Source organism: Chenopodium quinoa, unplaced genomic scaffold (assembly GCF_001683475.1).
Source record: "Chenopodium quinoa cultivar QQ74 unplaced genomic scaffold, ASM168347v1, whole genome shotgun sequence".
NCBI lineage: Eukaryota > Viridiplantae > Streptophyta > Magnoliopsida > Caryophyllales > Amaranthaceae > Chenopodium > Chenopodium quinoa.
In genome coordinates this window covers 3,127,500-3,228,492 of record NW_018742720.1, presented here as the reverse complement: position 1 = coordinate 3,228,492, position 100,993 = coordinate 3,127,500, and the positions used below count along the sequence as shown (strand labels likewise).

The following is a 100,993-nucleotide window of genomic DNA, read 5'->3' as shown; positions in this document are numbered from 1 at the left end:
TAATTATTATTGTCAAATAATTAAGCTAATGTCAACAAAAACTTGTCTTGTAAATTCTTAATTAAACTAATAATAAATGTCAAATAATTAATTAAAAATTAATTAATTATAATTTTTTTTTTATAACAAATTAATTAATTATAATTAGATTTAGTTATTTCATAATCGTTATTTTATAAAAGTATAAATTGTAATAAAAACTTAAGTTAATAAAATATGATAATTTGTAGGAAAGAGAAAATATAATTGGGGTATTAAAAAAAAAAGTAAAAAATGAAGTGGTGAGGATTTTTTTTTTTTTTTTAAATCGTTGGTGGGATAAAATTTCCTTATCAAATCTCCTCATGAAGAAAATGAGGATTTTAGAAAGAAGAAATTGGGAGAGAGAATGAGGAAAGCATGTTGAGAATGCTCTAAGAAATGTCCGGAAACAAAAAATAAAATTTCCTCCACATTTTTAAAATGATGGTTGTGTTTGGGGAAGAGCTGAAAGTTGAAGCTGATTGTGTTAGCTGATTTTAACTAACTGGTTGTATTAACTGATTTGACTAACTTATTTTATTATTATTGTAGAAAAGTGTTTGGTAAAAAACTGATTATTTAAAGCTAATTGATTATGTGAAATAAATGACCAATAAACTAATTGTGGGGTAGGTGGTTCATATAAAATTTTTAATAAAATGGGGATATAAGTTTCATTTCACCATAAAATTGAATAAGCTAATTAACAGAAGCTCCTAAAAGGAGCTTTTTAAAAAAGAACTTATTTAGTAGAATAAGTTCTTTAAATAAATTTCTCACCAAACACCTTGAATTAGCTTATTTAATAGTCAATAAGCTAATGTTGGTCAAATAAGCTAATTTTGCTAAAATAAGCTAGTTACCAAACACATCTGATATGTTTTGACATTAGCACTATATACTCACACACTTCCCTTTAATTGTGTTTTATGATTTATAAGTAATAGAAAAAAAAATAGTCATGTTCATGTAGTATTTTTTTATCTTTATCACAATATATATTTTTCAAAATATCAACATTTTATAATTTTTACTTATTGATAATTATAAGTATTAATTGTTTATTATGTGCATTAGCAAATGTGGCTAAAAACATGAACTAAAAAGAAAAAATAAAGTACTTCATTTTTTTTACTTAATGGAACATGGAGGGGTGATTTCATTAAATAATAATAATAATAATAATAATAATAATAATAATAATAATAATAATAGTCATTATATTCAGCACTTACAATCATCCCTTAAGAAATCTAAATTCTCAATACAAGTAGTATTAAACACCGTTTTCAAAAAAAAAAAAAAAGTATTAAACACCCCTAAACTTATGGCATCGCTTCTGAACTACTCTTGAATAATTTTAGATGTCTTAAATTTGCATCGTTCTTGACAGAGCTCCATTATTGTTTAGTCGCAAAATTGATAAAACTTGATTTATCATCAATATTAGCAAATTTACTAGACGGATCTTTTAAATCTGCACCCCTATATCAACATATTACTCCATTAGATCCAATTCAAATACTTCGTAGACAATATTAAGGGTGTATTTGCTTCGTAAAAGAGAGAAATATATATAGAGCGAGAAGAAGATTATACTCCTTTAGAACCTAAATAATTGACACATTGCCTTTTTTTTCACTATTTATATACTCCCTCTGTTCTGTTAATATTGCAACAAGGAGGAAATTACGCATCCCGAAACACATTTTATATGCTAAATATCTATAATTGTGTGAGAGTAAAAATTATAAAAAGTTGATTTTGTGAAAGTATTATGTGAGACGAATCCAACAAGATCCCACTTGACTATACTTTGCTTAACGTATAACTCATATTATATGGTCAAACAAGAGTGATGAATAGTGCAAAAAGTCTATTGTTGCAATATTAATAGAACGGAGGAAGTATATTAACTTTGACTATCGTTTTAAAAACATATAGCAAAACATATATATATATATATATATATATATATATATATATATATATAACAACAAAACATATATAAGTATGAATATATATTTCCATAATAGGGAGTATCAACTTAAACCATGGTCTTTGAACTATATGTAGCCATTAATAAGTTAGAGGTAGCAATTACATACATCTTGGCATTGCTTATTAACAAAAAATGAGGGTTTGTCTATTTGTACATATGATACTCCCTTCGTGGCTTCGTCCCATAATACTTGGAAAGTTGAAGTGGATACATAGGTTAAAAAAAATTACAAGTGAGTATATTTAAAACATTTTTTTTTTATTATACTCCTTATAAAAGATTCTATTTTGTATTTTTATATATATTGAAAGAAAATAACAAGTAGGAGTGGGATAAGGGTAGTGAGGGGAGAAAAAATGTGGAAAAATATTATTTTATTTGTGATCCCATATCATATATAAATTAGTAACAATAAATCAATCTTAATTCTTGGAACCAGGAGGGGAATTCTAACTAATTGAACTTTTTCTCACTATCATAATATCATCAATATGTAAAATATATCACATATATACATTTTCCGACATTTATTTATCTAACATCTCTTAATCTCTAATACTATTGCAATTAAAACATAACAATATAAATTTTATAAACAGATTTAAGACTTTAATCACCAGCTTAAACTTTTAGTTGATGAGTTCATTTTTTAACACAGTATCACAAGAGTCATTGTGACACTAAAGTCATTGGTTCATATTCCATCCACCCCTTTTTGTAAGTGGAATATTTGACTTCGGGTATATAAATGCAAGCCCCATCATAAAATTTAGTCATCAGTTTAAATTTTTGGTTAAGTTGATCGAATCAATTTAACACGTACCCCTCATTATTACCAAATAGCAAAGAGAAAAAAAAATTGCATTATCAAATAACAAAGCAAATTTATTGCACTATATATTCTAATTATAATTTACATGAATATATGGGAATATATCAATCTCTAATATCTCAAATCTCTAACACTCTCTCTAGTCGTAATTGCATTTTTATAATATCTTAAGACTCAGATTTTGCTTACATGGGCTGCAATGATATTAAAGTCAATACTCAATAGGCCGGTTTTCATAAAGTCTTAAAAATATCTGTTACACCCAAATTTACAATCATCAATACTATATACTAAAGTAATTACCAGGATTATTCTAGAAGTACACGTGTTGCGTTCACATTAAAATAATTTCCCGCCAAAAAACTTTTTTAAAATTTTTTTCCCTTAAAAAATTAGTAAGATAATTGATAAAAAAAAAAAAAAAAAAGAGAGAGAGAGAGAGAATATACATATCGCCTAAATATAATAGAATAATAATAACAACAACGTTAAATAAATAAAATATTAAATGTATAAACCTTTAAACAAATACAAACTTTCTGTCAAAAAAAAAATACAAACTTATAGTAAAATATAAATATAATTTTTTTTCTTGTGAATATCCGAGCGTTGCTTGGGCTAAGAACTAGTTTTATCTTATACGGAGTATTTGTTAACTTTGATCTCTTTACTTCTTTAGAGGAGTTGAGCCAAAGTTTGACTTTATTAAGGTAAGCTTGACTTACCAAGCGTTAGTTAGACTAGTTAGCGTTAGAAACTAGATGGATCATCAAATGAATAAGTCAGTATGTGTAGATAATGGCCCAAAGTTAAGGCCCATACTTTTAGAACGTGGAGGATCAAAGCAAGGATTTTTCCATGAATTTGTCTATAAATAAGCAAAAATTCACACAAAATGATATCAACAATTCAATCAACAAAACATTTTCTTTAAGGTTAGTTTCTTAGTGCTTTCTTAGTTTTCTCTTGGCTACTATTCCAATTGTATAATTATGGAGGTAATCTTCTGCCCATTTTGTAATACGATTGTAGCCCTGACTTTATACCTTTGTTTAATGGAAGACATTTGCATCATATTATCCTTGTTTGGGTCCAATTTATCTAATTGGGCCTAGTCATTTATTTGGGTCCAATTATCTTATTGGGCCTGGTCACTAAATGATTCAATATTCCAAGGTCAAGGCCCGAGCCTCCAATCAAGCCAAGTCAACCAAGAGTCCTTTGGTCCGAATTGCCAGGGTCAGCCCATGACTATTTGAGGGCCCAATTACTCTCCTCTCATCATGTGCAAAGGTATAAAAGCCTTCAATTCATTCATTTATAGAAGACACAACAAAGACTCAAGCATTAAATCTCTTGCATAGCTTTCTCTTACTAAACACTATTTGACTTCGGCATCGGAGGGGTCTTCCTCGGATCCACCCCCGAGGCCAGTTTATGTGTTTTAGTTGTGCAGGAAACCTTCGGCCCAGCATCAATAGGACCGAACCAGTCTTCATCCACTTCAGTGGGCCTTCGGCAAGCCCCCATTGTTTTCATCCGAAACAATTTGGCGCCGTCTGTGGGGAAGACTTTCAAAAATCTTTAAGCCAAATCTTTAATCAAAAATCATCTTGCAATCATCTTAGTAGCAATGGCTAAGAACCGCAAGAGCAAAAGCCTCCGTCAAGGAGCAGGCGAAAGGCCTAAAACTCCTACACCATCACCCTCACCGGACCGGAACTCTCCCAAGGGTGCCAGTTCGGGGGGAGGATCATACAGGGAGGATTCCCTTTCTCCCGTAATTCACAACTCTCATCATAGGCCGAGTCCCTCTCGGTCTAACAGAGGTCAGTCCGATCATAGGACTCATTCAGTGCCCCAAAGCCAACCATCGACCATCCACTCTCATTCCCACACTCAGCCGAGGACCCCTTTGACAGGGCCCAGCTCGGAGGAGGTGGCGAGAGCGCTGGCAGTGCTCATGGAGGCAATGAGGGCACAAAATACGCCTCCACCTCGTGATCGAACTCCTTCGCACACCAGGCATCAGCGGAGGAAGCTAGATCGTGATGGTGGGAAGCCTCCTTCCTTCCGGGAACTGGAAAAGTGGGAAGAGGATACCTGGAGAACTGAAAGAGAGAGGAAAAAGAACCCTCAATTATTCAAAGGATCCTCAACCTCTCGGCCAGAAACGCATAAGAGCAGCAGCTCAGCCTCTCGGCAAGAATCTGCTCGCCGAGAGCAACCTGAGATTGTTCGCCGAAGCGTACTCGACCGACTCGGCGGCAGGGAGCCGAGCGTGCACAGCCGCCTCTCATTCCCTGTGGCCGAGGCCCAGACTTCCCAGCCAGGGACGAAAACCACTCCTACCTCTCTAAGAGGGCGGAGCGCGGTCCCTTCGGCCAGGAACAAAGGCAAGGCCGTTATGCTACCCACCAGTTCCCCATTCGAGCAATGGATTCTGGAAGAGCATGTTCCCACGGTTAAAATACCGTCGCACATCACATATGATGGGACTTCGGATCCGAAGGACCACATTGCCTCGTATGAGGCTCATATGCATCTTTGCCCTAGGTCCGAGGCGACTTGGTGCAAATATTTTCCAACCACTCTCAAGGGGGTCACGCAAGCGTGGATCTCCAAGGGAGTGAAGCAAGGCTCAATCACCGGGTGGGACGATCTGTCCTCCAAATTTAGGAGCAAGTTTTCCACGGCAAACCGCCGAGAGAAGACTACTGCAGAACTCATGGGTCTGCAACAAGGGGAGGCTGAAAGCCTCCGAGACTATCTGACTCGCTTCAGCCACGAGTCGTCCAGCATTTCTCAACTGGACCAAGGGCTAGCAGTTTTCGCCCTTCAGCACGGCCTCAGAGCAGGGCAGTTCTCCGACTTCATGGTCATAAATTCACCCAAGACCTTGGAGGAGGCGCTGAATGCTTCGGATAAGTTCATCCGATCTGAAGAGTGGAACAAAACAAAAACCCAACCTCAATCCGGGGGAGGGAAGCAAAAACAAACACCCTCTTCTGAAGGCCAAGGCCAGAAGACAAAGGGAAAGGCCAAGGCCTCGGAACAATCTTCGGCCAACGAGCCGAAGAAGGAAAAATCTGCCCCATACACAAGCAGATATGAATCCTACACTCCACTCTCTCTTCCACGCGCCCAAATTTACAGCGTGACGAAGGAGGAGCAGAGTTACAGAAAGCCGAGACCGCTCCCAGAGTGGTATCAGCGAAAAAATAAAAATAGTGGTGCGAGTTCCATGAATCACCGGGACATAATACCGAGGAATGTATCCAGCTGAAGGACCAGATCGAGGACATGGTCCGGAAAGGATACTTGAAAAAATACATCACGGATCACCGCGAGAAAAAAGAGGCCGAAAAGTCAGCAAAGGACTCTCGTCAGGAGCTCGACTTCCCCCGGAAGAACAGCAAGATTGCGGAGGGAAAATTCTCTCCGATCAATGTTATCTCGGGAGGAATATGCTCTAGGAGGGAACACAAGCGGCACCTAAGGGCTCTGACCCACCAGGTGAACAACGCTGATATCCAGCCTCCTCAGTCGCCGGTGCCGAACATGACGTTCACAGCCGCCGACTGCCGGGGGGTAATGTTCCCTCATGAGGACCCGTTGGTGATCATCGCCACGGTGGCCAACCACGACGTCAGCAAGGTTCTTGTTGATGGCGGAAGCGGAGCAAACATTCTGTTCCGAAAGGCCTACAATCAAATTAAGCTGAAGCCCAAGCACCTTACGCCGGTACCCTACCCGGTATCCGGGTTCAACGGGGCTTCAACTTATCCAGATGGGAAGGTGACGCTTCCTGTCACCATCGGCTGCGATGAGGCAGCCAGGAATGTCATGACTGAATTTTTGGTCATTGACGCTCCTTCAGTGTACAACGTGATTTTGGGGAGACCCATAAATCACGAGATCCAAGGGGTCGTCTCAACCTATCATCAGCTGATGATTTACGTCTGAGACGCCGGCTTCCCCGAAAGGATCCAGGGCAGCCAAAAGGACGCCCGAAGGTGCAACTACCTCAAGCCATCCACTAGTCTCCCAGATGACGACGATGAGGATGAGGAGGAGAAAGAAAAAGAAAGAGAGCCAAGCACAAAAAAGCCGAAAGGTTTGAGTGCTTCGGCCCAAGGTTCTGTGCCCAGAGAAAAAGGGCCAGAAAAAGAAAGGGTTGGCTCTTCATCTGAGCCGAAAGACTCAGAGAGCCAGCCGAAGAAGAAAAAGTCTGGGACGCCTGCTGACATAGACAACAGACCAGATTGTGAAGAGTCCAATCCATCAGCAATGGACATGGACCAGCAGACTGAAACGGTCGAGTTGGCCGAAGGAGACGCTGAGAAATGTGTAACAATCGGGATGTACCTTGATCCGAACACCCGTTGTGAACTTATTCAACTCCTTCGGGACAACAGAGATGTGTTTGCTTTCTCGGCAGCTGATATGCCCGGGATAAGTCCAAACCTCATCTCCCATAAGCTTAATGTTGACCCAACGAGCCGGCCAATTAAGCAAAAGAAGCGGAATTACTCCGCAAATAAGAACCGAGACATCGCAGCCGAGGTCAAAAAGTTGTTGGAGGCAGGCTTCATCGAGCCTTGTCAATATCCAGAATGGCTGGCAAATGTGGTGATGGTTCAGAAGGCCAATGGTACCTTAAGAATGTGCGTTGACTTCACGGACCTAAATAAGGCTTGTCCGAAGGATTTCTATCCCTTGCCGAGGATCGATCAGCTAGTCGACTCGACGAGTGGCCATGCCTTGCTTAGTTTCATGGACGCATTCTCAGGATATCATCAGATCTTCATGCACCCTGACGATCGAGCAAAGACGGCATTCGTCACGAACGCTGGGGTGTACAATTACAAAATGATGCCCTTCGGATTGAAAAATGCAGGGGCAACCTATCAAAGGCTGGTGGATCAAGTTTTTGCCGATCAAAAAGGCCGAAACATGGAAGTCTATGTTGACGATTCAATCGTCAAAAGCAAAAAATCTGAGGACCATGTTAAGGACCTGACTGAAACCTTCGCCACCTTAAGAAAGAACCAAATGAAGCTGAATCCGAAGAAGTGTGTCTTCGGCGTGAAGTCAGGGAAATTCCTTGGGTTCATGGTCAACAAGAGGGGGATTGATGCCAATCCCTCCAAAGTCAAAGCAGCGCTCGACCTTCCTGAGCCGAAAACAAAGCGGGATGTTCAGCGACTCACCGGAAGAATGGAAGCCCTCTCGATGTTCATTTCCAGAGCTTCGGATAAGGGGTTACCTTTCTTCAAAGCCCTGAAACTCCCGAAAACAAAAGAGCTCGTTTGGGAAGAAGAGCAAAAAGAAGCCTTCAAGCAGCTTCGGGAGCATCTGGCTCAACTCCCAACGCTGGCTAGCCCAGCAGAGGGAGAAACTTTGTATCTGTACGTGGATGTTAGCCCAGCCACCATCAGTGTAGTGCTGCTGAGGGAAGAAAACAAAATTCAGCAACCGATCTATTTCGTCAGTCATACTCTGACGGATGCCGAGACTCGCTACCCTCAACTCGAGAAAGTCGCCTTTGCAGTAGTGGTAGCTGCTCGGAAGCTGAGGCCCTATTTTGATTGCCATCAGATAGTGGTCTTAACTGATCAGCCGCTGGAAAAAGTTCTCGGTAGGGTGGAAAAATCTGGTAGGCTGGCCAAGTGGGCTTTAGAGCTCACCGAATTCAGCATCAGCTACCAACCGAGAGCTGCCATCAAGGCTCAAGCTCTAGCGGACTTCTTGGCCGAATGCTCGTACCAAGAGACGCTGGACGATAAAAAGAAAATCTGGACCGTGTTTACGGATGGATCCTCCACTGTAAATGGTTCGGGGGCAGGGGTAGTGATAATCTCTCCCGAAGGCAAATCCTTCGAGTATGCACTAAAATTTTCTTTCAAGGCTTCGAACAACGAAGCTAAATATGAGGCAGCAATTGCTGGCCTGGAATTGTGCATCTCTCTGGAAGCCGAGCATGTCTGCTTGAAAACAGACTCTCAGCTAGTTGCATATCAGATCAGTGGCAGCTACGAGGCCAAAGAGCCCTCCATGATAGCCTATCTTGCCAAGATCAAATCAGTCATTGCAAAGCTGAGAACTTTTGAGGTTCAGCTGATCCCAAGGGGTCAGAATACTCAAGCCGATGCACTCTCCAAACTTACTAGTTCAACTCTCACTGAGCTGAACTGATCTGTATATGTGGAAGTGCGTCGAGAAAGAAGTGTCGACGAAGCACCTGAAGTGTGCTGCGCTGACCCAGAGCCCAGCTGGATGGATCCCATCCTAGCTTTCAAGCTTCGGGGAGAAATTCCCGAAGACAGAATTTTGGCCTCCAAGCTGAAGAGAACCGGCTCAAGGTTCATTGTCTTCAGAGGGGAGCTTCTGAAAAAGTCCTTCTCAGCCCCATTTCTGAAATGCGTGGGACCAACAGATGCAGATTACATCCTTCGGGAGATTCACCTCGGCATCTACGGGAACCACATCGGGGGAAGGGCCTTAGCCCACAAGGCATTGAGGGCCGGATATTACTGGCCCACCATGATCTCAGATGCTAAGGAGCTAGTCAGAAAATGTGAAAAATGTCAAAAATTCGCGCCAGTCATCTATCAGCCGGCTAGAGATCTTCAGCCGATCCTCAATCCACTCCCATTCGCCCAATGGGGACTGGATATACTGGGACCATTTCCAGATGCTACATACCAGAAAAAATGGCTGATAGTCAGTGTCGACTATTTCAGTAAATGGATCGAGGCCGAAGCAGCCTCGAACATTACAGATCAAACTGTCAGAAAGTTTATCTGGCAGAATATCATCACTCGTTTCGGCATCCCGAAAGTATTTGTCTTCGATCATGGGAGGCAGTTCGATAACTTGCCGCTGAAGCGGTATACCGATCAGTTCAGTATCAAACTGGCATATTCAGCAGTATCAAACTGGCATATTCAGCGGTATGCCACTCGCAAAGTAACGGACAAGCCGAAGCTGCAAATAAACAGATCCTGAACGCCCTCAAAAAGAGGGTGGAAGATCAAAAGTCCAAGTGGATGGAGGAGCTCCCAGGAATCCTCTGGTCCCTTCGAACAACTGAAAAAGAGGCAACGGGCTATTCACCTTTTGAGCTGGTGTATGGTGCCGAAGCCGTTCTTCCAGTGGAAATCGGCTCGGAGAGTTTACGAGTGCACCACTTCTCGGCTGAGAATGAGGACCTAATGAAAGAATCCCTCGATTTTCTTGATGAAGTGAGAGATTCAGCCCGAGTCAGAATGGTTGCTTATAAGCAGAGAATCAGCAAATTTTACAACCGAAGGGTCCATGCAAGGCCTCTCAAAATTGGAGACCTTGTCCTTCGGAATGCTACTGCAGTTCAGAAAGGCCGAATCCATGGGAAACTCTCGGCTGCATGGGAGGGACCCTACGAAATCTGTGATGAGCTTCAGCCAGGGACATACCGACTTCAGCAGTTGGATGGAACTGAGTTGAAAAATCACTGGAATGCTGATGTACTGAAGAAATATCATGTGTAAACCCTTCGGGGCAGAACAATCTTTGTAAGTACATTTTGAATCAATGAAAGGCCTTGGAGCCACCATTAATATAAGTATTTGCAACTTTTTATTCTTTCAAAGTTTTCTTTATTCTATTTACTCTTTAAGGGTTTTTATTCAGCCTCGTCTGAAACCTTCGCCTCCGGGTAACTGGGTTTCAGATTGCTGACAAACTCGTCTTTTTAAAGAACACTAGTCTTTCAGCTGAAGTCAAACTTCAGTAAGACTTGTTCTCCAAAGACATGAGTCCATGGAAAGTTCTAGGATATTGCCTTAACTGAGCCTTGTATACCAGAAAGCCATTATCCGAAGCATTGCCTTCAGCTGGCCCTGTGTTTCGGATATCCATTTTTAAAAGATAGACAGAAAATCGAGGACAACAGCAACTGTTGGAGATTTTTTATTCAGCCTCTTCTGAAACCTTCGCCTCCGGGTAACTGGGTTTCAGATTGCTGACAAACTCGTCTTTTTAAAGAACACTAGTCTTTCAGCTGAAGTCAAACTTCAGTAAGACTTGTTCCCCAAAGACAAGAGTCCACGGACAAGTCTGGGATATTGCCTTAACTGAGCCTTGTATCCCAGAAAGCCATTATCCGAAACATTGCCTTCAGTTGGCCCTGTGTTTCGGATATCCATTTTTAAATATAGAAATCTTTTATTCAGCTTCGTCTGAAAGCTAAGAAACAAAACCCAGCTCAGTAATCCAAAGACTTGAATCTTCAGATTTCTGGGGGGGCAAGAGGCACTATCAGTGCAAGTTTATATTCAGCAGAATTCTTCAAGCCGAAAGCTTTGTACTTGGAAAATTTTTGCGAAAATTTCAAAGTTCAGAAATAGTAAAGCATTCAAAATAAGACAAAGAAGTTGAAGAAAGGAACATCAGATTAATGATTAATGCTCAGAAAGTGAGCTACAAGTTCAAATAAATTAAAGACTATATCGGCAGCCGCCCACAAGCGGAAAATAACAGCTGCCGAAATACGTATAGAAACAAAAATAAACTGTTTGTACATCAAGGCAAGCTGAAGCAAAAAGATAAGGCAAAAAGAGATTCAGAAAGCGGCGAGTCTGAAGTTAAGCACATGTTGATCCGCAAGATTCTGAAGACGACTGCCCGATTTCCTATGCTTCAGTTGGAGGATCAGGCTGATCAGCCGGGCCAAACCCTGGGGCAGTCTCGGTTCCAGCAGCAGAGGAGGCTGGTTGGGCCCTTGCCTGAGCTTCAGCGGCTCGCTGTTCAGCCTCCAACTCCTGCCGCTCAGCTTCCTCCTCGGCTTGTTCAGCCTGAAGGATCTCATGCTCAGCAGGAGTGGCATACAGCATGTGCGGATCTTCGGGGTCCTGAGCCCAAAGCGCACACTTGGACCAATCCAACGAAGGCTCAGCATGGAGAGCCAACCTCCGAGCCACCTTAAACCCATTTATGTAGCCCATCTCATACTCTTCTTGGGTGTAGAGGCGGACTTGGAGTAAGGCTTCAGCGTCGGCCAACTTCTTTTGACTCTCCTCCAAATCCTTCTTAGATTTTTCTAACTCTTCTGAGAGTTTGGAGGAAGAAGTCTTCTGCTCATTAAGCTCCAGCTGGACGTTGGAAGCTTCGGTTTTGGCCTAGGTCAGCTCATCTCCCTTGACTCTCAGCTGATCCTCCAACTCTTTCAGCTTCTGGTCCTGGCCCTCAGCAGCAGCTTGGGCAGCAGAAAGGTGAACATCCCTAACCTTTAGAGCCTCTTCAGCAGCCATCCTGCTGGCTTCAAGAGCTTCCAGCTTCTGCTGCACTTCAGTTTGTGCAGCAGCTCCTTCTTGAATTCGGCTCTCGATGGCAGCTTTAAATTTGGAGATGTCCACTCCCATTTGCTCCTGAAGGAATTTCTCCCCTTCCATCAGCGGGGGAAAAACTTCCTTCTCCATAGCCGAGTAGAAGGTTTGAATGGCTTCAGCAGCCCTCTTTTCATACTCTTCGCTCTGTTGCTGCTTCTCTTCAGCAGCTTGTTGTTTCAGCTCAGCAAGCTTCGCCTCCTCCCGGGCAATCTTTGCATCCTCCCAGGCATGCTCCAGCTTGTCTTGGAGGATGTCAATCAACTCTACAGTAAGAGTCTGATTGTGCACAACCTGTTTGCAGGGGCACATCAGTTAAAATAAATAAAATAATAAAAAAGGAAAGCCAGAAAGGAGAAAAAGAGCTGAATGAAAGCAAAGCAAAGTAACTAAATGGTTAAGTACCTGCATCAGCAAACGCTGGTTGTCTCTTGCAGGGTCAGGGACCCTTCGGCTGGATTCTCCCATCCCAGTCGTGGCCTTCAGCGACCACACCCTTGCTCGGTCCACTTCGGACATGCTAGATAGGTCGCCGAAGTAACCTGCAGCCCCTTCACGGTTCTGGCCCCAAATTCGTTCCCAAACAGGTTCCGGGACTGTGATGCGGGGGGCTGAGAAACCCAAATCTCCAGAGTTCAGCGTCTGGAATGAGGGGAAGGAAGCAGAGGGAACCTCCTGAACCTTCTCAGGCTCGGCATGACCTTCTCCTTCGGCGGAGCCCAGTTGGTCTCCACCAGGGTCAGCAGCAACGACCTCCTCTGCTTCCTCCCCCAGATCAGGTTGACGAAGAAAAGCGTCAACCTCCCTATCAATATCATCTGAGAAGCCTTCAGCAATCAGCTTCTCAGATTCTTCAGCAGGGCGTCCTTGAAACCCCCCCTTCGGATCAGGGGTTCTTTGGTCCACCTCCATCTCTTGAGTTTCGGTAGGTGGAGGGGGGGTTTGAGGACGCGGAGCTTCCGGCGGAGGGGGAGCCCTCGGCGAGCGTCTACCTTCATCAGGCTCCCGTATGAGGATGCCCCCGGTAGGCCTCATCCCCGTCTGAAACTGACGAGGCCCCAACACGGCTAACCTTCTCCTCCTCTTTGCTAAGGGCTGCTCGTCCATTTCTTCAGACTCTGACGAAGATGGATCCTCAGAACGAGCAGGCGCCTTTCTTTCTCTTCTTTCGCTCCCTTCCTCAGGCTGCAGAAAGGGGAGGCAGCAAAGTGTGAGTAAAAACAAAAAAAAAAAAAAAAAAAAAAAAAAAAAAAAGAAGAGAGACGAGCAAGTCATGAACTTACTGGAACCCTCGATTGAGCTCCAGATGCGGGGATATCCCTCTCAGCAGCACCAGATGTCCCAACACCTCCTTCCAAGGAGTCGATTGCTCGGGACACGTCAGCTGCTGTCTGAGCAGCCTGTGCTTCCTCAGGTAATAAAGGTCGAAGGGGATCTCGCTTCTCCCACCAAGGCTTCTGCTTGGTGTATTCGGCAGCAGCTTCGATCTGAAGGCCTGTTTCGTGCAGATGCAGCGGGCGGTCCTTCGGAGCTGTGATCGCTGGAGCCCGGTCTAAAATGACTCGTTCAGCGTTCACCCCAAGCCGGTTATAGTCAACCCCCGAAGTAGCTTCGCTCAGCTCTGAAAAGAACAGACGAAGGTTAGACTACGAGGATAAGCATCAAAGATAAGCAGAAAATTAAACAAGTCAAAGTCCTCGGCCCCAGCCGAACATACTTACCATCCCTGTACTTTCGGCTGAGGCCGACAACTGCCAACATCTTCTCTTGGAAGACGTAATGGTTATCTGGAAGCCATCTGGCCGGGATAAATCTCATTCGGCCAACTCCCCCAGGGTTATTCTGCTTCCCGAAGAAGCTCATTTGCTCGTAGCTGGGGTGACGAGCAGCATCAGGGTCTTCAGGGCCCAAATCCTGCATGTTCGGATCAGGCCTGGAGAGGTATCGGAGAGCCCCGAAGATATAGGGATGCTCGGGATCAGCGGGAACTCTCACCCAGACCTATTGACCCCTCCAATCTTTGTCCGAGGAGTCGTTCGGCCACATAGTCAAATAATGGGGGCGGCTCTCTATTCGCCACCAGCCTGAAGACCCATGTTGGCCGTATGTACTCTGAAGGTTTTGCACTAGCTGATGCATCTTTCGGAAGCAGTGCAAATTCGGCTCAACAGCAAAAAAAAACCGACACACCCAGAGATAAGTCATCACCCGCCGAATGCTAACGGGTGTTAATTTGCACAGGGAGATCCTGTACTTTATTAAAATGTCCCTGACGAAGGGATCCAAAGGAAACCGAAGCCCGTATTGCAATTGCCGAGTGTACACCCCTATTTACTCAAGAGGGGGACGGTGAATCCTGTCAGTCGGCGAGGGCATTCGGCACCAGTGCCCATCCTCTTCAAAAATGTCGTAGTGCAACTCAATTTGCTCGGCGAACCGGTAGGTTTCGGCGTGCCGAACCCACCATGAGTATGGGGTATTTCTCACCATGGCGTCTTGGGCCTCGGCGTCCTGCCATTCAGCATGCCCAGGAAGCAAGTCCCAGAGCACAGGGGGCAAATCTTCGGCCTGCCCAGCCTGTTCTCCCTGCTCAGGTTGCTCCGCCTCGTCGGCCTCGGCGTCCTGCTGAGGCGGCGCGGCGTTTAAAAGAACTGCCGGAATCCCCCTTTCCGGGGCTTCACCAGCTCGTTCCCCGTTCCAAACGTCGGCGCGGTAACGGGGATCCCTAATCTGACCCCGTCGACCTGGTTGACGCCTCCTTTCTCGAGCCATAACCAAATTCAAAGAGGGAAAGAGGGGAGAAGAAGAATTTCCTTAAAAAAGGCAAGAAAATCGAAAAAACTCGAAGAAAGTTACCTTCAAATTGGCCGGAATACGCCGGTCAAATCAGTGGAAGCGATGGATTTGAGTGTCGAACTCGGATTCGAGAATGGTGCGCTAGAAATTCGAAGCGAAGATGGGTTTGCGCGAGAATTTGAGTGTAAGTTGGTGAAGAAATGAGGTTGAAATGCGAATCAGACCTTATAATTCCAGGAAGGAGAATCCCAAAGGTCGAAAAGTTCAAATTTCTCTTAAATGCCTCCTTAATTAACCGTTAAACACTCTCTCTCTTGATTAACCGCCCACTATCCACTCCACTTCCTGTTAATTATCCAAATTACAGTTATTTAATTAATAACTGTTTAAAAATTTAAATCTTTTGATTTAATTAAATCATTTACTTCCCTCCATTTCTTATTGGATTCAAACCCGACCCGTCATCCTTCCAAATCGGGTCTGGGGGGCAAGTTGTTTGGGTCCAATTTATCTAATTGGGCCTAGTCATTTATTTGGGTCCAATTATCTTATTGGGCCTGGTCACTAAATGATTCAATATTCCAAGGTCAAGGCCCGAGCCTCCAATCAAGCCAAGTCAACCAAGAGTCCTTTGGTCCGAATTGCCATGGTCAGCCCATGACTATTTGAGGGCCCAATTACTCTCCTCTCATCATGTGCAAAGGTATAAAAGCCTTCAATTCATTCATTTATAGAAGACACAACAAAGCCTCAAGCATTAAATCTCTTGCATAGCTTTCTCTTTCTAAACACTATTTGACTTCAGCATCGGAGGGGTCTTCCTCGGATCCACCCCCGAGGCCAGTTTATGTGTTTTAGTTGTGCAGGAAACCTTCGGCCCAGCATCAATCGGACTGAACCAGTCTTCATCTACTTCAGTGGGCCTTCGGCAAGCCCCCATTGTTTTCATCCGAAACAATCCTTAATCTATGTTTGTGTATTCATTTCTTTGATTGATTCAACTCTTGCTTAATTTCTTCAAGCAGTGCAATTTTATTCGTTTGTTGTTTACGTTAGTGAAGTTATTAGAGTATGATCAGTAAAAGAAGCGGCAATCTCCTAACATCTTAGAACAATATATATTACATGACTTGTTGATAAAACATAATATAATAGTACCTTTGAAAAATTAGGAATCTGTGCGTGAAATAGAATAATTGGTTATAAAAAAAAACAATAAATAAACAATTGAGAAACCATGAATGAATATATATGAAGTAGGGGTGTTCAAAAATATCCGATCCGAAAATTCGATGATTCGATCCGAAAATTCGGATATCCGATTTGATTTTTAAGGTTTCGGATATTTCGGATCGAATATCCGAAAAAAAAAATCGGATTTTCGGATCGGATTTTGTCCGAAAATTTTAACTACCCGATCCGAAAATTCGGATATCCGAAAATTTCGGATCGCAATTCTCCAATCCGAAAATTTCGGATATCCGAATTTTCGGATCGGATCCAAAAATTATGAAGGATGGAGATATAGATTTGGTCGAGTTTAATAAAATCTTAAATTATTACATAGTAGTATAAGTTCGATATTAGAAAGCTGACGTGACATAGAAAGAAAGTGTTAATACAAGACTGATGAAAAAGATCGACGACATCTCCCCTTTATTATGCATTGGATAAACACGTCTTATATCATCTAATACCATTTAGTAGCAACCTTAACAAGTAACCCAAATAATTGAGTAGGGTTGGAAAGCATGGGTGAATGATCACTATCAATGTCATAAACTTCGGACGGTGGCCAGTTATTGATCAAATTTTCATGTTGCTCAGGTGAAAGGAGATTGTCATGCAACGTCCTGATGTAAACACGTGGCACCTTATCGGAGCCCTCGCCGTCGGGAAATCCGGCGTCAGCGATAGCTCTAACCGGACTTTGTCTTAGAAGCATTCCTGCTAGTGTGTAATCCTGTACCATAAAACATTTTCTAATCTTACGTACAATATAAACTAACGGTATATTGTATCGTAGACTCGTAGTAAATTTAATTAATTTAGCTATTTTAAAGATTATGTTCACTTTATTTTATTTTTGTTGAACTAAAATTATTTTTACTAAACCGAAATTATATTTGCTGAACTGAAATTATTTTTTTAATTGATTTTCTATTACTATAATTTTTCTGTAAAGTTATTGAATTTTACTGAACTGGACTTATTTTTACTGAACTAAATTTATTTTTATAGAAATAAATTTATTTAGATGGAATTGAAATTATTTTTGTAAGGTGAAGTGAATAGGACCTAAATCACAAATAATACCCATTTGTTAAAAATAATTTTTAAAAATCAGAAAATTAAAATAATTATTTATGAATAAAGTTTCTTAAAGTTAGGCCCCGTTCACTTCACCTTATTTTTTCTGAACTGAAATTATTTTTACTGAAACAAAATTATATTTGCTGAACTTAAATTATTTTTAATGAAACAAAATTATATTTGCTGAGCTTAAATTATTTTTACTAAACTTAAATTAATTTTACCAAACTGAAATTATTTTTGCCGAACTGAATATTTTTTTTTACTGATTTTCTATTATAAGGCCTCGTTCACTTTACCTTATTTTTGCTGAACTGAAATTATTTTTACTGAAACAAAATTATATTTGCCGAACTTAAATTATTTTTACTGAACTTAAAATAATTTTACTGAACTGAATTTGCTGAACTGAAATTATTTTTACTTATTTTCTATTATAGTTCTTCTTTAAGATACTAAATTTTACTGAACTGATATTATTTTTACTAAACTGAAATTAATTTTACTGAACTAAACTTATTTTTACTGAATATTATTTTTTTTAAGGTGAAGTGAACATGACCTAATTCTTCTTTAAGATAACATAAATTTACTGAACTGAACTTATTTTTACTGAATTGAAATTATTTTTATTGAATTGAAATTAATTTTACTGAACTGAACTTATTTTTATTGAACTGAAATTATTTTTACTTAATTTTATTTTTTTAAGGTGAAGTGAATGAACAAGGCCTTATTAAACCTATTGTAAAATACAACATGCCTATTGGCTATTGCCTAATATACACCAATGACTTGTTATCTTCAACTTTTTTCATACACTTATTAATTATTCTAAATAAATTCATATTAGATCACATCAAATCAAAATTTTTAATTATAATTTACTTATTTAGAAATATTGTTAATTACTTATTAAATAAATTATGAAAATTACACAAATGAAAAAAGTATGCTAATACAAAGCTAACAAGATTCAATTGGAAACTGTTTTTCTTTAAAAAAATTAGTATCAAAACGCAATCAAAATTTAGTCAATTCAAATTAATAAATCAGATCAAACCAAACCTGATAATCAAAATTTAGTTAAACCTTAATAAAATTAGACAAGATCTCCTTTACAAAAAAAATTAGAAGTTTGAGCAAATTTGTTAAAATAATCGAGGTTTTGAGGAATTAACAATTATAGAAAACAATATGTGTGTGAATACTAAATAGTCCAATTAAAATAAAATACGGAGTAAAGTGATATATTTTATTTAGTGTTTAGAGAGTCATAAGGACAGGGGTGATGAGAATCGATCCTAGGATCTCCTAAAATCAGGAAGTAAGCCTAACTACTTGAACTATCTGTACTCTCACGGAAAATCATGTGATACTCCGTGTGAAAGTGAAAATAATATAGTGCACCCGGGTGTTCCATGCACATGGTGTACCCGGAAAGAATATTAGACATATTTTAAAGAATATGGGTAAAAAAAAAAACAAACAAACAAATTAGTGTTTGAAAAAGAACATGCATACTAGTGTTTGAAAAAGAACATGTTTCTTTTGACAAAAAACATACTTATATATGTTTGATAATATGTTCCTATATACTCCGTACTTAATTTTAGCTCGTGTGAAAGAAAGGAATTTAACATTGGTAAGTTGATGAAGTATATACAAATATTTTGCCAATAACTGTAAAAGAGTACCTCTAAAGGACACATTGAGTACAATAACGGACGCCGAACTTCTTTCTTGTAAATGCCACTAGTAGGAGGTTTGCCTGGTCCTTCACCAAAAATATAGTCAAATACATCTGCCCCAGGCATGTAAGGCATCACCTACAAGATTATAAACACAAAAATTATATACATAAATTTAGAGAGTACAATCCTTTTAAAAACGTTACTGGTATTTAATAAGGATTATTGCATCATCCAATAAAGTACTTTGTACAATCTTAGAGTATGTCAAATACGATAACTAATCCATTAAAGAAGACCGAAATTAAAATTGTTAATCCTTATTAATATGTAGCTAATAATTGATAATAATAATAATGTCTAATCAGGTCCAATAAATGTCAATATGTTTAATCAGGTCTAATAAGTTTCAATAAGCTCTTACAAAAAAAATAAGGTGTAATAAGTTTAGATAAGTTCAGATCTAATAAGGTGAAGAGAATACATGTCTAATTGTTATAATAAATAATAAAAAACGAAGGTAATAAGTTGAAACGTACGGATTTCCTGTGTGTGTCAGTCCGGATTCCATTAGGAAGCATTGCAGCCGCAACATATACCGCAGATTGGATTTTATGAGGAAAGCTTTGGAGAACCTCTGTTATATTGTTTCCTCCAATACTGTGTCCCACCAAAATTACCTAAAGTATACAAAAATCATTACAATAATTAGTTAGAAAGACGGGTTAAACATGTGTATATGTAACAAAATTTTCAAGCACAAGTAATATAATTAGTACACTAACCTTTTCACCTTGTGGTAGGTTGGCTATCATATCATGAAGTGGTTTGTTATACTCTTCAAAGGTAAAGATAGTATTAGCATCCGAGGGATCAATCCCGGAGCTAGTTAGGTCCGGGCAGCTAACCTTATGTCCGATGCTTTCGAGTAAGCATCGGACTTTGTACCAACACCACCCTCCATGACTAGCACCATGGACTAGCACAAAGTGTGCCATTTTAGTTGTTAAAAATGAGTGGAAAGGTAAGACAAGTGACAAATGAATGATGATGAGCCTACTAACAATAAAACTCGAGTTTGTATTTAAAGGTCATTGGCAAAAATAATAGATTCATAAATGTGTGGTCTTCTTGCACTGTAGTACCCAAGATAAGATTAATTCATTGATCGCACGTTTTACACAATAAACATATATATCAGGTTCGGTAGGCTAAGGGCTAGGATAACTTGACAATTATTATTTGTATTTTTTATCCATTTTATTTGGCCCAATTTTATGTCATTTTACTTGTTTTGTAATCTACATTGAGATTTTCTTTGTGGCTTCTTGAGAATGCCATGTGCTAGTTAGTAGAAACCCTTAGATGAAAACAAGGGCATTAAGGGCGAGTGAAGAGTGAAAGCAACAACACACACACACAAACAGAAGACATAGAATTTTAAAAGAGTCTCTAAGCGGTTTTGTTCTGTAGGGACAACTTTCATAAAAATGCATGTTGCCAAAAATTCCATCGTTGGATCGAGCTGCAATTTTGTCAGCTTGTTGAGGACACGTAAGGCCTTTATTTCGACAGTTACATTGTTGTTTGTAGCTTTGGTTTATCATACCATGTTTTGGTGACTTCCACACCTACCTTTTATCTCTCAATTGTTCATCTCTTATTGCTGTTGTGGTGGGTATATAAACTTTTACTTTGGGTTTGTTTTACCCTCAATTATCAATAAAAGAAGTTTAAGGTGGACTACTCTATGATCCCACGACTTTACTCTTCACATTAAAGGGTTTTCCACCTAAAAATCGTGTATAAAAATATTTCCTATGTTCGTTATTGTTGTTTTGCTATAGCATTATTATTGTTTTTAATGTTGTGGTGAATTGATTGTGATAGTAGTATTTGGGTTAATGAGATTGAGTTATTGACTTATTATTTTATGTGTGACATTGTGGGTGTCTAAGTGACCCTTTTTCGATCACTATAACCCAGTCTTAGTAATGTCAATATAATCTAGGTTTTTGGTGCAGTTTGATGGTTGCATGGAAATGAGTAACGAAAAACAAAATGCGGACAGTGAAACCAAGAAACGCAAATTTTTAGTAAAAAGTGATGTTGTGGTTATTCAGAAACAGACGGAGTACACAAATACTTAGTTACAGTGATATTTCTTGCGTTAATAGATCACCGTCCTAAAATGAATTAAGATTATCACCATTTTATGGCAGCAACCTTGAGAAGTAAAAGCCAAAGAGATGAGAGGAATTGGAGAATAGAGGACAAAGATTTTCACCATCTTGTTGCTCACGTAAGTGCAACGTCCTAAAGTAAACACGTGGCACCTCATCAGAGCCCTTATCTTCGGAAAACATGGCCCAACTAAGAGCTCTAATTGGGTATTTTCTTAAAAGTATTGCTGCCAATGTGCAATCCGGCCCGTTACAAATTTTAACATTAGCCTAAAATCATTATCATTTAGGAGTGATTTGAAATAAAAAAAAAAATTATAAAGAAATACTTAGTTACACAACATTATTTTGCACAGGTTGAAACTCTTTCTTTAAAATGACACTATTTGGAGGATTATCATGTCATTGACCATATTCATAGTTAGGGTGGAGGAGGAAGATTTTAGTCGATAACTTCACAGAATAATTAAATTTTGTTCATGTAGCCGACCCTGCTGGCCTACTTATAAGGTTTTGATAAAGAACAACAATATTTCCATAAATTATAAATGATGATGTTACATGTGGATTGGTGAAAAAAATACAGTAGTATTGTAATCTAAAACTGAGGCAAATAGGTCTAGAGAGAAGAGAATAAGAGATTACATTATATATATATATATATATATATATATATATATATATATATATATGACATACATTGACATTTGAAGAACTGAAGCAATTAATATGAAATAATCGAGACAAATGATATGATGTATATGGTTTTTTAAAAAGAAGGTAGTACATAAACGCTTAGTTACATTAATATATTACCCGTTAATGACGGTCTTAAAATACATTAGAACCACTATTAGAAGCAACCTTGAGAAGTAAGCCAAAGAGATGAGAAGGGTTAGAGAACATAGGACAATGATCACTATCAATTTCATAAACATTAGAAGGTGGCCATCTCTTGATCATCACATCTTGCTGCTCACGTGATAGAACATTGTCATGCAACGTCTTGATATAAACACGTGGCACCTTATCAGAGGCTTTACCTTCGGGAAACATGGCCCCACTAAGGGCTCTGACTGGGCATAGTCTTAGAAGCATTGCTGCCAATGTGCAATCCTGTAACAAAAATTTTCAACTTTTACGTGATTTGAAGTGATTAAACTTACAAAGAAATACTTAGTTATTACGCGAAATTTTGCAAATAACTTGTGAAATTTACCTCTAAAGGACTTATTTGGTATAATATCTCACGTTGAAACTCTTTCTTAAAAATGACACTAGTTGGAGGATTGTCATGTCCTTGACCATATTCAGAGTCGTATATATCTCCATATCTAGACAACTCAGGTGCTCCCTACAACATCATACAAAAAATTAACAAATTACTTGAATCAAGTTCAATTTTTTTGGTTCAACATAATTTAAAAGCATGCCAAAACCTATGATTAAACATTTAAACGGAAATAGGAGTATATAAACTAGTAGATAGATAGAGTATATAAAACTAATCATAAGTTTCAACCATTAATTTAAGTTTTTAGTTGAATTACATCAATTCTATCTTGTTGAGTTTGGAATCCATTACGAAGCATTGTTGCGCCAACAAATACTGCTGCTTGAATTTTATCAGGAGGATTTTGGACCGCGTCTGTTACGCTGTGTCCTTCTGCACTGTGCCCCACCAAAATCACCTAATTTCACAAAATCATACAAGTATATAATTAAACTAAGCAGTGTGAAATGCAAGTAAATTTTAAGAGCTAAAAAGTGCTTGATCATTGGTGGAATGTCAGTGAATCCAGGAATTCTAACTAAGGGGTAGCATAAATTAATAAGTTAAAAAAAAAAAGGTACAGAGCACTATATTATATTACTAACCTTTTCACCTGGTGGTAAGCCTGCTAAAATATCATCAACAGGCTTATTATAGTCTTGGAAAGTAAAAATAGTATTAGCATCGGATGGATCAATCCCGGAGCTTCTAAGGTCCGGGCAGCTAACTTTCTGCCCGGCGCCTTCAAGTAGACATCGGATTTTGTACCAGCTCCAACCGCCGTGGCAGGCCCCGTGAACTAGCACGAAGTGTGCATTCGAGGGCACTCTAAGTTTATCACATCCATCTGCCATTTTTGTAACGTTTTTGTGTATAACAAATTATGACTTAGCTAGGTTTGGATTAATGTATAATATGCCGACTACCGAGTACAACATATAAATACACGCATACATGTTACAAAGAATATATTAAGTTCTTAATTGCTTGTTTGATGATTATAGATGGTAATACAAGATTAGTTCATATGATTCATTATTAGTCAAATATTACTGTAAGAAGTAATGTTTAGTGGTCAGATATTAAGAATTTAAGAGAGAATTGCACTAATTTAAGGTCGTATACTTGAAAGTGAATTCACCCATTAATTACTTCACCGGCCAAAATAATTAAGCTAGGTTGTGAAAAGGAAAAGATAATTATTAATCATCCAACTAATTAATCCGGACATGTTGCACTTTGACTAACCTAGTGCCTAGTGGTGGTATTACTTATTTTTTTGTAAATTTATAATTTCTTTGTTATATAAGCAATGCATAAATTTATGGTTATGATATAGAGTATTCATTTCGCAACACATGCATAGTAATATTAGGGCCAGTTTTCATCGAATTGAGCTGAGCTGAACTGAACTGAAATGAATATTTTATGAGAGAAGGAAATTAAGAGCTGAATTGAACTGAACTTAACTTAACTTATTAGAGCTGAACTGAACTAAACTGAACTGAAAATAATCTGATGAGAACAGGGCCTTAGTATATATAAAGAGTAAAGTTAAGTTGGCTCAATGGTTAAAGCTCTTTCTTGTATGATACGGAGTATAACTTTTCTTATTGGAAAATATGAGATTGAGCACTGTTTCTATAAGTTTAGAATTTTGTGTCAAAATCATTATATTTAATAATTCTTAGAGTTCTAGAGATTTATTCCCTTGGCCTCAATATATTACTCATAGTCTCATACATTAACAGCGATTTTCTAAAAAAAATGTTTCAAAGTAGGATTAACAATCAGAGATGGATGTAGTTATATGTAGTTATACGCATGTAATAACGTGCAATTTTATGGAAAGCACTTTTTGCACTCATCCAGTTTTAGGGGTGAAAGTTCGGTTTGTGGTTTGGATTATAGCCAAAACCGAAATCTCAATCCGAATTCAAACCTATTTAAGATTCAATCCAATCCAATCCAAACCGAATTAATTTGGTTTTTTAAATTAGAATCCAATCCAAACTGAAATTTGTTCCCTTCTTTTGCAACATTCAAATCCGAAACCTGAACTTCACCCAGAAAATTCCTACAATCATTTTTTGTTAACAAGATTCTTTGTGAGAGAGTAAGATATTAAGAAAGGAGAATTGAAAATTATTTATTTTTTTAGTTTATATATGAAAGGGGAAAGTGGTTGGATACTTTTAAAAAAAAAAATGGGCTTAAAGTAACGGGTCGAAATTCGGTTTATAATTCGATTTTCGGTTTTTTTAAACCCCAAACCAAATCCAATCCGTAATCCATATTTTTAAATTTTTCCAAACCGATCCAATCCGAATTCTATAAAAATCCAAACCGAATTATTAATTCGGTTTGGTTTTTGGTTCGGTTCGGTTTTAATCCGAATTACTTACACCCCTATCCAATTTTGTGTTGACAAGTATACAAATAATCTCTAGCTTTTTGGATACAAGACGGTCCAATCCACGGTGGAAAAGCTAGGGCCGGGAAATAAGTTTTTTCAAAATCCTTTCAAGTGTAAAAAATTATTAGGTGGCTACTGGCCCATTTTATTTGTCACAACGTTTTAAAGGATCTAAGTTGAATCTTCAATGAAAGATGCATTAAATTTTTTGAATTTGGACTAGAGTGAACCACTAAGAAAGTGGTAATGGAAGACAATATCTAGATTTTTTTTTTTTTTTTTTTTTTGACAATATCTAGATGGTTTTTCTGGTTTCTAGATAAGAGTTGACTCTCTATATATGATGATGGATTATTGCATATTAACAGTAATAGCACATCCAAGATTATTGGTATTAGGTCAATTTTGGGTGCCTTCTCTTTAATTGGATCAACTATGTAATGTCTAATGGGTTACTTCGTTTATCTTAATGATGTGACATGTGATGAAGAATGAAGAAAATCGAGCTAGGATGGTTAGTGTAAGTGGTGTTACTCATACTTTTCTATTATATTCCATTAAAGAGTTGATCAGCATTTGCTGTTTGATTGACGTAGTTAAAAATTATGAAATTGAGCGTGAATATAATACTACCTCCGTTTCTTATTAGTTGCAACTTTTGCCATTTAGGGGTGCTACCTATTAGTTGCAACTTTCTTTTACTTTCTTTTTTGGTAAATTTTTTAGGCCAAATTTCCTTTTATACCCTTACTAAAAAAATCATAATCTCAATTACATCTTATAATGTGACCAGATTATACCATTTAACCAACACCATTAATTATTGATTCCCACCTAATTCTTTTTCCACTTATTTATTCACCAACCAACTTTATTCAATGATTCAAACCACTTCACTGAAATTTCCAGATTTGGGGAAAATTGAAAACCCTAGTTCATCTACTACGTAAGGTCATCCTCTTACTCCTCCATAGCTTTCTTTCTCTTTCCTCCATGATTATCTCTCACCTTCCTCCATGAATTTCTCTCTCCTCCCTTGATGTAACCCGCAAAATCTCTTCGACTACCTCAACAAACCCACACAAATTCTCCAGATCGTGAAATTATTGAGCACAAAATTCTCTCAAAAACCCACAGATCTACACTTTAATATGGTGAATTTGAAGCCCCTATGTGACGCAATCTTTGAGAGTGATTGTGATGAAGAAATGGCGCTCCTTGTTAAGTGTATTGAGTCCATTGAGCAGGACACTCCTTGGGCGAAAAATTTGTACATTCATAACAAAGGTCGTGATATTTTGAGTGAGAAATCGCTCGAAGCTTTGCTTACAGTTATCGCCGAGGTCGAGGATGAAAAAGCGGAACAACAAGCCGCTGCCGCATTGCAGTTGGGGGCAGAAAAGGTGACTGATGGTCGTGTTGTTGATGGTGGGAATTGCTCCTCGATGAAGGTTAAAAAAACTGAGGGGAGCGGTTCCAGTAAACAAAGGCAGCCGTGGCCTCGAAGGGCTAGACTAAGTCCTAAGAGGGCTAAAATATGTGACCCCGATGAAGAAGAAGCTGCGGCTTTGCCTTCTCCTCCTGCCTCTGCTGGTCTAAATTCTTAGAAGGAAAAGGTTGGATCGGGCCTAGTTGTGAATGAGGACGGGGTTCAACTATCTACCACTGTAACAATTTCTATAACCTTATCTTTTTGTTTCATTTTTCTTCTCAATCATAAGCATTCCTATCATTATTGCTGGTTATATTGTTGGATGGTTGTGTGTTGGAGGTTGTTTGTGTATGTTGAATATGGTTGCCAGCGGCTTCACGTTGCTAGCCAGGGGGTGTTGGTTGTTGTTTGCTGGTTGTTTGTGTATGTTGAATATGATGCTTGTTCTTTGCCTCGAAATGTTGTCTGGTTTACTGAAGATGGTAGTCCCTGTTATGTAGTCCCTCTTTATGTTGCATGTTCTTGTAATGTTACCTCTGGTTGCCTATTTGTTGTTGTAGTCCCTATTTCTTTGTTGCCTTGTTGCCTTTGGGGGTGTAATGTGGTTGATGTGGGGGATTAATGTGGTTGATGGATGATGACAAATGCTATTTTCTATCATGTTTGGGTCATGGTCTCAATGATAATTTTAGATGAGAGACCACTGAAACTAGAGTGCCTTAATTGTTGTTAACTTGATTCCCTTAATTGTTGTTTCTAGAGTCCCATGTAAACGTGACTACCTACCATGCCCTAAATCCATATGATGAAGGGACTCAATTGATTTATTTATGGCATGTAAGAATTGCTCCAATTGTTTTTAATGCAATAGTTGTTGAGGTAACTTACATGATGTCATATTATGTGATTAAAATATTGACCCTCTGATGGATAATTACAATCTTCTGTTCTGAATGTGTAAATACTCTATAAAATAAACAACAAAATACACAATGCGTTCTACGTACCCAAAAGTCAAGGTTTAGCAAAAGTGTTCCCTAATTCATAGGCTTCCCAATACATAATAAGCAATAGCATTTCACTAATTAATAGGCTGCCTTGTTCATAATAAGCAAAAGTTTGCACATAACCAACTAGATTTTGCATTTTTCATACCAATATTTACACAAAAGGGTGGTTAGGTGTGGCAGCCTATTTGTAAGTTACTTACCTTAGTCTGCATCCACCTCAAGATGGTTGTCTTCATCTCCTTGTCCCTCATTTCTTGCTGGTTTGAATCTGTCATTAAGGAACTTCACTCCTTGCTCCACTAAAACCTGGCTGACATATAAAATATCTGGTAATGACCCTAGATTCTCAAGCCTTTGTTTCTTCATATGTGGTATCTTGTAATTGTTGCCCCCTTCTTTCTTTAGAATTTCAACCATACAAGACTGTAAAGTGATCCAAGTATACTTGTTCACCATTGGATCAAAGAATTCATAAGCCTCTTCAACTCTTTCAATTAATTCATCAATGTTTTTTGGGAATGAATGGTATTGAAGAGATTGAATAGCCCGAAATAGGCCTAAATCAAGCACATTCAGATCAGGAGATTGTGTTGGTTGGTATACTAACTTGATGTTGAACCCATTCTGAGTTAATGCAGCCTGAAACTCATCATCAGTTGGGATTTGGTGAGGTCGAGCATTGTCCCATTGAATGGTTATGTTCTTGCTTTTTTGTGGTGGCCAATTTTGGACTATTGCTGGAATAACCTTGTAAAGAAGCATGTCCCTTATGAATTCTTTAGTTACATGCTGGTGTGCTTTTGTTTCCCATGTACCTGCTGCTCTGTTCTTGCTGTTTTTTTTTTTGCCTTTTGTTGGTAAGTAAATGGAAAAATTCCATACTTACAATCATGGAGCATTTCACCATTTCGATGAAATAATGGTTTCGAAATGAGTCCCATAAACATGGCCTTTATCTTGAATCTCCTTGACAATTGGCACATTTAAGGTTCATCTTCTTTTGCCAATAAGTAGAACCTCCTTGTCTCTGGACTGAGATAAAACCATTTTTCGTCTATATGAACAGCATGTTCCATTGAATCAAATGTTGGGTCTCTAGGTGGAATTGCTGGTTGAATATGTGAAAGAACCCACCTAATTCTTTGCACCTTGTGATTGTCTGTCAACTTTGGATGGTGAGTAGCTGTGCGAGTTCTTAATATCCCCCTTTTTTCAGCCTATGCACTGTGACATGACTGATTTTTAAGGCACTTGCATAGCTTCTATCGGTTGTCCTCAAATACAAAGGGACTGATTGGAGTAATTCAATTGAGTACACTCTTGGTTTAGGCCCTGTTCTCCCAAATTTTTTTGTTCTGACATCAACCACACCCCCTTCTTGTCTTTGTTTGAGCAAGTCCTGAAAAATTCAAGTGATTGTTGACTTGTGCACACCATATTCTATTGCAAGTTTTTCTTTATATCCTCTTGGTAATGCACCATCTATTTGTTTTTCTAACATGGCATCAACAATCATTCTTTTTTCTGTAAGAGTAAGCTCTGGCCTCTTCCTTTTGTTCACAATTTGATGTTGTTGATGTTGTTGATTATCTGTCTGTGGTTCTGTCTCTGCTTCTGCTTCTGAAAACATCTCTGACATCAACTCTCCTTCCATTAAAATCTGATTAAGGTTGTAAAAATTATCATCATCCATTGTTGTTATGCTTGTGTTTTCCTTACAAATGCAGAAAAATGAAGTGAAACTTTGAAGATGTTGGATTTGCTGAAGGGAATATGATTAAAGGCTGGAGTTGCAAGAATTGTTTTCTTTTTTCTTTTTCTTTTTTTCTAGTGGGTCTGTAATAATTTCAGAGACATTATGTTTAATGGAGGGAGTTAGAATTTTGTGAACTTCATTGAATGAAGGGGTCTGTAGTTCTGTACTTGTGTATTTATATGGTCTCCTTAAATTAAGTGGGAAAATTGAAGGGATTGTTGTTTAAATTTGGTGAATATATCTGACAGAGGGAAACAATCTCTCTCCTAAAAATTCTGGAGAGAAACTTTCCCCCTAAAAAATCTGTACAGATTTCCCTCCCCCAATTAATGAAAATCTGGTCCCCACTTTCTCTCTCCTCAATGTTTAATTGCTTGCATTTACTCACTTAATTTTAGCTTACCAAATTTTGTCTAGGAGTCCGCAAAGTTTCCAAAGTTGCAACTAATAAGAAACGGAGGTAGTATATCATGTTTTAAAGAATAATGTTAGTTTAAATAGTCCAAAAATACATTTTTAGGCCAAAGATCAACATGGCCTTGTTATAAACCCTCAATAGCCCGGCCTGACCTATTATAAAATGAATGTTAATTAGAATATTTTTTTTAAAAAAATTTTTTTGGTCTCATAGGCTAGCTAGACTCAATCGCTTGACATATATTAAGCCACAGTTAAGCCAAAATCTGAAACGGTTCAGAGTCTGTTCACTTCAACTTAATTTCAGTTCAGTTCAACTCCAATTAGTTCAGTTTCTAATTTCCTTCTCTCATAATTATTCGGTTCAATTCAGTTCAGCTCCAATCAGTTCAATTCAGCTCAGTTTAGTAAATCAGGATAGGCCCTCGGTCTATGAACACCTTTAACTTTTTTTTTTTTTTTTTTTTTTTTTGAGAACCTTTACTTTTGAACACTTCAAGTACATCATTATCTTATATAGGTAGATAATTATTGCATGTAATAATAATAGTCCATATCTTAGCTCAATTTAGGTTTGGTTATGTTGGTTAATTATTTCTTATTATTTACGATAAAGGGTTTGCTATTTTGTTTATTTTCTTTAAATAGATGGTATACTGTATGATGCACATTTAATTTAATTATTCAATGTACTTCCTCCATTTTTTTTTAGTTGTCATACTTTTATTTTCACGGTCTCCTAGACAGTTTTTTATGAGGAGTGAAATTGAGAGAAAAATAAGATGGACTCATGTGGTTAGGAGAGAGATAGAGAGAAAAGAATATCACAAATGAAAAGTGTTGCGACTAATTAAAAATTTTCAAAATAAGAAAGTGTAGCAATTAAAAAGAAATGGAGAAAGTATAATACATAATTTATATATCAAACCCGGTAAATTACAACTACATTAATATTATTCAACTTACATGATCCAAAATAGACCTATTCACATTTTAAAAAAATAAAAATATATAAGTATATAGCTAGAGAGATATATATTCTTTTAAACAATAACCAAACAAACAACCCATGTGAGAATTATGCTAAAAGTAAAGTCCAATATATATGAGTCATTTACATAGGTAGAGGTAGTACTCCTAAAAAGTAAATTTAGTAGTAGTAGTAGTAGCAACTTTAAGGAGCAAGCCAACGAGCACAAGTGGGTTAGAGAAAAAAGGGCAATGGTCACTTTCAATCCCATAAACTTGTGTTGGTGGCCATCTCTTTATCATTGCATCTTGTTGCTCTTCCTTTATCACCCTATCTTCCAATGTCTTGATGTATATCCGAGCTACCCTTTCCGATTCTTTCCCTTCCTCCGATTGTGCCTTTGTTACGGCTAGTGGGAATGGTCGTAACAACATCGCCGCTAGTGTACAATCCTTTAATGTATATACAACAAATGGTAACGTTACCAAAACTATGTATTGGATATATGTAACGAACATTTGCTCTCACACATATTATAAGAGCGTGTTCTCTTCAACTTAAACAGTTTAGTTTAGTTCAGCTCAGTTTAGTTCTGTTCCTAATTTCCTTCTCTCATAAACAATTAAGTTCAGTTTAATTCATCTCAACTCAACTTAGTAAATGAGAACAAGTCCTAAGTTGACTTATATGTGATATGGTCGATGTGGATGATTAAGCTTCCTAAAATACTTTTATCCCTTGTCTTCTTATCGAGAAGATATGAAACTAATTCTATTGTTAATTGATATATCTTAAAATACTATAATTTTGATAGTGTTTTGGTGTGAATAAGGAGTTTTTTGCTTGTACGTCATTCACGCATTACACAAGAGTAAAAATTATTATTGACTTTGATGAAATTTAGTATGTTTGATGATGCAATTCTTAGGACTATGTGGATCCCTGCATGTGATGCACCTATTGTATACTAGTATATCATAAATACCAAAGGGAATTACAAGGGCTTTTTTAAAAAAAAAAAAAAAAAAAAATTATGTTCACATATCAAAATAAAATAATGTGAAAATACCTCAATAGTGCTCATTTGGTACAAAATTTTCCGTTGAAATTCTTTTTTAATAATAGCACTTGTTGGAGGTTGATCCATTCCTAATCCAAATCCGAGATCAAGTGCTTCGCCATATTCTGATAAATCTGGAGCTCCCTATTATTCATCACCGGCAAACATATCATGCATTTATTCTTGTAAAGAGGTTGTACATCAAGAAAAAAAAAACATAATAGCTTATAATGGTTAGAATTGAATAATTTCTAGATAGGTTTTATACTTTTATACCTTGCCATGCTCTCTCTCTCTAATTAGATTTATTTGTGTTTCAAGTTTGGATATAACATGACTCTTTTTATATATAATATGATCCTTTTTAAATACTCTGTAAAGAAGTGTGGATGAGTTTTGAACTCGTAACTTTCTTACCACATTTGCTCTGATACCAGCTAGATGATCAACTTAATCAAAAGATTAAAGAGGTCAGGATTGGTTTTATATTATTTGATCTATCACTTCTACGTTAATCAAACATATATTTGAATGAATGATTAAATTATGTAAGACAAGGTGACTTAATTATTCTTTCAAAAAAATAAGCTGACTTAATTATTGGCTACCATATTCAATCAACACAAAAGTTGCTATTTTCAAATTTTTAGACACAAGCAATAGTTTTAAATGACTAATAATGACTTCCTCAAAAAAAAAAAAAAAATTGACCAGTTAATTATCCTCATCGACCATATCACATACTTCGTATAAGTCAACTTAGGGCTTTCAGTAATGACAATATGTATAATATGAAGTAAAAATAAATGGTCTTCTGCTTCAGTATAAAAAAAAAAAAACTTAGAATTTTATAAACAAATATCTTTTAGGTAAGATAGCATAATCCACAAAAAGTTAGTGTAAAAGTTTCTAATAGCTACGTCAAGAAAATTAAACACTTTTTCCTAATGTGATATTGTCCAAGGAGACATATTACATTAGCCCCTTAAACATTCTTATTATGATAAAATGATTATAAAATTCTTTTTTTTTTTTTTTTTTTTTTTTTTAAAAAAAAAAACACAGAATTCAAAGTGAAATTAAAGTTTACACACTTTTGATAGTGTAAATAAAAGAAAAATAGAAAAATAAAAATAAATCATGTCCATAATTAAAGGGGAAAAAAAAGTAATAGAGCATAAAAATAATTAATAGGTCAATTCGAACAAAGTGCTTTTTTCTCAAGTGACTAAAAAGGGCAGAGATGCTTCTTTTTACAGTGATTGTACCTTCACTTCCAGCTAATCATTGGGGGTTTATTAGATTTACGAAAATCTAGGCAGTAGATTTTATACTTTTATCTCCAAATTTTTCCAAAATCTTTGAACTTATTTTTAATTTTTGTAAGTAGTAGTAGCTGATATTCCCTCCGTTTCATAATGTTAGTCCCAAATACTATTTTGGGCTTTTCAAAAAGATCTACCCATATTGAATATATTTCATTTATAACTTGATATTTTTAGAATTAATTGATTGTGGATAGATGACATGACTCGGGGAGTGTTAAACGCAACCTGACTTTACTTAGCGCAGCCTCTATTCCACTCATTTATTAGATGTAGGGAGAAAATAACCATTTTTTTTTCCTCTCAAGTAATCTCTAATAACAAGAGTGCATTAATTTAACTTAAAATACATTGAATTTGCAATGGGTAATGATTTTTACATTAGCCTCTTCGAATTTGATAAGAATCATACGAATCTATTATGTGTAGAATCAATAAAACCATTTTTCATCCTTCAAAAAAAAAAAACCACTTTTTAATATTTTGTTCAAATTGTATGAAATGATTAAGCCTATTCCGTGTATCACCCAACTTCATCCGATTCGTGTTCATATTCATTAGATCTCGGAATATTGTTCGCTAATTGATTATGTGAGTTACTCAAATAAACAAAGGTATAAATTTCTGGAAATTAGGTGTGGAAGAAGGTGGAAAGGAAAGCAAGCAAAAATGTCGTGAAGATATTTTAGCTTAGAAAGGTATTTATGGTATTTAGGAGGGGTGTATATTAGTAACTAGAGGTTACGTTTAGCAATCAAAAAAGTTAAATAAGGTAAATTAATTATGAATTATGTTGTACTTTAATGTTTGATTCCAAATATATTTGTTTTCTTATTTTATGTGATTGATTCCATATGGGACTAACATTATAAAACGGAGGGAGTAATTATTTTTGAGTTAATTAAGAAATAATTAAGTCAATGGACCACCAATTTTATAGCTAGTCTTCTCTGTCTATGGAAAATTAAGCAAATTACCTAATTTCTGACATAATTTTGACTATTTTAATTAAAAATAAGGAATTTAGGGTCTAAAATGAAATAATGACTTTTGGGGTAGATTTTTTAGGTTTGTTAGGATATGGTGTGGTCCACAACTATTCCCACGATTGTGCATATATTTGTGCTTATATAATTGTATAGAATAAATGTTACATATTGTAGGTATTTTGTCATGTAATGAGATCTTTTACAAAACCTGATTATTATCCATTATTACTTTATTAGTACTAATTTGTCACTTTTTGTCTTTGTTTGGATTAGTTTATCTTCTAATTAAGGTTTAACCACATGTGTACGAGGCTATAAACGGCAACTCTAAAGTAAAATTACTTTATGATACATATATACTAATATACTTTGTATAAAATAAGAAAATAATTCATTGCTTAAATCCAAAACATCTACAAAGTTTAATATTACACCCTTTTAGCTAGGTTAGATTCATGCTCGTTTTAAAATATTTACTTCGTATATGTTGTAATGCATTCATTGTACATTTTAATTTCCATAAAATTCACTACGAACATTAAACTATACAAGTAGTAAAAGAATTATAATAATTCATAAAAGAAATATCATCACTCTTATTTTCTAATTGATTAATCATAAGCTCCAAGTCAATTATGGAAAACTCATTACTATATGAAATTATGGTCATCAAATCATAATATACTTCCTAAAATGTTTTCCTGTATTTATAGCAAAATCACGAGACAATCAGAATTATTAATGTTTGAGGAATGCTAATATCTCCAATAATTACTTTGAGCTTCAAAGTTCCTAAATTAGCTCTTTGCATGTCTTGTATGGAAATAGATTTCTTATACAAGTATACAACTAATAGTCTAATACATACAAATACGGGATATTAATTATATATTTTTATTAATTACTCCGCCGTATCAAATACGGAGTACTCTTCTTGTTTAATTAACCTAATAAGTTAATAATTAATGATAATAATAACACAAAGCATAATTAGGAACTCACATCTTTAACATCTTGATCAGAGTGAAAACCCAACTTAAGCATGGTTGCTCCAACATAAACAGCAGCTTCTATCTTTTCTGGAAACTTGTGTATGGCCTCTGTCACGCTAATTCCCCCCGCACTATGCCCTACCAATATCACCTGCAAAATTCATATCCTTAACATATATTAAAATAATACCGCGTAATAATAATAATACACAGTCCGACCTCCTTAAATTAATTAAAGATATTAATGTTCGTTACAAAAATATAAGAGGTCTTTGTAAGTTAAAGAATAGAAGCCTGAAAGTTACTCGTTTTTTTATTGTTATGGACGGATTACCTTAAAACATATCATAAATAAAATAAGAAATTAAAATGAATTTAGACATCATTCCATTTTATTAATCATTCCTTGTTAAACCTAGATTATACTCTTGTAGCTAGTATTAGTAGTAATATGTTCATGACTATTACGACTATGTTTAGTATTTTTCTTAATCAAGTAATAACAAATATATTAATCACTCTTAATTATTGTGGTTCCATTTATAGTAACTATTATAGATCAGATGCAATAGACCTTACCTATTAATTGTACCACGAAAATGACTAGGAGACCAAAAAAAAATGAAGACATAGTAAAAAGACTAATCTAACCTTTTCTTGATTAGGGAGTGAAGTCAAGAGATCAACCAAAGGTTGGTTGTAGTCATGGAAGGAAACCACAAGGTTGGGGTCGGATGGCTCGATACCGGACCCTTTAAGGTCGATACATGTGACCACGCAACCGGAAGTCTCTAGGAGGGCTCGAACCTTGTACCAACACCAAGCACCATGGCTAACACCATGGACTAAGATAAAGTGTGGTGATAGTGATGAGGAGGAGGAGGATAATTTTGACATATTATTATTATCAAAAACTTCTTCACCCATGGTTGGAAATTGTATAAAATAAAGTTGATTTAATTTGGTTTTAATTTAGTTTGGTAAATAGGGAAAGACTGCTGAATGAGAGAAATGCTAGTTTACTGGTTATAAAAGTTGTGTATTTATAGGTAGGTGGCTACAAAACAAAAGGGTTTTATATGATGGAATCATTGAATAAATAGATAGATAGATAGGTCGTGGAACAATTTACAAAAAAAAGAAAAAAAAATTAAAAAAAATAAAATAAAATAAATCGAAATATAAAAAGTTTAATTGTTAGTCAGCTACAATTTTTTTTTTTTTAAAAAAAAAAAAACTGTCTGCCACCAATAAATTAGCTAGGCTATATCTTAAGATGCCATTGTACAATAATTACTTCTCTAAGAATTTTTTTTTTTTTTTTCTGTTTTTTTTACTTCCTTAGTCCCCAAGTATAGTTCTCATTTGGCAAAAAATTATGGAAATTAGTTTATCAAAATAATTACTCCTTTAACAACAATGGGATAATAATAGTATTCAAAAAAACAAAAAAAATAGTATGTAGCTCGTATTTCGTATCATTTTAGGGTTATTGTTCTTATGGATGACGTCATACAACTTATTTTTTTGATTTTGTTACCGCAAGCAAAAAAAAATGAAAAGAAAATATGTACTCATAGTACAGAGTATGATTTTGTTATAAATTACTTTCTCTGATACTCTATACTTGCAACACTTCTCATTTCACGCTTGTCGATACATGAATTCAATTGTTAATTTCTTTAATTACCTATGTGTAAAAATTATAAACATTTGATACTCCATATTAAACTAGTGTAAATTGAGACAAATCTAACAAAATCCTACAAGATTATATTTTTGCTTAGGTATTAATCATCAAATCTAATCAAAGTAAAATACATAAATAGTATAAGGCCCCGTTCTCTTCACCTTATTTTTGTTGAACTGAAATTATTTTTACTGAAACAAAATTATATTTGCTGAACTTAAATTAATTTTACAAAACTTAAATTAATTTTATTAAACTGAACTTATTTTTGCTGAACTGAAATTATTTTTTACTGATTTTCTATTATAATTCTTCTTTAAGAAAACTGAATTTTACTGAACTGAACTGAACTGAAATTATTTTTACTGAACTGAACTGAACTTAATTTTACTGAATCGAACTTATTTTTACTGAACATAAATTATTTTTACTTAATATTATTTTTTTAAGGTGAAGAGAACAAGGCCTAAATATCAAACTGTTACAAGACCTACAATTACAAAAATATGGGAGGAATTATCAAATGAGAGGTGGTACCGAGGTGGTATTTGTATTAGGTATAATGGGGTTGATTGGACTAATTAATTGGGTTTGAACTTGTTCTAGCCCAGATATCGAACATGAGGTAGTAGTATATCTTTCTTTTTTTTTTTTTTTTTTTTTGAGTGATTGGTTAATAAAATAAATTAGGCTCGAATTACTCATCACGGTTAGGGTGTCTTTACTAAGCTAAATTCACTCTTTTTTGTTCCGTTTGATTCAACTTAGCTTATATTTTGCATGTCTTAATGTTTTGATGAATTGATTCAACATATATATGTCTTAATTATCTTTATTTGAGTTAGATGCCTCTTCATATGAAGGTAGGTTTGGCCATTTGGGGAGAATTTTATATCATAAGCACAGAAGCACCATATCTTAAGTCGACTTAGAATAATTGTTCAAAAGGTCATTATGTGATATCATAGGTTATACATAAGTCATCCAATGAATAACCACGAAATTTTGTTGCAGGGGTGTAAAGTCAAAATCAATGGAAAAAGTGTTAGATGGAAATATGCCAAATTTTGGGGTAAAAGAGATTCAAAATGAAGTTCATGCATAAATGCATCTTGCACTTTCACCATATCCTCAACCATTAATTAGAGCAAAGAGTTTATATTGATCTACAATACAACTATAAGTTCTTTATTCAATTAAACTCATACGGTAGTAGACTAGTAGCTTATAGTCATGTTACGGTGTAGTATGCATGGACAACACTATGTTGCTCCAAGAACAACTACGAGTAACAAATTAAAAGCTTCCCATACAATTCGATTTTGTCAAAAGCTCGGGACTTGGTCTAGTATATCCCTAGGCCAGAGAAATTTAAGGTGAAGGAGCGATGTCACTACTCCTCCAGTCCACCACCTCAATCTCGTGTAAAACTAAAACATGAGCATTTCGTATTTGACTGAAATTTGTACCAATTACGGAGTATACAAAAACCCTTATTAAAAGGAGAATTGCCATAGAATTTAGAGCCAAGGAGATATCTTGCTTGAAGAATTGATACTGCTTAGGTATGTCTGTCGAGTGTCGACAATACTTGAATTTTCAAGCATTGACATTGCAAGATTACAACTGTCATGCTTCTTTTTACCAAATTAATAAATGGATTAAATTAACAATTTACAAATCAGATTTTTGGGATTTTTTGTTTGTTTGTTTGTTTGTGACAGCAGGCTGATTAGCCCGACCATATTTCCAATGTTTAATAGCTGTTCTCAGCCATATTTCCATACAATTTCTAGTGTTCTCCGGCTAATGTACAATGTATATTTTGGGAAGTCAAGTTTTTTTTAATAATAATTTGAATTGATGTTTAAATTGTTGATTAATGGTAGGACTGTAGGAGTAGATTATATGGAGTATTGTGTTTTTTTCATTTGAATTAATCTTATTTGAATCTCTTAGAGTTGATTCGACATTCTTATTTGAGTAACCGAATCAATTTTTAGTGTTATTTGTTTGTCAATTGTACACATTACATGGTAATTAATACCAGTAAGGGCATGTTCATATTTACTTAATTTCAGTTCAGTTCAGCTCCAATCAGTTCAGTTCAGCTTGAATCAGTTCAGTTCAGCTCTTAATTTCTCTCTCTCATAAAATATTCATTTCAGCCCAATTCAGTTCAGTTCAGTTCCAATCAGTTCAGTTCAGTTCAGCTCCAACCAGTTCAACTCAGTTTAGTAAATGTGAACAGACCCTAAGTTGATAACATTTGCTATACATGCAAGTGATGCAGGTATGAGTATAGGGGTTTGGTGAGCCCCCTATGAGCCTTATTTCACCCATTTACTCATTAGGCCAGCAAATTCTCAAATTATATTAGGAAATTTTGTCTAAAATCACCTGCCAAATACTGGTTTTTGTCAAAAACCACCCACTTAAAAAAATGTTGCCTAAGACCACCCAAATACAAAATTTGTTGTGTAAGACCACATGGCTCAACTTTCCGGCCTTAACCTCAAACTTCAGCGTTGACTCAGGGTATGTGACAAAGCACATGACCCCCTCCCCTTTTTTTTTCCCTCTCGAATTTTCTGGCTTACAATTTTTTTACTTTCACCTTATTAATGTAGTACGGAGTACAATAAATTAATACAAAGTAAATAATTGTGTGTTAGAATCATTTACTTCCTCCGTTTTCTTTTAGATGCAACACACCCTTTAGCGCGGTAATTAAGAAAGGTGGGGTTTACATGATATAATAAACTTTAAAATAGGATGAGTGGTTGTTAGAAGTGCAATTTAGTGGGCCATATGCTTTAAATAAGGGATATAATATAGTTTTTCTCTAAAGTAAATTTCCTTTTATAGTGTGTTGCAAGTATTGTGACATTTCCTTTTTAGGGAAGTGTTACAACTAAAAGAAAACGGAGGGAGTATTAATTAGTCATAGCCCACTTAAATAAAATAGCTAAATCAATCAAATCCATTTTGTGTGTATATATTTGGACTTGTCCACAACGTTGCTTAAGGAATCAAATGGACTATGTTAAGACTTCCAAGTCACAACATGGGACCAAGCCCAACCTTATCAAGTCCAAATAGGAAATAGGAGATCTTCCTTTTCTACAAGTCTATAAGAGTATAAGATTATAACCATGTTTCTTATCCATTGATCAAAGTTTTGATAGAGTATATGAATCAATTCTGTGTTTCAATTATCATATTAAGTTTTTGGTTGAGTTGATCATTGAACATGGTATCAAGAGTCAACATGACATAAAAGTCACGGGTTTAAATGTCATTCACCCTCTACTTTCAAGAAGAATATTTCACACTAGGCTATGAGGGGGCCCATGTCGTATCCACACTTCAGGCCTGAAGCTAAAAAATCCAAGAACTGTCATGTAAGGGGTGTAATAAGAATATGCGTTAATAAAGTGAATAAGAAGAATGAGGGTAGGGAAATAGAACCATGGAGAGCAACTGGCTCTCTTGCTTGAATGATGGGAAATCAAAACTAGTAACGATAATGATATGATCCAAGGATCAATCCATCCACTCCATTATAATCTCATTGATGAAGATTAATTTAAATACTGAGATCAAATTCAAAAAGTAGATTGATCATAAGCCTTGTAATAGTAACCCCTCTTGGCCCAATTGACACCCCATTTTAAACTTTAATTTGCATTATTTTTCCCGCCTGACACGAAGAAAGCAACAAACCCATCATTTTCATGTAAAATGCTGGATACCTAATTACAAAAATACCCTTTGGAACTTTGCATTTGAATTTTGAAATGAAGGGTAAAATTGGTCAATTTAATTGACATAAAAGGCGGCAAAACATGTGCCCTTAAAAACTGGGACCCTCCCCCACACCTTTAACTCTTCTTATTATTCACCTTTTTCTTGTTGTTCTTCACTTTACAACCTTTCTTTCACCTCTCTTTCTCTCTCTTCACAAATTTCATTCCTCTCCATTCTACCCAAAAAATAGTGTTGAAAAGAAAAGGTAATCAGTTTTTTTTTTTTTTTTTTTTTTAAATTTTAATTTATGTTCTTTGTTTTGGTTAATGGGTTCAAAATTGTATTGGAAATTTTGTGTTTCAATTGGTATTTTTTTCAGGTCGATATGACTTAATCACCCCAAATCACATAATATAATAGCCTCTTTTTATGAAGTTAAATATAGGATAATAGGAATGAAATTATTTTTTAGTTTGGTTGTTTGGGTTCAATTGGTTCAAAATCATGGTAGATGTTTGTGTTTTAAATCAATTGTTGTAAATTATTGAGTTTATTTCATTTACCTCAAATTATTTAAAAGTCGCATCTTTGCTAAGTTATTATTGGAATATGTAGGAATTTTAACTCCGAATTTACGCCAAATCTTGCATTGTACGGTGTATTTTTGGGAATTAGAGGTTGGGAATTATTTTTTGAATTTATTTATTTAAATTCAGGGAACAGTGTGCTACAAGTTCCGAAAAGATCACTGGGTTTTCCAATTCTAAAATGGGGTTTTAGATCTTGAAATTTGATTGCTATTTAAAGCAATTTATATGAATTTGATTTTGGGTATATCCTGCAACTCAAAATAACACCACATAATTGATGGGTATGAGTTATTTCATTTTGTAAGAAATATAAGCTCTTTCTCCTATAATTCTAGTTTCATCTTTGTATCATTTATGTCTTTGTTGTAACATTGTTACTTTGTAAGAAATTGTTGAATTAGTGCTTGCCTTAGTTGCCTGTGTACCGGTGTTCGAGTTATATTGATTCCTTTGATAATCATCCTGTAATTATGTTGTGATCATGAACATTTTTATGTCATTCATATGTATTGTTTTTCAAGTAGTCATGCTTGTTTGTCAAATTTCTGTCATAAACCCATTTAATATTATCATGTTTTATAATTTGGAGCAACAGCTTTCGAAGAATTAGAGTTTTGAAACCTCGGTGTGTATTTGGTAAGTATAATGTGCTCAATTTGCTGTTCTGCAAGAGCTGCACTCAGTAGTCAGTACATAACTTGCCAATTACTATTACTAGTAGCATTAACATAGTATTTTGTATCACATAAGTAGCATTAACTTGCTTGAAAGCAGAAATTTTCGTGCCAGGATACCATACGATTTACTAATTAGATTGTAATTTTGAGTTGGTATGACATTCCTTATTTTGTATCTTGCTTGTAATTGATGTGTTATACAATGCTAAAGCTAAGGTATATTGATAAATGTTATTGAATTTTCATTTGTGTTTGAATCAGTGATCTGAACTTCTGATATTCATTGCAGTTGTGCTGTACGAGGGGATAAACCACAGAATTTGAGAATTGTTTGCGATGGCAGAAAATCAGTCTCCCAACTTGCAGTTGGATGATCTTTCACCTGAAATTAACGGCGTTTCTAAACTTGATGGTAATCATCTTACCTTATCTCCTTTTGTCCCATGTAGAAGCACATTCTTGTAATCGTGACTATAGACTTATACTAGTTATCTTCCTGCTCGGTTTAGTCTATCATATGCTTTTGTAACGAGTCTGCTACTGTATCTGACTTCATCCTGAAGTGACTTTTGACATGCTTGGGTCTGATGTAGATAAAGAGTCTGCTTTCCAAACTCCGGAACAAAAGCCTGGTTCACAGAAATACAACACCCCTAATTACACTTCAGAGACATTTCTAAGCTCAGTTAGTGGAAGTTCTGACGTCTATACAAAAGAAAGTTCTGAAACAGCGTCTTCCCCATCATCATCGGATGCTGAGTCTGGTACATATGACCTGCCTAAAAAGAACTATTTACTCCAGCATGCCAACGGCGATGAGGCCCTTCAGCCTAAGGTTATTGATTTGGAGTTTGACACTAATGGTGTGGAAGAAAATCACCACGTAGCCATCGAAGAAGGCAAAGAAGGTATGCTTGAAGAGAAGGATGTGCTCTATGAAGAATTGCTCGAAAAAGTGGCTAATTATGAGGTTGAGCTCAAGCTCACAAAGAAAAAAGCTTGAATCTTCTCAAGAAGAGATTTCTAAGTTGAAGTTTGAGAATTCGACTTTGGTTGAAGAGCTAGGAGGGGCCATAGAAAAGATTCGGATTTCTGAGGTGAATGCAGAAGAAACGGAGAAAACACTCAGAACTGAACATGAAGAAAATAGGAAACAGTTTCAAGTTCAGCTTGATTTGGCCAACAAAACCATTGATATCTTACAGACTGAGCTGGTTTCGGAGAGAAGGCTGGTTTCTGAATTGCAAGAGACAATTGATAAGACCGCGAATGAATTAGAAATTTATGTTTGTGAAGTTGAGGAGCTCAAAGTGGCCTTAAATGATGCCCAAAAGGATTTCTCTAAGGAGAGGTCACAATTCCAATACAGCATTACTTGTTTGAATGAGCAAAAGGATGCCTTAGAATCAAGAAACAAATCGTTGGAGGAGCAGATAAAGCAATACGAGGTTGAAATGAGTGAGGCTGGAAAGTTACAGGAAGCACGAGAATCAGATCTGTTGATTGAAATCAAACAGTTGAAAGAATCCCTTGATGCTAGTAAACTAAAGTATGACATGCTAATGGTAGAGAAAGATGAAGCATTGGCTAAGGTGCAGAATCTAGTTGCTGAATTGAATGCTCGATACACTAACATGCTACAAATGGAGGACCGAATCAGCAAATTAACAGCAGAACATTCGAAACTGATTGATGAATCAGAAAAGACACAGAAGCTACTGGAGGAATTCAGGTTGAAGATAACAGATCAGGAGAAAGAGCTAGCGAAGCAAAGAGAACTTATCTATGATAGATCAGAGGAAAAACGAGAGGCAATACGACAGCTTTGTTTCTCATTGGAGTATTACAGAAATGAATATCATGAACTCTGCCAAGCTTTCAAGTGCAAGCGCCCTGCTGTATTGGCTGCATAAGGAAACTATTATGAACAATTTTCGTTCTAGTTTGATTGCTCTTGCTCATTAATTTTCGCAGTGTTGCTTATTTTGTTCAATCTATAATGTTGGTGTTGTGTAAGGCATGTTTTCGAGATTCAATTTTAGTATAGGTAAACTTTCATTCATCATTAGGTTCTTGATTGACAGTCATGTATTATTATTATTGTGTTCTACAATTGCAAAAGGTGGTATCACATTGTTGTAGTTCTTGTATATAACTACTTCCTAAAGTCATTTTTAAGATTTTGATAACCTACTTCTTTTGTTGTACTGAATTCAAGGCCTTTAAATTAAGGCTACGCTTCTTTACTATCTAGATTACGTAATTTCAGTAAAAATAATGACCGATAACAACCATTTTGATTCTTTGTGAGGAATAGTTTTCTATACTCATCTCATGAGAAGTGTCAAATTTAATCTAAGGTGTGCTAGAATTAATTTTCGTGATACACCTTCCTTGAAACAAAGATTATCCAAATCAAAGTGTTTGTTAGAGATATCGGAAAATATATGTGTGATATTTCTAACATGTGTGATATTTCTAATGGTTTTCGTTGCTCTCTTTGAACTATAGAAATTTGAATTAACCCTTGAACACAACAAAGCAGTACATGATATATGCTTTTGTTTTGATTAGATTACTTGATCTTGATTGAGTCAAATTTTTATTTGTCAAAAAAGTGTGTCAACTTGTTTAATTTAGACTAGTGTATTTACTCTATTTTAATTTGGAGGGCATTCATGAGTGTTACATATAGTGCTTTTGCTATCAACTAGGAAAAGTTTATGCTCTCCCATAGTCCCATCAAATTCTTTGTTATAAATTCAGCGTTCAAATTTGATTGAAGTCTTTTTTTTTTTTTTTTTTTTTTTTGACAAGAAATTTGATTGAAGTTGATTATAAAGGTTCGTTAACTATAATTCCTAGTGAGATGGATTATTATAGCGGGTCCATTATACAAATTACCCTTCATTTCACGGTAGAGGATGGAAGTGAATTCTAAAGAATGTATCATTTGTTATTCCTTGTGTGTTGGGGTAGTGCCTTACAAATTACATCGTTGTTTAGAAAAGTATTGATTTTATAATTAATACTTCATACTTTTTTATGTTCGTTCAGTATCTTCTCGTGTTATTAGATTTGTTTTAATGTGTGTTTTTATATCTAACAAAAGTATAAATTGTAGGAAAATTTATTAATTACTACCTGAAAAAGAGGTCTTTGTGAATTACTACCCCTAAAAAAAAAAGTTGTTAATTACTACTCTAAAGCTGATGAATTCTATAGATTGCTACCCTTATCCCTAATCAGCCCCTAATTAGGTGATATAATCTACTAATGGTATCATTATCCGGCTAATTTGTAATTAGTTGCTTTAAACCTTAAATAATAAATTAAACCCTAGAACTATCTCCACACCACCATTGCACCACCTCCGGCTACCGTCCACCTACTACCGAACCTATCTCCTCCAACTCCCCGCCCTAAAACCACCATTTGCCCACCCTAAAACCACCTTCCTTTCACGATACCCCTATCCCCTACCCGCGGTGACCCTGACCCCCTACCCCTCGCCGGAAAACCTTGCTCGACCATCCCCAATCTTCCTTTATCCCCTTCCCCCTTAATCACCACCCTAGGGTTTCAATTTTAGGGCTTTAGGGTTTTAATTTTGGAACATTAGGGTGGTGATTAAAGAGGGGAAGGGGGTGGAGGAGGCTTAGGGAGGCCCTAATAGGGTTCTCTGGCAAGGGGGAGGGGGTTAGGGTCGCCGGTGGGTGGGGAGGAGGGATTTTTTCGAGGGATTGTTGGGGGGTTTAGTGGTGGTGCAATGGGTGGTTTAGAGGTGGGGTGGATGCCGGGGTGGGGGTAGGCTGTCGGAGATGGCGGGGATGGGGTAAGGGGGCTGCCGAAGGTGGTGCAGCGGTGGTTTAGAGGTGGTGTTAGGGTTTATTTAATTAATCGTGCCTTAAAAGTAACTAATTATAAATTAGCCGGATAACGATATCATTAATAGATTAAATAACCTAATTAGGGGCTGATTAAGGAAAAGGGTAGCAATCTATAGAATTCATTAGTTTTAGGGTAGTAATTAATAACTTTTTTTTTTATAGGGGTAGTAATTCACAAAAACTCCTTTTTTGAGGAAGTAATTAACAAATTTCCTAAATTGTAAGAAAAGTAAATCTACATAGAGATTTGAGGACTACTAAATACAATGAGAAAGTGAATTTTTTTTAATGTCTCATTCACACCAGCATATTTGTCAACGTGATACTTTGACTAATAATATCTTTAATTATCTATGAATATCAGTTTAATAAAATAGATATTCAAAAAATAAATATTGAGACAATTTTAACAATTACTTGCATGATTATGTTTGATCTATAATTCTGAGGTGAACCAAAATACAAAAAGTGAAACATTATCACGTAATTCACATTATGTCATGAATACGGCACCAATTTCGTCATATAAGATTATGTAACCATTTATTTTCTTCTTATCATTTCACTAATGGTCTTTGCTTGCCCATTAAACAAGGCAGGCAAGAAAATACGCAGGCCAAGTATTGGGCTTTGGGCCCACTTTTTACTTTCCCCCTGGGGCCCACTAGTCTGGACCATAAACTCAGCAGTCAATGTGATTGGGGCCCACATTCCTATGGCTTGGACAAATTTCTCACAGTTGGCGCCACGTGGCATATGCTTTGTGGTTAAGGTGAGATTTAAATTCAACGACTATATTTTGTTGTTCTCACGTGGCAGTTTTTTAATGGGGTTGACTTCATTAAACTTTACACCCTTTGATTTAAATTTACATCTTAAAAAGGGTTAAACGACTCATTAGAGTCCAGATTTAAGTTCTTTCATACGACAAGTCTTGTATTGTCAAGTGATATATCATATGGTGTTTGCATGCCTTGCCTGATTTCAGTATTCTAGAACAACTTTTGGTAAGCCTTAGGTGGCAATGGTTAGGATAAGATATGGATTTGATGTGGTTGAAGTTGAATTTTCTATGAGTTTGTTTTATTCGTCTGATTTTCACTTAATAAAAAAAATTTATTTTAATAATTTCAATGATATTATCAAATGAAGTTTTATTATTGATTGATTAAACCAAATGATCATATGGTTTAGTTATATCATTGCATTGATTGACTCATTACAAGATTGAAAATTTTCACTTTGAAAATATAGATTACGCCAATACACGCATAATTGTGTGCATGTAATCCTTCGATAGGAGTTTCATATACTTATATTATCTGATATTGTTTAAATTATTTTCTTTCTAAAAAAAGGTATTACCAAGTCTTGACCTAAAGCATTTGATTGATCACGTTACAGTTTGAAGGTAGTAATTTTGTGATTGAATTTTGGGTGAGATTTTTTGGGGATGATGTTCGCTTATCCTAATTCATCTCTCTTAACGAATCTGACTTACAAAGTTAAATTGCATTGACAATTTTCGTTGCTTTCAGTGAGACTAACCAACAGAGTTTGATTTCATCAGTGCGAAAGAGATGCCAGGTCAATTGTAATGAGGGCCTCTATTAGTCAAGGTTACACTAAATAATCTATTGCAATACCTAATTTGGTTGACTTTAAGTCTATTTTTTTTAATTAATTTATTAAATTATATTATTATAGATAATGATTATTATGTGTTTACTAGTTGTATAAAACATATCCAAATTTGTTGTTGTCTCACTTCTTACAATCTGACATAGTCAGACAAGACCATATATTTTCTCATTTTAAACAAAAATGTTTACGACTACAAAAATATTTTTGAAACTGGAAGCTTCTAATATTTTCATCTCACACGATATACTTTTTTAACGGTTCAAGATATTCCTGTATTTGCTTAGAATATTGACTGATAGACAACTAGGCATGATTGATAATTAATAAAGGGTAAATTAGGACGTTACTATATTACCTTGGGAGTGAAGTTTGTGGAAGCATTGACTTTGAAATGTGTGTAAATGTAAAATGCACCAAATTGAATTTTTAATTGATGATTTCTCCTAGTTGAAACCAATGATGTTTTGGAAGATTTTATTAAAGGTTATAGTTATGAATCTTATGATGTACTTAGTTCAAAGATAATTTTTTTAATCCATATACTCTATAATAGTGTAATACTCGTATTATCTAAGGAGTAAGGACCTAAGATTATTAGTAACTGAGTATGAAATTCCAATGTTAACATCAAAATAAATCTGAAAATTTATGACAAAATTGTGCGACGTTTAATTAATACTTTGTATAAGAGCTAGATGACTAATGTTTCTACTTTTACTTTATGAATTTGACCTACAATTGAGTTGCATTTACCATTTTCATTGAAATTAAATTAGTGTTGTATATATAAGTTCAAAAATTTGTAGATAATATAAGTTCAAATAATTTCTGGTGCATATACAATATAAATTTAGATAGTTTAAATTTATTTTATATAGTTTTAGGCTTAGTAAGCGCTAAAACAAATCAAACAGAGCCCAAATTCAAACAGGATAGATTTATCAGATAAATTCTAACAAATGGAGTATTCCCCTCCCTAACCATTATACGGAAGGGGTGGGGTGGGGTGAGGTGGGGGAGATAACTGTTATTTCAATCCCTATATCAAGATATTCACCACCTTACTCCCTAATCCCTAAACATCACTTTAATTTTGAAAGAAGATTTTTCTAACTTTAATTACCTTTTTGGGTTAGCTTATTAAATTTGAACTTATTTGAATTGAGCATATCTAAACTGAATTGAAATTATTTGAATTTAAGGGTGTATTCTATTCATCAGGTTTTTACTTAACCCGATTTTCAAAACTTATTTTAGTTATTAAAACTTAAGAGTGTATTCTATTCATCTAATTTATATATATGAAAACTTATTTTAATTTGATTACTACTAAGAGCCTATTCACATTTACTAAACTGAATTGAACTGAACTGATTGGAGTTGAACTGAACTGAACTTATTGGAGTTGAACTGAACTAATTGGAGCTGAACTAAACTGAACGGAATAAAGCTGAAGTGAATATTTTATGAGAGAAATAAATTGGAAGCTGAACTAAACTAGATTGATTGAAGCTGAACTGAACCGAATTGAAATTAAGCTGAAGTGAACATACCCTAACTTCGTTCCGTAATAATAGAAATAGTTTGACTTTTGCACTTTATAGGCTTAGTTTGAAATTTGAATGTACTTTTTACCCATATACTTCATATTAAAAATATATGTTTTTTCCTACAAAAAAATGTTGCCATGTAAAAATATTTTTAGATTAGTCTTTATCTATTTTTTTATTATATTAATTTTATAATTTTTTAATGATATAATTCCTCTGTTTTTTTTTTTCCAGTTGACACCCTTCTATTATTACGCTTGCCAACACATGTTTTCAACGATTATATCTCTAATTATCAAAATTGTAATTATAAAAAATGGATATTAATAATATTATCAAATTGTGTTGTGTAAATAGTGTAAAAGTCAAATATTATCAATTAAAAAAAAACAGAGGAAGTATAATTTTAAGTATTACTCTGTAATAGTCAGGGGGGACCTTCCACCGGGGCCAGCCCCCCCGTAAATTATTATAATTAATTAGTTAATGAACTTAAATAACCTATATTTACTTGTAAAATATTAGAGTATAGTGATCAGTTTTGAGCAAGAAGTAAAATATTTAAACCCGTCCCCTATAATATTTTCGGCCAAGATTCGCCATTGGTAATAGTTAAAGTTGTGTATGTATTAGGGTCTGTTATCTTCATCTTAATTTCATTTCAGTTCAGTTTAACTTCAATCAGTTCAAATCATAATTTCTTTCTTTCAAAAAAATATTCATTTTAATTCATTTAGTCAAAATGTTGCGATTATTATTGAACGACCCTATAAGTAAAAAGTACGGAGTTGTCCGTAGGCGACTCCGTATTGACACAATCCACTCTCCACGGAAACCCACAGACACGTCAGTGCCTCAAAACGTCCCACTCCCCCATTTATTTCTCCCTCACTTTCTCTCTCCTCAAGCCGCCAACTTTCAACGCTCTCCCTCTCTTTCTCTCTCCTCCTCTGTTTCTTCTACTCTTCTGCTGGTGTGAAACCACAAATTTAAACAAATGGGTTTTACATTAGATCAACAATTTAAAATTCCCAGGTGATTTTTTCATTATTTCCCACGAAAATTTTTCATTCAAAGAGTGGGTCAAAATTTAATAGTTAGCTGAAAAACCCAGAAATAAATATGGTTTATTTGGAATTTTAGAGGAAGAAGAACAAAATTTTCTTTTTCTTGACTCTTTCAGCTTAACTTCGACGAATTTTCATGTAAGTTTCTTTCTTCTTTTTTCTTCTGATTTCAAAGTCACAAAATAATGTGTTCGATTTTAATCATACTTCCCCTGTTTCTATTGTAATTTTAATTTTTGAGCTGAAAATATAATTTGTTTACTTGGTTGATTCATCTTCTTCAATCTTCAAGCTTGTTTTTGTTGCGTAGTAAATGCGTCTACTACAGTATTACTGATAGGTATACAGTTATTACTCAATCGTAATAATAATATGCGTTGATCAGTCTTATTAATGTTTATTTGATTCCGGGTATTTATACCAATTTTTTATTTTTATATTGAAGTAATTTGCCTACTCGATCTGGGTTTATCCTATATTTAATGCACACTGCTGAGTTGTTATTATTACTATCTCGGAATTTGTGCAAATTCTCTTTTCTTTTCTTTTTTTTTTTTTTTTTTTTTTTGGATTTCTTACTACCTTTACAAATAATGGTTAACGGAGGTAACTTTTGATTGAAGTTGGTACAATCATGTTGAATTTTTCGTACATTACCCTATAATTTGACATAAATTTTACTCTAATTAAATTAGAGCACATTTATGAAACGGATGAAAACGGAAAGTGGGATAGTTATGGAGCAGAGTTTAAGTTGATTAAGTGAAATTAGCAAGGTTAGAAACTAAAATGGAGGGACCAAAAAATTGAAACTTGTTCAGTAAATATTTTTGCTTTTGCTTTAAAAAGGCTGTGAAATAACAACCCTTACTCCAACAACTCCCCAAAAAAGAAGGGATAACAAAAAGGGAAAGTGGGATTTCTATGGTATAGTACAAATAAAAGTTGGCTTTAATTCAAATATGCTGATTCTATATTTCCTAAATTACAAATTTCTCTTGATTAACATTTTTTGGATTTGTGAGTTTGAAACTTATCCATATAAAGTTCTGGATATTTCATTTTTGTGAATCTTTATTGTGTCTTTCATCCTATTTTGCTTCTATATGTACGCGTGTCAGACTGTTATTTACGGGTTTATATGAACATTTCTGATATTTTATAGGGGTAAGAATGCGTACTTTTGATCATTTTGTATTGTTGTATCTAATCTATGTGCATGTTTTAGAATTTTTATTACGAAGTAGGATTTCCTAGTAAAAATGAAATTAATGTAGCTAATCTTGGATTAGTTTTCCATTGTCTAGATTTTACAACTAGTAATTTGCTTTACATTAGTAAGCATCATGAACCCCACTATTTGATGCATTTGAGCAATTATGCTAATGAAAAGCAGCACCGAAATCTAGGGAGTATTTGCTGTCTTTACTACCCTCTTTTGACTAAATGAGATTATGAGCTACTTTTTCTTTTTGAGCTATTCTTCTTTGAAATTTCTTGTTTGAAGCCTTAAACTTTGCACTATAAGAAATGTTAATCCTAGCTCTAAGAGATTCTATGTTTGATGAAATGGAAGAACTTGTCCCTGATCATGTATGCTCATAATGCACTACTTGTAAGATTAATCGAACATTGAGTCTGAAATTTCATCTGCATTTGCATCTTTCAGAAACAGTGAAATGTGTGATCCTTTATATACATGTTACTGTCACCTGAGCTATTGAATGTGTCTTGCTCAGCGATGATGTTACAAGGCGGTTTTTTCTTTTAAGGGTGGCTCATATTTGAGATTGATTTGAAATGGAAAGTGGGTGTTAAATTCAGCTCTTTTTCTTTGGTGCCAGATTGATCAGGAAAAGCATGACTAACAAACAGCAGCCAAGTGTTCGATTAGTTAAATGTCCAAGATGTGCAAACATCCTTCCTGAACCGGAACATGTTCCTCTATATGCCTGTGGTGGATGCGGTACAACTCTCAAAGGTAATACATTTTGTGAACAACTCGGCTAGTATTTGTCATTTCAATTTACCTTCCATGCATCCTTTTGGTAATCAAGGGGTCAAAGAGAAAAAAAATTTCACTTCATTATATGCCCTGCATAAATTTTCACTTCATTTTGTCGTTTTTGTATTGTGACGGCCTTGCAAACAAAATGAAATTTTGTGGTAATAACTTTGTTCTTCTGTTTATTCCTGAGCTTATAACATTGCATACTTTAATGCAGCTAAAAACTACAGAGATCCCCGTAAAAACACAACATTGACCTCGCATGAACAAAATTCTAAAAAGAGTAATGGAATCATACAAGCTCATAATGGTGGAGAATCCAGCAGTTCAAGTCGAAGATCAAGTTCTGCTAGTGAACAATTATCAGTTCAAGAAAAAGGCAGGGATCAGGATACAGTTGACAAATTAGGTGATTCTGAGCAGAATGGAGCTGCAGATTCTTCCGAGCATACATTATTGTCTAGAGAGTCTAGTTTTCTCAAGAAAAATGGACAAGCAGACAGCAAAATGGACCAAAATGTTTTAAAGGATCATAACGAAAGGAGGGATCGGGAAGCTATTCAAAGTTCTGAGCAGAATGGAGCTGCAAGTTCTGTCAATCATATTGCAATCTCACAAGAGTCTAATCTCGTCGAGGATAAGGAAAACGGAGAAATAGACAGCAAGCTGGACCATGTTGTTTTGGAAGATCAAAACGAAGGGAAGTATCAGGATTCTTTCAAAAGGTTCAGTAAATCTGAGCAAAATGGAGCTGCACATACTGCCCATCATTCAGCATTGTCAGAAGAGCCTGATTTCATGGAGAAGAAGAAAATAGACCTATTGGATTCAAAGGATCAGGTTGCTAATAATAATCCTACTGTCCTCGAGAACAAAGAGCTGGAGCAATTTAACACGGGAAACTCAGTGTTAGAAGATGACAATGGTCAAGATGAACGGGGTGATGGCATTGTTGTTGAGGATCACCATGAGAAGCAGATAGGAGGCGTGGATCATGACAAAGACACATTTACTCCAGAAGACTCTCAAGTCGTAGGAAAAAAAGGTGATAAAAAACTTGCTGTGGTAAGAGATTCAATGAAAGATGAGGATGATCAACATGATCAGAAGCAGGTTGGATATGTGAACTCTGCCAAAGACGCTTCTAGCCTGATTGAGTCTCCAGCCATCCAGAATCCAGCAAAGTACCAAGTTTCTGATCACCAAATGCCTGAAGAAACCAGAAAGATGCACCTTGAAGGGCAGTATTCTAACCAAGACCAACTTAAGCAAAAGCAGATTGGATACGAGATCTCTGCCAAAAGCGCTTCTTCATTGATTGAGTCTCCAACAATCAAGAATCTGGAAGAACATGATGCTTCTGAATGCGAAGTGTCCAAAGACACAAGAACGATGCACGTTGCAGGTGAAGATCCTCATGAAGATGAACATAATCAAAAGCAGGTTGGATATGCAAGCTCTGCACAGGACACTTCTTCAATAACCGAATCTTCAGCCCTCAAGAAGCCTATACAGTTGAATTCTGAAAACTCAACAGATTACAATGCTGTTGATAATGAAGTGTCCAAAGAAATCCCAAAGGTTCACAATGTTGGGAAACTCTATCATCAAGATGTATCGGAAAATGAGATTACATGCCTTGAGGCAGGAAAATCAGAGGTACAAAAATCAGGCAAGAAATATGGAAATGGGACTGGTCCTAACGATTTTGTAGAGTGCATAGCAGAGCGACTTGAAAATGTAAAGCTTTCAAGTGCACCTTCACTCTCAGCTGAGATTAATCAGGGAGGAAATGCTGATTTAGTATCTGGGACTGAAGATGGCTTAGAAACCTATGGAAGTCATAGTGTTTCTGTTCCTTCAAATGTTGCAGATATTAAAATTTCTCATGAGAAGGGTACTACCAAGGTTTCAAGAGATACTCATCATGAGACAAAATCATTAGACAATACCAAAGGAAGTTCAAAGAAGAAAATTAAGAACTTCAAGGACAGTGATGTTTATTCAGACGGTGAAATAGTGAGTTTGCTGAAGGAAATTCCAAGATCTCCCACCAAAAGGTCCCCTGCTTATGATGGTAGTGTCTCTTCCTTTGATGGAAATGATGATCAACTCCCAGGACAACTTGTACAAATGGGTGAGAGAACATTGCCCACATTCCATGATGGTGCTGAAGATAGTCCTGAACGGGAACATATTCTTTCAGAGAGAAAAATATACAGAAATTCAAGAGTACAAACTCAAGCAAGAAGTTCTTCAACGATGGTATCAGATCAGAAGTTGAAAAGCAGCATGGTAGAGGAAGATGGACCACCAGAAGAAATTGGAATCCCTCCAAGAAACAACAGATTTAGGCCTGATAGAGACAGCTTCCTGCCTAGGGTTCCTTACAGCAGGAGAAGTTGTGAATTGGTCATTGAAACGGGCAGCTCTTCTAGTTATGCACTACGTGATGAACCCCTAAGCCATCAAATGCATCATCATCCTTACAGAAGAAGAGTTCCTGAAGTGCCTGTTTATAGGGAAAAGGAGTTTACTCCCAAGTACTATAACTATGAAACATCAGGAGAAATTTATGACAGACCGAACTATCAGCATGCTTATATTGACAGAAGAAGGCGATCTGAAAGTTGGTCTCAGAGCGGGACCCTCCCACGAATGCCATATTCTGGAGAGATCTTTGATGGAAGGTACCCTTACATGCATCGGTACCCAGATGATCAAAGATGGTCTGCGCAATTGCCCCCACCTGCTGTCTGTTGCCACCAAGGGGTATGCATGGGTCCCACCTGGGAAAATAGGTGGGACCCATATGACTCATACCCATCAAGTCCACAGAGATTTGTGGAGTCAGAATCATCCTGTGGTTGGGGTCATGAGGCTATGTATATGTCTGATGATCATAGACAGAAAGATCAGATCATGAGGCGATTGTACCTGAGGGAGAAACGACAAGCAGTGAAAACACGGTATCATCCCATAGCAGGTGGAGCTCCATTCCTGACATGCTACTTTTGCCTCAACGTTCTACGACTTCCTGAAGGTTTTCTCCATTCCAGAAGAAGAAGAGGAAAGACAAACAACAAGCTGCAGTGTGGTGCTTGCTCTAGAATACTAGAAGTCTCCCTCGAAAATGAAGGCTGTATTGCTCCTTCTGAAGCTTATGTTGACAAGAATGTTAACCTAGCTGCATCTTCACACGTGAATCATTCTGGTCGGAGCAGCTTAAATTCTGCAGATGGTAGAGATTTGCTTTCATGTGATACCTTTGGAGCTTCTGGTCGAGAAAAAAGAAAGGTCATTCCTGGAAGCTCGAGGAATAGAGAAAGAATGGAAGATTCAGATGATGCTGCACCTCATACTACTCGAGGAAGAGAGTCTAAGGTAACCTGGAAAGTGCCTGCTAGGAGTAAGTCGCCTCTTCATAGGCTCATGGGCTACTCTTCACCCCAGGACTTATTAATTGGGCGTGAAGATGAAGATGAAGATGATGTAGAGTGATAGTCTGAGTTTGGAAATTTTAACAAAGAAAAACCGTTCAATATTCATAGAATTAGCAAGCTACGAATCGTAACAGATTCATTTTTCCTGATGCACTCTGGAGATTTTTAAGGTTTCGTGGCACGTCTGATTATTAGTAATCACAGTAGATGGTAGAGGTCAGAATATATTTTCTATTTTATACATAGAGTTGCCTTGTAACATATGTGATGTGTATAAATCATCTTGATTTGATTGTTTGAAATATTTTCTCAGATATATAGAAAATTTCAATATTTTTTTTTGAATCTATCTTCTGTGTAATTATCTTGTGAACTCAATTTACCATTTCAGGCTGTGGTCAGATCTTTAGAATACAGGGGTCTTGCTTATTCTAAAATTTACTGCACAGAAAATGCAAATGTTCCAAACCTGTAAATTTTAATTCTTCACTAACACAAGAACGAAAAACCTTCTAAATCTTAGTACATCACTCCAGCCTTCAATCCGTTTTCTGTCGTGCTCCATCAGTCCAACACTTTCAACCACCATCACCCACCACATCTCCACCAAACCACCATCCATGTCCACAAATCTTCACGCCGACTTGTCCTCCCACCCTCATGAATGTAGACAAGATTTAATCATTTATTCGAGACTGAAATCACATAGAATAGTTTGCAAAATTCAGCCCCTTATTTTAGCTCTAGAGAATGGTAACAAAGTGTATCCTACACTTGGGAGCATCAATGCATCAAGCATTGAACGCAACTGCGCATGTATTGCCCCTTTTCATAATCAAAATGATTGATTTGGATGAAACAACTATTAAGTACATGATACTTTATATATTTATCAAGGACAAGTAAGAATCATGTTCATGTTAGTTAAAGTACAAATTGATTTTGAAGGTATCATACTTCATATGCAGGGTGCTCCTAAGAACATACCATATAATTATGTATATTCTTAGCTATGCTTCAGTATTGAGGAATTCTTGTTAATAACTATCTAGTTCTTTTGCCATTCTCCAACACCATCATAAACAACACTATCTATAATCTTTTATCCGACTGACATTATCAGAGAATCAGTGGCCTTTACATTGCTATGGTGATCTCAAGACATATGAAGCACAAAACTAACATTAATGAAGATTGTGAATTTCCTATCATCTTTTCTGAGCTAAAGAAATTGAAATGATTGAAAAACAAAAGAGAAAATTCTTATCTTGCAAGAAAAGTATGTTCTAACACCTGCTCAAAAGGTTTGCAAATAAATGATTACAATTCATCAGCCAATTAAAGCAATGGCAGCATAAAAGAAAATGTGGCAAGATGATGAAACTTTGTTCAAAAGTCTTGTTGGCTTTTTGCTATATGTGACACAAAGAAGGCGATATTGTGATTACCTATAGTAAAATTATATAGGTAGCAATTAAGTTGGTTTATCGTTTAAGTTGTAGTTTGGTTGGATATGAGGATTAGTACTTCAGCAGAAGTTTTCCCATGTGATTTCTAAACGTTGTTTGGTTGATCATAAGAAATTAGACCTGCTAAAGGAAAATCAGTTACTAATGGAGGCTGAGAGGTTGTTATACCATATACTAGTGAATATTTGTTCTCATTTTGATGATTGTTTTTTCGTTTTATCATCAAATGAACAACAAAAACTAACCTTAGGGTGTATATAACAAATTCTAATGGAGTCTAAGTTAAACTTTCTATGAGTTTGTCAACTAAACAACTCACTATTTTTCATTTTCCTTTTTATTTTTTTATACTTATTTATTATCCTTTTTTAATGTCAATCAGACAAGCAATAAACACTCATTTAAATTTAAGAGGCATTTAGGCAAATAAAGGGGCTTCAAAAAATAAAGAATTATTTCAGAGAACAAAATTTGTGGATTAAAGTGGATATTAAATGCACAGTCAGATACTTTTCAACAGAAAGTCTGTATTTGTTTATTTTTTTAGGTAAGGTCTATGTTTGTTTATACCTTGAATTTTAGAAATATTTTGTATAGTACAAAATTATACAAAAATTCTACTGAGAATTTTACAAGTCTACTACACAGCTATTCAAATATGTATGTTGCTATTCATGCATGCAAGTGATGCAACCCTTTCGTTTATATTTACATTTTAACAAAGAATTTCTCATTCAGATTATTACAGATCATATCATTGCTTCCCAGGATATACATATGCTTTTTCATCAAATCACCCGAACAAAAGCGGCTCGAGTGTGTGCTCAGAATCATATTGGGAGGCAGAAGACGATATCCAAGTATAGGAAATATATAGGGATAGTGCACACTTCCTATTAGAATCTACCTCTGTTGCTGCTAGCTCTTCGATTTGAGACAACAGTGACTCGCTGGTCTTGTAGCATGTTCATATTGGGAGCCAGCAAACGAGTGTATCGATCAAAGTACAGAAGTTGCTTCAACAGAAGGGCAAATTCCCTAGGGAATTTAAGTCCATACGACTCACTCACCCGTACCTGCAAATAACATTTGAACTTGCTAGTTATTATCCACTAGATAACCTACTAAAGATTTTTGCACAAAAAAATTACTTTCGATGCTAAACACGGCTTGAAATTCTAGTTGAAAATCTAGTAGAATCATAGCTTGAAATGTTCATATCATGACTGAATGCCAGAAAACCTAGTTTTCCAGTGAAAGAACTTGAAGTGCCATAATTTGCGCAAAAGCATCAAGGAGTTTTTTAGGCATTTCAAATCATAATAACACTAGATTAAAGGGCAAAATGTGTCATTCAATAAAGTGAATAAGCTGGAAAACAATCAGATTAAATGAGAGAAATGTCAAAATATTCCGAAACACTTTATAAGACATGGTCAGCAATTCTAAGTCGACATTCATTAATAGCAGAAACAACAAAATATATGTAATAAAACACTTATAATTACATTACTCCTAAAAACAAGGTCATCACTCAACATTACCTACCCATGTTGATATTTGCAAGAAAAACCAGCATATTGATCCCCCAAAATCACAATGAATCTCGTCCTAGTACAACACCAAAAAAAAAAAAACTTACTAGATCAAGAAATAGTGCATTCATCTGCCTCTCATCAACAACCATATTAGCAGCAACAGTAGTTGCATTTGTACTTGGCCCTCTTGCTGTTGCAACGACAATTTCTGTATCTAAATCCTGCAATAAAGAAATGGACAAAAAATGCATGAATCTGATGAAGTTAGCATGGCTGCTGAACTATCCAAGACCATAGCCACAGACTTGCAGCAGGTAGCTAAACCCACTCAATTTATATTTTACAGCTCTACAAGTCTCAGTTATGTACTTTTAGATCTGTGCCCGTTGTAATTAGAATTTTACACTAAAGCACAAGTACACATGCATAACTCCCAATTAAAAGCAAAAGAAAGAAGAATTGGATACACAATAATACCAAAAAAAATTAGCCAAAAGCTAGACAAGGACATTGAATAGGCTTAAATATGTTGTGGAAGACTGGAAGTTGTTTGTGTAATAAACAAGCATTTTATAATAGGAAATTTTGTGTACCACACTACCTTTTAGTCGTCAACTTTTGTGAAAAGCCACCTTTAAAGTTCATTTTTGTAAACAATTAACTTTAGTACCAGGACAAATTGAGGAAATCTGTCAAAAAGCTCTGAATTTGGATCCCAAATTTCCCCTTCCCTCCATGTTCTTCATGCAAAATGACAAATTTATCCTAATTTAAAAGAAGGATTAGTACACCTGAATTGAAGACCCTTATGGAGAATTCAACATTTTCCCCAATTATAAGTAATTTACCGTGGGAAGTTTTTCTTAATTTTTATTTCCCTAAACCACAATTAAGAGATAATCAGGCATGATACAATTGATGTTAATAATTTAATTTGATGCATAGTAAGTTTGTAAACCCTTATTGATGAACTCGTGCAAGGAGTTGAACATTCCCCCAAAGTTAATAAGCCCTTAATTGAATTTTGAACCCAACAATTCATAGACCTAACTATAGAATTACTACAGATTTTTGCGAATTTTACATTTGATTCTTACAAAAGGCACAATATCAATTCTTTGCACATCAATTGTCATTGTTGTGTTTTTATAACAGGGATGATGGTTGGATTGGTTGGTAAAACATAAAAAGAAATGCAGGGGGGAGTATAAAGTAGGCTCCACAAATGGAATCGTGTAACAGTTACCAGCAAATGGTAGCCTGGTAGGGGTACTCATCAATGTACACATTTCTACTTTAAACAATTCAAGAAATGCAAGAGTTAATGTCGGAAGCCACGAAGTCCACCGGAAACTGAGGACATATTAGTATTACCAACCTGTATTGAGGAAAATATCTTTTCAAGATCTCTTGCAAAGGCATTAGTATCCACATTTTGGTTAGTCGCACCCATTTCAATCAAAGCTGATGCCATTGATTCATATTCTTCTGTTGCAATAGATTGAAGAAACACTTCCATGGCAGTCCATGTCTTTGGAGATATACGACCTACAATACCTGCAAACAAACACATATGACATACATAAGCATTTTGCATCAACAGAAAGGAGGCAGAGTGCATGACACAGTAATTGATGTAATTGGAGAGGAGAGGCTTGCATATAAACAATATACACAAATAAATTCAAATCACACTAGAACATCTACACACTTCCAAACTGCCATTAAAGAGATACTAGCGCAGTGTACCTTAGTCATTGGTGATAACTGAATGTTAACAAAACAGGTATTTTCACAGTATCTGATAAAAAGTAAATTTATAACATTTAGTCACATAAATAAAGATTCTACAAGCACAATCAAAGGAGTAGCAGTTGGAAGTAGTTTCTTTGTGGATCATTGGATCATATATCTAAGACTCTAAGAGTATTAGTTGATGCTTTTGTAAGTGGGTCTTAGGATTCAAAATTATTAAAGTCATACCATTATTGTTATCTAATCCCTCCGATCCTTTTTGCTCTTCCAGTTTCTTGATTAGGAGTTTAGGAAGGTTCAAAAAGTTCTTTCCGAAATTTTCCATGTACTGTGAAAAATTCCCTTCATTCCTTTATTTATTTGGAAAATGTGCCATAATTTCCTTATTCTGTTTTCAATATAATTTTTTTTTAATACATTTTCCACTAATTGAATTTCCCAATATCAGATTTCAATATTTATCATCATTTTCTCTCCCCAAACACCACATTAATACTTTTTTTTTTCTTTTTCATTAATTTTTTGTGTGTTTTAAAAAGTGGGACTATTTAGTATAAAGTTATAATATTCAATACATTTTATTGTTTCTCACTCATAAAGATTTATTTTTCTTAATTTACTCCCCAATTCCAAATAGGAGGAACAAAAAGGGTCGGAAGCAGAAATTGAGAACATGAAAATACAGAGTAGGGAATGTACCCTGCTTCCTAGTTGCTTATCTTTAAGTTTTTAGTTTATGGACTAATTATCTGGCTTTGTGGTAGTACATTTACAAAATAGGATGAATTGACAGTGTAAGTAGTCTTTTTTGTTATCTCTGCTATTTCACTTTATCCTTTTCTTTCATATTTTCCGAATCTAGCTGCAACAACTTTATTAATACATGATTGAGATGCCAAAGCTTTCAACAAAATGACAATTGAAAAACCCAAATTATTTCCATACCGACCATCAATTAACTCCCAACTGAAGGAAAATGATAGACCAAAAAAAATTGTTCAATATGAATAGTAACAAAATGTAGAAGTTAACTTGGTAACTCCAGAAAAGATGCATACCAAAATCAAGAAATCCAATACGGCCATCACGTAACAGCCACAGATTACCAGCATGCACATCTGCATGAAAAGATTCACATGAAAGCAAACTGCCAAACCTGCAATGACATGAACAAAGTGAGTCTCAGAAATAGTCTTAGATCCTAAATGCAGAAAGTGGGGCTCACTAAAATTGTTAGAAATCTCACCAGACATTAAGAGCAGTTATTAGACTCGTCTCAGGACTAGAAACAAGGGAATTAATGGAGTCTAGGTCAGTAAGAGGAACTCCATAAAGCCTCTCCATTGTCAAAACTCGCTTGGTGCTACAATGGTAGTATACTCTTGGAGCTGTAGCCTGCCTAGTGAGTCTCATAGTGTCCAGGTACCTTCTAAAGGCCTCAATATTTGCAGCCTCCTTACTGAAGTCAACTTCTTCAAGCATTGATTCTCTAATATCTTTAACTATACCAACCTAAGATAGGAGAGAAATGTACACAGTAAGCTCAGTCTACAGAAAGAAGAATTCCATGATATATAACAAAAAAATTTGATGAAACATGGAGTTACTACTCATATTACATATCATAACATAGTCTAGGTACTAGTGCCTTTGATACTTTGAGAGATGTTTCAACTATAATTATAAATATGTCGTGGTAACATAAACTCGATTAAGTAGTCCACAACGTGAACATTTGTAGATTATGCATACATATTTTCCACAAGTGACCAGGAATATGAGAAGAGAGCATACAAAGACAAGGAGCATGAGAAATTGAGACGTGGTATAAGGTACAGCCAGGTATTTCCATGCAGTCATTTGACAAAGGTCTAATATAGTCGTTATGGTTACCAAAAAAATTAGATCAAGTCAAAGAATCACAAAATATTTGCAGACACCTATTAACCAGACCTTGTTATGCTTCACGGAGTGTTTAGTTGTCTTTTTTTTTTTTCCTCTTTTTTTTACATTAAATTATATTCTCTGTTATAATATTAGACTATAAGCAAAAAAAACTACCGAAAGAGAAACCATTTAAAGCACCTCCAACTTAAATACAAGAAAACAGGGAGAAATTATGATGCTTTTACCAGGATAAACCTACATTTAGCCAAAGCCTCATATCATTAGGACAACTTCAATGAATTCTATTTCATGATCAAGTTGAGTTCATGGACTTTGTAGTGATAATATCGCAAGTAATAGTTTGGCTCTATTAAAATATAGGATTATTTTCTCAATCATGTTCCAAGTAAGTGTAAGTCAAAAGCTGAAAAGTTACATAAATTTTGGAATCGAGTAGAATCATATAATTTTCAAAAAGTTGGATCTTTCTCGGCGTGATTTTCCATTGGAATCATTCATGCATTCAACAAAGATACTCAGCAAAGTACAAATACCAGAATCGAAAGCTGCAAAATGATAGAAAACTGCTCTATGTATTACCAGTGAAGTGCGGCTGAATTCAGGGTTTAAAAACTCGAAAATGCGAGCCACAACGTAGACAAAATTCAGATCGGCTACTAATATATCTTCTATCCCAGGTTTCAAAACTTTTATGACCACATCTTCTTGAGAGCCTTTTAGCCTGGCACCATGAACCTGGGGACATAATTCTGTACTTTTGTTACTTGTCTTTAGTCACATTAGCCTGGCAGAAGAAGAAGATAAGAATAGAACCTGTGCAATTGAGGCTGATGCAAGGGGTGTTGGATCAATATATTCATAGACACTATCAATCGGCCTCTTTAGTTCTTCATTCAATATTGCTTTGATTTCTTCAAAAGAAATTGCAGGAGCTCGATCAAAACACTTCTGAAACTCCTCAACATACTCTGGAGGGAACAGTGTAGGTGCAGACGCTATGAACTAAACAATAAAAGACAAACTAAGCAAGATGAATATCATAGCTAGGGAAAAGGGCTAACTCACAGCACAGAGCAAAAAAGAAATGCATTAAATAATCCTAATGAGCAGATAGAGAGTGACATGACGTATGAGAGAATATCCAGTAATATTCAGACCAACAGATGTATTATCCTTGCCATACCTGACCCAATTTGATATAGGTTGCCCCTAAGCGTTCAAACAATTTTCTCAGATAGAAGGGAGAAACCAATCCCAGCTGTAATTCGGCAGGTAAACCACCTGACGTATTTGTCCACTGCATTAAGTGAAATAGCATTAGTTTCCTGGATTATTGACAAGAATAATTCATAAAGAACAAGTGTGATTTACAATAAACTAAAAAAAAAAAAGGATGAACACAGCACACAGTAACAGTACCTTTGAGGCATCTGCTAGCCACTCACCACCCACCCCAACAACTGCCTGGACTCCTTGAGCTAGTCTTAAGGCTCCACGAGGACCGGTATTTATGGACGTCTGGACTATATCCTCAACAAGTTTCGGCAGGTTTTGGATACGTTCTATAGAGATATGGAAAACATGAAAACATAAATAAATCTAGGATAACATAATTACATAACAATTTGGATTTTTGCAATCAAGTACACGACTCTTCATGTGAGGAATAAACACCAAATTCAACACTAATATTCTTACCTTACCCTAGCATCATATGTCAAACTCATATCTGGGTGCTAACAAAATTTACTACTAATATTTGACAAATATCTCTAAGCCTTCTTCCCAAAACTTTACAACCTTCGTGCAAAGCAATGAAATATCTCTAAAACTTATTACCAAATATCTCTAAGACTTTTTCACAAAACTTTACGAGGTTTTAAAGTTTTGGGATGAAGTCTTAGAGATATTTGGTAAGAGTCATAGAAATCCCAGATGGGAATTAATCCCCTGATACACTATGCCACATTTATTTTTTAGGGTAATGTTATAGGTAGCCCTAAGGGCTATATATAAGCATTAAATATACTCTTGGAAATTGTATAAAATTAGAAATTCATGACAAAAACACGCGTAAATAAGTGTTATTAGTGTTTATATTTTGATGATTTCTTAACTTTTTACGATTTTCAAGTGTAAATTTAATGCTTATATGTAGCCCTAAGGGCTATGTATAACATTTTCCTATTTTTTAAAATATTTTGGGACTAAGGCTTTGTTTTTACCATATTCCTGCCTGCCTTTACCATCACCTCATTGTTTTCCACCACTCTCCCGCAGTTCCAGCCAAATGGAAACCATTTCTATCTACTAAGAAAAATCCCCACACCCAGTGACCCCTTTAACCTTCCAGCTCTGCTAGCACTGCCATAGTTAATTATGATACTTCCAGCAAATATCTGTCTTATTACACACTACAACCACAAAATCTATGCTTCTCCAATGCAGATACATCTTCTGCTTTAATTGTTTCCCCCACCCCTCCGGCCCTCCCCTCTATGAGTTGGTCTATATTGAAATGCTCCCTCTTACTCAATGCCCGTTTTAACTCTGGGGTTGGAATATGACACATCTCCCAAAAAAAAAAATCAATCTATGCTCCCTGTAATCTGATGATTTCATTTATTCGTCTTAAATTCTAGGCCTGGACAATGTCCTTAGCCAAAATTCAAAAGGCTCTGTTAAAATTAAGGAGAATTATAATGTATGCTATCAAACAGTATTACAATGTAGGCATCAAAGTTTGACAGTAAGCATAACAGCACGTCAAAACAACTATGAGTTTATGGTGAACAACATTCACAAAAAGAGACAGGTTGTAAAACTAAGCAAAAGTGGATAACATGTTAGATACAGAGAAGGAAAGGTACCCTGAAGACGTGATGTAAAAAGATCTTGTGAATGTGAATACTGTGAAAAAACTATCATGCGACGGGGGTGATAGGGGATCTTTTTGGACCATGTGGAGACACATGTAGTAGTCAACTGCAGCCAAGATAGAGAATCAGAAAGTGGAATTTGATTGCAAAACAGAAGGAGAACAAATAACAGAAAGACAACCCATATAGCTTCAAGAAATCATTCTGATCACAAGTCTTCTATCAAAACGGCTATCCAAGTCGAGTTTATCTAAATTTATAATCTTTTTTCCTAAACTGCATACTTAATGGAAACAGAGGATATCAAAACACAATGAGTTTAAGAACTTTTAATAATGTTATCCATGCTTAGGGTGACTATGAATGCATTGTTGATAAATCTAACCCAAATTTAATAAATCCAACAATTCACATACAATCCATGAACCTACATAGAATCATCAATTGGATAGACTGGTAGGATCTCAACATTTTAGGTCAATGTTCAGTTTATGATTGCTAATAGATATATGAAAGTTTTGAAACTCATTAGAAGTACATATAAAGTACTAGTATACAATTTCATTAAATACATAGTATAACTTCATACCAATTCTAAAACATACATCCCTATAATAGTATAATGACATTTAACATTATATAGTAAAATAAGATGCTCTTATACTCTGCATAGTATCTTTACAAGTATTTGAAAACCATTTACAACCACCATTTTCTTCCTCTATTTTCTTTAGTTGCAATGCTTCTCATTTCACATTTGCCAATGCGTAATTTCAATCACTTATATTTTTAATAATTAATATGTAAAAAAAATTAAAAACTAATATTATGAAAATATAAATTGAGACAAATCTTACTAACATATTATAGATTCAAAGCACAAATTTCCCAAAAACTAATTAAAGTGTTGTAAACTCATATGACTTGTATAAATTCTCTACAAAGGTTGACCCGAGCAAATTTTTATCCACTTTATCAGCATACACTCAATGAATGTTGATCCGAGCAAACATTACTTGTATCTTATCTTAATGTCATAAATGAGTGATTCATGACAAATGTGGATTTCACAAGCATACCTTTGAGTAGTTTGCAAGATCATACAATTTAATCCTAGGAACACTTTACATTCCAAGCTAGTACTCAATCACAAGACAACAAATACATGTATATATATATTTTAAAATTTCCACTCTTATGAGCAGACGAGGAGGAACTTACGAGTTACGAGTACATAATCAATTCGATAGACAACAATTGCACTCAACTCAACTTGATGTTAGCTTGCTATGGTGCAAATTCATAGTAAAGTCAGTATTTCCTAATTATTTCAATGAATCCAACTAAATACATACAGCTCGCTAGTTCGGGGCTGAAACACAAACGGAATACTCATATGCATCCTATTAAGCTTAAACTGACAATTACATAGATCATTAAATCCATAATACAGTTCCAAATTAACACATCATATAGCTTATTTCTGTACAGAAAAAAAAAAAAAAAAAAAAAAAGCACAATTTAAGCTTTTATACAATGACACAATTACCAGCAAAAATCTTCCTTGCTCTAAAATCCAATAATAAACCAACATCAACCTACACTAAATCCCAATTCTCATCTTTCATAATCCTAGTTACTACCTTAAATAACCCAGAAAGAATTTTTGAATTCAAGCACATACCCACAATACAAAGAAACAAGAAATTTATAGTGTAAGTCTTGAATGTAAATAACATTAAAACCCCATGAAATTAAGCGCACTAAAAACCCAAAATCACAGTATGTTGTAAATAAATGAAGAAACCAATTATGAAATTAGAGAAGGAGAAACCTGAGGAGGAGAGAGAAAGAAAGGTAAGCGGCCATAAGAGGAGTAGGTTGATGTCTTGAAAGCCATAATCGCCATTGATTTAGCTGCAAATTCTTGCTGAAAGTTAAAAACTTTGAAGTTTGAAAAAAGGGGTAAACAATTGTAGAGTGAAAGCGAAAGAATTTAGGAAATGGGTGGAATTTGTGGGGGAGAAGCAGAGATGATGATTGAAAAATTGACCTGATTACGCCATTTTTGTTTGGTTTTAAAAGAAATCTGTGTTTTCTGGTTCAAACTTGTAACACGAAGCTCAACCAGACAATCATACAGCCATACTACGGACTACGGAGATACTACGGAGTTACTCTCTCTATCCCAAATCATAAATCTACTTTATTAAGTTTTTGGCTAAAAATAATGTACATGAGTTGACACAAATATTAATAAGGAGAGAGATAGAGAGAATACAAGTGGAAAAACATGTCTTAAAAAGGAAAGTGGAGCAAACAATTAGGGAAAGAGGGAGTCTTACCGAATTACTCGTACTAATCACTCAGGATTCGTTTGGCAGTTTTTAGTTTTTTTATTTTTTACCCCCAAAACAAAACAAAACAGTATTTGGTAAAATAGCTTAAAAAAAACAACTTTTCAGCTATTTTGTAAAAATTACAACAATAAACCTAAAACACCTCAAAGCAGTTTTAGAGGTTTTGTTTTTTTTCCCCTATCAAAGCGTCGTAGTACTCCGTATCTCCTTCACATAGTATCTCATCTTTCTTCCTCAAACCTTAATTCTCAAGATTCAAGGAGCAAGCAATTACAGGTATAGCGCGTTCTCCTTTCTCTTTTCTTTTAATTTCTTTATAATCACCACGTTTTCCCCTGTTTTTCTTTCTCAATTTACAAATTTATTGATGCTTTTGTTGCTTAAAAATTTGGTTGTATTCAATTTCTCTAATCAAAATTGGTGATCTTTGTTCGTTATTTTTCTTAATTTTAATCGTTCTTTGTCTAATTTGTATATAATTTATTTTAGGTTTTTATATTTGGGGTTTTTTTTCTGAAAAATACGAGTGCATTGTTGATTAATTGAAAAATTGTTATAATCAACACTCGTATTGATTGAATTTTCTATGATTCTAATTCTTAGTTGCCCTTATCATGATGTTAATACTACGTATGTTTTAGTTAATTCAAGGAAGGAAGTCTAAGCTAATTATCTGATAATATGTGTTCAATATATTTAATATTTTGGGAATTTGTTGTTCAGGAAGTAGGAAGTATGAATTATGCTTGTAATGTAATCAATTTTGAAAATTTGGGGTGAATGTATAAACTTTATGCCTTAACTGTGGAGTAGTGATGGCTTGGAGTTGTTAAGAGGTTATATTGTTAAGTAGGAAGTATGGATTTATTACATTCATGCTGTTTCATGCTTATTTACATAAGACTTAGTTCTTTTAATTGAAGCTTAAGACGTGGCAACTGATGGTGCCGATGCTACTGTTTCGGCTTTCTTTTTCTGCATTGTTGTTCCCTTTTTAGTTAAGTTCCTTCCCCCCACTTATGGTTTTGGGTGGTCTGGGATGGATAACATGTTAGATCATTTTTTTTATCAAACATTTTTCTATTCTATGCTCTTAATACCTTGTGGCAAGTCTTGGCTCCTAGAAACTTACTTTATACTTGGACAGTATGTATGAATTTGAATAAGGATGTGAGCTATGTAATGTAACAACTAATAACATAAGTTTACGTGATGTGTCAATTTGCTATAATATGTAGTGGCAATCTCAGCCTAGTTGAATTGGAAGTATTATGAGTCTATCACCCTGTCTTCTATCTGCATGTCTTTTTTGCTTGTTCCTTTTTTTTGGCTTAGAAATCAGAAACCTGCACTTTAGAGCATATCTGTTCTAAATCTTAAAATAAACTGGTCGCTGAGTCATCATTTTTTTTTTCTAGAATTAACACTTTGGCAGGGTATTATGTATTTGTGCTTATGAAATTTGGTTAATTGGTATTAGCAAGCTATTACAATTTTGGAGCTTCAGTAATTTATAGACACGGAAGTTTAGTGTGTTTTGCTTAGAGTACTAGTGTGGATTGATGTATTTTACACCCCCTTTCTTATTTAGTGGAGGAGTTTCATTTGTGGTATAGTTTATCAGAGTTATAAGCCAAGGTAGCTTATATAGAATCAATTATTTATGAAGTTTGTACGTTTAACATAATGGTAATGGGAGACAAATGGATATATTGTGCTCTTGTTTTTCTAGTTGCTGCACATTGGTTGTTTAGTTGAATTAGATGATTATTATGTCTAATAGTGAATTACTTTACAGATGTCAAATTTGGAAAATGATGAGTGCGAAGATGAAGTTGTTGTTGAGATTGAATCTACTGGAGTAGTTGGAGTATGGAATCAAAATATTGAATCTTACCTTATAAGCTTGATAGAGGAGGAGGTAAAAAAAAGGAAATAGACCAACAACCACTCTAACCAAGCAAGCTTGGAGGTTTATCAAGCAAAAACTAAAGGAGAAGACAAAAAAGGATTATAGTCGAGAGCAAGTTAAGAACAAATATAATCAACTAAGACAAAGATGGAAGGAATTTAGTATACTATTACAAGAAACTGGAATGGGATACAATGCTATGACTTTTCAATTTTGTGCTGAGGGTGCTGTATGAAAAAAGTTGTATGAGGTAATTGTCAATAAGTTTATTTTGATTCTATTCTTTTATGGATCAAGTATGGACATTTTTAAACTAATAAGATTTTATTTTTGTGATATTTGATGTGAATGTATGGTTGTTTCAGAAACATAAGTCTGCCAAAACTTTTAGAAAGAAGGGATGTAAGCATTATGATAAATTATGCACAATTTATGGGGATACAACCGCTACTGGTGCTAGTTCACATCCTTCTACTAAAAGCCCTTCTGAGAGTGAGGATGAAGATGACACAGATGGAGAAGGGGGTGACTCAAGAAAACAATGTGAAGAGGGTCCTAAAAACAAAAAAAATCAAGCCGAATGTCAATCGTAAGAAACTTAGGGAAAGTGTTAATGTAGCAATGGCGGATGCCTTGGTTACAATGAGTGAAAATTCCAAGAAAAAACTTGAACTTATCGAGAGAAAATTTAATGGCAATGATGAAGGTGGGCATCAGTCCAAGGAGGATCATGATTTGCTCATGGAATGTGTAGATGCACTAAGTGCTCTTGAGGGAATTGATGGAGCTGCATTTGCAAAGGCAACTAAACTAATACATGATGATCCATTGTGGAGGAAAATGTTTCTTAGATTTCCAAATGATAGGAAGATAGATTTTGTGCTCAACCTTTAAGCATTATCTCATTAGTACAAATTATTTTTCCCTTCAATAATGCATGTTTGAGTGTTTAAACTCAATTTAGATCTTGTCGTAAGTATGATTTTTTTTTTTTTTTTGGAATTTGTATTTGGGTTTGATTTAATAAGAGTAATAATGGTGATCTTATTCTATCTGCTTGCTCATAACATTTATATGTAAAAAATGCAGACAGTTATGGATTTCGACATTGAAGAAATTTTATCGGATTTCGATGAGGAAGATTTTCAACAAATATTGACAATTTATATTAACTTACAAAATAATGGGTTCCTTAAAAAGAAACCTCGTTTGCAAAGAATTTCAAAGTTAACAGGTCATCAATATGTCCTTGAATTGCTTAACGGTCATCCGATGACATGTTATGTTATGCTTCGAATGAATCCTGAGATCTTTATTAGCTTGTGTGAAGAATTGAAAAAAAGGGAAAAGTTGAAAGATTCCAAATTTATATCAATTCAAGAACAGGTTGCAATGTTTCTTCTTATTATTTCTCATAATTCGAGGCACAGACTTATAGCGGATAGATTTCAACATTCCTTAGAATCTACTCGCCGCCACTTTCGAAAGGTTTTGTATGCCATCGCATCATTATCGAAGCATTGGATTGTTCCTCCGGCATTTGACGAAACACCTCCAGAAATAAAAAATAACCCAAGATACTATCCGATTTTCAAGGTAATTTTTTGTCACTAATTTTTAATTTTTACATATTATCTATTTATTAATTCATTAAGTATGTATTTTGAATTTAACGATTTATTATAGAATTGCATAGGAGCTATTGATGGAACTCATGTATCAGCACGTGTGCCACAAGATGATCAAATTCCCTATCGTGGAAAAGAAAAAAAAGCCTACGATGAATGTAATGTGTGCTTGTTGATTTGACATGAAATTTACATTTGTGATGGCTGGGTGGGAAGGTTCGGCAAATGATTCAAGAATTTTTTGGGAAACAATTACAAATGTAGAAGAGACCAAGTTTCCTATGCCTCCTCCTAGAAAGTATTATCTTGTAGACTCAAGCTATACAAATATGCCAGGATTTCTTTCACTGTATCGTGGAGAACGATATCATTTGCGTGATTATAGAGGAGCAACGAGCCCACAAGGTCCTGGGGAAATATTTAATTATACACATTCTTCATTGCGAAATGTTATTGAAAGATGTTTTGGGGTATTAAAAGCTAGATTTCCCATTCTCAGAGATATGCCTTCATATGACTTAAAACGACAAAAATATATAATTTTGTTGTGCTGTGTTATCCACAATTTCATAAAAATGTGCAAGGATGGAGATCCTTTGTTCATACAGTATGCGGATGAAAATGTCGAACTAGAAGATGATGCAATCAACAACAATGGATCCGAGGACGTAGAGACTCCTTCTGTAAGTCAACAAGAACTTCAAAGAATGGCTCAATTTCGCGATTGTTTGGCAACAAGATTGTGGGAAAGACAAAATTCATAATGAAAGTCTTCAACGAGAAATAAATATTACATTGCATTTGACTATTTTATTGTTACTTTTTTTTTCCTAGTTGCTCCTTTAAATTTTGTTACAACCTTATTCAATCAATAAATTTAAATATATATATATATATATATATATATATATATATATTTGACTGGAAGATTAAAGATTTCATATATTGTGAAAATAAATAAGCAGCTATAAAAAAATATATTAATAAATAATTATTGGTAGTATAATAGTTTATTAAAGCTATAAATGATTTAGTGTTTTGAAGTTGATTGTAAACTCAAAACTGAAAAATGAAAACAGTTTTTTTTTAAAAAGAATCAAAAACTGAAATCAGTTTTCAGTTTTGAAAAAACAAAAAACTGAAAACTGAAAACAATGCCAAACGGACAATTAAGTGACTTCAATAACTTTATCACTCAATTAACTGAATTCAACAACTCGGTAAACATTCAATATGACTTCAATAACTTTATCACTCAATTGATCCTCGAATCCGAATTACCCAAAAGGTGAACCGGGTGAAACACCAAAAAAAAAAAAAACTGACTTCAAGGACTTGGTAAACATTCAATAAATGACACGTACTCATAAATCCGCTAATCGCTGTTCAAGTATAATTTTAGAAAAATTGATACCGAGTACTTCATAATATTAATCTCAACTTTACGTCATTTACTATTATTAGTCTCAAGTCTCAACTATAAACACAACTTTAGGGACGTTTTCATCTACTCCCTCCGTTTTTTAAAGGCAATCCTTTGACAATTGCACTATTCACATACCTGGTTGACTTTATTTTTTCACCTCTTAAAAATAAATAAATGGTATTATATAATTTATCGTTAGATTTGTCATAATGTCTAGTTTCATAATATAATTTTGTTACAATTTTTACTAATACACAATTAAATATATTAATGGTCATAGTAGCATCTCGGCAAATGTGCTGGTCAAACTGATACATACAAAAAACCGAAGAGAGTATTAGGTCATAATCGTCAACAAAAGTCAACAATATGTTATAACTGGTTACTTGACACATGTCAACCCTGATTAGTCCAAAAAATTAATTTTTTTTCTAAAAATTTAAATTTATATAAAATGGAAAAAAAAACCACCAGCCCCTACCCTCCTCCCTTTCCCCCGCCAGAATCAACTCCCATCGAAAAACATCCCTCCCTTCCCCTCGCCAATAACAACTCCCAGTGGAAACACCCCTCCCTTTCCCCACCTGCCGGAACCCAACCCCACCCATCCTCGCCTGTTGGAACTCAAGAAAATACCTATTAATATGTTATGTTAACAATTTTTGTTAATATAGGGGTACATTGGTCTTTTTGATCTATTTAGTAAGGCTAGTGGAGTAAATCCACTACCAAGAACAATAATACCTCAGTAGGACTAGATTGCATTGTTAACTCCGTTAGCTTATATCACCATTTCCACTTCTTCACTCAAAATTAAAACCATTAATGGAGAAATTGGTGGCTGCAATAGACAAATCAAAGGCGATGACAAATTTATACCCTTTGGGGTTAATCATGCCCTTTGTTTCACTTTTTATCCTTAAGGTTTTCGTTTAAGTGGTGGCAGTAGATATGCTTAAATATCTTTAATGGTGGATGAAAGCTTGGGCATCTTTAATGGAAGTTGAAAGCTTGAACTGGAACTGGGTATTTCAATAGAGGACGAAAGCTTGAATTGGGCATTTCAATGGAAGATGAAAGCTTGAATTAGATAACGTTGGCTAACTCTTACATGACCAACATAATAGAAAACTAATAAAATAATAGATTCCACTCCTCATATTTGCAAAATTGCCACCATATTAACCCCGCTTTATTAATATGACATATTAACTAGGCTCTCTTCTTAGAACCCCACCCCACCCTTCCCTCGTCCTCGCAAATCGCCAACTGGCGTTCCCCCACCCTCGAAAAACTTTCCCCTCCCTTCCTCTATCCTGTAAATCGCCCACCCTCGAGCCTTCCTCCCCCCCTTTGGCCCTTCCCCGACTCTCGTCTCTCGAAAACCGCTCATGAGTCGATTTTCATTTTTTTTTTTCATAAAACGAGACAATTTTTATTATTTTTTTAAAATAATACAAGTAGTTTTTTTTATGATAGAAGGATAAATAGAAGATAAATTTATGATAGAAGATAAATTTAGGTTGACTCTTTCTTTTTTCACTCGTAACTAACAAACAAACTCATCAATTTACACAAAATCCCCAGAGATAATTTTTCCTGCTCTCCTGACTCTTAACTCCCTCTGTTCAAGTTATCACTCTAATTTACACAACCCATACCAAAGATCAATACTTTCTTTCAATTCCCATAATTCTGGGTTTCTAAACTCAATTCATTCAACAAATTTCTGCAATGTTTGCTTTTTTTGATTGAATTTGGCAAGTTCTCAGATGGGTAGGATAAAAAAGAAACCCCGGCGTTCTGTGAGATTTTTTGAGAATGGAAGCACAAGCAATTATGGTGAAAATACAGCAAACCCAGGTGCTAGTTTAGCTAATGATCTCAAAGTTGATGATTTTGGTAATATTCAAAACCCCCCTTTATTTTTTGATGTTGATAAAAGTAGTTGGGATTCTTTAGAACACAGAGATTTATCTGAAATTGTACTCCATAATTTGAATTATAGTCCTGAATTTATTGGGTTTGAATTGAATGAGGAAATTTGCTTAAGGGTTAGGTTATGTGATGTGAATGAGCGTGTTGTTAGAATAAAATCAGGGTATTGGCCTGTGTTTTCGTCTGAAAACATATATTTGGAGTTTATTAGTAGGAGGGTAGTTAACAATATCGAAGCTTGTGATGTGGTTGTATGTGGGCAGTTTGATGGTAGTGATGACGGAATTACCGGGTTGGTTCAATTAGTTAGTATGAAGTTCTTGACATTGAGGCCGGTTTTCGGGGTTAGGTTATGTGAGGATGTATGTTCACTTAGGATTAGGGTGGAGATACTTCAAGATGCATTTAGTGCTTGTACATCACTTCTAGATAACACTAGGCTAGCATGGAAGAAGAGCATGATGAGTGTAATGGCTTGGCTTCGGCCCGAGTTGACAACTTCTGAGGCTCGGTATGGGGTTCATGTATCGAGTGAAATTGAAGAAGATTTGAATTCGGAGGTGGATGATGGAAGCTTCAAAGATTCAAATTTTGATGTTGGTGGATTTTATGAAGCCATTAAACGATCAAAGTGAGTGTTTTATATGGAATTGTTGAAAACTTGGAATACGCGTGCTTCATTAGATGATTTACTTAACCATTTATGCTTTCTGTATTATGTAGAGATTGTCCCATGCTGGATGCTGAGTTGCCTGATTTACTCCCTGAGCTTAGACCATATCAACGTCGGGCTGCTTGTTGGATGGTACAAAGGGAGAGGGGTGCTTTGCAGGATTCGGTTGCATGGGAAAATAATTTTTATTGTCCTCCTATGTGTGTGGTTGTGGATTTTTTGGAGTCTCCGTCGAAAATGTTCTACAACCCATTTAGGTATGTCTTTGTAGTTCTTCGTTTTTTGGTTACATATTCTTTGCAAATGTCTTCTCTCCCACAAAAAAACCAGCTCATTTACTTCAGAGGATGAAGAGAAAATCCCTATGGTTTGAGGCTAAATAATGAGAAGAAATTGGATCCATAAACTAGGCTTTTGGGATGGTCAATATGTATGCATCCGTGTCCTATAATTACTTGAGCAGTTGTTTCTAACTAGCTCTTTGTGATCGACATTTTCTGAAAGGTTATTAAAGAGGGGTTCGACAATAGCAATAGAGTCATATTGAAACATTTTTGGATAAGCACGATTAATAAGGAAAGGATGATGGTTGCAACTACAACTAATATTTCATTTTACAATGATAATGATGTTAATACTAGTAGTCTAATACTCTTAAGTCTTAACAATGAGAGACAAAGGATATACAATGATAAAGAAAAAATGCTAAATGAAGAGCAATGTCATTTGTGGTAATAGATAAATAAAAAGTATGATGTTTACAGTTTCACACTAGTATAAAAGTGTAAGTAATAAAACTATAAAAGGAAGGGGAAGGATAGACCGATCGACAGCTAACATAAATTGTAATTACCCTCCATTAATATTTGTGGAACCAAGCAAATAATGTTTTAATTTAAAATAGAAAGAGGAATGGGACCCAATTAAAGCCTTGCTATCTTCCCCTTTAAAACATAATATTTAGTACACTCAAATAAATTTATCAGTTTAGTTCAGTAACTTCAAAGAACAAATAATAAAATATAATAGGGAATCAATAAAAATAAATCAAGTTTAGTAAACTAATTTAAGTTTAGCAAAAATAATTTAAGTTCAGTAAATATAAAGAGGAGAAACTTGTTTGGTATGTGAAACGAAAAACAAATGAAGTGACGGAAAGGAAAATAGAATAGTGGGAATAGAATAGTCTTAAAGAGGGTGAGACCTAATGTGACTTAGATGGAAGGAGCCGAGGATAATATGTAAAAACGAGTTTAAAGAAGCACCTTGAGAGAAGGGTAGGGAGAGAGAGAGGAGCATGGTTGATGATCACTAGAGATGAAATCTTGGCTCATGTAGCCGACCGCGTCATTACTATTAAGGCTTCACCTAAATTTAATCCCTTTCGTTCATTCATAGATTCTCAACCCTAGAAAATTAAACTACTCATACATGTTGAAAATAACATAAGCAATAAACATAATTGAAGACATTATAAAAATCTTTAGATAGAATAATTGCAATAAAGGAATAGAGAGCAAAAGCAAATATGAACAATACCTTTGAAATTACAATATTTCTCATTCAAGGAGAAAGAGATCTAAAGGTGCATTATTGTATTCAGTGTACTTTGGAATTTAACTAAAAGCATTCTAAGCTCTTAAGAAACCACACTAAAAACAAGGCATCCTTTTTCATGGCTTTTACAATGGGTATTAATAGGCAATAAACAAAAATCCTTAAAAATGAAGAATTTGGGCTCCGCTTGCATTTGACCCCAATCGAGTGTGAAACCAACTTTTAAAACTAGTGATTTTGGCTTGATTGGGGTGGTGCGCTCAAGAAAACTTGTGGGTGTGCAAAAATCATTGAAATAGCTCCTTTCTCATAGAATATTGGCGTGTGACCTTCAAGTCTGTTTTCCGATCCAATTAAATTCACTCCATTATTTATAGATCAAAAGTTATGAGCCAAAGAGTGAACACGAGTTATTTCATAAGCATTTTCCTCTCTTCCAACTCATTTATTCTGAAGAGATGCATTGCGATCCTCGTGCAAGATAATCTATTTGAATCGAAATCACCTAAAAACATCAAAATATGAAAACAGAGAGTAGTATAGCACAACTTGAGCAAACCATGCAGATATGCCCCTAAATGTTCTAATATGAACTAGAAATGTAACTTCTATAGTTATATGTACTTGAAAAAACTATATGATTATGACTATCACTGATCCCCTTTGCTTAATTTTAGGCCCCTGATAGTGTTGCAGCTTTACCTTGTATTTCCATAACCTATGATGCTCTTATTGGGGTACAGGCTGTACAGCAGGGGTAGTCAAATATGGATCAAAGAGTGGCATATAATATTTTTTTTACCTTAAAATAATGTGGTTACAAGGGCCTATGGTTTTAGTGATACTCAAATATGGATCAAAGAGTCTCATAGAATATTCTTTTACCTTGAAATAATGTGGTTACAAGGGCCTATGGTTTTAGTGATACTCAAATATGGATCATAGAGCCTGTCTTAAAAGTGATGAAACATGAAATTGAAGATGCAATAATGTGGTCACAACATTTAGTAGGGCCTAGAGAGGTATGAAATATGTAAGTGGAGATATCTGGTTAGAATGAGAAGCATGTATGTGCAATTTTTTCTCACACTGTACACATAGTCAGTAGTCTGTACACCTTGTATTAATTGAATGTGTTGAACTGTGGGCTACCTGTCGTGTCTTGTGCTGTGTCAATCTTTGAGAATATGGTGCTGACTACTGGGGTGCTCATGTTATGCTGGGCCATCTTTGTTTCACATAGATGATATGGGAGGTAGAACTGTAGGATCATCAATGTCGTTATGTCACTATTCCCCTGGATACATGTGGGGCAAATCTTTTGAATAATTTTGAAATCATTGCATTATCGGGATAATTGGGATGATGCATCATTGTGAACCTGAGGGTGGTTCACAATGATGCAAAAAATTCATAAGTTTGTGCTTCATAGTTAAGCACTGTTCTTGTGGTTGATACCTGATTGGAATTTGTTGTTGAGTGGTGGACTGTAGGATAATTTTAGTCAAACATGCCAAGTCTTTGTTGGCTGATAAGTAGGGCAAAGTATTTCATGTGTAAACCATGGTTTCCTTCCATTTATGTCTCAATAGAGTTCCTTTTTTCCCCCCTTCCTTTTCCCCCCAATTTTATTTAGGCAGACTTTTCAAATACGAAGGATAAGTATGATTGCTGTAGTTGAATGTCTCTTTTCCTATTTTATGCCTTTTTTATTTTTTATTTTATTTATTACTATTATTTATATTCTTTGAATTTTTTTTTTCTCACTTAGAGCGAAATTGTCCTAATTTCATTCTTTCCATTAGTCTAGCCTTTTCTCTTATCCCTTTCCTTCTTTTTCCCCTCTCTTTTGCTAGTGGGAACGTTTCTTTGTGTCAAGAGATCGCCCCTTCATATGTCTTTGGCGGTATTCTTGCTGGTAAGAGTCTTTGATTAATTTTATAATCTCTTATGTATTTTGGTGTGTGTGTTTTTTTTTTGTTTGGTAAATGTAGCTATCACCTTGTTAAGTGTAAATTGTTTATATAGGTACTACTTAAGAATTTGCAATTTGGGAAAGTGAATCATGTTTTAATTCCTTTTCAAAAACCATGTTCATGTTTGGGTCCATGTTGATGTAGTGGTTTTTAAAGATTATTTTGTGTGAATTAAAATGTTAAATAGTGACTTTATAACGAATATTGATTAATAAATAATTTGGGTAAGATGTGCTCCCGTTATGCTAAGTTTTATTTTTTTCTTTCTTGTGCTTGGTTGTTCTTTCACATCTCGGAGTTGACTCGAGTATTAGATAACTTTATACAACAACAACAACAACAAAGCCTTAGTCCCAAAATGATTTGGGGTTGGCTAACATGAATCACCATAAGGAAATGTTCGTAAAAGAAAAAGAGCATAGCAAGATAATCAATTTAATAAAAGTTTGGAAAAAAAGGTGTGTAAAGTGAGAAACAAAATAGAGAATACGAACAAAAATTTAATAGAATATTAAAAGATTGGTAAGGGGATAAAAAAGTGGAAAAACATGCAAGTAAAACACATAAAGGTTGCAAATGAAATAGTAAAGTTTGCAAAAACATGAGCTGATTACATAATTAAAGTAAATACTAAAATCTTGACACGTCCTCGACATGAATTTTCTCCCTCCTCTCCGCCTATCCAACACCATATTTTCCTTAATCCTCATAGTATTCATATCACTCTCAACCACCCTCTTCCAAGTTTTCTTAGGTCTTCTCCTACCCCTCGCGATCCCAACACTCTGCCATTCTTTAACCCTCCTTACTGAAGCCTCTCTTGGTCTCCCATTTATATGACCAAATCACCTTAAGCGTTTCTCCCTCATCTTGTATTCAATGGATGTAACCCAACATTCTGAGCCATTTAACAATGCAGACCTAATTGTCATTTGGTAGAATTTACTTTTAATCTATAAGGCATGTTAGGACAATATAAAAACCTCATTGCACTCTTCTACTCTAACCAGCCTTCTTTGATCCTATGAGCTATATCTCCATCCAATTCTTTATCCTTTTGAATAATTGATCGGAAGACCTTATCACCTCTGCCTCCCTATTTTCCACTCTGCTAAACTTACATTTTAAATACACCATCTTAGTTCTGCTTACCTTCAAGCTAGATTTCAAAGATTCTTACTCACTTTCCACGCTTCTTTTGTCTTATCAATCAACACCATATCATAAACAAATATCATGCAACATGGTATATCATCTTAAATTGAACTTCTCAATTCATCCATGACTATGGCAAAAAGAAAAGGGCTAAGTGTATAACCTTGATAAACTTTAACTGTAATAGGGAACTCTTCAGTCTTCTTAATAGTAGTAAGGTAAGCACACTCACGCTAGCTCCCTCATGCACATCCTTAGTGATGTAAATATATTTCCACGAAATGCCTTTTCTTGTTAAAGCCCACCAAAGTATCTCCCTTGGTACCTTATTGTAAGCCTTCTCCAAATTAATAAAAACCATATGCAAATCCTTCTTCTTATCCCAATAAATCTCCTTTAGCTGTTTCATAAGATGTATTGCCTGATTGCCTCCATAGTCGATCTCCCGGCATAACCGCATAATATTCTTCACACTTTTCCTTAACCTTTGTTTGATCACTCGCTCCTAAAGTTTCATAGTATGACTCATTAGTATGATCCCTCAATAGTTGGCACAATCTTGGACATCACCTTTGTTTTAAACTTTTAATACAAGGGTATTACAGTACTTTTCCTCCACTCCAAAGGCATCTTATACATCCACAAATCTTGTTGAAAAAAAGTTGTCAACCATTCAATTCCTCTTTCTCCCAAACGTCTCTAAACCTCAATAGGAATGTTATCAGGCCAACAGCTTTCTTCAATCCCATCTATTTTAATGCCATTTTGACTTCTCCCTACTAAGAAAATTGGACACAAAGGGGTAGTAGTTTAACTAAGGCTCAAGTGCTATGCATCGCTGAAGTTGTGAAGCTAAGATATATGATGGTATTGAAGTTTCTGGCATCAAGTTCACCTAATAGATGTGAGTTGAATTTATTTTTCTAATGAGGGATTTGTGGTGTTCTTATGATAAGGTTTATACTCTAGAGTTGTTCAAGCATCACTAGAAGTTTTTTACTTTAGAGGCTCAACCGCTCAAATGCTTTTCATATGTTTTTTTTCCTCTTGTTGTGACTTGTGAGTCCCAATATCTATTTTATTTTTGAGACTTAAATGTCCAATGCTGAGACTCTTATAAAATCACTTCTCATTTACTGTTGGATGGAGGACCCATAAATTTATTATGTTTGAGTTATTTGTTTTTTAAAGCATAACTTTCCTTCCCACCCCCCCCCCCCCCCCAAAAAAAAATAAAAAAAATAAAATAAAACTTAACTTATCTGATGGGTCTCATTTTTGACAACCCACTCTCTCACCTTGAGGTTCCCTGTTCCCATTAGATGCTACATGTTATTTTATCACTTCTCAAATTTATATGCTTAATATTTGTATCATTGTATAGGATACAATGTAAAGATGCTAAAAGTTTTAGCTTTTAAAAGTTGAATAGTTTATGTATGTGTTTATTTTCTGCCTATTACTATACACATATGCAAAATCCTTTTGGTGTATGTTTATGCTAGTTTTATCTATTTTTATTGCAGATGAGATGGGCATGGGAAAAACTGTTGAGCTTCTTGCATGTATATTAGCTCATCGCAAGTCATCATCTGAACAAGGCTATTGTTTTAGAGGTATAACAGATATTACTGAGAAGGAGAAAACCAGAATTAATAGACTGAAAAGAGAGCGTGTTGAATGTGTATGTGGTGCACTTAGTGAAAGTTACAAGTATGAAGGATTGTGGGTTCAATGTGATGTCTGTGATGCATGGCAGCATGCAGACTGTGTTGGTTATTCACCCTCAGAAGGAATACAAAGAACCAAGGAAACCTCTAAGGGAAAACGCAACAGTAACAGAAGGAAGAAGAATGTTGCTGATATCGTCATAATGAATAATGAGTATGTGTGCCAAATTTGCTTGCAGTTGATGCAAGCTACTAGCTCTCCGATCGAGTCTGCAGCAACCCTTATTATTTGTCCTTCTTCCATACTGCCTCAGTGGCATGCTGAAATACTTCGGTACTACCTAGTGTACCTATATCTCTGTTCTTTATTTCATTTCACCCCCCCCCCCCTTGTATATGCATTCATGGAATTGAGTGGGGATTTGAGTCCATCCCGGGAGAGGGGCAGAGGAAGAGAGGGGATGAGTGAGGAGAAAATGTAGACTATAAATATGTTCTAGTCATGGGGTTGTGTACTGTAAGCTCTGCAACATTCTCTTAGTCATGTGGTCCATGCAAAGGAAGAAATTTGTGGCTGTAGAGTTGCAGATGTTTGGTGTTATGACTTGCTTTGCAACCATTAGAGTGTGAATTGACAAATTGAATAGGATTGACTTTACGATAGTAAATTTACATGTCAAAGGGGTCGGGTTCTGGTTGGGAAATTGATGTTTATAAACTAAATTGTTCAGCTGCACATATAAACCACTATAATTATTATAAATGGTTATATTTTTAACCTAAATTATACTTTCTACAATATATATATTCTACCAAATTACCATATTGGATTTTATGTTTAGCAATGCACAAATTTGACAGTTAATATCTTTAGTAAAAATTTTAAAAAATTGATACTTTTTAGTACTTAAAGATTACAACTAATGGTCTAAGCTATGTTACCAGGACTCAGGTACGGGTGTCTGACACGGACACGCTTCAAGGTGTCCAATTCGGCAAAGTAAAAATTTTTGGGACTCGGGGACTCACTCCGAAATTTGGACACGGGTGCGGGGACACACACACACACACACACACACACACACATATATATATATATATATATATCTACGGAGTAAGCCATAAGGAAGCCTTTAATGAAAATAATAAAGAAAATACAGGCTGTTAAAGCATAAAGAGTAAGGGTCACGTGAAAACATTTTCTTTTCTTTTTCTTGTCTCTCTCTTCGTATTTCTTCTTCACCTTAAAAACTCCCTACACTTCAATGGAGTCTCTTTTCTCCGTCACCCTCGATCCAAAATCAGAATGGTATTTGGCTCGCCAGAGGCCCACGAGTAAAAGCCCTATAGTTTTATTACTTTTTACTTCTTCATTTTTGTTTAATTTGGGAATTAGGGTTTCTGCCGAATCCGAGGAGAAGTTGACGAATTGGACATGAATTTCGTGTCCGAATCCCATACGCGTCGTGTCGACTCGCGTTCGGCGGCTAAAATGCCGAGTCCGATTAACAAAGGGTCTAAGGGGAGTTTGTGAATAACCTCAGGGCCTGTTGTGAGTTGAGCTGAACTAAACTGAACTGTACTTATTAGAGCTGAATTGAACTGAACTAAACTAAACTGGATATTTTACGAGAGAAGGAAATTAAGAACTGAACTAAACTAAACTGAACTTATTGGAGCGGAGCGGAGCTTAGCTTAGCTTAGCTGAACTGAACTGAAAATAATTTGAAGAGAACAGGCCTTTAGTCTAAATGGTGCTATTTAATAAATTTAATTATCACCTAAAATTTTACAATGTGTTAACATATAGAGATAGTGAAAAATTGAGATAAGAATGTAGTCATGCATCTTTTAGAGTTGTAACTAATGTTGGGGAGTATATATATACAAGAATAGGGAGACTATATATGTGGCAGTCTAATAACAAATTACTATAAGAGATATGATATATGAAGTATTTTATCTAATGGTTTTAAACATTTATAGGTAATAGGGGAACAATATAAGAGTCTAATCTTATATTATATGTCAATTCAATTGTAGCAATATGTGTAATGGTTTCAATTATGGATTATGTGATTCTATAATGGATGTTGTTAGACCTTGTGGAATGACAATTTCAATCATCTTTACAGAACAGCCTTTTCAAAAATCCTTTACAGAATGTCCTCTAAGCCCCTCTATGTAGTTAAACAAGATTGTTTCTATTGTTTTTATTTTATTGGTCTGTGTTCCTATATGGATCCTCAATAATTCTTTTCATAATGCACCAAAGTCCACAAGCACAAAGTGACACAAGAAAATTTTGTCATGCTATTTTTGCTGCTCACTTTATAATTGCATTGGAATGCTTATGATACTGAATTTTGCTTGACATGTAACTGTGCTTTCTTTTGTTCTTAGCTTCTTATTGATTGCTTATCCATCTCTTAGTCATACAAATCCAGGCTCCATGAGAACTTATGTCTACGAAGGTGTGAAAGAAAAGTCATCATCAAATTCCACTGCATTGGATATCAATGAATTAGTCTCAGCTGATATTGTGCTGACGACGTATGATGTTCTGAGAGATGATCTATCACATGATTCAGAGAGGCATGAAGGGGATCGTCGCTTAATGAGATATGGAAAAAGGTTTCTTCTTCTTCTTCTTCTTCTTCTTCTCTCTCTCTCTCTCTCTCTCTTTTCCCACTCATTCTGCTTAGTTGAAAGCCGTTCTTAATGTATTACTTAAAATATAATATCTTAAGAGGATGGTATAAGCTTTACAATTTTCTCTACTTGTTGTGATTGGATCCTTATAAACTGTGCCCAAGGTTAATCCTGATTCAAGAGTTTATCAGTTTGTCCATTCTATTCAACGCTGTCTCTCCTGATTTAAGAGTTGTTTTTGTTGTTGTAAAGGATCCAAAATTTTTAGATCTTTTATTTTTTGTTTGTTTGTTTTAGAGGGGGGGGGGGGGTTGGTCTTAGAAATTTCTTCATGTTTACACATGCCTGTCTGAGTGATGTCTCCTCTGCCTTTGTGTTTGTCATGATCCAGTGTAATATATCGCTTGGAAAGACATTGGATATCCTGTATCTGAAGCTGTAAGCTGTGATACTTTAGTGATTTGTAATGAGCAAGTTACAGAATTCTCCAGTATATTTTGTTACAGGTATCCTGTGATTCCAACCCTTCTGACCAGGGTGTTATGGTGGAGAATTTGCTTAGATGAAGCTCAAATGGTCGAGAGTAGTGTTGTTGCTGCAGCAGAGATGGCATTGCGTCTACATGCAAGACATCGCTGGTGTATTACTGGAACACCTATCCAAAGGAAACTAGATGATTTATATGGTCTTCTCAAATTCCTAAAAGCAAGTCCATTTGATGTGTCTAGGTGGTGGGCTGAAGTTATACGAGAACCATATGAGGTATGTAATTTTTTCTTTATTAAATGTTTTAATCATCTTAATTATCTAGTGTTTTATATATGTGTCCATACTCCATACTCTGGGAGATATTATTGGGGTTATTTAATTATGAGCGATCATGTTCTTAGTTACATTACAAGATGATTTTTTTTTTTTCTAAGAAAAAAGCAGAAAAGGTGGAGTCTGACATACTTGGTTCAGTTGGTTGTGCATCCTTTGTGCTTCTGAATTTCTCTTACAGCACACCATCATCCTAATGCTCTGCTAAGGAGGCTTTTGCCTAGGCCATGATTCCAAAACTATGCAGTCTTATCTGTAGTCCGTACAGTTGTGAATAGGCTGTTTCAAACTTTTGACTCGCCTATTTCAGTCCTTATGGCTTACCCTATTGCAAGATGCTGTCTACAAAAGATATTTGATACCAAAAGCATCTGATTACTTAATACCTCCATAGAAATAAGAATAAAAGAATAATCTTCAAGCTGATTTACTAATTTTGTTGTCTCACAACCAACTTGCGAATTCATACTACCTCCGTTTCACATTATGTGCAACAATTGAATATTTTTTTATCTCAAAAATACCCAATCGTTGCACATAATATGAAATGGGGGTAGTATAAGGGCATGGAGGAGCTGTCTGAAGAGTTCCCTTTTCCATTTAGAAGTCTGTTGTTTTTCCTGATTGTGAACCTTACTTTTGTAGCGAAAGAATGTAGCAGCTATGGCATTCACACATCAAATATTCAGACAGTTAATGTGGCGCTCCTCAAAGGCACACGTTGCAGATGAGCTTGAGCTTCCTCCGCAGGAAGAACAGGTCTCCTGGCTTTCGTTCTCTGCAGTTGAAGAGCACTTCTACCAGCGGCAACATGAAACTTGTGTGGATTTTGCTCGTGAAGTTCTTGAAAGGTTCAAAAGTCAGAGTTTGTCTAAACATTGCTCAGGTTTGCAAAATGTTTTAAACCTTCATTATGAAGTGAAATACTTAATCATCCATTCTTCTTTAGACTAGGAGAAAAAGAGGAAAATAGTAGAGATTTACTAATATCCGTTGTTTCTCTCAGCTTCCTCGTCGTCTGTACCTGATCCCTTTGTTACCCATTTGGAGGCCACAAAGCTGCTAAACTCACTTCTGAAGCTTCGTCAAGCTTGCTGCCACCCTCAAGTGGGAGGATCTGGACTACGTTCTCTTCAACTATCTCCCATGACCATGGATGAAATATTATCTGTGTGTTGTCACTTAGATCATTCATCTTACATGCTAGAAAGTGATTCATCTGTACTAATTACTGATAGAGTGTTTTTTTTTTTTTTGGGTGATGTTATAGGTACTTATTAGTAAAACTAAGTTAGAGGGAGAGGATGCATTAAGGAAAGTAGTTTCTTCATTGAATGGGCTTGCTGGTATAGCGATCATCCAAGGCGAACTATCTAATGCAGCTTCTTTTTACAAAGAAGCATTAAATTTAGCGGAAGAACATTCTGAAGATTTCCGCGTGGACCCTTTGTTAAATATCCACATACATCAAAATCTCGCTGAGGTTCTCAAATCAGCTTCAAACACCTTGCAACTAGTATCATTTTGTGGGGGGCAGCTAACTGGAAAAATTGAAGAGATGCCTTCTCAAATTAGTGTTGGCATCACTGCTTGTCTTGAACATATAAAGAAGACTCAAAATGTTACTGAAGACATTTTGGATAGGCCTAGGGATACTTCTGTATTGAACTGCAATTCATCAAAAAATGGCTCAGAAGGTGTTAAAAAATCTAGTATTGAAAGCTTGATTATCATATGTGAGGGTCTAAAACAGAAATATTTATCTGGATTTTACTCAAGATTGTCACAAGCTCAACAAGAGTTCCAGAAGTCATATATGCAGGTATATACTCTCTTGACTTTTTGTCTTCATTTTGACTAATTTTTATTATGCACCGTGTGTCATTGCATGTTCAGAAATCAGAATCCTCAAATGTAACATGGCATTGGTATGTTAAAGATAAGCAAGGACAATTTTTTTGCAAATCTTCTAGCATAGTTTATGACACATAACTTGTGTTTCTATGCTATCTACTTGTTTGTTGCGTTGCATTGTGATGCGCATGCTTGTGCGTTTTGTATTATGAAATGGGCGTCTTTTAGCCATAATGACCTTTTTTTCCTTTCATTAACAATTGGGACGATCATTTGTCATAGTATAATGATACTACACATCTTGATGTTGGATAATGGAGGTGGCACCTACCATCCTCACCCCCAAGTGTGTCCATATGAGGGTGAAGAAACAGATAACAATTTCTACGGTACCTTGTTACATTACTTACATCCCATTTCAAGCATATCTACGATACCTTAAGACAACAGAATATGGGATCACTTGGTATCTATTCTTCGAGGCATAGTTGAGAAACATTATTGTGCTTGATGTGATTATTTTTCATATTTTAATAATTCCGACTTGTAAGTTACAACTGGTACAGTTTGCTTCATAGCATGCAGCCCCGTTCGGTTCCATGAATTCTGGATAAGTGCTGAATGTAGCTTTCCTCCTTTTCATGTGGCTGCCTTTTTGTTGTGGTGTTTTTGTTATGCCTTCTGTTTTGGTGGGCATGAAGGACTTTTGCTGTTTTGTTGATACCATGAGAGATGATTTTCTAATTTTTTAGCTTTTGTGTTGTTTCATGTCAAATTTGTACCCTGCTTTCTAAAATGCATGTAATTTTAGTATCTGGTACATACTATCAGTGAGTTGTTCATGTATGGGTGAGGCATGTGGTCCATCAACTGCCTCAAAGCCCGCTTAACAAATTGAAATTTTCTTGTATAGCAAACAAATTTATGATAAAACATGTAGTCCCCCTGATGGAGCTAAGTTGTTGCAGAATACCATTGCTCTCTAGGATAATTTTGTTTCACTAAATCACGTTATCCTCTTGTATGTTCTTTTTTATTTTCTCTAGTTATGTACTTGGTGGTTGAATCTTGCCTTTTGTTTCTTCTGAGTGCCTAAAAACTAAAATGTATTGATTTTTGAAGGTTGATGACTCTATAAACAACAGAGAAAACAAGAATAGAGTCTGGTGGTTGGAAGCCCTCCAACAAATTGAACAAAACAGAGATTCAGCTAATGAGTTGTCAAGGAGGATTGAAAATGCTATTTTAGACAGCCAGAACATTACAAAATCAGCAAGAATTGACTCCCGGTTGGTTCTAAATCTTTAGTCTTTTCTTCAAACTGTTGTGAGTTGAAGCTTGTATGCTATACATTTTGTATTCTTAGAGATCTGAAATTCTCTGTAATTTGTTTAATTCTGAATGACAAGCCAATGGGCAAACTCTAGGATGATCTTTATTAAGTGAAATAAGTTGCCAGCTCTTATATAGCTCACATTGACTGATTCTAAGCTATGAGAATGATGTCCCTTATGATGGATAAGAACCTGCTGATACTATTGAATATTCTTGACTCATTAAGAAGTGTGGCTGATGTCTTTGCTGAACTGTTGCCGTGTTATGGTGAATAGCTATGCTTATTGACAACCAATTTGTCTTTCTGATCTATGAATTCTCAACTGATTTATCAATTGATTGAATTTTAATCTTACTGAAACACTTTATCCATATATAAACATTCAAATATCATTTGGCACTGAACACTGAAGCTGTTAAATATTGAATTAAAAAATTGATAGTAGTAGCGCAAAAGAGTTGGTTTGACAGAGACAAAAATTGGTTGTTAGCTGGACGGTAAATGGAAGGATTACATTGAGACATCCTAAAATGGGTAGTCATCTTATGTTTTAACTTTTTTTTCTTTTTTCTTTTTTGAATCTCCTTTCAGTTTCCGGAGTATAGATGCACTTAAATACTCTATTCAAAGTGGCTTAGACTCACTGGAAGCTGCTCGGAAAAGGTTATTAGACCAACTGTTGGAAATTGATCAGACGATGGAAAAACCAAGAGATGAAGATGTTGACCGTGTACGGTACTGTCCAAATTGTTATATGAATGTGGATGGTCCTTTGTGTGCTCATTGTGAATTGGAAGAGTTATTCCAGGTATGTCTTGAGTTGGTAAATTTATTATGAGACTCAATGAGGTTACTGCTTGTGGCATGTTTCTAAGTTTTTATCTACCATATCTTAGGCTTATGAGGCTAGGCTCTTTATTCGAAAAGAGGACAATGGAGGATTCATCTCGTCTGCTGAAGCAGTAGATCTAAAGAAGAAAAGATTGGAGAGGAACCATTTTTATTGGAATTTGGAGCAAAAGTCAAACATTGATGCATCATCAGGTCCAAATAATCTAGGCAGAAGTAAAAGGGATTCTGCAAAAATGTTTATGGTGAGCTTCTCTTAATCTCATTCCTTACTCCCCCAGCGTGGTGTATTTGCCTGGTAAAATCAGTGTCATGGTGCTTCCACTTAAATGATGAGTTGGAACTTTGTGCTCCCTTATCTTCTAACTTCAAAAATAAGACATAGAGCATGTGATTAGAGCTGTGCCACGTGTTATGTGCGATCTGTTATCCAGGAGTTTGGGATGATGGAATCAATATGATGTTTTGATTCAAACTTTCTAATTCAGTTTTATTATATCATCCATTAATTTCTTGCTCATGGAGTTTGTCATGATACTGTGTTTTGTAGGATTCAAAACTTCCCTCTGAATTGGAAATAATCCTTGGTTTTATAAGGACTTATTTCAGGGCACACTTTGGGAGAGAAGGTATAGCAGCGGCCAGCAGACACCTGGTACTTCTTGAGGTATGCCATGCCAAGTTCCTTGCATTTAAGTTGTTGCTAATTATGCCCCTTTCTGAAGTCTTATGAATTTGATTATGAGAATTATGACATGGTTTGGTGATATTTTTGTGTTTTTTTGTTTAGCTTCTCGCTGATGCTGATTTTATAATGAGTTGTGCAGTTGTTTAGTGTGATGCTTGTACTATTCTAACCTTTTACCTTCTTCATATCAGGAAATGAAGAAGGAATATGCTCATGCAAGATCGTTGGCTACTGCTCAAGCTCAGGTTCTTCGTGCATATGATGAAATTAAGATGGCAACTTCAAGATTACGCTTAAAAGAAAGCGGTGATGATGATAACTCTATAGATGCTCTAAGCCTGGAAGAACTTGAAGTTGCTAACGTGGAGAATTCGAGTGAAAAATTTGTTTCATTGGCAACATTATCACGTATACGGGGAAAACTTCGGTTTTTGCAGGTACTAGCTTATTATTTATAGCATCATTTATGCCTTCCAATGATTTATTTCATGTACTCTGGTGGTTATGTAATTATGTTACATGGATGACTCTTCTAGTATACATTTGCTCAGCCTCTAGCTGACAAAAGTGCTTTAATTTTTTTAATAATTTGGTAACAAAAAAAAAATTATTTTAGTTCACGACAATTTGGTTAAAAAAATGATCCGGTGACAATTTGGTATTAAAAAAAATGAAATCTGTAGACAAATTGGTATTAAAAGTATGAAGGGTTTTGGGAAGAAGCATTGGAAGCCTGATTGTAGTTTAGCAATTACAATTATCTTGTCAGTGTTATGTAATAAACTAGTTTTAAGGAGGGCACTTTGGGTATTCTAGACTCTCTAGGTTAAGTCAATAAGTCCTTAGTTTTTATTATAAATAGAGAAAGAGGGGGAAAGGGGAAGGAGGTTGTTATTGGAGAAAGCAGTAAGTAGTGTAGTAGTAGGGTAGTGAAGTAGTCCCCAAGGAAGTAGCTTTAGCCATCTTTCCATTGTAGCCGTTATCTTCGTATTAATAAAAATTCCTTCAAGCTTTCCTCTATATTTCTGTTGTTATAATTACAAGTTCATATTCAGATTTCCCAGTCTATTACATGTTAAAAGAATCCTACATAAAGATACAACGCTATGTTTGAAAAGAAAATTTTGGATCTGTATCACCTGATTTCAATTATTGGTATATAACTATAGATTACCTGCATTTTTATCATTAGGAACATATGACCTTCGTTGCATTTCTGTTCAAAGTGGCTTATGGTCTGCTTGTTCAAACATGTGTACTATTCTATTGTTGGGAACTATGTGGCTTTCATTGGGAACTGAACCTCCTATGTCCTTTATTTTACTGATATCCATTACAAGTGACTTATCAATAAATGAGTCTTTTTTTTCCAGGGACTAGTAGTTTCTAAACAGAAAGAAGAATCAGATAATGAGGTAGCTGCTTTAACAGATACTCCTTCCCCAGAGAGTGCAAAGAGTACCAGATTGGTTGAGGAAATGTGTCCTGTATGTCAGGAAATTCTGCAAAATCAAAAAATGGTGTTTCAGTGTGGACATCTAACGTGCTGTAAATGTAAGTCCTATCTAATAACGCAGTAACGCTGGGTAATCATGATGTTGGTCAGCAAGCCAACATCTATATATATTATTGTGAAGAGTATGGTTTGTGCAGTCTCCCCCCCCCCCCCTCCTCCTGCGCGGAAAGTTTCTTTGCAAATATGAGAGTTTTTAATTCATTATTACTTCAAAATATCTGACCTTTGTAATTCATGTAATAATTTTTTTTGGCTGTCAGAAGAGACTTATTTTATGACTTTCAAATTTGGCTTCAGCGCTTGAAATTTATGTGTTTACTTACATTACAGAAGTTATTTTTGTAGGTTTCTGTACAATAACTGAGCGAAAGATGGTTTCCTACAGCAAGATGGATGATAATTGGGTGCTTTGCCCTACTTGTCGACAACCTTCAGATTTTGAGAGTATTGCCTTGGCTGATGATGGCCAGAGTAAATCATCTGTTGTGAAAAGTGAAAATCTGGTGGCTTCTGTATCTGTCCAGGGATCATACAGTACAAAGGTACTCATATCCATAACTATCAGGGTCTGACTTTCATAATAGTTGTTAACATTGTTATCTTTTAATAGTTTAATACTGTGAGGCTCATGTTAATTTTTACTTTTCGAAGATTGAAGCAATTACAAGGAAAATCCTGTGGATCAAGTCAAGCGATCCAGTGGCTAAAGTTCTTGTTTTCTCCAGTTGGAATGACGTCCTTGATGTGTTGGAGCATGCTTTTGCTTCTAATGAGATTAGTTATGTTCGTATGAAAGGGGGAAGGTAATGGGGCCTCTTCAGACTACTGAATTATTTTTATGAATGTTTTGTTTGTTGGGAGATATTATCTTTTGATATGTTGTGTCAATATTTTCAAAAGTGTCTAGTTGTCTGAATGTCTAAGTATAACATCCATGGTAGAGCTTTTCTGGATGTCTAAATTTCCTTGTAAAACCTATTTAACACATAGCTTTAGAACAATTTGAATCATATTCTAGGCTGCTTTGTTTCCTTTCTATTTTTTATGCTACTGCTTACCTCCCTTTGCTTGAATTACAACATGCCCTTTCATTTTGCAATTGTTCGCATATTCCATCCCCTCGATATTCCATCCCCTCGATCCTTCAACACTTTTGAATGATACTCCAAAAGTCCAGATCTATCAGACACGTATTCTGATACTTCTTGATCTTCTGTTTGTTACAAAGTTGTGTGTCTATTGCTGATATCCTGCTTAGGATTCTTGAAAAAGGGTTTAGCTTACATCGGGAGCTCTTTAGTCCAAGCAACCTACAGGTTTTAAATTGGGTTGTTTGATGATGGATGGACTACTAAATGGTTTTATTTTGTAATGACAGAAAACAATCACAAGCTGCATTAAGCATTTTCAAAGGAGAAAAGATGACAGAAAAGGGTTGTGTCGAGATCAATGATCAACGGAAGCCAGATTCTAAGTTTATCCAAGTGTTACTCCTCTTAATTCAGCAGGGAGCAAATGGGCTTAACCTCCTAGAAGCACAGCATGTCATTCTTGTTGAGCCCCTACTTAATCCAGCAGTTGAAGCGCAAGCAATCAGCAGAGTGCACCGCATTGGGCAGACTAGGAAAACCATTGTTCATCGATTTCTAGTATGTGTTTTCCACTTTTGAAAGTATTCTATATTTATCATTGCAGTATCATGGCTATTTAGTTTTTAGTGTTATTCTCTTGTTTTTGTTTGGTTTTTCAGTTTCGTTGTTAATAGAACTTTTCTGTGAAGAAAGCTTGGGATTTTTTTTTTTTTTTAAATAAACAGTTATTTTTACATTTGTTTTTCTTTGCTTAATTCACAATTGATGCTTCTTTACAAATTTCATTCTGCTCAGAGTCTTAACCTTTGTTTCTTTATCCTTTTTTTTTTCCATTGGCTAAACAGATTAAGGATACAGTTGAAGAAAGCATTTACAAATTGAACAAAAGCAGAAATTCCAGTTCTTTTATTAGTGGGAATAAGAAGAATCAAGATCAGCCTGTTTTAACATTGAAAGATGTCGAGTCCTTGTTTGCAGTAACACCTCCCGCAGCACCGGATAAAAGTAACGAGCATAGTAGTAGTAGTCTAATGCACTTACCACCTTCTGTTGCTGCTGCCATCGCTGCTGAGAAAAGGCTTGGCCAATCTACAATGTGATTATAGCTTCTGTGTACACTATTTGTGCTGGGTATATCAGTTTCTTATATTTTTTCTATTTATTTGCTAGGAGTTTATTTAGGTAGGTGTACATATAATTCTTTTATTTATTTTGAAAATAATTCGTACTCGTAGACTCGTAGTATTGTTTAGGGCTTCAGCTTTAAGCTGAATTTATGTATATTAAGCAGCAAGGATCTTCTTATGGATGTATTTAGCTAAATAATAATATAGCCTAACTTCAGTTTCTCTATTTCTCCAATTGATTTCAACTACGTAAGTATTATACGTAGTACTACGTATTAAATTTGGTTGCAAATACAATCGTGTATAATCCAACGGGTCTTATATACTGCAAATTATTACATTCTAGATGTTGAACTCCTTAGCAAGAGTACAAGACATTTCAAATATTATCTCCGTTTCATATTATTTAGTTATGTCAAATCGTTGTAAATAATATAAAACGAAGATAGTAGGTACATTAATAAAAAGTCAAAGGAAGTGTATACTTCCTCTGCAAAGAGGACGACATTTTAACTTTTTCTTAAAACAAGAAGATAAAAGAACAAACGAAACTCGTATCAAAATTCGAGTACAATATCATCCTCGATCACGTAATTCCAATTAGATAAGATAATCGAATATGAATTAGTTTCACGCAAGAATAGTTTCCAAACCTAAGTTGGGAACTTGTATAATCCATCTTTAACACTTACTTCACTGCTTGCGTCATGCATTACTATGTTATTATCATGTTTAAATTCATTAAAAATTGGATTAATTTGCAAATTTTGTATTATTGCATGAATTTTGAGAACCGTGCCTCCTTCGTAATTTACCAAAATTAAAAATTCTTTCAATCGCCCTAGATTGCACCACGTGTAACCCAAATTCTGACCCACAAATTGACACGTAGCAACCAAAATTTTCTTATCTATAAATTTCCTTAAACTCTTTCTTCCTCAATTAATTTTGCAGAAAAACAAAAAACAAAGATAAAAATGGAGTTCTCATTATCAAACCCAAAAACCTTAAACAATAACATTATTTTTCCTCCAAAAATAATTTCTCAATCCAAACAGGGCCCAATTAATTGGGCCATACCCAAGAAAACGGGCCCAAAAACAGCTCGTGGGGGTATGATCAAGTGCGGCAATAACACGAAATTAGTGGTGGAATTGGAGAGAGAATTGAAGGAGATTGAAAATGATCAAGGGAGGAGAGAGATGAACAAGAAATGTAAAGAAGGGTCAACGACGTTGGTTGAATTGTTAGAGTGTTTAGAGAGAGAAGCAATCATGGGTGATGATCAAGGACGTGAACCGATTGATTATAATCGTAGGACTCAGATTTTTTATAAGAGTTCTAAGGTTTTTCAAGCTCTTAAGGAAATTACTAATAATGATGTTACTACGGCGACGTAAATTATCTTTTTTGTTTTTTTTTTTGTGGTTTGAGAGCCACAAGGATAGGGGTAGAACCGATCCCAATTCTCTTGGAATCGGAAAGCAAACTCTAACTATATGATCTTTTCCTTACTCCTCTAATATGAATGTCAACCAAAACAATAAATATTTGTTATGGAATTTATTACCCTTTTAAAATCATACATTCATACTTGTAACAATTTAAATTTATATCTTTTTTTTTTCAATCAATAATTAATTAACAATATATCAAAATCAAAAGTCAAAAAATATTCAAAATATATAATATAAAATATGAAAATACATGTCATAACTAAAATAAAAAATTTTCTTGACAAGTGAAGCACCACTGAAGTCGCTCGCATAAGTAAATTTGGGTTCGTAATCCGAATTACAGTTGAAGTCGTTCCCTCGTGCGATTGGGCGTGGTTGTTTCGGTTGGTCATGCGATGTGGTATGAGGGAGATTGAAAACGATAGTTAGAGAAATCAAAGAATGGTATTAAAAGATAAAGAGTGAAATAGGGCTAACATTTATATATATATTTTAAAAAAAAATGATTTTGGAATTATATTTCATTATGAAACAGAAACCTTAGTTTTTATCCAAATCGAATCAAAAACCCGGAATAATACCCGAAATCATTGATTTTCAAGGACGGGACTGTACTTAGATCTAAAGGTTCAATCCAAAAAAGTTAGGTTTCACATATGAGTTATTTTATGTACATTCATCACAATATATCAAACTTTTATATTGTATAATTAATCAATTTACATTGATCGAAATCAACAAAAAAGGTTTCAAAATAACGGTATACCAACCGAGTTATCCCTCAATTGTTTTCATTTGAAAAACATAACCCTACAAAATTTTGAAAGAAAACAACGACAAATCATTAAAAATACAAATTCCTATATTTTTTTTTATGATTGAGTAAATTTTAAAAAAAATACTACATGTATTTAAAGATTTAATAAATAAATGGTAGAGTTTATAAAATAAGCATTATGATACGTATTAGGTTTTCTAATATTACATAAATTTAATTAGTTAAATATTGATACAACGCAAAAACTTGACATAATTTATGACAAATAGATATTTGTTCATATATATATATATATATATATATATATATATATATATATATATATATATATATATATATATAATTTTGAAAATGAAAATCTCAAATTAATCAAATACAAGATATAAGGGGAAGACTTATATTATGATGTACTAATATGGCTTCTTATGTGAATACTTGATTGTATGCCCAACATCACTTATATATAGAAGATAAGATGGTGGCCAAAAGGTATGGTTAGAAGATGGTAGAACTAAATTTTTTTTCAATATTTCTTGACTTCTTGTGGCTATAATGACATAATGTTCTCTAAAGTTCATGATCTATTTGCTTCCAATTTCATGTATTCTCTAGAATGTTCAATGATTTTGCATAATACAATTTAACCCTTTTCACTATTTATATGTTGACTTTGATGATAATTTTATTATTAATTTATCACAGAAATATATCATATTTTGGAATAGGTATCCCTACCTTATAAAAAGTAGAAAGTTGTTCTTATGAATAGTGCATGGACTTTTATACCCTTCAAAATATTATTTTATCTTTGTACCCTACTTACCCTTCAAAATGTGTTTTACCTTTGTACTCTTATTTGTAACTTTGTACTCCAACGGTCCAACTTCAAATAGTTCTTACTCGTCTACATTTCCTTACACATTTGAGCTTTCTCTCCTCCTCTCCATGACTCCAGCTCTTGAAAGCTTTTACCTTTCTCTCTCCACACTATCATTGTCATTTCCAAGTACTAAATTCCACATCTTTGTTCACCACCTTTCCAAATATTTCCAAATCAAATTGTCGCCAAAAAAAATTGACAATACCAATATATAACGGTTGTTTAATATTGTTAGCCTTTGTGGTGGGTTAGGAATTGGTCGTTTCGATTTCATCATTGATGATTCTTTCTCTATTTCGCATTGTACCACTACAATTAAGTAATGCTAATATCAACATTACGAAAATAAACAAACAACAATTCTAACATTTGTTCCTTTTCTGCATTATCATTGAAAATCTATGAATTATATTCTACAACGACTCTACATAGTATTTTAATTAAAAGAATCACCATATACAAATAATAAAATAAAGATTTTTTTTTCAATATACGAGATATTTCACACATAACATTCAACTTAGCACGACTACAAACAATGCCTAAGCAAAAGAAATACTACCTGTAGTTCAATTTACTCGCAACAAAGGGGTATTATTTGTGAGACATAAAATATTCCTTTGTTGCGAGTAACCCGAGATAGTATATTCTTTTGCCGGTCTTTTATTCCTCCATGTGAAATGCAATCACAAGACAAGTAAAATTAAGTTGCAAAGGCTAGCCATTCCGCGCGCAACGCGCGCATTGGCTGCCCTAGTTTATATAAAAATAAATTAATATTGAATTCTCAATCCTGAAAACATTCAGCAGAACTAAATTAAAAAATGTACAGCAAGTGATATGCCAGGATAACCTACATGCAAATCAGTCTCCAATAGAAATCAGAAGTGCTTATTGCAAGCATGAAATAAAACATCAAACGATCAACAGTAATCATCTAAATTCGATTTCATAGTCGATTGCCAAAACTCATGACAAAAAAGCCTTGTAATCTGATTGGCAGAAATTAACAAAAAAAAAAAAGGTATTTATTAGATTCAAGGCTGAGTTCAATATATTCTGAAGACTGGAGGTACTTTTGCAAGCTAAAACATGTTTTAATTCTGCTCTTCTTGCTTTTCAATAAAAGTCCTCTTGATCCAACCCCAGGGCTGCAAAAAAGAACGGAAATGGTTAGATAAGGAAAAAATAGCATGAACAGATAATGAATGATAACCACATTTATACATAACATACTAAAAAATGATATAACAGAAATTCCATGTCTTCCAGGTTATGATTGTAGATGAATCATATGTATATTTAAGATCAAAAGGAAACATCTGTGATGTTACATAGGAACTTTTTTTAAACTACGATCACCAAATTACGGAACTGACAAGTACTTTGGTCAGCCCATCTAAGGAATATTATACAAGTGTATCTTAAAAGACAGATTCCAAATGAACTCTTTCCATCCGAAACAAACAGCTGCACAAACTAAATAAGGATGTTCAGAAAAAGTTGTCAGAATTCCTCCCGTGAGTAATGCATCATTGGTTTGTCATTAGTTTCCCTGAATCCCATATTAAAACCGAGTAATGGTGAGGGTCACAATAATAAAACCCAAATCCTTCATTATGAGGGATAAGATATGGTGTTTCCACAGGTTTTTGTGATTAGTTTATCTAAACTTATTTAAATTGAATGGTGGAGGGAGTTACAATAATCAAATCTGATATGAGTCATATCCTTTCATTATGAAGGCTTTATGTATGGTGTTTCCATAGGTTCATTGGTACCACTAATACAAGCATGTCACGCAACTGAGAAACACAAACAAGCAAGCACTCAAAAATATCAAAGCCACTGGATTGAAGATTCTGTTATACACCTCTTGTCAAAAGTCCTAGTCGATCCATAGCCAAATTTCCATGCTTAGATCAAAAGAGTCTTTTATACACCTCTTGAGTCTTGACACATAAGTCAAATTCATTACTGATAAAAAAACTCTCATCAATACTCCTACCCAAACTGTTAAAAGTACATACCAGTTACTGAGTGCAAGTGCCATCACAACATAAGATCTAGACTCTAAAAGTCATAGAGCAGAGCCTGGTAGGATAACTGCTAGTGAGATGTTTTAAAAGGTTGCTAATGGGGCTAGTTTTGAGCCATGACTTCCAATTTCCAAACCAGTAATAGAACTAGTGTCACTTGAGATGGATGAGGGGGTTGGTACAGCTCCAATTTAGATCCAAAACATCATAGAACTCATGTCCCCTGTACTTTATCTCTTCGATGTAAATTCAAACTAAACAATATTCCAAAAATACACAAACAAATGCATCGGAATAGGAATTCTACAGCAGCACCAATCTGGATTTCCTATATGAATTTGCAGCCAAAGCATATCCTTAAAATAACTTTAAATACAAAAGTTCAGCTCAAACTTATAGCTTGAATAAGCCACTCACCTACTTACGCCATCCATGCTTTAAACATAAATAATACAAACACCATAACCCATAAACCTTTTTACAGCTTAGTCTTCTCCAATCTCTCAAGTAATTTAATAAGAATCCAAAACCTAAACAAGAAATGCCAGAATCAAAGATATTTCAGGTGTCAACTTGCTTCAAAATTTCCAAGGAAAAAGTGCTCCTTCATTATCTTCAAGTGGACTTTCAAAGAGTGTTAAAATTTTCTCAACAATCTCATACATGTATGATTGATCTAACAACAAGAAATTAGAAAGGTTTTGCTTCAAAGCATATCAAAGTGGAAAAAAAAACGCTGCCCCTAAAAAATACTTCTTTTCTTTTTACTAGCACCATTTAGGGTTTTCCTGTTAACCAATGCGTAGCTTTGATGGTAAATATGTATAATCTTCACTTATAAAGATTATAATAAGTTGATATTTTAAAAGTATCAATTGATTTGAATTTGATAAGATTCCAAATGACTACACAATTACTTGCATATAAATCACAAAACATGATTAAAAAAAATTGTGAATAGGGTATAAGTCTAAATGGTACAAGTTATACAGAATGGAGGAAGTACTACGTGTAAAACAATGCTTTTTAGAAAGAGATTTCCCTATAAAAGCATAATGCAGATCGGTGAGTAAAAACCTAGTCCCATAGAGGTTCATTTATGATTTGCAATCAAATTCACAAGTCATTACATGTCTGTATATATCACTGCTTCATATTTCACCGATCCTGCCCCATAAAAGTAGCTAATACTGCAAATTTAGCTGCTCAAATGTTTGCCAATGCTAACTTCAGATGGAGGCAACAATTGACAAGGACAACACATGGGGATAACCTCTTCAAGGAACGAGTCAAATGGGAAATAAGGAATCACAAATCCTCTTAAACCAATGACTTAGAATGAAAAAACAACAATTTGCTTCAACCAAAAAGATCAACCTGAAAGCTAAATGTTTGAGCTACATATTTTGATTACAGAGGACAATGTTTCTTTAATATCATCCAAATTGACCCAAATAACCAAATCACACGCATTTCTCCATAAATGAGCATAAATTAGAAGTTAACAAGAAAAGAAATCACATCCTAGTATCAGACTCAACTATCATATAACAAAGTTCCATCTTCATAAGTGTCAAAGTATCCATACCGATGTTGGGATGTCAAGGATTCACCACTAGTATTGAATACATAAACACAAATCAAAGAGTCCAATCAAACACATTCGTAAATTAGAAGAACCCTATTACATAATTCATGCAATTCATGATGCAAACCAATATCAACATTTAATCAATCAACTAATCCCAAAGATTTAAACCCAAAAAGTTCTTCAACAATCCTGCTATTAATTACTCGAACATAGTCAACCTTAACTTTCTACCCACCTTTATAGATGTAAATCAACCCAAAACAAACCAAAAATGCAAAACAATTATACACATAATTGCATCAAATCAATTCACACCCATCAGATCTAATCCCAACTTCTATCAAACCAAAATCAAAAGGATTTCATCACCCCACAAACAAATCCCACTCAATAAAAAAAACCCAGATGAAAAATCACGCAAAAAATTCAAATTTCAATCAAATTAACCAAAAAAATCAACAAAATAATAAGGGATGAAAGAGAAAAACCTGAACAAGATAAAGGCCAGCAGTGGCGGCAGCAACACCCCAACCAACGGCGGCTTTGATATCAGTAGGTTGAGGTCTCATAGATGGCTTCAAAAACTTGAACATTCCAGTTGATGATGCTCCAACCATTTTCAGAAAATTCCCCTTTTTTTTCAAACTTTTTGGATTTTGGTAAGAACCCTAAAATTGAAGGAGATGAATTTGCGATTTCAGATGGTAAATTGGGTCAGATTTCTATATTAGATTTTGTATTTGAGTATTCCGAGGAACAAGAGGACTTTGTCGGGCCCATTATAAAGAATTTTAGGTTATATATTTTGATGAGAGAATATGCTACAAGAATGGGCATTTGGTCTAGTGGTATGATTCTCGCTTAGGGTGCGAGAGGTCCCGAGTTCAATTCTCGGAATGCCCCTTTTTTTTAACTCAATTTTTTTTTTTTACTATTACTTTATTTTAAGTTTAGGATATGAAAAGACTACCACTTTATTTTGGTGTAGTTGAAACATTTAATTTCCTTACTTAAATTTGCAAGTTACGGAATGCATAAAGACATAAACATTATTTTTTGATAAAGAAGATGGCATGTGGCATATGATTAATTTGTGGTGACATGTGGCATATGAGTAATGTGTGGTTTGTGTTTTTAAATACTAAGTATAGGTATAGATTATCAAACAAAATAAAAAAACGCTCAAAGTGGGGAATCGAACCTGATAAATATTAGCTATTTATTAGTTATTCTAGTGGGGCCAAACTAAACATTACATATATCACCACTTGGGCCACAGGGGGCCGGGCCTCCACCAGCCCCCCTTTGGCTCCG

At 35.2% G+C, this 100,993-nt stretch overlaps 9 protein-coding genes, 1 long non-coding RNA gene, 1 other non-coding gene and 1 pseudogene across 12 annotated transcripts; 7 read left to right on the top strand and 5 right to left on the bottom strand.

Moving 5' to 3' along the window:
- Window positions 1–16,526: 16,526 nt before the first annotated feature.
- On the bottom strand, window positions 16,527–20,100 carry LOC110723222 (methylesterase 17-like). The gene is made up of 4 exons (XM_021902563.1): window positions 19,809–20,100; window positions 19,563–19,703; window positions 19,030–19,161; window positions 16,527–16,982 (listed from the first exon to the last, which is right to left on the bottom strand). The coding sequence occupies exons 1-4, from the start codon at window positions 20,019–20,021 to the stop codon at window positions 16,710–16,712; spliced, it is 759 nt and encodes a 252-aa protein (XP_021758255.1). The 5' UTR covers window positions 20,022–20,100; the 3' UTR covers window positions 16,527–16,709.
- Window positions 20,101–22,037: 1,937 nt separating this feature from the next.
- LOC110723004 (methylesterase 17-like) lies at window positions 22,038–23,361 on the bottom strand. The gene is made up of 4 exons (XM_021902276.1): window positions 23,085–23,361; window positions 22,757–22,897; window positions 22,426–22,560; window positions 22,038–22,322 (listed from the first exon to the last, which is right to left on the bottom strand). Exons 1-4 carry the CDS (start codon window positions 23,331–23,333, stop codon window positions 22,038–22,040), a joined length of 810 nt encoding a protein of 269 aa, XP_021757968.1. The 5' UTR covers window positions 23,334–23,361.
- A 2,251-nt stretch (window positions 23,362–25,612) lies between these two features.
- On the top strand, window positions 25,613–29,456 carry LOC110723221. Its single transcript, XM_021902562.1, has 2 exons — window positions 25,613–26,562; window positions 29,065–29,456. The coding sequence occupies exon 1, from the start codon at window positions 26,047–26,049 to the stop codon at window positions 26,500–26,502; it is 456 nt and encodes a 151-aa protein (XP_021758254.1). The 5' UTR covers window positions 25,613–26,046; the 3' UTR covers window positions 26,503–26,562; window positions 29,065–29,456.
- A 947-nt stretch (window positions 29,457–30,403) lies between these two features.
- On the bottom strand, window positions 30,404–35,915 carry LOC110723220 (methylesterase 17-like). The gene is made up of 4 exons (XM_021902561.1): window positions 35,498–35,915; window positions 34,857–34,997; window positions 31,550–31,684; window positions 30,404–30,932 (listed from the first exon to the last, which is right to left on the bottom strand). The coding sequence occupies exons 1-4, from the start codon at window positions 35,771–35,773 to the stop codon at window positions 30,648–30,650; spliced, it is 837 nt and encodes a 278-aa protein (XP_021758253.1). The 5' UTR covers window positions 35,774–35,915; the 3' UTR covers window positions 30,404–30,647.
- Window positions 35,916–40,384: 4,469 nt separating this feature from the next.
- LOC110723219 lies at window positions 40,385–43,746 on the top strand (annotated as a pseudogene).
- A 5,709-nt stretch (window positions 43,747–49,455) lies between these two features.
- LOC110723218 (protein ENHANCED DISEASE RESISTANCE 4-like) lies at window positions 49,456–55,502 on the top strand. The gene is made up of 3 exons (XM_021902559.1): window positions 49,456–49,842; window positions 51,549–51,685; window positions 51,930–55,502. Exons 2-3 carry the CDS (start codon window positions 51,565–51,567, stop codon window positions 55,211–55,213), a joined length of 3,405 nt encoding a protein of 1,134 aa, XP_021758251.1. The 5' UTR covers window positions 49,456–49,842; window positions 51,549–51,564; the 3' UTR covers window positions 55,214–55,502.
- A 1,870-nt stretch (window positions 55,503–57,372) lies between these two features.
- Window positions 57,373–66,872, bottom strand: LOC110723215 (uncharacterized aarF domain-containing protein kinase At5g05200, chloroplastic-like). The gene is made up of 11 exons (XM_021902557.1): window positions 66,539–66,872; window positions 64,696–64,810; window positions 63,245–63,387; window positions 63,009–63,122; window positions 62,639–62,827; window positions 62,405–62,560; window positions 61,164–61,429; window positions 60,976–61,073; window positions 59,541–59,719; window positions 58,267–58,383; window positions 57,373–57,700 (listed from the first exon to the last, which is right to left on the bottom strand). The coding sequence occupies exons 1-11, from the start codon at window positions 66,611–66,613 to the stop codon at window positions 57,521–57,523; spliced, it is 1,632 nt and encodes a 543-aa protein (XP_021758249.1). The 5' UTR covers window positions 66,614–66,872; the 3' UTR covers window positions 57,373–57,520.
- A 92-nt stretch (window positions 66,873–66,964) lies between these two features.
- On the top strand, window positions 66,965–70,028 carry LOC110723217. The gene is made up of 3 exons (XM_021902558.1): window positions 66,965–67,340; window positions 68,863–69,226; window positions 69,342–70,028. The coding sequence occupies exons 2-3, from the start codon at window positions 69,222–69,224 to the stop codon at window positions 69,868–69,870; spliced, it is 534 nt and encodes a 177-aa protein (XP_021758250.1). The 5' UTR covers window positions 66,965–67,340; window positions 68,863–69,221; the 3' UTR covers window positions 69,871–70,028.
- A 31-nt stretch (window positions 70,029–70,059) lies between these two features.
- Window positions 70,060–71,368, top strand: LOC110723003. The gene is made up of 3 exons (XM_021902275.1): window positions 70,060–70,572; window positions 70,663–70,762; window positions 70,821–71,368. Exons 1-3 carry the CDS (start codon window positions 70,060–70,062, stop codon window positions 71,366–71,368), a joined length of 1,161 nt encoding a protein of 386 aa, XP_021757967.1.
- Window positions 71,369–73,552: 2,184 nt separating this feature from the next.
- On the top strand, window positions 73,553–93,169 carry LOC110723214 (E3 ubiquitin-protein ligase SHPRH-like). 2 transcript variants are annotated; one of them, XM_021902555.1, is made up of 19 exons: window positions 73,553–74,599; window positions 74,692–74,898; window positions 78,055–78,116; window positions 80,856–81,333; window positions 83,433–83,633; window positions 84,158–84,413; window positions 85,119–85,359; window positions 85,480–85,643; window positions 85,744–86,295; window positions 87,450–87,616; window positions 88,255–88,471; window positions 88,560–88,757; window positions 89,063–89,179; window positions 89,392–89,637; window positions 90,574–90,754; window positions 91,062–91,258; window positions 91,368–91,519; window positions 92,095–92,365; window positions 92,653–93,169. In XM_021902555.1, the coding sequence occupies exons 1-19, from the start codon at window positions 73,803–73,805 to the stop codon at window positions 92,905–92,907; spliced, it is 4,959 nt and encodes a 1,652-aa protein (XP_021758247.1). In that variant the 5' UTR covers window positions 73,553–73,802; the 3' UTR covers window positions 92,908–93,169. The 2 variants fall into 2 exon arrangements, with proteins under 2 accessions (XP_021758247.1, XP_021758248.1); XM_021902556.1 differs by lacking the exon at window positions 78,055–78,116 and having other exon boundaries at window positions 74,439–74,599.
- Window positions 93,170–96,822: 3,653 nt separating this feature from the next.
- LOC110723213 lies at window positions 96,823–100,414 on the bottom strand. Its single transcript, XR_002511684.1, has 2 exons — window positions 100,168–100,414; window positions 96,823–97,200 (listed from the first exon to the last, which is right to left on the bottom strand). It is a non-coding gene; the product is annotated as an uncharacterized LOC110723213 (long non-coding RNA).
- A 96-nt stretch (window positions 100,415–100,510) lies between these two features.
- Window positions 100,511–100,582, top strand: TRNAP-AGG. The gene has a single exon. It is a non-coding gene; the product is annotated as a tRNA-Pro (tRNA).
- Window positions 100,583–100,993: the final 411 nt, after the last annotated feature.

Coding starts and splice junctions, on each gene's coding strand:
- LOC110723220 (XM_021902561.1), bottom strand. CDS start 35,773: ATGGGTGAAGAAGTTTTTGATAATAATAATATGTCAAAATTATCCTCC. Junction 31,685..34,856: donor CTGATCAAGATGTTAAAGAT/GTGAGTTCCTAA, acceptor GATGAATAATAG/GGAGCTCCAGATTTATCAGA. Junction 30,933..31,549: donor ACCAAATGAGCACTATTGAG/GTATTTTCACAT, acceptor TATACATTAAAG/GATTGTACACTAGCGGCGAT.
- LOC110723004 (XM_021902276.1), bottom strand. CDS start 23,333: ATGGCAGATGGATGTGATAAACTTAGAGTGCCCTCGAATGCACACTTC. Junction 22,898..23,084: donor GCTTACCACCAGGTGAAAAG/GTTAGTAATATA, acceptor TTGTGAAATTAG/GTGATTTTGGTGGGGCACAG. Junction 22,323..22,425: donor ACCAAATAAGTCCTTTAGAG/GTAAATTTCACA, acceptor TTTTTGTTACAG/GATTGCACATTGGCAGCAAT.
- LOC110723222 (XM_021902563.1), bottom strand. CDS start 20,021: ATGGCACACTTTGTGCTAGTCCATGGTGCTAGTCATGGAGGGTGGTGT. Junction 19,704..19,808: donor ACCTACCACAAGGTGAAAAG/GTTAGTGTACTA, acceptor TGTATACTTTAG/GTAATTTTGGTGGGACACAG. Junction 19,162..19,562: donor CTGACACACACAGGAAATCC/GTACGTTTCAAC, acceptor ATAATCTTGTAG/GTGATGCCTTACATGCCTGG.
- LOC110723221 (XM_021902562.1), top strand. CDS start 26,047: ATGGTGAATTTGAAGCCCCTATGTGACGCAATCTTTGAGAGTGATTGT.
- LOC110723215 (XM_021902557.1), bottom strand. CDS start 66,613: ATGGCGATTATGGCTTTCAAGACATCAACCTACTCCTCTTATGGCCGC. Junction 62,561..62,638: donor CATCAGCCTCAATTGCACAG/GTTCTATTCTTA, acceptor TTATGTCCCCAG/GTTCATGGTGCCAGGCTAAA. Junction 57,701..58,266: donor ATGCACTATTTCTTGATCTA/GTAAGTTTTTTT, acceptor TGTTATTTGCAG/GTACGGGTGAGTGAGTCGTA.
- LOC110723218 (XM_021902559.1), top strand. CDS start 51,565: ATGACTAACAAACAGCAGCCAAGTGTTCGATTAGTTAAATGTCCAAGA. Junction 51,686..51,929: donor ATGCGGTACAACTCTCAAAG/GTAATACATTTT, acceptor ACTTTAATGCAG/CTAAAAACTACAGAGATCCC.
- LOC110723214 (XM_021902555.1), top strand. CDS start 73,803: ATGGGTAGGATAAAAAAGAAACCCCGGCGTTCTGTGAGATTTTTTGAG. Junction 78,117..80,855: donor CTTTGGCGGTATTCTTGCTG/GTAAGAGTCTTT, acceptor TTTTTATTGCAG/ATGAGATGGGCATGGGAAAA. Junction 89,180..89,391: donor GACACCTGGTACTTCTTGAG/GTATGCCATGCC, acceptor TCTTCATATCAG/GAAATGAAGAAGGAATATGC.
- LOC110723003 (XM_021902275.1), top strand. CDS start 70,060: ATGCAGACAGTTATGGATTTCGACATTGAAGAAATTTTATCGGATTTC. Junction 70,573..70,662: donor GATACTATCCGATTTTCAAG/GTAATTTTTTGT, acceptor GATTTATTATAG/AATTGCATAGGAGCTATTGA. Junction 70,763..70,820: donor AAAAAAAGCCTACGATGAAT/GTAATGTGTGCT, acceptor CTGGGTGGGAAG/GTTCGGCAAATGATTCAAGA.